General features: G+C 38.8%; 2 protein-coding genes and 1 long non-coding RNA gene across 14 annotated transcripts; 2 read left to right on the forward strand and 1 right to left on the reverse strand.

Annotated features, from left to right (window-relative positions):
* Positions 1-377: 377 nt before the first annotated feature.
* LOC126918004 (carcinoembryonic antigen-related cell adhesion molecule 5-like) lies at positions 378-95,015 on the forward strand. 12 transcript variants are annotated; one of them, XR_007711187.1, is made up of 18 exons: positions 378-595; positions 7,031-7,515; positions 47,031-47,069; positions 73,800-73,929; positions 74,363-74,571; positions 75,558-75,665; positions 75,863-75,946; positions 78,787-78,993; positions 80,502-80,656; positions 82,072-82,216; positions 82,334-82,464; positions 82,691-82,850; positions 83,072-83,371; positions 86,868-87,167; positions 87,766-87,990; positions 88,722-88,882; positions 89,012-90,391; positions 91,237-91,321. XR_007711187.1 is itself a non-coding variant. In XM_050725508.1 (18 exons), the coding sequence occupies exons 2-18, from the start codon at positions 7,458-7,460 to the stop codon at positions 91,606-91,608; spliced, it is 2,847 nt and encodes a 948-aa protein (XP_050581465.1). In that variant the 5' UTR covers positions 378-635; positions 7,031-7,457; the 3' UTR covers positions 91,609-95,015. The 12 variants fall into 12 exon arrangements, 11 of the variants coding, with proteins under 11 accessions (XP_050581465.1, XP_050581464.1, XP_050581468.1 ...); XM_050725508.1 differs by having other exon boundaries at positions 378-635; positions 90,329-90,391; positions 91,237-95,015; XM_050725507.1 differs by having other exon boundaries at positions 90,329-90,391; positions 91,237-95,015.
* LOC126918006 (uncharacterized) lies at positions 83,385-84,685 on the reverse strand. Its single transcript, XR_007711188.1, has 4 exons — positions 84,524-84,685; positions 84,329-84,446; positions 83,853-84,067; positions 83,385-83,706 (listed from the first exon to the last, which is right to left on the reverse strand). It is a non-coding gene; the product is annotated as an uncharacterized LOC126918006 (long non-coding RNA).
* Positions 95,016-96,100: 1,085 nt separating the features above from the next.
* Positions 96,101-97,431, forward strand: LOC126918128 (odorant receptor 13a-like). The gene is made up of 4 exons (XM_050725780.1): positions 96,101-96,387; positions 96,462-96,598; positions 96,677-96,809; positions 96,886-97,431. The coding sequence occupies exons 1-4, from the start codon at positions 96,277-96,279 to the stop codon at positions 96,934-96,936; spliced, it is 432 nt and encodes a 143-aa protein (XP_050581737.1). The 5' UTR covers positions 96,101-96,276; the 3' UTR covers positions 96,937-97,431.
* The last annotated feature ends 43,685 nt before the right edge of the window (positions 97,432-141,116 follow it).

Consider the following 141,116-nt stretch of genomic DNA (forward strand, 5'->3'; position numbering starts at 1 on the left):
AAGGGCGAGAAGGGGGAGAAGGGGGAGAAGGGGGAGAAGGGCGAGAAGGGCCGAGGCGAGGCTAGGCTTGGCTTGGCTAGTCTGGGCGAGGTGAGGCGAAGCGGTGGGAGGTGGGATGGGGTGGGTTGAAGTGAGGCGAGGCGAGGCGAGGCGAGGTGAAACGAGACGAGGCGCGGCGAGGCGAGGCGCGGCGAGGCGTCGCGAAACGAGGAGAGGCGAAACGAGGAGAGGCGAAACGAGGAGAGGCGAACCGAGGGATACCGTGAAACGTGCCGGACGATTTGAGAGGGCCGGCCGGCCGACGCGAACCAAGGGCTGAAGCACGGAGTGGGGCGCGAGAAGCGTCGCGACGCTTCTCGGTAGCGCCGGGAACTAAAAGTCCGGGCGGCACGACGCGCCAGTATTCAGCCCGCGACGGTCGCGAGCGTTCGCGTACTTTCAGCTTTGCTAGTACATATGTATTTATTTGGGCTTGTTCTGTGCACGTATATAGTATATTAGTATATACGCAAACATATATCCGAGTTCGTAAGGATAAATCTCCTAACCGGGGCAAGTGAATTCTTCTCAAGATTTTTTTCGACCACGCATATCGGTGAGGAGACGGAATCGAAGAAACTTTTAACTTGTGATGGGTGAACAAATTTATGTAAAATGTTCCAAAGTTCGAACTTACCGAAGGCAGTTGCTTTGCCGAGTTTCATTTCCTCCTCTGTTCTTCGTATCCTTTCTTCGTTGCCCATAGGCAACAGCCACATTTCTCTATTTAATTCCCACAAAATGAACTTGGCTGAAAGGAATCGCGTTTTACGTTATTATTATCCTTTTCTCCTTCTTTTCCTTTTCTTTCTTCGCTGTTTTTCTTATTAACCGCGGAAAAATAACTGAAATTTCGGTCCCGATTTCGTCTTGCCATTGGAGCACACTTTTTACCCTTTCTACCGACCATGTATCAACATTAATCGAATACCGTGCGATCATTTACCAATATCATAATCTAACAGAGAATTCTATCGTTCGATCCCTATCGTTTCCCACTTTGACGTCAACGATTTAACGAAAACTTTCTACAATATATATTCCACGTTTTCCGCTTTTTCGTTTTTGCAGCCTCAAATATGTTTGACATTTAATCAAATACATACATTGTGTTGTCCGAGCATTCTTGAATAGACTATAAGTGTTATCGAATTTGATTCGCGATTGGGATGCGTGCAATTGTAATCGCACGTTTTCGATACCTGTAATTTCTGTACATATATTTTACTCGACGATAAAGAGAAGGTAAAAAGAGAACTGACTCAATTTATTTCCTTGTCGATACCTTGTCGTTCTATTCTGTCCATATGTCGCACGACAGTATGTAAGATGACAGAAAATTATATGAAGAAAAGACCGCTGTCTTACAATTTACAGTCGTTCGCTTCGTAGCCTCCACTCTCGCATCAATTTTTATTTTCATTTCATTTATCGATATCGAACAACCTAGAGCATACGTGACTTCGGATACGTTACCACCCTTGCCGTGATTTCATCCTCGTACGAATCTTATTCGACGTTGAATCGTTGCGTTGGGATTGGTAACAGGACCGCCGCTGCGGCTTAACGAGTTCAACGAGTTTTTCTCGGTCGACCGTTCGGTAATTGAGGATCTGGTGGCACACAAAATTCTCACCGATACGATACTTTTATCGACGAATTAATTCGTATTGATTTGCTGTGGTGGAACGAAAAAAAGAAAATAGAAAAAAGAAAAATAAAGAAGAGAACGTTTTTCAGCCATTCGATACTGACTTGGGCGGCAATACCGATAAGTGTTTCCAAATGCATCGAGAGCACCTAGATTTTGACGAAGCATAAACCTATGCGATTCCTATCTATCTATCCCTTCGTTCGAACGAACAATTCGTTGCCGTTCGCGAGAATTTATAGCGATTTCGTCCTTATACCAACGTCGTGAATTTCATCGATCACATACTTTAAAGATAGATACGTATCGTTTAATCAAATAACCTTAACAACTTTCCTGTCATTCTGTCAATTTCTGTCAAAATCTTTTTCAATTCTAATACAAAGACTCTGTTAAAACATTTATATATACGTATTTATTCGTAGATAGAAAAAGATGAAACTGACCAAATGTTTCCCGCTTCCATGCTTCACTCGACATATATACTCTCAAACTTTTCCGAATAAAACAGATACATAATTAGAAAATGGTCTATAATAATAGTCATTTTCGGTACGTTGAAACGTTATTTCCTTTTAAACAGCACGGTACGAGTTATAGTATTTTCTGTTGCGTTTCTTTCGTTCGATTCGTTGCGGATTAACGAATTATTAGCAGGAACGCGTTAAAATATACTCATTGAAAACGACTATCGCATTACGCAAAGTAGCCATTAGAAGTTAAAATTCTTTAATCTTCTTTAATCTTCTTTAATGTGCGGTATATGTAGATTGCGTTAATCGAAGGATATACTCAAACTTAGGGATTGCATTAGAACGCGATTACTATTAGAATATCCGCTACTTGTTAGAAAAATTTTAAAATACTTGCTCGTATGATAATAAATAGCTGCTAATATGCTATGTGTACACACACACACACACACACACACACACACACACACACACACACACACACACACATATATATATATATATAGTACATTTGTATTATAAAAATTGTTAATTATTTCGTCGTATATATATTTATCAAAATAGAGATTTAAATAATAACGAATAATCTCGCGAATTCAGGGGAATGAATAATATCGATTTAATGCAGCAAGTGAAAATTGTTGAACCGACGCGACGAGCGGAGAATCGCATTCGAATCTAAATCCTTCTTGACGCGAACATCGCTTATAAACGTTTTCAGTAAATAAGTTGTTAGAAGTGATGTTTCTCTCCCTGCTAAATAACCTGGACAACGTTTCCTACCGCGCGACGAGTAAAGTCCCTCTGGGCTGCTGGGCGTATTAGCAAATTCGATTCGGTGCGGTAACTTCCACCGCTCCATCGTTCCACCGGTGTAACACGGATGGAAGGGATAATGCGAACGAAGCACGATGACGTCGACGTTTAATAAAGTTTTTCGCACTCGGGGTTCCGAGTTCCACCGAATTTTATAGATAAACATCACAGGAACCGATAAAAAGCGTTTTTGTTGTTTGTGCCTTTCTATTTTACACGCTTATACGTATCGTTCGCTTAACGTGTTTAATGCTTCAAAGTCCACCTGAACATGCGGTACAAACCTACCAAAACTTTTTCTATAAATTCAAACAAATTTGATAAAACGTCCGTTTCTTACGAGATAAGTTTGTGATGCTGTTAGTCAAAATCACTGTGGTTTCGATTTTGCATTCGTTGCGTCGTACAACTGACAATGAAACACAAACAGAAAAGTGTGAATCTTTGGCACTTGGTGACAAATCTTTTCGACGGAAAACCGACTGAGAGGAACTTGTGTTTCTCGAATGAAACTAGTTGCTTTTTAGTTTCAGAGATGCGAAACTTTCTTGAAATCCAGTAAATTCATTGATTCCTCCTTTCCAGCGAATCAAAACCTCTTCTATTCTTGTGCCAAGTTTTAAACTAGTAAAACTCGACCGGATCTAGACGTGAGAAGGCGAACAAGTAAATTCGATTTGATAGCGTAATCCAAACTATAAATCATACAGCTTTTTCCTTGAAATTATTTGTAAAAGAAACGCAAATTGCGAATGAATATAACTCGAGTAAAAGTAAAAATTACAGATTAGAATCCAATTATAATTAGTATCCAAGTATAATTGTTTATCGTTATCATAAGTACGAAGCGTTTTTAGAATTTAGTTTTACATTAAATTGTACATCGAATCTGTAATTCTATATGTATGTATACGATTGATACACGAGTATCGATGTGCGTAGATACGAAAGGATGCCAGTATAATTCGTTGCGCGAAAATCTCCACTTTTAATAAAGAGGAGATTAACTTGCCGGAAATACATTTACTTCGTATCAAAATTAACATCTCTCATCAAATTAAATGATTTTCACGCAAATATCGTTACACGTGTAAATCTTTTATTTGCAACAACTTAACGATTAACAGCACGTTTTCAAAAAGTTTAGATTTATGTATAATATCATAGATATTCAAGATAAAGAGAAAATGTTTCATAAATGTCAGTGTTAAAAGTTAAAATATTCTGTATTTTCAGTTTATTACGAGTCGAAAGTTATCGTTTCCTACCGTAACGCATGGAAACTGTCCTCCGTTTATTTCTGTAGTATATACATAGTTGGATACGTCTTCTTCGGGATTATTTCGTACGTTCTATTTCGGCAATTCTATCAGCTTTTACCTTATTCTTAACAACAGTTGCCTGTGCATCGTTTTATCGCAAATTAATCACTCGGAAACTTCGTTTACGATTGTGTCCTTATGTACTTTATAGTAAAACTTGCTCGTTCTGCGAAAATCATCCAAATATTATAGAATCTACATCATAGGAAGACCAATTATAAAAGGTACAGTAACCCAAGAACAATAATAGGGGAATAATTTTGCGATACAAACAGAATATATAGCACAGCTGTATATTTCAATTCAAACTTCTTTCGTTCTTTCTACATTAACTTAAAGACTAATGGAAAAATATGTACGTATACATGAAAACAACAAAATTCATCGAAATAATCAACATTTTTTTTAGAATTGAACATTTATCACATACCAATTTAATGGAATCTCATAGAACCAATCTATAGATTCGAAAAAATTATATTCTTCAATTATATGTTACGTTCGATCACATTGCTGAAATATAATTTTCTCGTGTTATTTATCGTACAATTATATTTGGATATGGTTTTATTTGTAATATATCATTTGGTGCCCGTACAATTGACACGTCTCGATAAATGCCATTCGTGAGATACGTGTTATATTATATTATAAACTTAATAACGTTAATATTACGTCGTAATTGATAAATGAATACGAGTGGATGCTAATACATATGTACATTGTGAATAGAGGATAAATAGGGTTGAAATTTTGTCGAACGAAGGTACGCGTGTGTATTGAAACGGCGGAAAAAGTGAAATGACGCGGTAAATGTCCTTTAAAGTCGAGTACGAAGTTAGTTGGCAAGGAAGAGCACCGCGAAGGTTCATACAATTAATCACTTAGCAGTTTTATTCAATTATGTCTTGCTGCGGCCCAGAGTGCCAGAACGCGAGTAGGAGGATTTAGGGTGGCTAGCGACAATGGCGTAGGTTGAAAGGAAAGTTGGTAGAAAAGGAAGAAGCAACGGAAGCCTTGCTAGTGGTATTTGATTTGTAAGCGAAAGCATAACACACTGTTAGAGTTACGCTATAAGGTTGCACAGAGAGATACGTGTTCTATGTTCATCAATCATCGACGATAAAATCCATCGAAAAGTCGAGTTGCCTTTTCAATATGCCGTTAGCATATTCGCGTCGTATCCCGTGGTATCGAGAAAGAGGGTCGATAACGAAACAGACAGAAAGCGAAAAGCCAGCAGCATGAAACACAGGAAGAGGAAAGTTTTTATCGCAACTAACATCCGTACAATTAGAAATTCTCCGTATGATTATTACTATTACGTTACAACTTATGTTACATATAATACATACGCATTGGCTCTTACTTTGTACGTAGATATCGTACGTAGAGTTCTGCCGAGTATACTTTTGTCTCTTGAAGTCACACATTTACGACGCACAAATACCTTTCGATACTTTTTCTTTACATTCCATTCCAATTGTTATTTAATAAAATATATATATTATTAAATAACAATTTTCTCAATTTCGAACAGGCTTTCGAACAGAGGAGATTCTGGCCAAAGATTCTTCGGCTCTACCCATATTACTCTGTATTACGACATACTCGAGTATTTTGATTCTACCGAGTTTGTTCACTTGGTTTGCCAACTTTCTTTCACGATAGTTCTTTCATTCCTATTTCTTATTTCCCATCGATACGGGTTTTCCTTCCTCTGATCGAACAAATTTTCGATATAGAATCATGACTGATAAACATCGATATCTGTACGTAACGGTTTACATAAACAACTTTTCATCAAAATGTTTTTCACATTATTAAATCTTTTTGAATTTTTGGATACTTGTAATTGGACAACTTGGACAAACACAAAGCGTTTGAATAAGAATCATGTCTTGATAGAAGATGATTGGAAATATCTTTGTTGTCTTATCGACGTAATCGTGGTGTGTATAGTTCTAGCGTAATATATCTGCGAGAATACCGTGATCTTTAAAATTCGAAAGCATTCAATACCTTTTCTCAACGCGGGGTAAACCGCTGCGATCGAATTCGTGGAAAAAAAGTCAGAGCGTTTTGAAATAACCGATATCCTTGTTGAATCAGTCACAACGGCGCAATAATTTCGTCATCTCTCCGCATTTAATCCCAATAGACTTTCGTCCATTGAATCACGTCATGTCTTTTGCGCATTAATCGTACAACGTTTACGAGTTAGCGGCCGTACGAATATACGTATTTATCAATTAAATATATTCGTTTTATAACTTGTACACCCTGCACAAACTGTCGTTAAAGTGTTGTAATAGAGATCGTTCGAAAGAGCTTTTCCTTTGAATCTTGGTTCATACGTTTTTACGTTATACATACGTTATACATGCCATGTATGTAGTCCTTTTACACAATATTATAGATAATTTTGTTAGTTATTACGTAATATACGAGTAAATTCGGAATGTTACATGGTGTGATTTTCACATCGAGTAATCTTTTTCGACCGCCAAATTTATACAAAGCATATTTCGTCCCGTAATGTATTATTTTGAATTAAGATACAGTGACCATGTATGCTTTACGAATAAATTGTTGCATAGTATTTGTATACTGCTTTAGTATTTAGCAAGATCGTTGTAATCTTAGTAAATGTTGAATATCGTTTTGATAAAAATCTAATTATAATTCTGTTTATTCAAGTCTGATATGTGACGTTACTTACATTCCAGAATGCAGAAAGAGAGTATGTCGAGGAGAGTTTCCCGAAGAATCGCGTGAAAGTGAGAATCGCGACGGATGACTGCTTAAAAATACCGATTGTTTATCAGTGGAGGATCCTAGAAATCGCAAAGTAAAAGAAGAAACGAAAACAGTGTAGCGGAAATCTTAGGAAACGTGAACGGCGGGTGATATGAGTGAATATAGGATCTTTCGTGACGTTAAATGATCGAGTTACGGCCTGGTCGAAACAAACCCCGTCGATTAACCGGCACGCGATACGTCGGAAACACGATTAAAACACAGTGCGTCCCTTCTCTTTTGCGCAAAGAAACCGACAGATTCGTGAGCTCGCGTGGAAAGTGAAGCAACGTTGGATACAGGGAAAAGAAGCAAACGGGGTGTGTTCGAGAAGAGAAGTGAAAAAAAGGAAAAATAATGTGGTGTCACGTCCTCGCCACCGTCGTCGCTTTTTTGTGTGTTGTCTACGCTCAAGGTTAGTCTGATTTTTATTCATATTTTTATACATATTTTCATTCTAATTTCGAATCTGTCATTGCCTTCATCGCCTTCATCGCCTTCATTGCCTTCATCGCCTTCATTGCCTTCATTGCCGTCAAGGTGTAACAATTGGACGTTCGTTGTCAAAAGATATAGAGCACACACGCGCACATTTATTTTTACGAATATATAACAGACAAATGGTCAAGGACTTGTGATTTCCCTATTTAACAGAATCTTGCAGCTGCGACCATATTACCTGCGTGATTAGTTCGTACGAATCAAGTACCCTTATTTTCATCCAAGATCGCATCACGTTTCTAGAAATCACCGATCAAAATGTCAAAGTATCTTCAGTCTTACACGTACACGTATATATCTTCGTATATATCCACGAAAGCCTGTATTCGATGAAACTACATATACGAGTACGTATCGCGTGCGTATTCACGACGAAAAGGTAAAAGCATCTATGGTTAGAAATCAGAAAAGAATTTCCAAGTCCGATCGATACGCTTCGAGATCCTTTGAGAAAGTTACCACTGAACTCTGAATCTACATATATTCGTACGTTGAACTCGAGCTTGTAAAAGTGTTAAAATGTCGCGTTATTACGTTATCTACGGTCAACGAATTTTCGCTTTTCCTACAAAATTCAACGTATAACCTATACGCATGATCTAGCAAATATAAACGAAACGAGTTTTTCCCTAAATTATTCCGCATATACAGGTTTCTTTCACCTCCTTTCGTCTAAAGATCCGAGCATTATCTCTATATCTTATCTTTACACATATATTATTAAGCCATTTATACGATGAATCAGTGGTTCGAAAATAATGCCAACTTCATGTTTGTTTTACTAGGCTGTGTATTAGCGCACCTAGGCATATTGTTTTATATACATATCATACATATTTTACTATCGTATTTTACCACGTTTGTAAACATAGATTAGGTTTATACAAATTGTTCAGAATTTTGAAACTCTCGTTTCTCAACCATATACGAGTTCTCGCATATCTTGCAACTTTTCAATTAAACTTCAAAATAAATGACAGACAAAAATTCTAATTTTTTTACATTATATGAATATAATATAGAACATCGAACAATTAATATAGAAATTTTGAATGTCTCTCTGAAATTTGCTTTGTAATAAAATAGGGCCAGACGAACACAGTAAGGCGCAATAACGAAGAATTAAACAAGTTGATGAAAACCTTATTTACTTTCAAGTTAGAGCAAGCCGTGATAAAGATCATTCGTTGTATCTGCCAACTATACGATGCAAAATGTATACAGATATGTTTCATAAAAATATTTCTTTTTAAAAAGCTTCTCGATCTGTCGTATCTTACCGATCTAAAACACACACACACACACAGATCGTCGTTCCGCTGTTTTATAATTTACTTTCACTTATGTTTTTAGATATATGCGTTGTCGTAGTAGATACATGTAGTTACAAACTGTTGCACGTAATAAAGAAAGAGTGTAATTCGTTGGAATTTATGAAAATCAAAACGATGCTATTTGTTCCGAAAAGTAATTTTCGCGTTTCTCGTGCATTTTAATGTTACTCTTCCGACCGGAAAAACAAAAGGACTGAATCTCCATAAATAAATATCAATAATGTTTATTAGCGAAAAGCGCAATTGGATTTACAAAAAAAAAAAAGAAAAGAAAAAAATTTCTTTATGCAATAAATAACGGTGATTCAATTGCTTATATTTTATACGCGAATGTAGATGCGTATTAGTGATACTCACTTAAATGAGGTAAAATAAAAGAGAAGATTGATATTATTCGAGATATGTCGAGCAATAATAAACTTCCATTAACTACAATACTATATTTTTCGATCGGCCGTCCTCCTTTTGTAATTTTTTTATTAGCAAGGTTTCTTATACACTACCCGAGTGGGTATACTAAATCGGTAATGCCTCGGAAAATGCAATTCAAAGGGTCACAAAATCTCCACCAATTCTTACGATCGAAATCGTTATCAAATCACACAGCAGTATAAGATATTATAAGGTGGGAGTGAGAATCGACGAGATGCCATTCGAATAGTACAGATATCGCCATTTTGATTAAAACAAATCAACATACGATGCATTCAGACCATCTTTTAAGCGGTAATAAATTGATAGATACAATAAGATATGGACAGAATACACAGCCCTGGTATAACAGCCCTAGCGGGTATAAGATATATTTTATATATGTACAGACATCTATGCAAATAGATATTATGTTTCTCAGCGAATTTCTCGAGTTTCGTCATTTTGTTTGTATTGACAAAAACTATTTCCCAAACACTATTCACATTTCGCGACAAGTACGTGCTTATTATACGCACGTATCGATACATACGATGTTCGTAGATCGTATCGTAAAGTCGAGGATTTTGTCACGCCTATTCTTCGACTTGTTTTAACGCAAGCGGAGACGCAACCCTAGGCTGTTGCTGTTGTGCGTCGCGAGACCCTTACGTGCAATCGAATCGAGGTCGTACGCGTGTTTGCGTCGACGAGTGCATGCGAATTTGTACGTACGCACGCACTCGCACTGTAGTCACAAGCATCGAGGCGTGGTCGGCGAATTATGCGCTACGTGTAGGGACACGTACGTAGGGAGTTGTGGCGTTACCGCGTCACCGACCTTTACTCGTGCACCCTCTGTTTCTTTCGTCCACCCCAATGGATCGTGCAGTTTACGGTTCCCATACGGCCGTGGATAGATTCACCCGTAGCTTCGTACACTACGTACATACGTGAAAACAGCTTTTGCTGAAACTGTCGAGAGCTTTGCGATGCTTCTTCGAGCTGATGACGAGGCTTTGAACAATACTGCAACATTCGAGCTTGCATTCTGTTTTTTTATCTCCTCTCTTTCCTTTCCTTTTACTCGTATAATATGCCCAAAAAGAGTAAAATTTCACCTTGCGTTTGATAATTTTCGAAATTTTGTATCACACGCGTATCGTGCATGCAATGCAACGGCGAATATGCAAATATGCTGATGAAAATAGACAAATTTCCAAGTTTGACGAAATTTGATATTTAAAACTCTGCGCAATTAGTATTAATAGCGTTTAGAAAAATAAAACGATATACAACATGACAGTAGTGATTCGTCACATTTTGATATCGTCAGTGTTGTAATTGCTGATTTTATTAAGAAGTCATTAGGTCGTTGCAATTATAAATGGAACATCGAGATAACAAACGTAGTATAGGTTAAAATGTTCAAAGTTTAGTTTTGGAAATGGTTTTGGCGTGTTTTATTCTAGCTGTATTTTTATAATATTGACTAGGTATGACGGGCTATGGTCATGTTTTTGGAAAAGTAGACACGCACACGTTCGCTAGTGTGCACGAAGTGTACGAGTCAGTGGGACGTATGAGATTGCCAGCAGCGTTAGAACATTTTTGTTTCGATGCTTTTAACGTTTGTGTCATTTTACTTTGAGAACAAGTTGTGCGCATCGCATTCACGCTTCGAAGTGGAATGCATTGCGCTCAATGCATTGTTTACTAAAATTGACATTTAGCATGATACCGTTATAATAGTACCGTTATATCTTTGTGTCTTTTTCCGTTTAAACGTAAATTTGTACGAGACGAAACTAAAATCCTGTTGATTTCGAAGCATTTGATATTTGCATATTCGCCGATGGGATATATTTGCTATGGTAATTCATAAATTTTCAGCCATTACGCCATCTACTACACTATAATATAATATAATTCTATTTGATGACTATCACTCATCGTGATATACATCTGCCGATCGATATAACGAATTTAATTAGTTCGGTTGACGCGTAGCGATCTTAATCGATCGCCATATGTTCTTACTGTCAGCGGACGTTGAATTCATGCGTTTCCGTCGCTAGATAATGTCAGTTATCGATTCATTTTAACGAATACGTTGATAATGCCCTCTTTCTACTTAAATCGTTAATTTAATATCTTATGTACAATCAATTATTTATTTTAATTGTATAAAATAAATAAATAAAACAAATTTAATTCCTTTATGTTTGGATTAGCATAAACAATGTAATAATAAAATCTGACCAAATATTTCATTCAAATTCTAATACCTTCGGTATAAAAATAGGTAATTTAATCGATAGCGTTACTTGTACATACATCTACATACATTTGCCGTAATATTTAATTACTACAAGTAAATAGTCTTGTGCCATTTTCATGGCTAGATAGCGATTAAAAGCAGAATCAAATCACAGTATTGTCGATGATTTGTGTTGAAACTAGCTACAGTGTAATATATTTCGAATGTAAGATGTACAATTTAAAGCAATACAATGGAAAGAATGTGCCCGGAATTTTCATACATACAGTTTATATACACGTGTATGGAAATACATATGTACTTACCGATAAAAGCATCAAGAAATGAATTCATACTGTCAACGGGTTGCCACTATATGCACACATTACCGTACATAGTGGTTTTAATAAACAAAGTAATAGTATACATTTGCTTATCGCTGAAAATGTTACTGTTCTAACTTTAGTTACCTTTCTCTATCTTTTTATCCTATTGTGTGTGTGTGTGTGTGTGTGTGTGTGTGTATTTATTATATATGGATTGCCATAAAGCAGCGAAAATATTAAATAAAGAGAGAATGTCGAATTGCAGAAGAAATTTTGCACTAGTGGTTTTTCAATCTCGCATCAGTGGTCGAAATAGTGGTTCTTTACGAACAATTGTTTTTGCGAAGGAATCGATTGGTTCGTCTTGGGAAAAGAAACGATACTCTGATAGGTTTAACGAGACGGGAAAGATTCTGACTAATTACCACCAGAGCTTCTTCTGTAAGTCACTTATCATTGTACAAAAACTAAAGTAGCGCAAAAACTAAAAGCTCTAGCTCGCAACAATCATCCTGGATTCAATCCATTTTCAACACGCGCATTATCGCACATCTTAACCGCAATGTGTAGCGGCTTTAAAAACTAGCATCGTAAGTTTGCATTTGAAAATTCCAACGAATTAGAAATTAGACGTTTCGCAAGCGTTTTCTTGAATTGGACCGTTTAGTTGGGCTGAATGTTCATTTTCTTCTAATGTACACAGAATTCTAAATGCCTTCTAAATCCGAAATCAATTTTTAAGCATTAATCAAACATGACTTTTCATTTAACGAATATACATATCATTACATCGTAACATTTTAACGTATATCATATTTAATGAAATTTCATCAAATTTATTTTATTCTTAAACAATAATAAAAATTAAAGCATAATTTTTGTAACGCGCTACAATGCTTTATCCGAGCTCTATAGGTTGAAATTATTTCCAATTAAAAATACGATTGCATACGCCTTTCACGGTGTAAAGACGAACGGAAAACGTTTCATTCGTAAAATCGTAAAAGTATTTTCTAAATCGACGATCTTTAATATTTCAAGTTTATATTTCAGAAATATTTCAAGTTTGGCACGTAATATTTAATTCGCTATCACTTGCCAAAGAGTTATCTTAGGAATTAGCAGGCCTCGTTGCCAGAAGGTAACTACGTGAAGCACCCGTCCGATTGCCTCTAATCTCAACTACCCTCTATTGCATTAATCCAGGTATCTGGAAACTGTTACCAACAAGAATACCGAGTTCTGACTCTACTTGTTCCGTAGATCGGTGTATCCGATACTGCGCAGTATTGTATTACGGGGCGGCAGTCATCATTCCCTTCAACGTGCCAGAAAATGTGATTGTTTGTCCACGTGGATTCGTCGCTTGTATCCATCTTACAAAATATTCTTAAACTTGATCTAATAATCTAATTGATAACTTAACCGTAATCACTATGCTAGATATTTATATAATGCCCGGCGGGAACTACACATTCGTTATCCTTAAGCATATTTGGACAACGACCGTTACCTTTGAATGTCGCGTGACACTACGTCATCTCTGTCGTTGCTTCAAACAATGATCTTATTACTACAGTAACTTGTAATTTATTAGTCTTTGCGCGTTTCTTGTAAATTTAGTCTTTGCTGAATTTCTTTCAATAGTATATTACTATGCAATAGAGATTAATATAAAATCGTATTTTACGGATATCTCTTTTTTAAAGGCTTTCGAAAGTACACAACGTATTACGTATGTATATAAACTGATGTATATAATGTACGTATAATATAATTTTAATACACCGTTGATAATTTTGCACTCTTTTATAACAAAATCGTACCATATCGTCTTATCGTGCCATATCGAAATTACAGTATGATTTCAAGATTTATAAAAGGGTTTGTGTATGTTATTTATTACATCAGCTATCAATAACGTTCGAGTCACGACTATGCTTTTGTCTTCGTATACAGTGTACAATACGTGTACTTTGTTGCTCCTCAGATTTACGTTATCGAATCACAAACGGTAGCGTGCAACGTTTATTAGCACAAACATATTAAGTCTTAGGTTATCGCTTAAAGCTACTATATAAACTATTATTATAGACGATTTTTTTTATCGGCATCACCGACCACGATGAACGTATAAAATTCGAAACGGGTTAATTTAATGGATGCGAAAACGCTTACCGTTGAAATCAAACGGTAATCTTTTTACACACATGCACAGAGTTAAATTACGGTAATTATTTGGTAGTCTCTTCTCGTCACTGATTTCGATGATTTTTCATTTATCGACGATTCCGACGATTTCGTCAATTCCTATGATTCCGATGATTTCGTTGGCGGGAGCATAATTCTGAACGACAACGACTTTTTCCCATACACGCGACCGTTGCTCGGCCCTAGTTACCGGAATATTCGCGAAATACTGCCTTTACGGCACATTGAATTCCGTCCATATGCGTGTATCCGTGACACAGTCACAGATATAACCGACACGTTTTGCCGCTTCGTTCGCCGCTTAGCGATCTGTTTACATTCATCAGTCATCGATCTTTTTATCTTTGTATCATACTTTAGGCGTCTAAACGAACAGCTTGTGAGAAAATCTCGTTCATAAATTGCGTATAAGGGACTGTAAGAAATTTCTTTGATAATGTTACTTTGCTATAGATCTTTCTTACTATTTGTATAAACCAACAAGCCAAAACATGAATTATATTTACTTTTAATTCAGTTGTAACAGACATTTCTTAGAGCCTGCGCGTTCCAGTTTCGGACTTTCTTCCGAACGATCCGCGAAATAACCAACCTCACCCATCTTACGTTTATATTTATATATACTATAAAGAAAAGGCAAGAGTTAGGTTTAGGTTAGGTCATTTTATCCGGCCAATACTAATTCGCTGTAGTGGTTTTTTTTGCATAGACAGAGTTTTGCAAATACCTTGGTATCTAAGACTCAAGCGGTGGTTACATGTATAGAAAAAAGTTGTTCAGGATCATATCCCCGACAACATCCTAAAAAATGTTCTTTATTCGCGATAGAATAGCGCATGATTAGAGGATTTCAGTGACCTATAGCCCTAGAACGCGATATCACGCGAGGCTAAAGGACGGAATAAAAGGACGATTCTTGAGTCATACAACTTGATCGAAGTAATGTAAGCAAGTTAAATTCTATTAAATTATAACGATTTCTTTCGCTTCTATTTTAATTATCGTACTTGGCAATGGTGTCTCTCCGACAAAGTTTTTCTCTCGTTCCGTGCTCTCTTCGAAAAAGTCTCTGCTATCGTACACCTCTTGGTGTTTCTTTGCCTACTATCGCGTTACAGGCTCGGAAACAGTAATAGGATAGACAAAACATCCATCGAAACAATAACCAGCCACGTCTGATAGGTACCTGACGATAACCCGTCCAGAGGGATCAAACCTTAGTGCAAAAAACCTTCCCGAATCAGCGCTCAACACCTTTTTGATATAACACTCTGAACCCTTACTCTGTTAATCTTTTACCTTACTTGCGAAACGTTCGAACTACGACACGAGGAGAGCACCGGTGATTTGTTAATTTCGTGATTTCCTGTGACTTCTACGCGATAACCGCGTTGCTCGTCACGGGCCTTATTGCCGAGGTAGAGACGCGACAAGACCATGAGTCTGACTGGACGGTTTTGAGGGTCGTCGTGTCTTGGACTTTTCCTCCATTTCCAAACCAACGATGTTCCAACAGCTCTACCTTCGACGATGAATGGTCATCGTAAAGCTGAACGGTGCATAAACATAAAATCATAACTGCAACGATACGGTCACTTAAAAGTTGTCGATACGGTTGACCTTTCCTAGTGCACGATGCCCATCAAACTTCGTCTCTACGTTGCGAATAAGAACTTGTAATAGAAAGTAATTTAGGTAATTGATATTACTAATTCGTGAAATCTCTGTCATAGAAAGATATTCTAGACGGTTAAAGTTACAAGTAATCAAGTATCGACACCGATCGATATCGAGTACCACCAAGGATTTTATTTTACGCAATATCCTGCCTCTCGATAGACCGAATCAAAGTTGAGATACTGTACACTTGGCGCGTCTCTGACTGAGGTTTGCTGCCCTTATTTTCTCAGGTTTCTGTCAATTCCCTCGTCAAGATGTTCAAACACGTAAACTTCGATGTCCGATTTCGCTATCTCGCTATATTTCTTTCACCAACCTAAAACCTTACGGGTTATACCTTGTAGCATGGTATAGCTCTGGCTGTCATCATTTTTTTCGTTACTTCTTTGGTCATTGATCTCATAAAATTCGCCTCATCTTTAAAAACTAACATTCGCCTTTTCTATTCATCGGATATACTACTTATCCGCATGAGCAACTATTACTTTATCTACTATATCTAAACACACCACAAAGTTACCAACTTTCGCACACATTTTCGACGCGTTAATGGTATTTGATATCGATATTGATTTGAAATCAAATCAGTCTCATCGAAATCCATTCCGAGTATGAAACGATAAATGTGCCCAATGATTTCTATACGGTAGGATTCGTCTAAGCGAACAAAAGTATGACGACTTTTCTGTGAAATACGGCTATAGTCGACGTGTCAGTTATTAAAACGTCTAATAATACGAATAAGAACGTATTTCGTGTCTTCGACAAACATGTTCTGTCGACAAATCGATTTGCTCTAATGTATGCTAGTTACGTTCCTTCTACGATACTTAGAATTAGGACAAACTACTACTCGAAACACGCACGTGGTCCTGTTACGGTTACTGCAGTTAATTCTGTCGATTCGATATATGTATGTCTGTATGTATGTATGTATACAGTCTGTATGTATGTATATAGTATGTATGATGTAGCTTCGATCTATGAATTTCCACTGCCATACGTTACTTAGTATTATCTCGATTACCAGGGATTCAAATCGATTACTAACAATTTGTAGCCACCGGTAGATACACATATACGCACTTAATCTCGCAAACCAGAATTCATATACATGTATATCTACGTTTAATTCGCATCTAGATTTGCGCTACAAACTTGAAATAAATCACTGTCACTTTGAAGAATCGGGCGTCTTGTTTTTCGAAAAAAAGCAAAAGCAAAACTGACCTATCTCTTAAAGATTTAGATTAAACTGGAATTTGATAACCGACAGTTTAACGTTTTCTTTCTTTCCTTTTTTTTTTTTTTTTTTTTTTTTTTGTAATGATCGATTATACATTTCGATGGATAAAATCGAATAAAATAAAATGTTTCAATTTTCTAAAAAGAGCAACTAAGGACGATCTCTCGAAAATATAAGAGAAAAATAGGCGTCTTGGTATTTATGAAAAAAACACGATCCAAATCGACATGACGCCGCCTCAAATAGATCAAAAGTATTTCGGATCATATAAAATATAAGGTACCGTTAAAGGTTAAACAAAGTAATCGGTATGAAATAATACTGATAAAAGTATGTTTGATGGCGAGTACGTCAAAAAGTATGCAAGTACTAATGAAATTATTCGGATATAACGATGGTTCTATCGATGTACATACTCGTCTTCGGTCATTTTCAGAGGCCGAAAACAGCGTTACAGGAAAGCTGGAGCGACGAGGGAACGATGGAAATGGTGGAACGTGCGAATGCCTGTAAGAATGGTCGATACGCACGTATAGAATGCGATTTTTTGAGTCGATTAGAAGACGAAGAAGGAACACGGGGGAAAAAAGAGCTATGCCGTGTGTCTCTTTTCTTTCGTTCTTATAATATCGTATTTTATTTCGTTAAATGTTACTTCGCCTTTACGTAAAACGACGACATTTCTGATCCATCATAGGAGATTCTATCCTACATGCATTGTGAAAGAATAGGAAAAAAGAAGATTGATATTCCGTGTCAGAATATGTTAGAAACGGGCAAAGTAAAATATTTTAAAAGTTTTAAAAAATGTAAACGTTGGAAAGGTCAGGCGCAGAAGGGAGAATCTATCGAAGCGCGGAAAGCATTGATTACGAGAACAGAGAACAATGTACTAGATTAAAGCGCGATAATGCGGAATAGATTGAAAAAAAGAAGCTTAAAGGTATGGAGTGCAAATCAAGTGGAAATGAGACGAGAATGAATTCATATATGATAATTCTAGAAAATGAGAAACGGTATAAAAGTTAAACTGAAGTGGATGAAAAATATGGGCAGGTCAGCTTTCTGCTGATAACAGCAAGAACTTAAGCCGGAGATTAACAGATAACGATTGTGACCTCTTAGTTTTGAAAAGAATTTATATCATATTGAATATTTCTTACGTGCAAGTAAGAGTACGGGTGATATAGAAAAAGTTGTGAACGTTTCTTATTAAACAGGTGATTTTTCAAATAAATGAAAAACTATATCCCTTTTAAATCTTTTTTTCTAATTCTAATTTCTCTAATTTTCCTCGTACATATTTACATGTATTCGTATACATATACGATATACACATGTATGTACTACAAGATGATTTGAAAAGTCCTGTAAACAAATGCGTTTAAATTTGTTCATCGGTATCGTTATCTTCGCTATTCTTTTTATTATTTGTACAATTATCGATAATTCTTAAACGATGATTACTTAAAAACGATTTCTATCGATTTCTACAAGATACAATGCATCGCCGCGACTGTGAACGTTTTGCGACAGAACCATTTCCTACTCTTCTAGGAGAAATTCAAATGTACCAGTAAATTATTTTTACAATATATCCGAGTGTATAAACGGCAGTATGCATTTACTTCTCCATGCTTTTCAAATGCTTTATTCGTACGATGTAAATAAGGATTTGATGACCGGTGTAAAATACGTTACGATTTGAACACAATGTTGCAACAAAAGTTTTAATGTAACATGTGACGAGTTAGATTAAAAGACAAGATATTCCACAACCGCGAAAGATATTATTAAATTCAACGCTGTATGCGCTAGGTACTCGATTCTGACTAAATTCTTCTCTAATCTTTTATTTTTACAATACAATTTTTTCATAGTACGTCGAATTACTTAAACGAATTAATTCAATTCGCACTATTTTACTCGTATATCCAATCGATCCAGTCAATCGTCATTATTTCATCAAGATTGTATCGTAGTAAGATTAAGATAATCCTCCTGTCCTAAACTAATCAATGATTGACCCGTACAAGTTGTTCAATACTTATTCGTATGAAATAACAATAAAATAATGTATTAAAAATAATATGACTCCATATATGTGATCTTTAGCTGACTTTAATACATCCAATCTTTAATCTCATAATGCTTTCTTTGCTCTTTACATACGTATGCATGTGCATACCTGTAAAAGCATTCTTTGTACACGGTTTATTTTTTGAAATATTTGCAACGATAGGTCGAGATAGGTGAACCTGTATAGTAGAAACAATTTTTAATGTTCAATCGATGTAAATAACGGTTATATGATATAGAAACACATCAACGAGGTCAAAATGTACTCTTCTCGCTTTGCTAGTTCTACCTATCGATAATTATTGTAAAGTATTTGAAAGTGTTAAAAATATATTCTTTGTATCGTAGCGATTCATGTATTTAGTAATTACACGATGTTGTAAAGAGTTAAGATTTTTTATTAGAACGGCGTTTAATAAAAAATATTTGATTGCTTTGGGTGCACACCGTTTAATTCCAATTATTTCAGACAATCGAAACGCCGTTGAAACTCGACTGCACGTCGACATTACACGTTTAATTTTCTATTAATGTTTCTTAAACATTGCGCGGTGGCATCAACGATGCTCTTGAAATTCAAGTTTATATCTGTAAACGTTACTCATCTGCCTCTACTTTCCTTGTAACTAGCTTCCCTTGTTTCGCTGCAAATTAATGCAAATATTATTCGACGAACTAATCAACGTTTCCTTTGTCTTTGCGTATTTTTCTGAAGTCACTTCCGAGATCTAGACATATTGTTGCAATAAAATTTCGCGTTACAAACTGCCGCAGTGCAGGACGTTAACCAACGAATTTCCGCGTTGTCGGCACTCATTGCACCCGGAAAAATTACACAGGAAAGTGGCAACCGTTTTATTACACAAGCGTAGCAATTCCAGCCGCTAAACTATTTTTCTACGCAACTACATCACTGTGTCCTTTACGCTTTACGAGTGACTTGGCTGTTACAGATCGTTTGCACATGCATACGTTTGCCCCGTGAAAACGTTACGTGACATATACCATGCATCGAAGAAACCAATTTACAGACAACCATGTTGTATATTCAAACGATAAGAACCATTTCTATTGTAATTGCGAGTAAAGTACGTATATCGATATTAAAATGATCTCTTTTCTTGTTCACACAGCCTATGTATTTTACTCGCTAAATACGTGTAAATATATGTAATAAATAAAAGAAGAAGACAAGTTTTCATGTATCTTTGCCAAATTTTCACAACACGATACGAGTAAGACAAAAATTGTTATGAAAAAGCACAAGAAGATAATCCGAATGAGAATACAAAAACGAATTGGATAGAACGTAGAAGAGATTGGCAATCAGACGAAGAATCCGCAAAGATATGGTATACTTTAGCGGCATGATGGTATATAATACAGTAGTATATTCCAATCGAGAGTCGGAATAATCCTTAATCGACGATAGAAATCTTATAATTTTCAAAACAATTTGATCCATTTTTAACTTTTTATGCTAACAAACCGAAACATTTTAATTTTTGTTATTAGCAGGATCGATCGTAATATTAATCGAGGAAATATCCTGATATTTTGATCGCATTAAGTGTTAAGATAGTGTTATGATATGATCGTTTATCGATACGATACAATTCTAACAATAATCGAATAGCGTTGCTTTCAATATTCAATATCAAATATTTCGATGAAATATTTAATCGATTTGAAAAACTTTTAGTTGTTGGCCATTATTTTTCTAGCTTACAATTAGAAACGGAAGGGAGTAGCGCCTGTTTAGAATTTGTAATATGCAAAGCAACTTGTGTTTCCGGTAATATAAATAAGTCTAATGGAAAAGGTTAAAGTATGGAAAAGAAGGTAAACCGATCGAGTAAAAGGAACAAAAAATATATTCTGCCTCTCTCGATTTTATGTAAAGCACAGTTCAATTACTCGATAGACCCTCGTTTCGTTAATCTTTTCCTTCTTTCGTTCCTCAGTTTCCAGTTGGTTCGTCTGCTTGATGGCAGTTCTCTTTCGTCTTTCTCGCAACGGCGAAGACAAACTCATTCTATTCGTTGGCCTCGTGAGAAACCCTCCTTGCAGTAAAGCTCGACAACTTTTCGCTTCAGCATTGCAAATTGTTTGGCACGAGTTCTGTCGGAGGCTACTTACCGAGTTCTCTCTCTCTCTCTCTCTCTCTCTCTCTCTCTCTCTCTCTTTCTCTCTCCCCCTATACCCTTACCCTATCCTAGACGCGGTTACTTCAGCATTGGACTATCGTGTTTCAATTTATTCCTTTCTTCTCGACACAATCGCACCCGCTTTCATCGACAAAAGTTTCACTCGTTCGTTTTTCCAAGATGTCGTGACGGTAACTCTTTTGTGGTTGTATTTGTTAAAGAAATTAAAGGTTTCGATCCCGAACGATACAATCGGTAACGATCGACCACGCGCGAACGTATATACCGCAGCTAAACCCGTCTTATTTTATCAACACTTATTTTATAGTAATTGATCCAATCTACCAATTTCCAGTATTTCGACGTTATGGAACATTCAAATCTACGATAATGTCGTCTCATTTACGAATCAGATAGATTGTCTGTGTCAATTCGTTGTCAGTGTTCTTTTCCATTCGTCGGATATCTTTGGCTTTGTCAGCTAAACGTTGTTCGCATATTATATAGATGGAAATTATTCGATTTACATACAAACATTCGATTAAACACGCAATTACATAGTTCACTACTAGTAAATATATTATAATACATTTGAATGAAAATATAAAACTATTTACAGATATCGTATTAAACGATCCTTAATTAAGAAGGGCAAGTAGTTGCGTGGATGCTTCTGGAGAGAGGAATGATCGACGCGCGAACAAAAACCGATAGTTATTGGGTCTTGTAGTACGCGTGGCCAGAGTTTCACTATTAATCAGCCATTTCTCTAGTAACTTTCCGACGACAACTACATGGTTTTCCAAAGTGCAAACAATTTTAATCGATGAACTTTGCTTTCACGTTCGATCCAATTAGTTTGCACAAAGGAATTTTATTGTAATCAGAACGCGATGAAAACGAATCTTGTTCAGCCAACTGCGAAATCATTTTGAATTAGAAAATACGATTGAACAATTTTATCCTTAATAGTCTTGTGGAATTGAATTTCGATTATTTAACGATTTAATTAGCACAGAATATGCTGGAATGTCTTGTGCGTTAAAAAGAAATTAATATCATTTAGTACCGCAACAGAAGTCGTGGAAATAAAACGCTTAAAAGTATAACAATTAAATTTCATATACACACGTATATACCTTTTGTATAAATGAACAACTAATAAATACACACACACACACACACACATTTATTGAATACACATATAAGTATATAGTGTATAAAGAACTTATTTTTTATTAAAAGTTTAACATCCTAATAAGACGGAACATAATAACGTATCGTATTTGAACTTTTGAATCGCAGTTACGTGTTTTGTGTTTAAGCAGTGCCCCTCTGATGCTAGTTCTACCGATAAAACATAATATACTTGTTCTACATGATATTGCGAGGTAAAGAATGGAGCGATTCGGTCAGACCACCCATGGAACCATCTCTGAATATCAGTGCAATTAGCTTGCCCATGGCATTCACGTAGCACACCCATAAGCTGCTATGCAGGTCAGCCTGTACATTTATCGTTATTACAGTGCTTCATACTATACGTTATTGCACTTTTCGTTAAATTATAATTGGAATGTGTTCAACGCAATCGGTTACATATATATTCTTATATTTACAACGTTCTCATAATATACAGCTGGATATAGTTTAAACGTTTCCGAGTTGTTATCGGAGCCTGTGCCAATAGACAACGTATTTATATTTACGATGTCACGAACGCTGGAAAGTTCCACATGAAACGAAAATTGTCACTTTTCAGTGATAGCTTTCAAACATGTGCCTACCTACTTGATACGCGTATTGGGTTGTAACCTGTAAAACGTTCGATTTGGAACAAATATTATTTCACCGAATGCCAAAGAAGAGGCGTAAAGAAAGAAAATTATGAAAGAATGAAAATTGCGCAGCAAGCAGAAAATTCTTAGGTTCAGGAACGATATATAAAATGATAATGTTGATAAAGACAAGTCTCAGAAAATTGCAATTGAAACGCACAACGAAATCGGACATGTCATACGTTATCACTTCATAGCAATCTTAATATGTGAATATACTATGCATGAGAAAACTGACTAACGATGTTAATGAAAAAACGATGAAATCCTCGGAAATCTGTGACGTGAGAAAACCAAGAGCGATCACGTACTTACATACGGATACAGATATATCCGTTGAATCAATACTGTTCTCCACTTGCTATTTAGCCTTCTTTCTCTTCCAATTGAAAGCGATTCTTCGTATAATTTTAACTTCAAAGTAAGTAGAGAGCTGGAACGGGAAGGGGAGCGGGCTATTTTAATATCTACCGATCGTTTCCTAGTCGATCGGAGCCGATAAAATTGATTTTAGAGATGCAACGCTCTCTACAATTTTAGGCAAGCTGGTATTTTTGCAAGTAGAAGAACAAGCAGCTTCTTTCGAGTTGAATTCTCCCTTTGCACGGTTCGTTTCGCTACTCGGCCGGTTCCACTTTGTTTTCTCACAGTCCGCAGCGTTCGCCAATGCGCGGAGAAAAGTTGAACAAAAATCGAAGGCTTTTCTTGCTAATTAAAGAACGATGTAAACGGTCAAGTGGCTTTTATGGAAGGAAAACGAGAGCATAGCGGAGGCCTGAAGTTTCGCGGCAGTTCGCGTCAGGCAGAATCTATCATGTACAGGTACAGCGACCTCAAGTATGCAACTAATTAAATTCCGTATGTACGTATGTCGTGTGTCGTACTTAGGTAAAACGTGTACTGGCGCAGTAGCTGCATGCACTGCACACTCAACGAGAACTTGTTCGGAACAGCGGTCGCGAGTCATTCGTTTGCACGGTAACTAGCTTCGTCGTTTCTCATACCAGTGAGCCACCCTCTCTTCCTCTCTTCCTCTCTTCCTCTCTTCCTCTCTTCCTCTCTTTCTCTTTTCCCTCTACCGTCTTTGCTGACACAATTTCCTCTATGTTTACATATGCAGAAAACGCGTTCAAGATCAACCAGAAACGTATGTTGTTTTGCTTCTTCAAGTTCTCGATCGATTCAAACGTCAATTATATCTGCATGCGCATGCATCGGTTGCTTCGTTTCCGAGATCCGTGTAATGCCATTTACTTCACGTACAATACGTCTTATCGCGAACAAATCTTTTCGTTTCAATTTTTTTTTTCCTTTTGTTTATTCGTCCGTGTACCTATACGATAATATACATACATATGTATTATTGTATGTGACGAATATCCGTCGAATTAGCTAAATCGTTTGAACAAGTAAACGGTTAAACCGTCGCACCAGCGTTTTTAGAAAAACACGCTTAATCATTAATCACGTACAGAGAAAGGTTCTATAATAAGCGTGCCAATTGGACGGACCGTAAAACTTTCTAGCGGGATTGAATTAGTAGCCACTTTTCAAAGCAACGGCGTGTATAATTATCCAAATATAATGATAAATATTGAAAAGTATAATGGGGATGGATATAAACCGCGGAAAATTTAGTAACATCGATGTACGCGGTACAGGGATGCGTTGCACCGAGAACGAAAATTTTGTTCGATAGTTGGGCCGACTTGTCGTTATCTCCATTACATATTTCTCGTAACTACATCCGCACTCCGTACTCCGTACAACTCTAGTAGGCGTCACTGTCCATTGTATCTATTTATCTGGTTATTAATTTCACGCCGATGTAGAATTCCTGTTATTGACCTCTCCTCGTATTCTGAGCACATGATCGGCGCCAGATCCAACTCACGGTCAGAATGCAAACCAGTACCGTAAATCTTTTACTTCGATCGACTTGAATTCTTTTAACATTTCTTACGACGCGTTCTTGGCAAGCTATATTTTAATCAGCACATTACCGTTTTACCGAAACTATCCGTATTAAATTAATCCTTTATGGTAGTACATTTAAAACTTGTATCGAATTTTCGTCGTTCTCGATAGTCGTAGATGGTTATCGTGCACTTTCTCCGAAGCATAATTCAGCGAAGAAACGCAAAAGGATATTTACGACAGCCTGGAGAAGCAGGTCGATTGCAAATTATCTACGAAACATTTCAAGTAGCATACTTAAATCTTGATTTAGCGTTCTTTCGAGTTTCGAATTTCCTAGAGTTTCAGGATCATCCAGATTAATCTAGGATCTATTAAAACAATCCTCCAACAATACATAGTTGGATGAAATTCACCTCTCGAACCATCGTTCAAAATTATCTGTTGATAAATTATTTGCTGTATAGAATAGCGAGTTGAAATTAAGAACCACTCAGTAACATCATATATATATCCATTCGTTCGTTATCTCTTGCCATTCAAACTTATCATATTAAGTATTAAATTAAAGAATCGCAAAAGTTCGCCTATCATGCTGCTTAACGACGAGCAGCACGAGCAGCGTGATTTATAATCTAAAGAAGAAAACGTGAATGCCTGTGAGAGGTCCGATCGGAATGCCGATCCAAGTGTACCTTGGTGCGATTTTCCAGGATCCCTAAAGACCGATAGACGATAGATACTTCATCACTCGAAGCAGTACGAAAACGCGTTTCATAAATATCGTTATTGGTGCGCAGTAATTCGAATGTCGTACGCAGAAGTCGTACGTTTCCTTTCTGTACAGCCATTTCCGTTGCAGCAGCAGCAGCAGCAGCAGCGGCAGCGGCAGCGGCAGCGGCAGCAGCTCTTTCTTTCTCCATTTTTCTCGTATTCGCTCGTTTGCTTCTCCAATCTTTTCCTGTCCCATTCGCTTAACCCCCGCCATCTCTTTTGCCTTATTTCATATCCTCGGCCCTTCCGTGCTTTTTCCTCGAGCTTCCGCTCTTTTCACCGTTCCCTTTTCGTCTCTTTCTCCAACTCCGAAAATTGCACAGTCCTTTCGTTCTATGGGTACTCATTTTTCGAGAACGATCGAGCGAAACAAGCTTCGAAATATGACTACTTTTGCGCAAGTTTCCTCTTCCGATGGAATTCTCAACCTACTAGCTAAGATAAAATGCCACATTAAATCGGGCATCTTAAATATTAAATATTAAAACGTGGACCAGGCGTTTTCTTTTTACAAATTCACTAACTAAACGTACGTAAGAGGAACGTATCCGGAAAAATTGTGTCAAGATCGTTGAAAGAGAAAATCGTAAACAACTTTATACGTTTGTACGCGACGCACATTTAGCCCGTGAACATTACCTATTTCCTTATTTTAGTACATTACTAAAACAATAAGCGTTCCGAGCTATCATAAACTTAATATTCCTTTCAACCTTTCAATGTAATATATTTATTACTACGTCTATCGTCAGATTCGACTTTCGACTTCCGATGCGTAACACGAATAATAAAATAATAGAATTATACGTAGATAGTAGTAACGTAGTAGTAAAGCTTTGCCGCTTTAACCCCTTAACCTACAACTACGGGCACGGCCCGTAGTATTAGATGATCGTTTTCGGCCCAAAATTCTCGAACGTACATCGTAGATTAAAGGGTTAATCAGTCCGAAGATATGGTAGGAAAGCAGGATTGTAGAATAAGCATTATAATCGTGTATGTAAACGATCGTGTTTCCTCGGTTAAAGTTTCATCGATGATAAATAGTAAACGTATATTTCACGAATTTCGTATCTTGGTATATTTGATTACTCGTTTCTTCAGTCATGTCTGATCTGATCTTTTGCATACTTGGAAAATGGTTGAACCGAATGGAGCGATGGTACTAGAAGTTTTCCGGTGGTTGAGGAACCAGGGTGTAAATGATCGTCTTCACGTACGGAACGCATATCGGCGTCAGCTGTAAATTCGATGGAAGAGGGTGGTAGCAAGAAATGGGCAGACAGATAGAACGATAGATAGAGAGACAGAGAAAGAGAGGTACCCAGGATGCTAAGAGAGGGCGAAAGAAAAGGAAATCTGTTCGTAATGGCGAATTGGTTATCGGTGGTGGGAGTTTGGTCACAGTACGATCGTATATATAAAATCTGAAAAGGAGGTCGAACGTTCCTTTTGGCTGTGATCATCGCGGCAGCTCGCATTACGTTTTTCTACCGAGATCGATTCGGTGTTTAAAAGTCGTCTCGGTTTATCGTCCTCGCTGTAGCTCTTCCTTTGTGATCTACGATGAATCGGAAACGCGAAGAAACGTATGAAATCGCCGGGCACGAACAAAATAGAAAACATAATTTTCTCGTTTCTCTTTCATGGAAATGATTATATTATATTAGATTTTATATTATAAATGCCAATGATATATAAATGTCAACGTACCCTCTGCCCTTTTTATCAATATGAATCGACAGCCTCGGTGTTACTGGCGGCCCACCCACCGATTTTCCGTTTGCTTCCCTGCATCAAGGATAACTTCCTGCTTGTGTATATGATCTTCCTTCGATAGGCGGGGAATTGTGAAACCGCAATGCACAGAGGAAGATGCATGCATACCAAGAATGCAGCTCAGTGTACAGAGATTCGTGCGGAAAGCCACGAAAACGGGTGAAAGCTTTCGGAGTGGAACGCGATGTTTGTCGTCAAAGACCAAGTCTTCTCTTTCTCCAGCGTTTCCCTCCTCCTTTCTAATGTACGAGACGATTCATAGAGATAGGGAGCGCAACAAAAGCATCGGGATTCTTCAGCTTTTCGAAAGAGCAGAAATATTTTAACATGGAGAATCGTAAATGTTGCGAATCCTTTCTTCGCAACTTATCTGCTTCGAGTTTCTAGTTGTGTTGCACGAGAAAACTTTGTTCGTTGTTATTAATCAGCTTTGTATAAATTTATCTTCCAATATCCTTTCTTATCGTTCTCGCTGAATACGAAACTATTTGCTACACGGCTATTTCCTTCAACATACTCTTTTACTCTATTTACAAACAGTGTATCGCATTAACTAAGAATTAAGAAAGAATTACCCATGTTAGATTCACGTGAAATATCCTTAATATATATAATGGTTAATCTCGTTAGTAACTATACTCGTTAGTTGCAATTAGTAACATCAAACGGGACAGTTTATTCTATCGATTAATGTCTATCAACCTTATACGTCTTAAAACAAGGTATTTGATTCGTAAAAATATAAGACGAAGAAATGTAAGAAATTACGTATCATATGCAGGCTGTTCACGCTATTAGTGCCCGGCTGTTTTCTCGTAAACGACAGGTATGATAGAGGAAAAAATGAAAAAGGAACGAGATGAATGGTTCAAAGTCTCAAAGAGAACTAGATGTTTAGGATAATACTTTTTTCTTTTTAAGTGAAAAAATGCATGTGCCTCCTGCAGTTGTACTATCTTTTTTAAAGGAAATCTTCCTTCTCTTTGCATACTGACTGATAATGTGTACCTGTTATGCGATGGATTGGCCGATGTTGTTAGACAGTACGTTCTTCAAAGCTCCGAGGCGTTTGATCTTTTACAATTTGGCTGTTACGTTTTCAGCAACAGTTCGGACTGTTGAGCCACAGTAACAGCGTTGCAACAGTAGAGACTAGAGAGTAGAGGGTAGGGAGTAGAGAGAAGGTGATGCGCATGTATCGATAAAATGCGATACATATTTTCTTGTTCGTTATAAAATATGATTTACGCATACAGACGAATTACACGCTAATTGTTTTCAAAGCTATCCAGGTTATTTGGAATAGTTTCGAAAGTACAGATACATTTTAAAGTTGGATCATTGTTTTACCGTATCGTTTTCATGTAATTACTTAATCTGCATTTGTCTGATATCAAATTCGTTATCGATAATTTGTTCTGAACCATATGTAACGTGGCAAAAGTAACGAAATACCGAAAGCTAATCGATAGTTGTATTTAATTGACAGCAATATCAAATTTTGATCAACGAAGAAAAGGAACGCTTCTTATTCACTGACGAAGTTTGCACGCTTTATTTAAAGCGAGTAAGCGAGTCAGAGAGCAGGAGACTTCATGTGTCAATAGGCACGTGCATTATTCACATAGTGAAACGAGGATGCTTCGACCTGGGAAGCGAGTTCGATGCTTAGCGTCTCTTATTCCGCACGCGGATCGCAACTATGTAGTTCGCCCTCGAACACTCGAGTCATCGTTTGAAGTCTGCGTTCGCTTTGTGGTCGCTATTTAACAATTACGAAAACTCTAGCAAATATTTAACAACCGTGATTGCTGTTTGATTCTAAATTCAGAATCTAGAAATGTTAATAGTCGATCTTAAATTTTAAGTTAATTACTCCATAGGTATTCTAACTAATTACCGGTCTTAATTACAATCAGCATAGTAGTATGTGATACCTATCGGCTCTATTTATGAAATTCCCTATTGCAAACGCTTTCTAATTATTAATTATATTATCCTATTACACTTACAGTTTATTGTTCCTTCGGCTGTCAACATTATATAATAATACACCATGCTTCGCTACCTCTATATCGCAACATATCCAATTATTGTATTTTCTATAGTAACGACTATTTATCGATTAACTATGTCGATATCTTTCCCACCTATTGTTAATTGTCTTTTCAAAACAATAATGTTAATACATAGTACAGGTATAATACAGAGAGACGTAATAGAAATCTCGAAATTTTGGTTAATATTTGGCAAGTATAAACCTAAAGTGCAACACGTAATAATAAATGGATTTAGATTATATTTTCACTAATTCTTAGTCGGCAGATTGTGTTTTCTGGTAAATTTTACACAAGTGGGATATACGATATAGCAGTATATGAAAGTAGTAAAAGGGAAGCAAGTACAGCAGACACACCCTTGATCCTCTACTTCTACAACTTTGCTTGACAGTCAGAACCACAAATTCTAACAGATACCTAATTTCCAGTGGAGAAACCTTCTAATCTTGGTTAAGTAGATGTTTTGCTTAGAAAATTAGTAAACTTTCCTTGAATGCAATACATACCTAGGTAGTACAAATGTTCGTCCCCTGCTTCGTTTTTAGTTTGCTCGACAGCTTCGACTTTCAGTTTTCGGTTTACATATTTAGATAATCGATGATCGTTGCGAAATTAATTTCTGTTTGTGTGACACACGCCTCTGAAACGTAATATAATTCAGATTTAAATTACATTACATTATTTTAGAAATGTTGAACGCTGAAAAGCTTGAAAATTAATACGGAGTAATGAATAACAAAATGAGAAACTAACAAGCGTTGGATTAATTTAAACATAGGAGAATGTAATATTTTTTCATTCTAGTTTAACGTTTAATTTGACATGGATTTTTCCTAAAAAGTTTAATAAATTAAAAGTTAATCGATTATATGGATATCTTTCTTTCTCTTAATTAAATATTGCACTATATAAATAACGGATTAATTTATACGTTCAAATTTGTAACGCGTAAATATTTGTACGAGAGAAACGAAACGTCATATGCTGTGTGTATATGTATTTACCGTATCAAAATAAAAGAAACGTATTCGTTTCCTTGTCCAAATGCCCGAAATGTTATACGAATGAATGTTTGTGTCGGAAATAATAAAGAAGAAATTAAAAGTTAAATAACGTCTTCGTTGAAAATAACGAGCGTTGCGTCGTCGCGCCATTTGTTATTAATTCGCTTCGCGTAATTACATTTGTCTTGCGAATAAATAAAAGATACTTGCTCGTTCTATACCGCTAGCTCTGGCATTCTTTTATTTTTCTTCTTTTAAGTCTGCTTAACTCTTTGTACACATATTCACCGCCTAAATTACATCTTTGCCATTGTTTTAACGCAAAAAGAAAAAAGAAAAAGAAAAAGAAAAAAAAAACGCACAAGTGCACAGAAGAAACCTATGAAACTTCATTTCATGACCTGTCAAGCGTTTCTCTTATCTCCGTTCCATATATTTGAATCGCGTAAGATTAAAAACGTTATCATCGTTACACTGTGAACCCACTGTTTCTAGAATTTTGTAACATCGGCTAATCTATGGAGTCTATGGAGAATTTAGCACACGTTATTCACACATCTTATTCAACATTCAAACTGTTTCTTTCACTATGTTTGTGCCCGTACGCGTATATACGGCGTTTGAACGGATAACACTGCACTTTGTTATCCGATCAATTAGCCTTAGGTAACTTGTTCACGTAGCAATATTTTAAATACTTTTCATCGCTTCTCAACGTACGAAATCATATTTTCCCATAATATATGCAATGTATGCGTTTATTTATTCGCATCGCTCGATCATAAATATTTATTAAATTTATACGGAATTGATATTTTTCATAACTTTATTATTTCCATCGACCTTATTGGCAACTATAGTTTTCTATGCTTTACTAGTAGAGTACTATCGTATTTTCTACGGATTATAATGAAAATTTCTACGGCTCGGCAAACATACGTATTAAACGGATAGTGTGCAGAGATTGGACGAAACTTGAAAAACAACAGATATTTCTCTTCCCTTTTTTAAAAAAGTTTTATCTCATTGTGGACGGAGCCACAGGTGCTACACACAGCGTATACATATGTATTACCCTCATATTTAAATGAAATTATTTCAATGAAATATATCAGCATGCGACGAGAAAAGTGAAATGTTTTCTTTGTTTGATCTTTACCATTGTTTGTTCATAGAAACTTTGAAGCTTTACACGTCTGAATAAACATTACATTTTTGTAAGTAGTGGATGCAAGCTAACAAGTGTATAAATATCGGGCTCTAATTAGCGCATCACTAATAAAATAATGATGCTCGTTTAAATGTGTACACATACATCTATATCCTGATAATGTTAACACATTCATAAACACATCGAGGTAAAAGATTTTATTCTATTTACTTTTTAGTGTCTTATTAATATTCAAATTGGTCGTTATATACAAAAGTTGCAGGCCAATTAGCCCTATATCATGTTTCGATGTGCTTTGATGCGCCACTCTATTTGCCAATTATACTATCATTATGCTTGCATTTATAATCACACGTGCCTTTAAGTATGTTTTATATATTACAATTTTTAACTGTCAAGTATCAAGATTCGTGTCTACTATTATTCGACATATGTAGTAATATGTAATGATATATGCGACATATGTAATAACAGAAATAATCCAATAGCTAAAGAATTCGCGTGTCTCAACGGCACGCATCAAAATCGTATGGTGCAAAGTTGAAACCGTAAACGTTCTTATAACTTCAGCTTTTAGCGGCATTGAATTTCAAATGAAATTTTAGCAATATCACGCCCACGCAGTTTAGATTAACGCTACATTGCACAAGCCGTATCTAAAACACGATTAGTATTGAAATTTGTAAGTTGCAGAACCACTCGAATGCGTTGAATAAGCGCATTGAATAAAACATTACCGTTTTTCTTACATCGCATAACATAAATAATAAATGTATAAACGCGAATAAAGTGGCCAGAAGCGTACAGAGGATTTACAGAGGATTTACAGAGGATTTACAGAGTATTTACAGAGGATACGTGCATATAATTATTCCTACCTAATAATGTAATTCGCATTCGTCCTACTGCCAATGCAGGTTTTCCTTTCGGTCCCAATCGTTTAATAATCCCCCATGCCCTGACTATATACGATCACGGTTTCTAACAATAAGATTAGTTTCAATCTCGACTTGACGAGCAATTTGACCGCCATGCGACGGACAGTCTATATAGGTACGTAGGCAGATACTTGGATGATACACGGAATACTTAAACGGAATACTTTCCACGGATAAAGACAGTGTCGTTTCTAACGTGTCTTTTGTTATTTAGCCGTTCTTGAATTAAAATCGATTATAATTCGTCGACTTTGCCGCCGCATATATCTCTTGATTTCAAAGATAGATAGATCGATGATTTATATTTGTATCTGTTCGTATAAACCTGCTGTTACGCAGCCATACGAGAATGAAGGAAATTTCGTAATATGTTTCGAGATTGAGGAAATCGTTGTTTCAGGACGTCGTGTCAGTCTCGTCACGACCGTTACGCGAGCAACATCTACTTTCGTTTCATAATACGTATGTAAATCGATAACTTTCTGCCGTTTACTAGCAGTTACTTGTGTGTTATTCATTCACTCGCCAATATCCCTTGCTATTGCTGTATAATATTTTTTCATTGACATCCAAGATCCAAGTAGTCCATATAAATATTACAATGAAAGAAACGCGCTTCAGTAAGAAACCGAAGAACGATTGCAATTCCGTGCGAAAAAACGGTGAAATATTGTGCGTTTCTTCGACAAAGGTCTCAGTTACGAAATACAGAATTTTACAGTAAAAAGTTACACGTTATTGTTCGATATAAAAGTGGGTAACCAGAAATACTTCGAATTTGTGGTCTGGCACGAATTCAAGTCGCAGTTTAACCGATACGTTCGATAAAAAAAAAAAAAAAAAAAAAAAAATGAAAAGTACTTCCATGAAATACGTAACAAGTTGAATATGGAATGTTGAAAGACCGCCTTCCAAATTATATCTTGAAATTATCAGAGATAACTCGAATCGATTGATTTCCGTTCGATTGTGACTTTGCAAAAAAGAAATATTGCAAAAAAAAAAAAAGGAAAAATAAAATGAGCCCTGAACGCGGAGAATTGTGGATACCTGACTAGAATTTATGAAAACGATACCATAAACCAAACCAACCAGGCGTCTTTCATCGATAAAACAGTTGCAGCACGGACATCGATCATTTTTTTAAGTAGAACAGCGTATTAACGTTTTGTTAAGTAGATAGTCGTTATCGATCCTAGTAATATGTACTCGAAAGCTTTCGTTTTACTCTGCATAGTTTAACGCTTACAACGAAGAATCTTCGAGCAACTTGCGAGGAACATCGGAACATATGCGAGCATATACGCGCTTAATGTACGCTTAAAATTCATTTTACCAAACGTTCAAAATACCGCCCATGCACTTGCACACATTTATTCAATTTATTTATTCTTCGCGTTTTGAACATTTACACTTGCAAAAAGGCACGCAAAATTTGCATTTCTAACAAAAATTTTATAAACAGGGCGTTATACGTATATACATATACATAGCCTCCGTGTGTAGGCGGTATGCGTTATTCTTCCTTGTTCGTACCCATACAATATACCAATAAAGTGTGGTCGGAAAAGGCTGGGACACCCTGTATAGAAGCACATTTATAGCAACTCTTTTAATCTGCATGAAGGCAACTTGTTCTTTGCTTTTTAAAATGGCAAACAGAAGTGTATATATTATACGCTGTATATATTGCAGCTTGTATGTGTGCGACGAAACTTTACAGTTACGACATATTACATGAATATTTCATCTGAACGGTTTAATCGATATGAAAATATAGTTACGTAAAGGAAAATTTAAGCCCTTATTCGGTATGGATAAAAGCGAATCCTTATCGGTAAAAACAAAAAGAAGCGATACTGCATGTATCTTTCAAATACGAAGAAAACTCATTCGATAACATATAGAACATTTAGTGCAATAGCGATGCAAACGATGTTTCTGTTCAGTCTATACTGGTATTACATAGGTTAACTGCAACTCACGACAATATCTCCGTGTTGCTATAAAAGTGAAAAAAAAAAGAAAAAGAAAAAGAAAGAAACAGTATGTATTTCAATAGCTTATTTCAGATATTTCCGGTTTTAGTGCAAATTACCAAGTTACAAGATCCAGGCCACCGACGAACTTACAAATAGCGTACTCGAACTCGAACTCGAACATCGGTTGAACGAGCATCGACTCAACGAGTACAAAATTCTTACAAGCTTTCTCTTCGTACTTTATAATCATAATTGAAAGTAAGCGACAAAAATAACAGACACAATTAGGTTAACACTAGAATGATTTTCAAAATTTCCAATCTTGACAAAACAGCTCGAGTATGAGAGGAACGAAGACTTTTGCCTGACTTTTTTCTTGATTGAAACATCAACACGCGTATGCAAAGAAGATTAAGCAATGATAGTAAATTGAGAAGCTAAAATATGGAAAATATATTCTACTACTTTAAAGAATTGGATGCGAAACGTTTGAACGTTCAGGCGAGAATCATTCTAACATTCAAATCGTTAGTGTAATAACACGATGACATAAACGTCGTTATAAATATAATATAAACTGTGCTACGTTTATACATTGTTATGTTTATATATTGTACATGTATGTCCTGCCAATTCACGCATACATGTATGTAAAATGTATATATTATTTATATTATGTATATTATGAGTTTAAATGATAATATTATAGAATCGAAAGACAAAGTTGAAAAACATTTAATAAATCGATACTGCATTGGCGTATATTATCTTCGTCTGTTACAAATGGTTTTTCACGATGAAAGATTTAATCGATAAAAAAATCAAGTTGAGCAAGTCGGTCAAAGTCTATCGAGTTCATATCCAATTCGAAAGTTACGAGATGTATTTTTTATCTTATCGATCGGTTATTACCTTGTTTGTACTGTATTCGTTAAATGAGAAACCGAGAGCTAAACAAACGATGATATTGATATAACGTATGTAAACAACGAAATGCAAATAAATGCAGCAACTACGACTCCTCGCATATTCATTCATAGGAATTGAAGCCGCAGGGTAGACCGCTTCGCATAATGTTGAGTTACAAACTGGTTTCCTATTTCCTACGGCGAGAAATTATAAATGTTTCGATACGGCTCGCGGCCGACTGTATCACCGTATAATTAAGCTATTTCTATGTAATACAGGGCCATAAGACGTATTATCGTTTTCTGATTCATCTTTCTACATATAATAGGTATCCTCTTTTCATTACCGTACGCCATCTATATGTATACGACGAACATTCGATGAAACAGCGTATCATTTTGAAACTGATCTTTGAAACCTATTTTTCTATTTTTATCGGCATCAAGTTGTTTTCTGCTTATCCATCCTTTTCTTCCCTCTCCCCCTCCCCCCGCCCCTCCCTTTCTCCTATCGTTTATTTCGTTCGTTGAGCTGGAGATAATGCCCTCGGTAATACCTCGTTTGTTGCCATCAGAACGTGTTACGTCTACAAGAAATTGATTTACTTTGATCAGTGGCTTTTGATCACGATATTAATGTGTCGTGTGAAATTTAAATACTACAATTAAATATGAGATTTCGTGATATCGAAGAGGCACGGAAAAGCAATGCATTCGATCAGTATGATCGGTATGGACGGCCCAGTCTGGGATATTATTAGTAATAAATTTCAGAGTCGATCGGTAATTACCGATATCTCATCCAGCTTACCTAGGTTTCGATCATCTTCGAACATGTTGTAGAGATCAGCGTTTTTAAACCTATACGTATAACCAGCGGTCAGCTTTGCTTTCCGAGATACTCGCAGAAAGCTGTCTCTAACGCTACAGTGAATTCTGTCTATAATTGTGCGACCAATCGCGTGCCGGTAACAACCAATACTGGCGCATACGCTGACACGAACGCACAATTATAGACAGAATTCACTGCAGCTATACCGGCATTTTCTTGCGAATATCTCGGAAACTAAGGCCAAGCGGCCTTATATACATAAAAGAATTCGCTAATCGTTATCGTTCCATCTTCGAGACATATTTCCATTACACATATAATATTATACATATATAATAATATATGTACAATATAGGGAACAAGCTAATTAAGAAAATTCTGGCTTTAATGGAACCTTAGGTGGCTGTGTAGGCAAGTAGGTTATAGTAGTCAAGCGTACGAGAAACAATCTTTTCCGATGGAGATTCATTTTGAATGGATGAAATCAACCCTCGAGCTTCTCATCTCTTTTCTCTTCTGGCTATGCGTAAGACTCAAAGTGGAAGAAATTTATTCAGTTTTAATATTTTATTCCATCAAAGTATTAAATAAAATGATAAAAGGAAAGTTGTTTTACAATTTCTGACCAGGAAGAATAGCCGAACGAGCGTATGATATTATAGAGTTTAGAATTTCACCCATTCTGTGAAATCGTAAAGCAGCAAACGCTTAATATCTTCTATACAATATGTAGCGTTCTTTTACGCTTGCACTAGTAGTCCGTATTTACGTTAATAGTGGCAGTTACGTTAATAGTTAAACAAATTTTTTATGTACACACATGGTATCGTAGAAATTGTCGCGTACTTCCTATGTTTATCTACAAAATACCGAAATTACGGTTAATTATTCATAAAATTGCGAGTAAAGGAGGTTTACGATAGAATTTGCGAAATCGTAGAAAATTGTAGGAAACGGAACTGTATTTAAATAAGATAGGGCCCCGTGGGTGTATAAACCGTCAGGTATAGAGACTTAGAAACGTGACTACCATCAGGGACGATGAATTTTCAAGATTTATCTCTGTACTAACAACAAGAGTAGGTAACTACTTAATCGAGTTAGTCAAGGTACAGGCAGCGAGATTTTCATCGTGCCGCGAGCACGTTCGAATCAGCCTTAATTACAATTCCTTCCGGTGGTATCTACCGGTAAAGACGACCATAGCTTTTGGATTGGAATGTTAGATTAGGTGTTAGTTTCCTGCCGTGCTTAAGGTCTACTATGCCTCGTGTTTCCGTTTCTTCCCCCTAAAATGTAAAGCCGTTGATAGAAACACGAAACGCGATCTCGTCTTTGCATCAGGATATTGTTTCACTACAGAGATCTGGTACTCGTACCTGCCCAGCCGTGGAGCGAGATTTTACCTCTCTCGATACTACCTACCCGCCCCCCCCCCTCTTTGAGACAATGCGAATGAACTTTACAACGTTGAAAATTACCGAGCTTGTCAGCCCTTGTTACATATCTTATTTCATAATGGATATTCATGCTACTTACTAATTTATGCATCACACACACACACAAACACGCGCGCGCGCACGCACACACAAAACTGTGACGATTGTAATTGTGACGTTTTACGATAAGATGAAATGGATGAAAATGGAATCTGATGAAAACGGAATAAAGAGGTATCTTAAGAAATTTCCTCCCATAACTAATTTCTTTGTAACGAAATTCACAGTTTGTCAAAAGATGTTGTATCTCTATTGTAAACATAATCTTTTAAATCCTCCCTATTCCGGGTTCTCTGCAAATTGTTACTTTTTTCCCACTGATCAATTATTAACTAGATATTTTTATTGTTACGCTAGCTAATTTTTACTATAAAATACCGTTTCTCCGTTATTTATTAGCGTAATAAACATTTTTATTATTTAATCGGCGAATACTTTTTTGAATTTTTACAATTGCACCGATTTCGACGATTTCACAACCTTTGTAATAATATCTGCTTATGAAAGTAGCAAACAGACTAAATTTAATTCTTAACTTTACTTCCGTGACAGAAAAAAAAATAGAAGGAACAAGGACAGAGATACATATTAACACGATCACTTGTAATTTTCAAATGGTACTTGTTTCAATATATATATATATATATATATATATGTTTCCGCCCACATATCATAGATATGTATATACTAGCACTGCCCTATACGGGGTAGAATGCTAGATATTAGTACCTATCATGTTTATTTCACTATTCATATTTGTTCCAAAATCAAAGCATTAAAATATAACTAACATATTAACACAAGGCACAATGCCATTCAGTTTATTTTTTAGTGATAATAATTCCATTACGCAAATAATGTAGTACGCGAGCGAGACCGACAAGTTTCCGCCTCTAAAATCATCGCATCATAATTATAAAATAATCATAATTATAATTGTGTAGTAAATTATCCACAAATTATCTGAATTATCTAATTTAAAATATTCTCTCCTTTTGCTATCCCTCAGATAGAATGGTGATAAACGCTGTAGTTCGTTAAAGAAGGATTGTTTTCTCGGGTTTTCATCAAAAGCGCTAAACCGGTTATCGAAGTCTATTTACAAGGGTTCGCACATTTATCCATAAACGCGGAGCTGCTCTTTTTTTTCGTGGGTCAATTTCATTCGAGACGATGAAGAAACGATCAAGGCAGGGACGACTTACAGGTATACGTGTATCCGGAGCAACGATTTTCGAACGATCAAGATTTCACGAGGATTCTTTCAACACCGTTAATTATTTAGATCGTAAATTGATAATCAGACCTTGTGCCTTTAATCGTGAAATTTATATCTCTTTGTAATCAGCCACATACTTCCACCTTTACTCCTTTGTCTCTTTTTATCGTTTATTTCATTTTTTTCACTTTGTTTCGGTAAGGCTGCCCGTTAGGTGGGGTCTGGCAGTTGCGGATCAATGGCGATTTAATTAAAGATTATGGCTCGACGAAAATTAAGATTAATCTCACCCCCAGCTACGGAAGAGAAGAATAAAAGGGGTAGAAAAGGAGGAGGGTGATGACGTCGAAGCGGTTTGCTCGTCGACCTCGCGGCCAATGGCCTTAATTATTCGATGGAGACAGATGGAAGGAGAGAGAGAGACAGAGAGAAACAAAGAGAGGGGAGGAGGAGAGAATGTGCGATAGCGGGGATTGGTACGATGCCGAGGGAAAAATACGTACATATACATATAGAAAAAGCAGAAGTATGAGTGGAAACGTAAAAAAATACAACTAGGTTACAAAATAAAGGAACGAAGGAACTAGAACAGAGGAGAATCCAAGAATCGTAAAAGAATTGCGAGAGGATACAATAACCTACGAAAACATACATATATGTACATACATATATACACAAAAGAGGAAAAGCTAGAATTTGAGAAAAGAAGGGGAATAAATGAAGGAGAAAAAAAAGTATGTGGACATACGGGTAAAGGAATGCGTAGAGTGAAAAAAGAAAGTATAAATGAACAGCGAGGAAAAGGAAAAGATTACCAAAGGGGGTGATACTGTGGGCAACGACGTCGACAACGTCGCACTCCGTCGAGACTCATGACATCCGGGAAACGAGGTCGAGGACAACGACCAAGATCTTAGTACCCTCCGGCTATCCGAGATGTGTGTGTGTGTGCGCGCGCGCGCGCGCTTGTATATATATTATAGTGTATATATATATATATATATATATATATATATGTATGTATGTATGTATATGTATATGTATGTATATAGGTAGAATAAGAGTATATCGCTACTACGAAAGAAACTGTCTGAGCTATGCCAGAAGTTTTAATGTGTATGCGAGCTAAAGATAAAGAGCCATGATGTGAGAAATATGTCAGATATACGATATATAGAAATATTTGCGAAATAAGGATAACGTTTTAGTATAATACAAAACATGTTCCCAAATTTATGAGAAAAATTTGAAATAAAAAGAAATATTCCTATTAATTGCATAGAGTACAGGCTCGTTCAATTGTACGGTTCTTACTATGGTATTCTTACTTTCAAAATATATTTTACTTATTCACATTGAATAATCAAGCTTGTATAATATGATATATGAAAATTCTTCGAAGAAATATGTATAATTTGCAACTATGGTAGCAGTCTCTGTACACATACGCATTGAGCCAGTGGTATTCTTTCATTTGTCTCCAAGCCAAGGAATCGGTCCAACTCGTGCAAGCAATCAGAACGAACGACAAAATTCTAAATTAAAATTAATTTTTTCTATAATCGATTTTATTATTTATGGTTATTGTTTGTCTCGTTTGTTATTATTAAATCTTAGCGATTACTTGAACATAGTAATGTCATTATTACACCATTGTAACCGCAATATACAAATGGTTGTATCAGGTGCCGAAAGAACACTTCTAACGAACGAATGATTCTGTGCAATGTCCTGAGAAGTAACAAACGATTATCTTGACATACGCGTAAACGAAACTCAGAGGAAAATAATCTATAATTTATACAAACGCACTTCGATTCCATCCAAACCGTCACGTTTTATCCAGCATGCAAAATTAGGCATCGCAGTCGCAACGCAAAACCATTGGGGCCCGTTAGTCCACGGTCCAACACGCAGCAAGGGAAGAGGGCTTAATTTACGGCATCCTCGAGCGTTTTCGTTATCTCTTTGCAAGAGCCGAGAGTGACGACAACCAGGTTGGTCACTGCAATCGTTTCAAGCCTGTGTACGTTCTTACGCGCACGCGCGCGCATACACACACACACACACACACACACACACACACACACACACAAATAGATTCTGATTGCATTTGATACGATTCCTTTATCAAATATCATAATTCTAATGCGGCAGATCCGAGTGCTAGCCTGTTTGACACCATGATTGATAAAGTTTGATCCAAGATAGAAAATCTGTCTCGGTATACTTCTGTTGTACACCGTTGCATGCGCTTTTACTGCGTTTTAGAGGAAAAAGAGGTGGGCAATACGGATTTGACTTCGAACGATACTAGGCACCGGTGCTGGAGCGAGTAAACCGTTACGCAAGAGTTAACCAACTCTTTGCAAATGCGTTTACAACCTTATTTGCGACTGTGGAGGACGACGAATACACACGTTCGAAAGACAAGTCGTCAGCAATACGCCCAATGTTCTGACTTGAAAAACGCCTTCGAACGAAACTAATTCGTTCCGCCACTAATTCTTTTTTAGAATAAATTTCTTTCAAACAGACAAGGTAAAGAAAGTGAACAGACTCTGAGCGACTTACGAAATCATAAAGCAATAGAGATAGTCGTCTCGTATTGTTTCGAGGGGATGTATAAGAACAATCGAAAAGTGGATGTTATATGATAATCGATGGTTTAAGTTTGTCTTATGATATTATGTAATTTGGAGTTACGATCACGAGAAAAGGATATTGCCACCTGTAATCGAGTCGATCAGAATGGAATTAACAAGGAAATAGCCTACGATGGTGAGCAAATGCAAACGAAACCTGTTGCGCGACAATGTAAGACATTGTGCGTCGAAAATATAAAATATAAAAAACAAACATAAAATGCATACAAACGCTTCAAATAGTAGATCAACCTTGTTATTTATGGAAATCAGATTAATGGTTTATACGAAAATGACGCTCGGATATGAAACATTACGATTAAACGAAACTTGTAAGATTGATAAGCTAGGTATTTATACTCGCGAATAGTACGTCTGAGAATACAAGACTGAAATTCTAGCTACTTAAGCGTCCCGTGTCTCTCACACCAGGCGCCTAAAATCTGCAACGGTATACATACATGTACACGGTATATACATACTGCAGTATGTTCGTGCTACTTTTACTTATATCTCTTTCTCCGTGTGCCTGAAACCTTGGTTGCGTGTACACGAAGCAACCCCTCTGTGTTTCTGCGCTCTCGCTAAATCGAAAAACTTTACCACTCGACGCTCGAGTCAAGAGTAGAACGAATCGAAATAAAATGATAGTCGATGGTACGAGTTGGGATTAGGGCCAACTGGTTGCGGTGCTTCGGAATGATAACGACGGAGAGAGTACGTTCGCACGAGAATGGAAGAAAAAGGCCTGCTCTTCATAAACGTTGGAATGAAATGCGACGACATACAGTGGTGTTCCTCGAGATTACTAACTTTTTCCCATCCCACTATTTCCTAGCTTGAGAATACACTCGACGTGCACCACCGAACTATTGTAGTACGAAAGGACTCGAAAGCTTGTTCGACAAATATTTCTATTCATACTTGATAGAATTTGTGTGTATTGCAACGTATTGCAATACACATGTATGTCACATAACGAGACGAATAATTATTTGTTTTATTATATTAGTATCCACTGCTATTATAAATTACATAGTTATAGTATATTTGTAATATCGATATAATAATAATTGTACGTAACATTTCTAAAAGTCAGGTCAAAGTAGTTTCGTAGAAATTAAAGAAAATGACGAAAAATGGCTCAAAGAAGAAGAAAAGAAAAGAAAAGAAGAAAAAGGGACAAAAAAGGAAAACGGGAGAATGTATAGAATAATTACTTGGAGCCTATCGTTTATATTGCTGATTTTAATTCTCTGTTATCGTATGTATCGAAGAAAACTCGATAAACGTCAATTAGAATGGAATTATGTCATAGCAGAAATATGTGACGTATGTATAAAGTGACGCGCTCATTGACGTATCATTAATCAAAGCTCAAAGCAAGTATAGGATACCGGTAAACGGTTTAAATTATCGAACTTTCTAGGAAAGTGGAGTACCCCGTTATGGTATTGACATTATTGATTGATCGTGCAATTCTGAAGAAATAAATACTTCGAACCAAGTCGTAACGGCATAGAGAGAAGAAAAGAGAAGAGAACAAATTTTGCATTATTTTTTACATACACGTATGTCTGGCAAATATGACGGTTTAGCTGTTAGCTATTTTAGCATTTCGTTAGAAATGCCGCGGAAGGTAAGCGCATAGGAAGGAAGCTTGGTTATTTAAGCAGTGACATGTACGATTACGTTCGAGATTTCTTCCTACGATATTACGTCGATACGACGATATTGCTTCGCTATTTTTAAGCGATATCATCTTCAGACCTCTTTGTAATCTTGTTTATCCACAAATTTTCAGACGTTGACACAACCGTGACAACTAACTCTAACGAATGATTTTCCATATTCAATTCTGGAATTTGTTTCGCGATTCAAATATTCCGTTGTTGTTCGTACTTTGAAGGTTTGGTGCTTGCAGTTTGTTTTTCTAGAAACTAATCTTACGAGTATAGTATTTATTATATTATTATTAAATATTACGCCATATGCCAACGCCTGTTGTTAATTACGTGTACCACTTATTTAATACACATACATTTTTATCAACCAACTTCTTTTTTAGAATAAATATCGTGTACGATACGACAGAAACTGATTAAACGTGTTATTGGTATAACATTACTACCAAGTTTACGTACCAGTAACAGAGTAGAAGCATCGATTTTACTATGTTTCGCAGGCTCGATACGTGTTGCCTACTTATCATCTTATCATTTTTACATTGCTAAAAATTATACTTTTCGTGATAAAAAATTGTCCAGAAAATAGGGGATACACACGATATTAAGAATAAAGAAATATATATTTGTCGTTGAAAGAGATTTTAATAGTTTGAAAAGTGATACGCGTCCACTCGAGTATTCCTCGCCAGTGGACACTGCGTCACTCTCAACGCAATGTTCACTCGCGAGAAATACTATCAGGAGCAACTCGCGATAGTTTTACTCTAAAGTGGAGACGCACTTTAAGATTTGACGAATAATTATACATACATATGCACGTGTAAGTATATGTATGTATACGTATCCTATATGTACGTATTTTAGCGCGAAAATTAATAACTCGACCGTGTAAAGCAATTCAGGTCGGTTTGCCACCTTCGTTCCTTCTTCTCGTATATGGCAATCGACCGTTGCCTGTATCAGTTGCGACAATAATAGGAGAGAACGCCACCTGTTTTCAAGTGTTATGGAACCTCCGACCAGCATCATCGTCTTTGTCTTAGATAACGACAACTTGCCACGTGGGTGCACATTGCACCCTACAGAGGGAGAGAGAGAGAGAAAGAGAGAGAGAGAGAGAAAGAGAGAGAGAGAGAGAGAGAGAGGAGTGTGCTTTCCACGCTGTAGTTTCGTTAACGTTTGACGTTGACGCTGACGTTATATTGCAACTCGCCACATATTGCAAACGACTCTTAATCAGACACTTTTCGCACTTGTGATTCTTCATACGACACACACAATTATAACTTCTTTCTTGTCCATTCTCCCGTTTACGCATCTTACAAATCGATCAAACACGAGGCAATAGCTCGAAATGATAATAAAATGAAGAATTCATCGATAAGTAATAATAAGAGCGGAATAATAAAGAAATAACGAAACGGATCGATGATTTGAATCGATTAATGCTTACAAATACGGAGAAAGTGAATGAATGTTATCGAGTAATTAATTGGGAATATACGCTTACGCGTAACCTCCGGGCATTGCGTAAAACAATTAATCGGCCTATCGCTCGTAAGATTCGCATGTTAAATTTTTTATTCACTTTATCACCACTGGCTTTGTTACTAATAATTTCAATGTTTCAATCTTCTTAAGAATTTCCACGATTTCCACGCTTACTTGCTCAATAACATTTTATCAGATATTTTATTACAAGTATACATAATACGCGTTGTATATTATGCAGGGTGTCGCGGTTTTAAATGATCAAACCACAGCAGCATGTTCTACGGGTAGAAACGAGGAGAAACGAGGTACAACGAATATAAACGTAGATCTGAAAACGTTTTGTAGAAGAAATATGAAAATTAAGGACGATAGAGCGGAATTCGTTGTTGATACGCATCGCAAAATAATGTAACAATGTCGTGCATATTTACATGGAATATGCCGTTACGACGACATTTTCGATGAGCGGGCGAATTAGTATGCATTCGGCGTTTACGTCTTTACGTTTCCATTTCAAAATTTCCTCCCTTTGAAATATACCAGCTTGACATTGTAGGCAGATTGAGTTTATCACTCTGCGAATTTCATGCTTATTTTGTTGATACGAGACAACAACGGAAAGCGTACGATGACACAGACTTGTGTTTATATAATAACACTTTTCCCTACCACACTTTCCATTCGTGTAACATAGCGCCACAGTTTGATCACTTAAAACTGGGATACCCGCATACTAATAACCTGTACGAGTATGTGTATATATGTGTATATACACGTATATACTGTATAAGATAAAGGATCTTTGTTTTTTTACATTGGTGATTCTCTTTCTTCCTATTTTCATCAAGATTATCTCATAACTCGCAATAAAATGGAAATACGTACAAATCGGTTAACCTTTAATTTACTTGGATCGAAAAATTTAAACTGTTCGTAAATTTGCTTCTGACGAAGGAAGCGAGACACAGGAGAGATAATACGAAGGGAAATATTGAAATAAACTTTAAATTGAAAACAAATTTTAAAACGCCTTTGTGTTTCCTTTCGAGTATAAGGGTATTTAAAAATTTGAAACGGAAGCACTCGGAACCACGTCGATAACCATGTTATTACACGCTAAACTAAATATCGATCTTGTTTCATTTTGGTTTGCAGGAAAATTGAACGACTTGGTTTTTTTTAAATTCAGCCGTTTTCCGTTTCCGGCGTCGGTTAATCACTGCGAACGTCGAGTTTGCGATGCAAACTTTATTTCACGCCCGGTACCCATTACCAGATTCAACCGTACCCACTTTCCAAGCATGATCATATAAGCTGACATATTGCGCGTGGTGCCTATGGTGATGTCAAACGACAATGTGACTATCTTTTCGTTCTCGTTGAATTTCATTCCGAGTTAACGGAACTCTCTTTTTGGTATTTTGTTTCTCCTTCCTCCCAACACTTTATTATTATTATTTATTATTATTATTATTATTTATTATTATTATTATTATTTATTATTATTATTATTATTATTATTATTATTAGTATTATTATTATTATTATTATTATTAATTTATTATTAATTTATTATTATTATTATTATTATTATTATTATTATTATTATTATTATTATTATTACAATATCATTGTTATTATTACTATGATCATTCATTCAATTAATATCAAATCATTTAAATTTTTCGCTTTCGTTATATTATATTTCCAAGTGATTGTAATTTAATAGACAAAGTACATAGTTCGTTGCTTGCTCATCATTCTACAAGTTTGTATTTACGTTCAACTAGTAAATCGATTTACCTTGATCTCCTTTCCCTTTTCTTTATAAATGTCTATCGTCGTCTTGTTAGTAATACGTCCTCTATTATTAATACGAATATTAGATCCTAATAGACTATAGTAAATATCAATTATCAGAGACAAATACGTTATTTCTTTCCGTGTTCAGATAATTTCTTATGATTTATATATATTTTTGTTACAGGAGGCCCGCGAACATTTTCTGCTAGGCCTTACCGTGGAGGTTGGTTGGTTTGTTTGGTTTGCAATTACAATTACATACATAGTCTGTAGATTTTTTCTTCCAATTCTGCCGTAATTTCAACCACATTTCTATGTTTCTACTCATATTATCCATAACTATAGCTATATTTATATCTTTATGTATCGGAATATCTAAACATATAGCAAATGTATATGCGTATAACGATCGTACATTTTCATTTTCTGCTTTGTGTGTATTTTTCTGTCTATGTATCTTCTATCTCCTTCCCGTTTATCTCTTGTCATCTCTCCCTTTAGCGTTTTGATCATCATTTAACCATGCCAACTTCTTTTCCGTATCTATGTATGCGATTAGATTAATGCCATGTTGTTAACATACGAATTGTGCTCACGAAATGGTCCGTGTAAAATCGATGCGAGTAATCGACGGATGTGTAATAGAAAATTCTCGTATGAAATTTTCTTCCTTTACACACATGTTACAACAATTCTATTACTTTATACTCAACGTAGACGTATTAATACAAAGTACGAACTGCAATTCGAAGCTCGACGATATCTGAAAATTATGTATAACATTCCCTTTTCTTCTATACATTGAATGTCTCACCGCATGAAAATATTACAAATTATCACATCTTCTTTTAGTAGGATGTTTTTGTACGTTATACACGTACATTTCGTGAAAATGTTTCAGCCAAATTAACCATTACAAACGATCCTTATATCGTTTAATTATAGCGTATGATATATTTGCAGAAATCGATTACTTTAATCACACAAAACGCTACTTATCCTATCAATTTACATTACCAGTTTTATTTATACATTACATCGATGATAAGCACGATAGCGAGAAATTTTTCCGAAGGTAGGTGAGAAACGATACGATTTATCATGGATTGTAGAATTTGTCCCGGCTCGAATAGATTATGTGACAACTGGGTTGTACTGCTGAATTATACACCAACTTTTAAGCAATTTTGTTCGTAATCGGGTGGATCCGAGCCTGAAATCCAAGGAACTATAACTATAAGTACGATCTTTTTATTGCAACACGAAGCAAGCTATAGCTTGAAACCAACATCGTATCTGACATGTATTTATATGCATCTTTTTTCTACTTTACTGTTATTAAAAATCAGAAACTAGGTTTCACAATTATATTTCAACGTCGTATCTACTGTCATTAATATTTCGCTAATTATTTAGAAGTTTACCCTCAAGTCCGATTTCGATGATTTTTGAATATGTCATAAAACTTCAACATTTGAAACAACATCTTCCTCTCAAGAAAATATCCTGCTCTCTTAATAAATTTTGCCTATACTCATGCGTCAGTATTGGCCGTATAGCGGCCGACAACCAATACTAACCGCATACGCTGTTACGGACGCACGATTACGTCGACGATATAGGCAGAGTTCGCCGTAGCAGTACCGATGTTTACGCGAGAGAAGAAACGTTGTTCCAAACAAACGATGTCGAGTTTTATAACGTACTCAAAAATCATTGAAATCGGCGTGGAGGATAACAATTAAATAAATAACATTTAAATAAGGAACATTTAAATAATTACCGACATTTCTTGACAACGACACGGAAGGATAAAAGAGACGGACGACGAACGATTATTGTATACGTGTTGCATAGGAGGCTATGTAAATCGTAAACCAAGTTTATTTATTATTTTCTAGGCGACGAGGCGACGAGGTAACGAGGAAAATTAAATAAATAAATATACGTATATACGCATATTCTTGAAAGGGATATTCGTAAAAAATTGCCTCACGAAGCGATTCTCGGGAAGAACGGCAGCAACGATGACGACGACAAGATTGTCGCTCGACTGACGCCTCGAGTATCAAATCTCGTTGCTCGTTGCGGGGCGGCAAACATTCGCGATATTCTCGACAACCATTGTCGGTATCGTCAACGTTGCGTCAACGCGACGCGACGCAACGTCCGACGATGTGCACTCGACGACGCTTCTCACGTTCCTGACTGCCGCGCCGTTCTTCTAAGATGACCGCTCGGGCGTAAAATTTCTCCGCGACTAGAAAGCAAACGAGATATCGTTTCAAGAAAACGTTCGAGCAGAGTAACCCTCGAAGGAACAGTATGTATCACTGTGAATATATGTATTAGATCTCGCTGTCCTCCTCTCGCCCTCCTCACTCTCACTTACTCTCTCTCCCCCTCACGACCCGTGTAGCGGAGGCATCGGACCACGGTACATAATTATCTATATTACTTATATCCAAGTTCATTGAATTTCGTACTCTGCAAGAGATGCAGTCGGTAATCGCGGTTTCACGACTATTCGCCTTTATTAGTTCCTGCACGGCTAATTTCAGCCATAACTCAAGTCTTTAGTTACTCTTCGAATTGACTGAATTTTGAATACCAACTAAAGTATATTCTAATTTTTATAGAGCGAAATTATCGATCAAGAACTTCCCTCTGAAAGAAGGAAAGAATTTTCCTACAAGTGATTATGAAAATATGAACCACGAGTCGTAAAGCAAAGTACGTTTCTGTCGTAAAAGAGAGTCAACGATTGAAGACAATTGAATGACAAGACGATCGAAGACAAATGAAGATTGAAGACGGACGAGGGAAAGAAACCGAGTCTTGACCGAACCTGTGGACGAATGTAATTTCTACGATTTATATATGTAAAAAGGGGGTTACTTTTGCAAACGTTAAGAATGTTTGAATAGGTATAGCGAGAGAGGAGGCAGATCGAGCTAGATTTATTCGTTCCTAAGAGAGAGATGAAATTTCAACGAGACAACACCTGTGTCCCGAGTTTGGGTCTGGGTTCGCACGAAACACTAGGAAACCCTATCTGCGATGTGCCTGTGCTGATATACGGAGCTAACAAAATTTCTTGCTGTTGTATCGTATCGTGTCGTATCGTATCGTATCGTATCGTATCGTATCGTATCGTATCGTTCGAACTTTTTCGATAGAAACTACTGAATCAGCGAATTACGGAAACGTGCCTTATCCAAGCCTACGTACTACCCGATTTATAAATGTAACAAATAGGAAATTACCCGAGGACAAATTAAGAAATCGAGTAAAGACGTATTGACTTGCTACGTAACGCGTTTAATATACTTGTATCGTATGATTGTACTCGTATTCCTAGAAATTTGTCACTCAACTAACGTTAGAATAGCCCAATTTGTACAACTTCTTCTTCTTTAAATATGCGCGTGAAAAAATTACGTGTATAATCGTAATAGAGAAAAGTACATGTTCGTTATATTATAATACATATCGTATATCGACGAGCAGTATCAAAACACGGTACAGTTTTCCTACGGCTCTTTAGACTGTTTAGAGTTTTAGAGTAATGAAAATAAAATCCGAGAATAACGATTGACAGGTGCTATAAAAAGGTAAGTTGCTGGATGCTTTCAAGCGGTAGCAACCAATATCCATCGCAACGGTATCGTTTCATATCACGGTGCACGTACGCAATGGATATTGTTTCCTCGTGGCCGAAAGTTGAAAGGATACGAAAGAAGTTTCCCTCGCGTCGTATCTAGATACGGCAGCCAGCCTTCCTTCTGGCTCTCCTCGTGAGGTAATGGGCTTTGGAGAGCGGTGACAGTTGCGGAAGGAGGTGGGGACAAAAGCGAGAAAGACACTATGCCGAGCTTCCTAAAGCGTGTACTGGTAACAAATCATTCAAGAGGAAGCGACCTGCTATACAGTGCTTTCTACCCCTTCGTGAACCATTTGATTTATACGTTGGTCCTGATTACAATTGATTTTAGTCTGACGATATCTGTCTGTCCGACGACGGAGTACGTTGTAACATTCTCCACCGTATTTGTACCGTACAAATCTATCTGCCATGCGAAACACAGCCGAGGAATATTGAAATTTTAAACTGCGATGACAGTATAAAATTCTGTATAAAAATTGAAAACAATTATTTTGTCAGAATGTAAGATCGAATCAACGATATACGACTTATTTTTTTCGATTTATTCGTCCGATGGAAGCCAGTCTCTACAATCTTACGTATATGCATGTGATCGTTAGATGTAATACATATGTATATATAGCTGAGCGCGCATCGACGTACACTTATATATTTCAGTTGGTGTGATTTTTAACGCGTCCATTTTTAACGTGTAATCGTGCGTGATAACCGCGTGTAATACGACCATCAGTTCTTATGATACGTCGAGAGAGAAACGGGAGGATTAATTGATGAAATTTGATTAACAGAAAATTTAATTTCACCGGAGTTTGTTATTATTACTTGTAACTTGGAAATTCATCGCCATATTTTTATTATGAAAATTACTTGGATAAACAGACCGAAATACTTGGCTATCCGTATATTCAAAATTACAGGAATTCGAATGAATTTGATTGCATTATAGCTGAATTGTACACGTATATAAAATTAAATATTACAAACTGTTACAACATCAGATACTATTCCAACGTATTACGTAACTAAACAACACGATCACTCTATATCAGTTACAACAGAATTATTGCAACTAGCGCCGACTCGAGTTGTAGCTGCCAAACGTATCCAAGCTTTCGTCTGTACCGCTAAATCCAGTTAGTAAATTCGGTTATACCGCTAACTCTTCGCTGCGCCACCCCTAAAGGACGATGGGGCGGCGATGTAGGATAAATTTCGGTGTCAACTTTTTAGATTATCTTTTACTAACAATCGGTAGCTTAATCCACTTATTCACCCACCGTTTCGTATGCCAGGGACCCTTAAGCACTCTGTAGATAGCAGGCAACAACACCCAAAGCAGGAAAAACGGGTAAATTCGATTAGAATAGGATCAAATTGCCTGTTAAGTTATTTACCAATAAGCAACCGGCATAACGATAGTTGAATTTAACAGCAACAGAGTGTGAACGTGGCAAGAATCGCGACAATAGTTGCATTTGAAAATATCTCTATAAAATAGAGTATCATTAGAAATCACGGCGAAGCCTGTAGTAGCTTCTGGCGACTCGAAACAGTGTTTCCTACATCGAAACAACATCGTTTTTCACTATTCGTTTTTACGACAACTCATGGTAGAATTGATAAACGGCAAACGCGATTCGTCTTGCCTTTCGGCACATAGTTTGTCGTTAGACGTATTTTGTATAGTCTTTCATTTTGTTCGCGTATGTACGCGTCATCGCACGTTTAGTTAATAAATTGAATTGAAAATGCATATGCAGCGAGTATGTACCGTACAAGTTTGCGATCATACCTCTGTCTATGGTTCGACTACGCGTACGCACACGTTATTGAATTTACATGCATACATTCATAGAAATACCCTTTGGTGTAGGGGTTAGATCGTATCTCGCCGCTTATTCGTAGGCAGACGGAATCGTTTACGTAGAATACGTTTCCGTGTTAAACGGCCGGAGTACGTGATTTCATTTGCGATACGAAGTCACGATCGTTCTACATCCGTTGGAAATATGGCGCCTCACGTTCGTCCCTTCGTCCAGTGATGCACGGTCCTGCACTCCATAAAGCACGCAAAACCGGATCAACTAGGCATTTAGTACGGAGGAACCGCATGAAACCCACTTCCGGGATTCATGTGCCACCTCGAGATTCATGTTTCACCCTAAATCAAATAATTTGGGCAGACGGGAATTTAGCCTAGAAAGCAGGCAACAGTTCGACGAGTGTTCCATTTGGAATGGACGATTGCCGTGTGAGAATATCTCGACTAGTATCTTATTAATTATTAGTAAAATCTACGAACATACGGAATAAAATAAGCAAAAATCGTATGAGAAACAAAAGTGTACGCACAATCTCTTTTCTTTCTCTCACACCGAGGAAAGAGAAGGTAGATCAACGTGTTTGTGATTGTAAACTTGGATTCTAAACTTGCAGGTCTTCCGCTGTAAACATGCTTTCTACTCCTTCCACTTTGTCAAGTTATACGTCGTAGCGATGGTTGGATGGGTGAGTCATCCGGTACAGAGAGGTCAGGGGGAGGTTAAACCGAGGGTGGCAGCGGCGGCGGCGACGACGGCACGGTCCAAGAATCGCCAAATAGCCGGTCATTGTGCTTCGCTAAAGAGTAAAAGAGACCAACCAATCGACCGACCAACCCACGAACGTCCAACCGGTCGAGTCCTCCACCTTTTAACCTCTCCCTCTTTCCCTCTTCAACCTTTGCCGGGTGTCTGTTGTACGGCACTTCGTAGTCAACCTTTGATTTTCGAGTTTCGAGCGACCAAATTTCTTCGCATGCCACGCCGAATCGATCTCCTTCGTATGCCTTTTCATTCCATCTTCGACATTCTTCCCCTCTGCCTTCTTTCCTCCCTTTCTTCTCCTTAATCCTTCTTTATTTTTCTCTTCCACATTTTGCTGGCACGTTCCTCTATTTGCAGCGTTTCGTTCTGTTTTCCTATGTCTCTACCAAATCTCTTTTCCACGATCCTCGAGTCACCCCTTTCTCAAACGGCGTTGGCCAACCTGCACGTCTCATTCCTTTGTCCCGTCCACGAGGTGTGGTAGTTACAGCAAGGTTTTATAGCTGATCGTATATCGAGCAGTTGAACGTGTACGCTTTCGTTTCCAGAATTGATTCCTTTGATTTACTACCAACCCGTCGCAATTTCGTCGCTGGAAATCTATACTCGATCGCTTTACGCTGATCATTCTACTTTTCATATCTCAACGCGAAATCAACAACATTGAAGATTAGCAAGAGGAATAATAACATTTCGAATGGAATTAAGCGAACACGGCAGCGAAGCAAAGAAACTGTCGAAGAAAATGAATTTCGCTGCAACTTGTAATATAAGGGAGTAATATAAATATAAGTAATATAGGGATAGGGAGCCATTATGAAAAGTAAATAGAACCGCTTCAAGGGCCTATCATTATCGTTAATGAATGACAGATGAAACGTGCCATGTATATATATACATACATACACACGTACATATCGTATAGATATATAATCAGGAAACTTTACGAACGATGATTTGATAACAATTGTAAATTCGACCAATCGCGGGGAGACGCGATCGCGAGGAAGCGCGTCAACGGGAGTCGTAAATTCCCGTTACGATTGTAATAATCGACACCACGAATAGATCGATCCCCTTATTTCGGTTAGGATAATAGAAAGAAAGGATTTTTAGACATTCGCAGCAACCATAGAAACGAGTAGGACGTGCGACGCTGACCGTAGCGCAGGAAGATGTTAACGGCTGTGTAGGATGATACGATAGACAGCGATAGACTTTTGTTTGGTCTAGAAGCGATTTTCAAATGTTGTGTCCGTGTCTAACGGACAAGAGGAAAGCTGCGAGTCGGCTGTAGTCATTGACGCGCGCCTCTTTCTTGCAACGATACAACGATACTCGCTGCGATAGTAAGCGACGAAGGAATAACAGTGCAAAACAAAAATTGTTTTAGCGTGTTGTAGCACGGTAGAACGTGCTGAGTAGTCGCTGCTGATTCATGGTTAACTTACTAGATCTTACTGTCGCGAATATATCCTACTACGTGTAGACGTGTATCTTAGGTCTTAGGGAAATCTTGTACAAATAACGTACCATACCTTTCGGCTCCAAGGACTCATCTCTTTAGACTTGGGTTTCAGATTTAGTTAACAACAGCGTAGACTTATCGTTAACCGAGAAGGTTATGCTGTTTTATGCTTATGGCTTCAAATAGCAGCAAAGTAATCGAGATATATGTGGGTATTAAGGGGAAACCTCGGTACGATTGTCCAGTAAGGCGGCGATCCTTGTTTTAAATCGCCAGTTACATAGCTTCTGACAATACTCTTGTTCGCGTTAACCAGACTCTAATACGTTGCTCAGCGACCATTCATCGTTACTTGCCTGTCAGCAAATAAATTTCGAATTTCACAAAAAACGCTCTACTTCGTACGAAAACGATTTAATCGTTGCGTTTAATAATATACATTATACATACATACATACATATTAGATTGTCCGGAAAGTGTCTTTCTTTCGCAAACGTGTTTTTTACAACAGTGCTCGTTCATAGAAACGTGAAATCAAGTCTGTGAAATGTCGCGGTGTTTATATCAACAGAATAAAATGGATCGTACGTAATTCGAGAAATAGAATAATATAATATAAAACAAAAAACGTCGTGCGTCTATTATTTCCTCATAAAGCGAAAGCAATTTTTCGGACAACCTAATACATACATACATATGTTTCATGTTACATGCATTGATAGCACATAAACGTATATAAGTGAAACACATTTTCCAACTATACTTTATACACACATACTGTGCACATTATGATCTTGTCGCGTTTAAGTACACTATTAAAGTACTACCTATGTGGTTAATTATAAAAAAAGGGAATTGAGAAACAGGGTTATATCGATCGTATCGCGTATATATTTAGTTATACATACACAGTATACGTGTATAATAAGCTTGTATAATGTGGAATTAAACGGCCTTTTTAAAATACGCCAACAAATACATATACAATAATTAAGATTTCGACAGATATCTTCTTTATTCAAGAGACTTTTAATTATTTTTATCTTCTTCAGCAGAATTATATCACTAGTTGCATTCGATATTGCGATAAGCATATATAAAGGATCAGAAAACAAAACTACCAAACTATAACAAATCGTACCAATAGCGAAATGTCATACTGCTTGTGATATGGTTGTGATATTGATTATTAAGTATCCGAAATATTATTGTTTGACAAAAACGTTGATTATTCGAAAGATAGATTATCACAGATTATGTACATATGTACGTCACAATCAGTTCCACATATTTATACTACAATATGAAATATGGGACACCCATGGTTCAAACGCACCGAGTATAGTTTTTTCGTAACTGTTCGCAGTTTTTCTGCGAATTTGTATTTCAAAGTCGAATTGTTACTTTCGATTCCAGTCTACCCTAGTGCGATACGGCGCAGCGCCGCGGCACGACGCGCGACATGTCATGCGGCACAATGGGCTTGACAGGATGTGACAAGCCGACCTGTCACACGGCAGCTAAAATGTTAAAAATGTATTATTTTTGCGGATAAAGATTTAATAATGTTTATTCGCTTCATTTTCAACGCCTAAAAGTTAACATTTACATCGCTCTCGATTATTAAATGTTCTTTTCTAACGATTGAAAATTCGTAGAATGTTAGTGTTTCATCGGAACGAAGGTATTCGTACGCCACCATTAATAATAACGATATCGTAATTATTGTTTTATGGGATCAATTCTTTTCACCACGCCTCGTAGCTTGTAATCCATCTCGAATAGAATTCGTTATTGTTCTACCCGGAAGCAACAAAATATTGAATAATTTAATCGACACACTTTGTCACGCATATGTATATTCGCGGGAATTGAAATAATTCAATTATTAACGGGAGTATCAAACTTTTATAACAAGGTACGCGAATGTTTGAAAAATATCAGCGTTCGTTGCGTAAAATTCTGTCAATGCGATTGCCAAAACAGAGTAGTGAAATAGAGAAAGAAAGCAGTAGATCAAGCTTGAAAAAAGAAGAGAGCAGAGAATGCGAGGGTTGGGCAAGTTGCGGCTGGTGGTGCGCTATTGGTTGCACGGTCATCGCCGCGATTGTAAATCAATTAGTTCGCATTGTAAATAAATCACCATTTTACAACTCTACCATGCCGCACCATACGACATTCGTATGAAATTTATTGTCCATTTTCACCAGAGTCACTTCGATTTTAGCGCCCCGGCACAGTATTGCAATTATACAAAATTGTTGTAACATGCAATTATACCAATAATTCTTTCTACACGATGCTGAGGTATTATTTCCGCTTACGTTCCCTGGAATAGGTGAAATAAAGATAAATTTTGCAATTTAGAGCTACTCTTGTTCGTTTATTAGGTTAATTCTGAAGTTTGTTAGCGTTACAAAATTTAACAATTTTCATGATATTTTTTTTTTTACCGAGTTACTTTTCCATCGTGCACGATAATTTTTTATACAGTTTAAATTAAATGTTCCTTGATTTCATCTTGCCCACAATGCGTGTTTTCGTGTGAGATAAAACCAAGATTTTTTAAGATATCTAAAACTTTAAAAGATTGTTATGTACTTATATATTTAGTTATATGTATATAGCTAAAGAAACTACGGAAAGAATAATAACGTTAGACGTACGGAGGCCACAACTCGAGTAAGCGCACGGTGGTTCCAGCGAATGTTGTATATGATTCTGCCGAACGTCGAAGCAATTCCATCGCGAGTTCTACTTGAACTTGTGTGGTTTCTCAAACGCTTTTCGAAAGTGGTATCCGAAAATATATGATTTTCTGAGAGTGCAAGGGAATTCGAATCGATATGTTTCTATGGTATCGGAGGGGAAAGGGTAAGCGATATCTGGACAAAAGTATTTGGACCTACTTCCGAAACAGCAACAAACAGTATATATGCACTGCCGGTTGTCGATGGTCACCTGCCCTATCTATTGATTCGTTATTCGATACTTGCCGTCAGCAAAGACCGATAATTAAATAATCTTTCGAAAATCTTTCGATAGGCTTTATAAAGTTCAGCGAATTCACGAAGCAACAGCTCATCATACACCGGCATAACTGTCTTTAAAGCCACGAATGTAGCTGTTGTACACTTTTGTAATACGTTTATTACTAAGAATTTGCTATACTTTTCTTTTAATTCCTTTGTTTAATTGAACATTTCCAATAATTACTGTGCGTTTGTGAGAAGATGGCCAAGAGAAAGAAATGCGAAGATCCGACTGATGTAACAAACAGGCCCGCCTTTTCTCACATAATCGCAAATCATAAAAAAATTACATTTTCTTAGTCGGAGTCAAAACAGCGTCGATTATTGTCAAATCACTTTATTTGTCTCCTTAAACGCTTGAATTTTTGAACAATTTGGTTTCAATAAATAAATCCTTCTACAGTTTTACGACCAGCGAAGATTTCAAAGAAGTCACTTGTAACGTTACCTACCCGCAACTCAGTATCATTTAACGACGAGTTAAGAAATCAATCGAGTTACGTTTCCATAAGAGAAAGAAGATCTATTTGCTATAGATACGTTGCTGTACAATGTACATACGACGACTAATTATTGGAAATGTGAGAAGTTTAACTTTTCCGACACGTATACACGGGAACAATATAATTATACTGTCTGAAAATCAAAGGAAATTCCAGGTTGTTTCGCAGTCGACTGATGTGCGCCAGGTAATCGTGTGTACTGTTAATTGCCACCGGCTGATGGAACAATGCTATTATAAACTGCCCGCCCTTGGAATACATTGCAGAAATTTCGAGAAAGCCACGTTGCAGTCATCGGCCACCGACACACGTGAAATTTGAAAAATCCTATTAGACACCTCTCGTCTCTCATTTTCTATACAATCGTATTACTTGATTTAGACTTAGTTGACAAACCTAATATCTTTGCACATGAGAATCGCTACGAACCTCCATTTGGGCTTCCCCTCATTTGATCCTCGCGAGGCATAGTTCATCTTTCGGCTTTGAACGCCGATATACTACGCTCGGCGCTCCAAGTGCGTCTCTACCTCGCAATGAAAACGCCGATACACCGGTGTCTCCCACGGTGGGCGCCAAGACCGGCTTCTTAACTTAATCGTCTATTTATTTAAAAAAAAAAAAACTCGTTAACCACTTTAATCCCTATTTCATGGTTTATAACATTTTAATAGACAATTTTTATAAGCCTTACATAGTAGCTTCGTTACGTTTATCAACATACACGTATGTCGGCAAGGTTTCAGCGGAAATGTAACTGCGAAAACATGAAGTACGCTAATAACTAATAAATAATAATTTTGAAAAAATTATGCAACGATGAATATATATGTATGTATCTGTATTTATACTGTACATATATAACAGTAATATATAACCGAAACAGCAATAATACCGCATTGATATTTTGAAATCTTAGGCGAATAATATCAAACGTAAGAGACATTTTTACGAGAAATAGTAAAATAATTTATACATGGAATCTACAAGTATCGATCTACGACTAATGGTCAATGGAATTTCTCTGTTTGCCTGATAATGAAAAAAACTCGATGTTGTCGATAAATTCTAAATTGGTTTCAAATAGGTTTGGTATTGTAAAACTGTCTGTCGTATCAATTGATTTGACTGTACGAATCCGAACACGATATTAGACGTGCTCGATGTAAAGTAAATCATTGCAGGTCCGGCTAAACGACGAACCAACCGTTTTGCATGGACGCATGTAGGTGGCAACGGGTGGACAGAGGGCATAGACGCCACGCTCCTACCCGTACAGTGCTGGTGTTAATGCTAATGCTAATGCCGATGCTAATGTCGATGTTAATGGTGTTGACGGCGTCCTTTGCCGATCTGTACTGGCGAATAGACCTACCAACAGACACATGCTACCTCCAGTCACCCAATTGATTATCATCGATTTATATCATTCTGGCAGATAGTTCGATCCAGCGCAAACTATCGATCGTTTTTATCGATCATTTCTCAATTAACATTTTGTACTTACCATTATATGCCTTTCTTAACACGTAAAAATAAATTTTGCATCGTGTTAATCACATTCTAGACGAACGTATCGATAGAAATTACAACTGAATCGCAATACGAAATCAATTTGTTAAAAGAAAAAATGTGCCGATGAACATTTTTAGCGAATAATTCAAATTACATCGAATAATACTAATAGTAATAATAATAATAATAGCGAATGACACTAATACTATACCTATTACAAACTAATTACAAGGGAATAACAATTAGTTACGATGAAGATTAACATAGTATTTTGAATCAAGAACTGCTATGTTAACTGCTAGTAACTCAGTTCAAACAGTCATTTATATAAAACACAGTTACCAAAGAGCCCAAAATCGAGTTAACAAAGCGTTATCAAAGAGATAGCCGTGAATATATGTATTTGAAAATGAATAAATAAGCTTGAGTAACTGCTTTTAAGCAAATTGTAAATTTGAGTTGTAAAAATCAATTGAATTGTAAAAATGATTTGAGTCGACACTGAATGGGCAATGAGTTCCTAAGATTGAAGTGAAATAATCATGTAATGTAGTTCTTGTATCGCACGCAAGATCATCAATGTTCACTTGTTCAGTTGTGTAAGTTTTAACGACTATCTAGCATAAAACATTTAATGACTGGAGAAATGCTCAATTTCGATTTCTGGGATCGAGTGTAGTGAATATTGAGAATGATAAGTAGAGAATTACGATTGGTTAATTTCTATTAATTGGAATGCCTGTTTAGATTCTCGATTTCATATATATATATCAAGTTATATATTAATCTTTTCACAGTTTTCCGCATGAAAATAGGATTTTTAATTTGCTTTCGCAATTTAGTTAAAAAATTTCATTTCTCTCCTTACACACTACAGACATTTTTTTGGAAGGATGAAGCCTCTAAGATCGATTCAATTCTTAAGTCGAAATTACGTCATCGTCGTTGACGACCTAGACGTCAATTACTGCTACTACCTTTACTACCGTATTGCATTTGCATAAACAGCCACGACTCAATCTCTATGCTAATCGACTTGTTCGAGTCCGAAAAGTACTTGCGTTAGATGCGCGTGTCTGAATTCCTGCATGCATATATGTATGTATGTATATACGTAATTTACAGATATCTTCAGTTTGCTTTTCACAATATCAGAAATGTATTCTGAAATTACAAGTACTCCACTTCACGTTCCATTTTATTAATACAACTTATTTTTTTATTTATTTATTTATTTATTTTTTGCCGCCACCGATCGAAACCATGAACAATTTACCGTCACTGACGTTATTCGTATATCATACAATACAACAAATCATGTACACAACTCATTTGCTTATGTACATTTCGCCGAAACGATTTATCGCGAACTGCTAAGAAAGTTATTCAGTTCCAAAATAAATACTTTATATTTTCGAGCTTTTCACAAATCTATTTCTTCTAATCGTGTTTTCTCTTTTTGAATTTTCCAAAACGTTTCCTTCCAATCTATTATGTTTCATTATTTCATTTAGACATTAGATCTCATAAAGTTTATTTAAATACATATAAATACATATTTATTTTCTTTGTTTTGTCATTTTAAACGAAATCTACGTAATATCAATCGCTTGCTTCTCGAGTTTTATTATTATCCATTATTTTCAATTGTCTGTTAATTAATATATTTTTAAATTAATATATTATAATATGTATATATATATATATATATTGTTTATTAAACAAATGCCCAAACAAATTAACATTTACTAATGGCAAAGGTGATTTACAACATGTTTCTCGATTAATGCTTTCAACGGATATTTCAGTGGTATGCGTACAATTGTAAATAAAGCGATGTTGTATCATGACAATTCTGATATACATACTGAAACGAAGCTTCACAATTAATATACGAAAGGGAAAATACTGTTTAGTATTTTTCTGTTTTTAAATTGGATGCTGGGCGAGCAAGTGAACTCATTTCTGGAGTGAAAAATCCGATTTACGGAAATTAAATTAAACCTCCGCAATGGTAACCTTTGAAATTAAATTTTTTAATGCCATCTCTGTGGTAAACTGTTGACTCATATACACGTGCCTATCTAAAATGTGTAAAATAGTTGATATCGTGTAAAAATACTCTATAAAAGCAATGTAAAATTCGTGAAAATCGCAGTAATTTAGATTACACAAACATGTGTATCACTTTTAAGCGGTACTTTTCAATATCCTGGAACGTTATGTTATCTTAGTTATTCAATAATTAAGGATAAACAGGATATGGAAATAAGTACTTGAAACTTAAATCCACTTAAGATGAATGAATTTTTAGACTAACGATGTTAATTTCACAGAATGAAACGATTAAACGACGATTAAGGTTACTCGATTATTTCTTTTGTAATATCTTTTAGTGGACTTGAATCTAATTAACAATTATAAATTTCTCTCATACAGGGAAGAGAAGCCTACGTGATAAAAGAATTTGCTTTATGAATATTTGAAACGTCTGGATGGATCAAATTTTGAACACGAACGCATCAATTCTATTCTTAAAAATATAAGGGGAAGCTCTTCGCTGATCTACTACAAAGCTGTTTTAGAATTACAAATGGTCCAATTAAGGAGTGTGTAATACGAGATTGTGAAGGAAATATTTCCTTATCTGGTAAACATCTGTTCAATCTTGTTTTATCTTTTACCATCAGAACTTTAGAACGAAAGTCTTGTGTGTGGTTACCGACGAACAACGAGCCAAGTTGCCACGAAATTTATTACAACATTATTTCATTCTCATAATAAGTATTAAGAACAGGAATAGTTGAATCCAACTTTTTGCCATTATCGTTTAGTAAGTTGAATAGCGACGACTAAGTAAATAAGCAGTGTTGTCTCTTATCAAGACCCAAGTCGATTCTTCCTTTTTAAATAAAGCGAGCATTCAGATTAATACTTCGGAACATGATACATAACAATTCCAACGTATTGTAAATTTTAGAGTCCAGAAAAATTAGACCTAATAATTTGATAATAATATCTATGTCCTTTGCGTGTGCGTGCGTATTTGTGTTAACGTAAAACATTATTAGAAATGTAAATGTCCAATAAGACGATGGACATGATTTTACACGTAGTTACATGTACATATATATATATATATATATATATATATATATATATATATATATATATATATATATGATGGAATAGCCAATACAGATTGGTTTACAGAATTGATTACAGAGAAGTCACAATCGTAATTACATAAAGCACATAGTCTTATAATTTGAAGAATTGTTTCAAAACTAATTTTTCCAGGATGCTTCTCGCTTTCGTTAAAAGTAAAGTGACTAAGGCAATCGTCGCATCGCGAAAATCGATAAAAGAAAGAATTTTCCTCTTCTATTGATTTCCTTTTGAAATATGTATGTATCGGATCGCGGATTCGATGGTTTCTCGATCTATTGCAAGATGTACGCAGACTGTAAACTAGGATTGACTTCGATATCGAAGAATGGGACGGCCGCTAAGCTAGGATTCGCGATTTATATTTGATCGAACTCAATGCCAGATCCCAACGCGGTCAATCCTTGCGAGAGTATATCTACGAAGCTAGGTCTCTGGCAATAATTCGAGAAAGATCTTCCTGACGACGTTGACGGCTCCTTCGGGAACGGATCCCCGAGATAAATGGGAACTCAGAGCATTGGGACCATTTTCCGTCCCCCTCTTAAATTCGATGAAATGTCACATAGCTACACTGCATTGTGTTCGTTTCATCATATTCATAAAAAGTGTTTCAAAATTTGCTACTTTCGTATAAAATAACGTGAACACGTGGATACTCGTGGATACTCGTGGATACTCGTGGAATGTAAATCTAGAAGAATTATAAACGAAAACAATAGTCTGAAATCTGGTTAAAATATTCTAAAAGCTTGCGCAGATAATATACATGTATGTACCTATATAACAGTGTTTCTAATCCATCTTATTTTGCATCCTTGCATGCGATACGAAGGACTCTAAATTCTTAATATTGCTGATAATTTTGGGCTTATGATAAAATATTTATTACAGGCACAAAATTGTCTTTGTAGACGATCAGTTTGTGGAATGGATTGAAATAAATCAATACTCGATAACATGCTTTTAGCTATGTCTACAAGATTTACTATTTTACAACGTGCGCTGCACTTTTTAAAATCACAAAACACCAAGTATCATATTACGAATATTGTCACGAAAGATCGTGGATTTGATATTTGACATTTATCTTCTTTGATATATGTACATACTGTACACTCTTCTTTCATCTGTTATATTCGCTTCAGTCACTTCCTTCTAGTCCGTCCTTTCACAATTTTATTATTAAGATATTTCGATTGTGAACTTAAAAAAGGATAATTTCCCTTTCTAGCGACAAAACTATACGTATGTCTTACTTGAAATATATAATATATGTAATACAATATCCCAATATAACATAATACATGTAATATAATATCCCAAGGAAAATATCACTTGAAATTACAGTACAACATTTTCGCCACTTTTTCGTGAAAGTTCATGTATAATACAACAGCTTACGTCAACTAACAATGAGTTTCTAGGAAAATAGACAATTTTTATCATAACACCGTCTCGGAGGATAAACTCTGGATGAACGACGAATTACGACAGCGGAGAGAGAACAAAACCGTTTCCGTCGTCAGAGGGTTGGTTAATCCGGTTAGTCCAGAAGTTACTAGTCGAATCAGCCGAAGAGAAAGACATGAACAGTTAAGGATAATCGACGATAGAAGCAAGAGAATTAGTCACCACTACCGTCCTATTATTGGAGTCAAACTTTTACCTTTGCCAGTAGAAATCCAATCGACTTTTATTTATCGCGTGTCAGCCTGATCACTTTGTTATCAAGAATAAGATTCACCTCGGAAAAATGTTTCTACACCTGTTTCAAAATTTTCACTTTACCTTTTTAGATAAATTTCTAAACTAGAACCTGATTTGATCGATAAAGGTTCGTAATAACGAAGCTTATCAATATCTTACCTAGGATAGAATGTTCATCCTCAAGTATTTCGAATATTTAACAATCCTGTATACATACTTTATTTCAGCATATTGTATAATATTATGTACAACATATGTTGTTGATCATTTCAATGATTAAAATATAAATTAGTCGAATATTTAAAAATTACATAATATGATAGAATAAAAGAAAAAATGGAAGAAAATGATGAAATTCAGAAATGTCTGATAAAAATTTAAGAGTACTTTTGCAAAATTGGTATTCGAATAAAATGAAACTGGGGCATTTGCGTAGCGAAAACAAAGTTTGAAAATTCGTTGGTTGAAATGAAAATGGAGGGGGTGCGGTGGGTGGGTGGGAGGCGAGAAGGAAGGAGGTGGCGGAGGAGGAGGAGGAAAGAGCGGGAAGAATATCAGTTACCGCTTGGTTGGAAAGTTGGCTGAGGGTTGCTACGAAGAATACCCATTTTTAATCTGGTAGCTTTCATCTAATATTAACTGGAATTTAAAGGGACTGAGGTAAGAGATTGCGGGTCGAGAATAAAAGAAAAAAGGAAAGACACGGTTAAAATGGAATCACTGGGAAGAGAAAGAATGCATAAATGATTTTACGCCGTAGAAACGACTCATATTTTCATCGTTTAAAGCTCTCTCGACAATTTTGTATTTTCCCGTACAACTTTTTAATGCGCAATCTTCCCCACAAAAACGGTCTTAGAGAATCATCGGTATAGCGTTCAGGAATAGTAGGGAATTCAATTAACGATTTAATTGTTGTAAATAATATGTTTGAAATGTTACATAATATGTAAGAATGATGTAAGAATAATTTAGTGGTTTGATCATATTAATCGCTAATTTTTCTGGAACATTATTCCACAAGAGTTGTTAATAATTTGCAAAAATTCAGCTACGTGAAATTTCAGTTTCTTGTTCATGATAAATTTCGAGGATAAAATTTGGAAGAGAAAATTGAACAAAACAGATCATCGCGCTGTTTCAATCGCAAAATATTTCTATTACTATCGTTATTACCATCTTTGTCCAAAAACTATGTACATGTTTGAGCTCGTTTTAAAGCCCCAAAAGAAAACCATTTTCAAGTTTATTTGTAAGATTTTATTTACTTTTTTGCTTACGTAAATACATCGATAACAGGCACACGAAGAACATAAATTGTTAGTTTCACGCTAGTCATACGAATGTCTTACTTACTTACTTGGAATGAAAAGTACAATCGTATCATATCGTATCGTACAATCGTATTTTACGAGAAACATTATTCGTTACAAAGGAATAATTCATTTAAAAAAGTCTTTTTCATTTTTACATCTGTCTTCTTTTTTTTTTTTTTTTTTTTTGCATAGAATTATTGCATAGAATTTTGCATAGAATTTCTCGTCTAATTACAATAAAAGTGACATTTCGTCTCGTTTGAATGGATTGGCTTCGTAAGGAAATTGTATTTAGGAGCTAGGCGTTCTGATTGATATATTAAATCGATATATCAAAATAACACGGAATGTACGACATATTTTCATAATTTGATTTCGTTCGCGGATATAATTATTTTTCAATGTTTTATTTGTATAAAGGAAAGACTATAAATCGCATCACCGAGAGTGTCTCGAGATGTAAAATATGTTATAAACAGACATTTTTTGTACTAGAGAAAGCCGCGTATCTCGGGTTCGTGTTTTCTTGAAACTCTAATATGGATTTTTCTAGAAGAACGGCCTCGATCGTTGAATCGTTTGCGTTTTTATCAAACGAAGTATTCACGGAGGTAGTAAAAGTTCAAATGCATCCAGGTGTGAAACGAGGAATCGTGCAAGGGTGTAGGCAAATAAAACTGTCGACATTGCAAGACTTTATTGCCAGTACGCCATTGCTTGGGAGCTGGTTTAGTCAGTTGAGCATTAATGTGCCCGATGTAAATCGAGCTTCGTGTTCTTTCTTTCCTTTACACCTTACACTCTCCTTCGGATCGTTATGCTTTCAGTACATTGGTCTAGCAAGAATGTTCTTGTGCTGTCTTCATTGTACTTCTGTGAGCAGTTCTTTCCCTGGCAGTCACCCGTGAATAATGGCGATTTTATTGTGACAAAGAATCGTTCTTTCGCCTTCTATTCAAACTGTATGACTTGCTTTTTCGTCGAACTAACGTCGAGTTAACAACGATTTTTAGTTATGTATATAATCTCGTATTGCCACGTTATTACTCGCATGAAAGCAATAGAAGGTTAATTTTTCAAAATCGTTTCGATACATGAAATCCGTACGCTTTAATTTAGTAACAGTTAATATTGTGTCGTTACCGATATGTTTATCTTTATAACTGCTCCTTCGATTAGATACATCATCCGGTGCATCATTGTCCTTCTAAATGTATGTCTAGGTTTTTAATAATTGATTTCGCATTTTGAAGTTGATATCTGGAAATTGACTTGACAATTTGAATGAAAATTAAACATTGCGAGTGTTGTTTCACGCACAATTTTTCTTTCTGACATGTGAACATGTAAATATAAAGCGACCAAAGAAGCGATTAACTCCATCGACATAAACCAAATACTTCAATATTTTAAGCTAAATCAATTTTTTAAATCTTGTGCCGATTCTTCAAACGAGATTGATAGACATCACATTTCTAAATTTTTGTACAAAAAACATTGGTAAAATTTATATATGTGTACGTATATCGAAGACCGCAAAATCTGTAATACGCTAACATTTAATTTTAAGTTGAATTTTCGAATATTAGAAACGAAAGTCGATATTCTCTTATTGGAACCGATTTAAATTCCCTAATATCGTATGACAATTTATGTTCTCTTATGATAAGAGATCGTAGAGGAGATTGCGAAATGTGTTGTCCAGCTGGGCTTATTAGTTGCACCTGCATGAGCATGTGAAAGGCCATACATGTGGCTTTGTAACATGGCGCATGTACTTAAAGTTGTACATATCTACATATAGACCGTACTTATGCACTACCACGACTGACAACGTGGGCTTAGAATATCCGAATCAGCTAATACAATAAATCATTTAAGTTTTTACACACTTGTATCTTACAACTTTTACAATTGAATACTTACCAACTTCATTTATATACCTATACTAGTAGAATGGACGAAAATGACGAAGACAATAACCGTGTTATTTACTGTTATTAACTGTATTTCGTACAATTTTTCGAAATTTATATATACGTTTATCTAAAGAGATTTTCATGAAAACGGATCAACACTTTGAAACGAAAATGAATAAAAATAGGTTAATCTTTTATGATTTCCTTTATGTAGCCAAATTCCTTGTTTACAAACAAACTATTTCTACATTTCAATCATCTTTCTAGACCTGATAGTTTCGAAGAAAAGAAATTTCATGAAATATGTCACTAACCTCCAACTTTGGCTACTGTTTCCTCTCATTCCATCGATACGAATGTGGACACGTGAAAGAAAATATATACGCGTCAGATATTTCTTCGACAACTACATCGTGCACAAGTTTCCTTAAAATTGGCGACTTACTTTTTAACACGGACAATTTTGGGAATATTCTCTTGTTGGAATATTATTAGGTTATAAGATGGGTTATTAGAAAATAAGATAAGATTATTTTTGCCGTGTAAAAGCAAATATATTAGCATCAGATAATGATGGAGAACTTTTGTTGAGTCTTCGATCGTTTGTAAATTCGGTTAAACGCAAAACATGATTTACTATATCAGTACCATATCGGCCATCGGAATTAGATCGATTTTAAGATCGTGAAAGAGGAATCGGGAAGGATGCCTGGTCTGGACAGACATACCGGAGAAGCGGACGAGTACTCTGACTTTTCGTTGCTTATGGAGAGGATCTAGAAGTCGTTGCCAGAACGTCAGGTAGTAATAATAAATGAGGCGTTGGGAATATAAGAAAAGTGAAAAGAACGCAAGAATCGTTCAAAATTAATTAAGAATATGGATAACAGGCGTTGAAAAGAGCTTTAGGGGGTATGCGTATAATTTAGTAAGATTAGATTAATAAGAGATAGATATCCTCGAATACTTCAAACTCTTATTGTTTCGTTTACAAGTTACAATAAAAAGCGATATAATAATAATAAATAAAGCGTGTAAAAGCAAAATAAACAAAGTACTAAAACTCGAGAATAATAAACCAATTTTGAAATACGAAACATATTCTGTAATAATATAGAGATACATTTCATGTTCAAGATTTGATGCTACTAGACTACTATTCGTAGAGATAATATGAATATTAATACGAATGACTGTGTATACACTATTATACATTCCACATTTAATTACGTACGTTCTTGTCACGTTTCTCTGCGTACAAATATGTTCATTCAAAAATTTTACACAAGATTTCGTAATAGATAATTCATGCATTACACCATTTCTATTTTTATCAATTATTCATATATTTTGTCTGACGACGAGTTACTGCGGAACCACGGTTCTACTCGAGATATTCTTCCGGACGATGTTTTAAGTAAGTACATTTATTAAATTACAAATAGGTGTAGCAATAATTATAATAATATAATTATAGATATTATTCATTTATACCCCTGGTTTAGCCGCTACGTTGCGGCTAAAGAAGAATGATTTCCGGTAGTTCCATTCGCCTGTTACAACCAATACTTATCGGTAGACTCGACTTATTGATTTAAATTAAACGATGAACTGAATTATTAGAAATAATTAGAGGTATTGACAGTGTAACGATATGATCTAGATGTTATGTATCAGATAAGCATATACGTATAATACGATAAGTACGTTAAACGATGGTGTCGGATGAACGTATTCGGTTGGATGTACAATAATGTACATATTAGAAGGGAGCAGCAGTTTGCATTGATACCGGTATTTCTCGTGGCTCGAGCCTAACCGACAGAATTCAGATTCCATTTGGCATTCTCGAGAGACAACGGCAGCTGTCGGAATGCACCCGAATCGTCTCTACTGTATAAATACATGCAAACGTAAACACACACTTGCGGAATAGCATAATCTCTTCCTCTCTCTCTCTCTCTCTCTCTCTTTCTCTCTCTCTCTCTTTCTCTCTCTCTCTCTCTCTCTCTCTCTCTCTCTGTTTTCTCTCGTAGCTTCTCTTGTCTAGATTTAAATTCATAGATACTTAACTTGCAAGTTTTTAATAACAGTAGTTTATCCGTGCATTAATGCTCTTATTTATCGAAGAAATTTCAATTTTTATGTTTCACTCACATTTTAATGTATATGCCAATGGGTACATATATATATATATATATCAACTTTTTCTTTAGCCTTTTGACATATCTCAGTTTCACATTCATTCGTAGTTATAGCCAAATCTCAGCACGTTGATTAATGTAACAATGGACATCTTTATGATCACTATTATCGGTCATATTAACATATAAGCTCACAAATTATTATATTAACAAATATAGTATTTTCTGAACATGATTAGAAAGTAAGACCGTAAAATTTATTTGTTAATAAGTTTGAGGTTTGATACTCGAAATAACCAAGAAAAACATAGTTTACAGTGTCCTTTGTCGACTATTGTAGGAAAACCAAATTTAATTTTACTATGTTATCGGGTATACAACGTATATAAATATAATTCTCATTCCTCTCATGAGGAATTCAATGACGATGGTAATGAGTATAAATAATAAAAGATACAGATATATAAAACACGAAAAGATTCTTTTGCTCGATGCTTGATTAATAGTAGTTTCTCACGTATAAAGTATAAAGATATGTAGAAGCTGTGCGAGGAAGCCTCGAGTTGCCCTCGCGTCGTCTCGTGTTGTCTTTTAAACTCATAAAGGCAAGGTCCAAATGCGCATCGAACGAAGCGAATAAGCAACTGCGAAGCGTCTTCAATCTCGTCGGAAAACCGCCAATCATTAGCTCGTCCAAAATCCTGCTGTATTCAATTCAAACCGAAGCATACCTCACGGTGAGGCAGGTAAGTATATTTTCTCGCCAGGCAGCTCGCAGCTTTGCCTCGCACTGTCTGTACATAGCTCAATTATTGTCAAAACTTCGGGTATCTGTGATTTAGAGAATATTGTTGCAATTCCCGATTAACACATATGGCTAACTGTTAAATGCATGATAATTAAATAATTGGATAATGTCTTTAATATAATCGATTTTTACGTTATTTCTAATTTATAATCAAACATTATTGACGGTTACGATAAAGCAGAGGTTTGCAAAATAAAGTAACGATAGGTAACGAATGTTACATGCATATAGTAATAATAAAGGATATTAAATCTTAATGGTAAAGTCAATTCAATTCTAAAATTATCTCATCTATTATTATGATCTGCGATACATTCAGTTTCTACTTGAAGTTGCACGAAAGTTGTAAGCCGAGTGAACATTTTTTAAAACAATACCAGCTGTTTCGTCAATTGGAGGAATAATTTCGAATATTTCATGTTTGACCGGAACAAAGTGTATAAAGAAAAGAATCTGGAACAACGATATCATCAACTATTGGTAATTTAGTCACGATCTCGTAATATCGTCGTTCAATATCTAACGAATTTTGCCTGATTCGCAAACGACCATCTACGCAGGCAATAGCAGAGGCAATCATTCAAGCCGATTTATCACGTGGCCCGAGCGAACACCGGCGGTCATACATTCCGACTCCAATTTACATCCGAAATCCATTTGGCCGATATGGCATTCGTCACGACATTTGGGTCGATCTACGACTTCTTGAGCACATTCCTTCAGTCGGTCACGTGTCTCAGTTATGAAATCAGCAGTACGTACATGGGTTTTCCGAGCATGATTCTGCAACTAAGATAGTAATAATTCGACTATGTGGAATATCAAGCCAAATAAATAACGAGGGAAATTGGATATATAGGGAGGCAGTGACAAACAGCCAAACATCTCGCGTAAGACATATTAACTAGACTCCCGAGAGTGCTATAATCTCTCTTGTATGTCACTCGTTGCACCGCGCCCGTTACCTACCTACCTACATACATATATGTATAGTGATAGTAACCAGACAAGACTACGGTTCCTTTAGGCAGAATCCCTAGTCGTCGGTTGATTCACGAATTTTGCTATACATATTCGAATTAGTTTTCAAGCCTTGTTCCACAGTTGGGCACGACTACTGTCGAAAAGAATTTTACTGTAGGTTACTTTCCAAAATAAGGTAAATAAGGTAAAAATATGTATATATAATAAGAAATTCTTCAAATTTGATATACGATTAGAACTACCTTCTACGATTAGAACTATATACTCATATATAGAATTTAAGAAAAGAACAGCGAATACTTTCCATCGTTTATCTTTTTATTTTTCCGTGTTTGAATTTTAACATTCGTCGTCTTTTTCCGTGTTATGCGTGAAAGCATAAATGTTGTTTACAACGTGTTTGCGATAATATTCTCACGATCTATTTATGTAAAATTGAGTATATCATGCTTGGTTCAAATTGGGATTAAATAATACCGCATGTTTTTTTTATTGAAAATGATTCAATGAAATTGAAATTGTTAATCCAGCCATTTTTTGGATATTATTCATGCGTACTAATACCTATATGACTTGTATTAAATTCAAAAATTAGTAGTATACATACATATAAGGAAAAAATTATCAATAAGAGGTTGCGTATAATCGACCAGTTTCACCTTTAGATAGGCACTTAAGTATATCAAATACATTTCGTCAGCATGTAACTAATACATAAACATTAATTTCCTATTGAATGAAATTAACTCGTGAAATTCCTGTAACGCTTTAACAGATATGCATGTTTTCGAAATTACGCGTACATAATTTTCTGTCGATATAAATATAAAATTATTAGTCGAAAACGTAAGAAATGGGAAATAAATAAAAGATAGAAATTAGAATCTAATTGACAAGTATTGCCTTAACAGCAAAATCAAGGAATTTTATCGAGCATCCCATTCACGTGGCTATCTTTTTTTTTCTTTTTTTCTTTTTTTTTTCTTTCATATTGATTGCCACTATAGCAATTTATCTTTCCTTCTACCCCACGCGAGGTCACCTTAGATATGAAAGCTTCGAGTAGCCAGCGCATGCAAGCACGCAAAAATATCATTACATCATAAAACACGAGGTGATCCTTTGAAACTAGCGATGCATATCGGTTAGCTTATATTTTCGTTCAAATATTTCTTCGATTATGAGACTTTAATTTGGCTTGCGATTTTATTAAGGAACTTCTATCGATAATTTGATCATCGATGTACACGTATATTACCTATAATAAATTTTAATTCGATATTGAGACATATCAAGCATGGGTCACCTTTTTAGTTTTCAGGTAAAAAAGTTATTCTTGACACGGTTGGCATTCATATACTGATTTGTATTATAGAATTGTTGCCCATGTTGGCAAAATACCTCGAATCGTTAATTAATTCATTAAAAAGTTAATTATTGATACTTAATGGTCATGTCGATCGCACAACTTATGTATGTAGCTACCGTTACTTACAACGGGTCTTCGCGCCCGTTTCCCATCGTCCACGCCGCTTATCAGCCGTTATCATCCGTTTTCGGGAACCGTAACTTTATCGAGCCCGATATTACCGTTTCTGGCGGTCAATACAAAAAGTTTATCCTTGAAACGAATGCCTCAAATACAAGTATTCAAGCGATTCGAGTATTAAAGCGATGGTCGCCCTTACAAACATTTTGACATCGACGGTGTTGTCATTATATAATATCGCATCGTCGCTGACTATATTATGGTGGCGGGCCGCGAGACAAAAGTCACAGAAACACTAGTTCTGCGGTTTGTCGATTTGCCACCCATCCGCCACAGATCTCTCCGAATCTCAAACACTTACATAGAACGTTTACATTTTAAATAAAATAAAGCAAAATAAGACAACATGTTTGCTGAGACGGAACGTTCAGGTTTCCAAATTTTATGAATGCTGGCGCTATCTGCCCTATTCTCGTTTCTAAAGATGTTAATATCGTAATCGTTATAATTTTTATTACAATTTGCAGTTGTTGTGCGAACATTACAACAAATTTTGCTACCAAAAAGATTTCTAGTACATTAATAACAAATATTTTGTTAGAAAAATGAAAATTGCGAATGACAATAAATATTTTATATTACAGGATCAACAGTAACAACAAGAGCAGTTCTTCAAGGTACGGCAGAGTTGTCATGTGATATCCGTCCACCGCAACAAAATGATTCCGTAATTTTAGTTGTTTGGTACAAAAGCGATACCACGCCTATTTACAGGTAAATAAGCAAACTTTCATGTAGAAAATTTCCGCGTCTTGGATATTAATCCAAGTGTTCGAACCTTATATTATGTTCAATTCGTTTTTTTCTTATTGTACTTAGTATATCTTAAACAGTAAATTTCGGTTTTTTTTTTTTTTATACAGTATGCTTCGTTTTACAGTTCGTTTATCGCAGAAAATTCATAATGTATAATAGTTTTCAAATATAATTGTCAAGTTTGTACGAGGAAATTGAGGAATAATGTGTCGATTCGAAAAAATAAAGACCAGCAAAAACAAAACTGCTGCAAACTTTTATCGGGATCATTTACAAACGAACAAGTCTCGCGCAAATTTGGAAAAGATTACAACGAATCTCAGAGTTTTAAGAATCAGAATGTTAAATATAATTGTTTCCAAGTATTAAATTAAGATATATACTGTTTCAGTTACGATATGAGAGGCAAACATTCTGAAAAAGCTTCTCATTGGAATAATAAGGATCATCTAAACGATCGTGCATTCTTTAGAACTGTCACTGAACCAGCAACATTAAACATCAATCACATCGAAGAAAGAGACGAAGGTGAATACAGATGTCGAGTAGATTTCGCGAAGAGTCCTTCCAGAAATTCAAGAATTCACCTGATGGTCATAGGTTTGTATTATACGGACTTTTACTATATTTAGTAAATATAGTATTCGTTATAGAATTCGTTACATATCAATTTATTATGTACCTCATAAGTTTTGTGTATTTGTAATTTTTTATATTAGAAAACATAAATTTGCTGGTCAAAACTCATATCTCTCATAATTCACAAATACCTGATGAACTGACTTGGTATAAAATGGTATCTATTGTTAAAGATGGGGAACATGATATGCAACATTAATATCGTTTCTATACACATACCGCGATATTATTGATTTGCGAAAGAATCGTTTCAAGAATCGTTTCAAGAACTAGAAAGGAGGGTGTTACAAAATGTCAGTTTCGGGGATCGCCTTGAGTTGAAAAATATATGCAAACTCTCTAAAAGTGTCTGTCAGGGAACAAAAGTGTCCTTATCGTTCTTCTGAAAAATAATGGGAAAGTTGTTAAAAATGAATCCAAACACGCGAATATGATAATGATCAAACTCACCTAACTCGTTATAATTCATCTTATTTCTTGCCAAATTAATTAATGAAAAAATCAGTCTACCGACTTATCGTCGACTGAATTGTCCTGCGCGTATCATAAACTCTGCAGTCCAAGTCGCTTATTTTTATTCTTAATTTATTAACGCCAAAACTAACAACTAGTATTTTAGGATTATTCGAATAAAATTATAGTGATACATAATCGAAACTTTTATTCAACGTTACAGTCAATCGTTCGCTGAATAACCAATAACAATTAGAATAATTTTATATGATATTATTTTATACGAAATTATCTAAATAAATTTTTTAACCCAGTAGTGCTCAATTCCGAATTCTAAACAAATTGTCACAAACGATGAACTAATATGTCGCCACATAGATAATTAATTAATAATCCCTCTTCATGGAGAACGGTTGGTTTATAAATCGGTTAATTGATCGTGTCATTAGGATATTGTACCACCAATAAGAATATTTTATTTTCGTATATTACAGTACCACCGCATAAACCAAATATTATTGATGAACGTGGAACTGTGCCAGCGGTAGCAGGTCCGTATGAAGAAGGTGGTGATATGAAATTACAATGTCTTGTTTCTGGAGGTGAGTTTTCCCTATTGCTTTCTATTTATATTTCTACCAAGAGTGAAAAATTATTACGTTCGTATTCAAGTTTTCTGCATAAGCATATCAAATTATTTTCAAGTAATAACATTGACAATTGAACAATTAACGTGGAACCGAGAATATCGTCCGACATGTAATATAAATTATCTTACAATTATTTTTCTCAACAAAAGACGAACGTCCCCGTACGATACACGACAGCTTGGAAGGAACTGACAAATATTCGCTATTTCACGAGCTCTTACTGTCAATGCCATGTAGGTATAAACAATATTTTTCGGTCGTTCTTGAAAGGTTTTTATATTCGAAAAAGGAAAATATGGCGGCAATCGTTTATTTTCTCGTCCAAACGATATAGACAGTTCAATGCGAAGTAGCTGAATAACAATTAGAAGCAAGCAAGTATAGGTATGATCCGATTATGTTTGATGAAAGATCTCATTATAGAGAAATTTTATAATACTATTATATCGTTATTTTTTACAATTTTGTTGTTATAAATCAACTTAGATTTAATTACACGTATAGTTAGACATGGTATTAAACATTACTTCCAAAATAATGTATTTCCGATATTAAGAAAGTTATAAATCAATTACAGATTTACAATATTTTAGATACTTTATGGATACATTGGAGATTATTGGTATTCAGCATTTGAATCTGCCGCTTTCGTTTAACATTTTTAACGGCTTTTACCGTCTCTTACAAGCGTGTATGTAGCGTTGCACCCTGCCGTACACGATATGATTTGTCTCAAGGCATGCCACCAGATCAGGTTTCGTACGAGGCAAGCTGCATCTCTTGGGACTTACTTGCAAGAGTAGTTTGGACATGGGCATCTTCCATGAAATTGAATATCATTTCTGTGCGAAAAAAAGTTGCAATTGGTTAGTTGTAGTAGTAGTAGACGTGTGTATTGATACGATAATTAATGTGCGTGTAATGAAGAGCAAGAAATACCACGAACAAAGGGAGAAAACGGTCTCGAAGAATTGGCTGAGAGCCAATTTTATTATTACTATCGTATTTGGTCTCATCTTAATCAGGAAAATTTCACCAATGCGTTAATGAAATTTTTAGAAATAAAAGAAAATTCCGTGGTTGCATTAGTGTCTTATCTCACTGGTACGAGAGCGAAATGGTACGGCTCCGGTGTGCGACCCCCTCAAGTGCACGAGATAACGTCACGGGGATAGAGATGACACAACGACGGCGAAGATCGATGATATAAACAATGCAGTCTGACCGTATTCTGCACATACACGAGATCAAAAGTAATCACGAGGCCAAGTAATATCTGACCGACAAATGAACAAAAGGCACCTGATCTGCCGGAACACAACCTACCGCTACATGCTAGAATATAGAAACTCTCGATCCGTTTTTGGTGGCTTCGTACCTACGTCACGCAGTACAAGAAATTTAATCATGACCTATTATCGAGTTCCATTGGTATTAACAAAATATCTTCATCTACCGGACCTCATCCCGCCACGACCATCCGGTAGACCATAAACAAACACTAACCTTCCACGGCCAGCTACCCACGTCATCGTGTACAAGATCGTAATAGAGTTTAAAATTAAAGTTTACGACTTTTACTTTACAAATTAAGGGGTCTGCCTAATTTCTGCCTAATTTCTGCCTACCGCAAATAGGCGACGGACCAGTTCTTCAACACGCGCGAGACGTTGGCTGTTTTCGGTGAACTTGTAGAACCGTTTCGTCCATTTTCACTTCGACGATTCTCGAATATATTGCAAAGCTCAACAGTTCGAACAACTTTTCCCTATACGTGTAACCGAGATATTAAAAATGCTAACCCAAACCCCCAATACAATTATAAACAGAAGACGGATGGGACGATCGACAACCAATACTGGATGCATACGCTGTCATAGATACACACAACTGTATGCAGAAATATACTGTATTTATACCTACAGGTTCTTGCGAATATCCGGGAAATTAAGCGAATCCGACAGTTATACGTGTATAGGAAAAAGTTGCTCAGAACGTTGAGTTCTATAACATATTCGAAATTCATCGAAATCGAAGATGACAAAACGGTTCTACACGTTCAATGTATATATTTTTTAAAATTAATGTCGATGCGTATAGATATTTATTCTGAATAAATTTCAGAATTTTTATACGAAGTTCGCCGTGACTGAAAGAGGTTTTCAATTAAATCCTCGCAGTTTGTCAAAAAAGCCTGCAATACCCAGTACAAAAATATTACATCTTTTTCATACCGGTAATCCAATACCATTCGAATCACGTTGAGACATGACCCTTCGAATTTCTGGTTTATAATGTGTTATTAAGTGACTGAGTACGAACCACGAAAATTGCCATCTACAATACGAAATCAAGGAAAGAAACGTTATACTCGGAAATTATAGCCGGAAATAATACGGCACAACAAAATTTTACGTCTCCGTAACTTTTTTGCCAGCTAGATATCCAAGTATAGCTATCAAGCGTTCGTCGGCAAATACGGCCTCCCGCGTTACAGTATTTTTCCCCCAAATGTACAGTTGAATTAAATTTAAAATAATATTAAATTTTTCTTTATCCATTCGTACATAGTATAAAAAATCTTTTGCCTCGTTTTGCCGCAATTCTTCTAATAATACTACACGCGAAAATGCATCTCCTGCAATCAGCCAATGTCTTCATCATTTACTCTTTTTCTCTCTTTTACATGGTACCTCTCCCCCTTCGATTCACATAGCTACCGCTACACCAATCGCAATCTCTTTTTTTCAGAGACACATTTTCTAACGTCATTTCGCTTCGAAGTCAAAACGGATACTGACTGTGAGTAGGTTTCATGAGGGCCACACTAGACTTCATGAGACCCAGCTCGCTTCGCATGAGCTTTCGTCTCGAGGCATACCTCGAGGAAAATCTCTTCATGTAGGGCCCGCTTTAAGAAGAACTGTGTAATAGAGTTATTTCTTTCTTTTTATTTCTAATAAGTAAATATATATTTATTTTATCAGTTCGACAAATAATCTATTCAATAATTGGATTATAAATAATAGTCAACAGATATTTGACCTACTTATATTTATATGTTGTTTACTAGGTCGACCAGAGCCAAAAGTGAGATGGTGGCGGGGAGAAATGCTCCTTGATTCGAAAGATGAGCCAGGAGAGTTTCCATCTCTTCGTAGAAATGCCTTGATAGTAAGGGAACTTTCGAGAGCTGATCTTCATGCGGTATTTACTTGTCAGGCATCCAACAACAATATCAGTCAACCTGTCTCTGCATCGGTTGCAATTGAAATGCATTGTAAGTTTCGTTATAGTATATGATACTATATTTAAATACCATTTAAGTACGATCCGAATTCGTTTGTTCAATCGCGAGAAGCGGGACGGGATAGTTCATAGGGCATTGTCCTGTAATAGAGCTTGTTTTTGGTTTTGTGTCAAAATTATAGTACCGAACCGTTTTAGTGCCACGTATTTTTTATTTTTATCTAGCTATACATTTATATATATATATATATATATATATTGTAGTACATATTCATCATAATTAATATCGTAATTGTAGTGTTTATTTTTGTACCACTTTATTCACTGTGGATTTAGATCTTCGGTAACATAATCTCAAACTAACTTATAGCAGTGTTACATTTTTCTCGAATGGAAAATGATTGGTAAAAAAAGAAATTAACATAACGATTCAATTATTGATAATTGATATTGTCGACACGATATCATTCATTCTATGAAAGAGTCCATATGCGCGCGCACGCACGCACGCACGCGCGCGCACACACACATTTAAATCCCATTCAATTAAACTCTTATATTTATATCCTTTGTTTCGTGAAAGAATTTCAGTTTACTATAACAATTACTAAATTTGTTTTGTATCTTTTAGTCGTACCGGTTTTATAGTATATATAATTGACTTTATTTACCATTTCTTTAACAATTATAATGTACATTACAAGTTTATGTATCTCGAATTCCTTTTTGAAATTACTTATTTATTTATTTCGTACGTATAAACAGAATACCAAGTTTCTTGAAACACACGCGACAGAAAATTTATTTGCTTCAATTGCCAATTTCATCGAAAAGGACGTAAAGCGAAGAAAAAAAATAGAAAATTCTGACTCCTCTGTGCTTTAAATTTAGGCGCGCGGGTGTGTGTATGTGTGTGATCTACTCAAATATATTTAAGTGAAAGTCAAGAAAAGTTGACAAAAATACTATAATTCGTAATATAACGTTGCGAGTATTTAATAGCTACGGCGTGTGAAGCTAGTATTGCGGCAGAAAATTAAGAAAATATTTGTCATCGATATCCGGTACATGGATTACATAGTTACTTATAGCCGTGTATTGTGAACTGTACTTACTTGAAGAAAATTACTGTAAAGAATAGTTGTAAATAAGTAACTATGCAAGAGAAACACCGATCGCTTAATAACATTATTTATACAAATGGACTTTTTAAAAGTCTATTTAGTCATCATAGTCATATTCGTCATTCAAAAGCACAAAATTCTTTCATTCGTTCATAATTTCTCTATCTCTAATCATTTCCGAGATATTGCAGAAAATATATTTCTGATACTAAGTGTGGACGATTGCCGATTAAAGAAAGAAAGAAAAAATTAAAAAGAATACGTATGGGCTAGACTGTGAATCTACAAAGTTTCATGAAAATTGGCGTTTCAGACCTAGGTGATGTTCCTTGTATATCAAATAGATTATTATCGACCTATATATAATGCACTAAATCTATATATACTATTTCATTAAATCTTTTATTCTTTTCAGTGAAACCATTGTCTGTAGCAATATTAAGTAATGAGCACGCACCCCTTAGCGCCGGACGAAAATATGACATAAACTGTATGACTGTTGGATCCAGGCCTCCAGCAAAGTTATCGTGGTACATGGATGGAAAGAAACTGAGTAACTACACGGAAAAGGTATTTTGCTTTGTATCGTTAACTTTATAAAGATTTTCATTAATATATGATTTTATATTTTGTTAAATAGTGATAGATAATAGCAAACAGGTTATAATAATATAATAATTTGCATTACAGAGTCTAGCTTCGTAATCTGTTCTAACGTTATAATCTTTAAATATGTTTTCATCGACACATGTCTATAACACAAATTGTCTTAAACACCTCTATAAAAAGACCTTTTTTGTACACAATACATGCTTCTAAGGTATGTAATTACATTATATTCACGTTGCAAGTTTGGAGGATAAAAGCGGCTCGCTTTTCTGCATTTCCATTATAAAATCTTGGTTGATCCTCGAAATATATTCGGAAGAATTAAACTCATGTAATTATACACATTTAGGGTCAGGAGGAAGAATCACGGCACAAACATAAGTCATGGATTGCGTTTGAAATCGGAACTATAACGAAATTAAAATTGGAAGTACATTTATTAACACAATCAATTGCAGATCTTACGATCAGTATTCGCGACTCGCTTATTCTTCTCTCGCCGGGCGGCCGTTAAATTTTCCGCACACAAATCTTGACGTACAGCTTTCTCCGAAAGCAATCCGACTCTCTTGAACCTCAATTCTCTATTCCGTTGGTCTGCCCGTTCACCGCCGCCGTTTGTACTTTATACGTAGACAGTGTCGCCTCGAAATAAGCAGCACGACCGGGACCGGACAATTGCTTATTACAAGTCAGGTATGTTATTCGGCTTGACTTTTTTCTCGAACGAAACACGACAGAACACACGGAGAACGAGCAAGAGGCTCGAGACAGCAGCCGATCATAAAGCGATCGACATTTAACACGCGATCATCGCTAATACTGTTATGAGAAAGCGTCATAAGTGTTCTATTTGTCTTTTGACAATCGGCGTTCACTGTTCATTTGACCATACAAACTTACAAAGAAATTACAATTTCTTTCTTTCACGGATTTCGTACTCGTCCCCGGATCTCTTACTCTGTCGGCGACTTCAAATAACGAAGAGGGAATTGTGAGTTGCTTATTTCGAGTCAAAATTCTATGTATTGCACTGATCGACACGACGAGGCGTGCGCTTATACGTTCACACTCTCTTGCCGAAATTAAACCGTTGCGTCGTTGTCGATGAACCGGCTCTGACTTTTCCCCTTTTTCCTTCGTTTTCCTGCAACGATAACGGTTCATCTACGGTTCGGCTACGGTTCGGCTACGGTTCGGCAACAGTTTTCGCTCTTGCCTCGCTGCCCTGCCTTTCCAATGGCCGCAAACATACATCTGTACACAAACGTGCGCTCTCCCTACATATATATATATATATATATATATGAATATTACTGTATAATAGCGTTCATGGGATAATTCCACGAATTTTTATTTATTTTCTCATGTTGAAGGTATCTCAAGATGGTAACATGACAAGTTCGACGTTGATATTGAAACCAACGTTGCTTGATCACGATAAAGTAATCACTTGCCGTGCAGAAAATTTCGAAATTCAACGAGGTATAGTCGAAGACACATGGAAATTAAATGTATTCTGTAAGTATAACATTTTTTTATATAAAATATTTTTCAGGAATACAAACTATTGCAATTTCAATACTTCTATGGATATTCACTTTTATAATATTTACTCCTTCTGTTTTTATTTTTCAGTTGTACCAATTTTACATCTGGAGTTAGGATCGAATATGAATCCAGACGATATCGAGGAAGGCGATGACGTATACTTTGAATGCAAAGTTCATGCTAATCCTGGCGCTTACAAAGTTATATGGAGGCATAATGTAAATTTTAGTTGAATATACATGTAAACATATTATATTATATAAAATGTTTACATATATATATATATATATATATATATATATATATATGTAACAATGTTTACAGTAGAATAATATGGTCTATTCTAAACTATTTTGGCTATAGGCTAATAATAATAAAGCTAATAATAAGGCTATAAATAGGGCTAATGTTTGGTTTAATCCATCAATGTCCATACCGTTACAGGGAAATATTATTCAGAACAATGCAAAAAATGGTGTAATAGTACAACAATATGGCTTGGCTTTGAGGGAAGTTAATCGTTCTCAAGCAGGCAATTATACGTGTATTGCTAGCAACGTCGAGGGAGATGGTTACAGTAATACTGTCGAACTTAAAATTATGTGTAAGTTTCTGATGCTTCTAAACCTCTTTCGCTTTATAATATAGAATACGTTATTTACACAAGATATATAATATATAATTATATTATATATATATATATATATTCCTATATCAAATATACGTATTTGTTACATATAAAACAATTAATGTCATTTGTATGATCAATATTGTAGAATATATTCTTAATACTAGAAAATGCAACATTTTATTTATATTTTTCAGACAAACCTATTTGTTTACCTGATCAGAAACGAATTTATGGCGTAGCTCGTTACGAAGATGCCCGAGTAACATGCAGCGTAGAGGCATACCCATCTCCAGATAGTTTCCGTTGGACATTTAACAACACGGAAGAAATGGTAGATGTACCTCAGGCACGGTACAAGAATTCTACACGTCATAGTCAAAGTATTCTTATTTATCGACCAATTACAGAAATGGATTACGGTACAGTGTTCTGTTGGGCAAGTAATACGGCTGGCCAACAAAAGAACGCTTGTATATTTCATATCATCCCAGCAGGTATGTAATATGTATATATATATATATAAAAATTATTGTAAGATAATTATTGAGAACAGTTGTTTCATTTCTCAAGCAAATGAAAATCATAGAATACCCTATTGTAACTTTTCGGAACAATATATTACTAGTTTGAATATTCTATTCGAACGAGATCTTAAAATGTATATAAAACATATACATGCATATATTAGAAGTGGAGGTACCTACATTTTTCTTTTTCATGGATTCTGTACTCAATAAAGCTTCATTGACGTTTGACAAATCAATTGCACGCAAAATAGAATCGTGTTCTTACTCCTATTTTTACCCAATCGTTATCGTATGCTCTATATCTGGAAAAAAAATGGATGCTAATATTTATAGAATTGGTTTTAGACATCAAAGAAGTGAAAAAAGTTTAGATATAAAATTATCGGTTAAGGTTTATATTTGAATCTTATACGCAATTTAACGTTGTATTAAAATGTAATTACATTACCCGCATACAAATTAAGCTGAGCCGTCATTAAAGACCTGTATTCATTTATCCTATATGTACTTTCATCATTGCGTATCATTCAATGATGTGTTGATTGTCCAAATTTAACGAATGGCATATAAATATTTCTTATAATTGTATAATATATTAGCGCAAAAATTCGTTTCGTTTATCAGAATTTTGCGTGAAATGGGAACGGTGAAATGATAGTACATCTGCAAAATGCAGATACATGTACATAATAAACATATCGCTATGTCTTGAATTTATCGCAAGAGAGAGTTAGTTTCTCTGCGTGGTTAGAGCAATTTCGAAAGTTCTTACTCTTGTAAAATGTTAAACCATACTTTCACTTTTGTGAATGAAACATACGATTTTGAAGTGAGAATGAAGGTTAGGGAAAGATACGAGATAAAGTCCACATTGATATACACCTATCAATCAAATATTTGAAGTTAATTTTCTTAAAAACATACCTCTGCGTGGAAAAACCTTGTTACATGATTTCAATTTATCTTCTCATATAATGTCATCTTCTCTTCGGTTGTATCGTCAGCTACGAGATACATTGTATAAGATGTAAGCGTAATGAACCTGGAATACTCTCATAAGAAGTATCCTCAGACGAAATAGAATATTTTCATGCGTTAATATGTTTGCAGCATTCTTACATATGAAGTATTATAATTCTGTAAAATGATAGATCATAAAGTTGAGGTGCAACCAACTCTGGAACTGTTAGTTGCCTCCGTGCGCGCGCGCGCGCGTTTGTGTATGTGTGTGTGAGGTGTCGTAAATCGGTAGCTAAACCATACGCGACGTCATTCGATGGCATTACACGATGAAGACAAGTAGGGTTCAGTTATTGATTTACATTGATTTTCGGATCTAGTTTGACACACTCTGCTATATGAAACGATATCATGTGGCATTGTATTGTGGCGTTGTATTGGCTTCAACCAGCACTGCAAGATAAAAAAATTATCGGTACAAAAATACAGGATACAATTAAAAAGAATTAAATTGACTTTAATATTTCCTCCACTACTACACTTAGAAAATAATTATGTATTTACACTGCCTGATGTTCCCATAATACCGATATCAGTATCAATATATATATATATATATGATATGTGGTATATGATTTTGTTGTGCAAGCCGTTTATGAAGACAAATATGTAATAAATCAAGAAAGCTTTAGGAAGAGAGAGAGAGAGAGAGACAGACAGACAGACAGACAAAGAGGCAGAGGCAAAGAATCTACCGCAAAATTATATCCAAAACTACCATAATTCCTTGCCGAGATTCAATAATTGAAATAATTGGAAATAGGGTGAAACATGCGTATTATGGAAGAGTATAATTTTGTTTCTATTTTGGATCAGTTTTTAGTGTGTGATCTATTTTCGGAATATTTCTGTTTTATCATTGTGTTGTTATTTCATCGTTCCCATTTCACTAATTAACTTGATAATTTAGAAGTGATACACTGTCAAAGTCGATTTTGCGACACTATATTGTACTATTGTAGGAGCCGAGGAAAAATGAGGGCTCCGGCAACGGGAATCAAATCCGCAACACTTGTATCCTGTGATTGGCCAGCCGCACCTTAATAAACTTTGCCAAAGCGCCCTCGCTAATTCCTCGTTGTTATTGCTCCTTTTGACGGGTATGGAGGCCTCGGCCCCACACTATTACAAGGTAATATTTATACGCCATCCGTTAAATCTAGAGAATTATAAATATATCGCTATAAATTTAATGATAGCTTATCTGTGCTGCTTTTTCTCTGGCAGTACAGCCATATATTTTGGCCCAGGAGCAATAATATCAGATCAGATAGTATATTTATAAGCATCGGATATTTAAACAAGAATTAATATGATGAACAACGTTCTGATATGAACCTTTCGACGATGATTGTATTTCAAATCACGTCGATTGCTACACTATTTTTCCATTTTTCGCCATCTTGTTCCCATACTGATCCCATCTCTTCCACTCGTCAACATCAAAATTGCACTATTATACCAGTGTATGCACAATGCACATCTTATGCAGGAACTCAACATCGCTGACTATTTTCCCGTTCCTCTAATTTCCCTTTTCGTTTCCATCACTGTCATCACAACAATCTCGATCACTTCTGTTGTTGATCTTGGTTAGGCGCTTATGGTCTCTTCCGTAGTCTTATAGTCTTCTCCTTTTTTACAGGTTATTTCTTCCTCTCTTTCTCCTCCTCCTTCTTCTCCTTTTCCTTCTCCTTCTTTTTCTTCTTCTCTTTCGTCTCTTTGCACAATTTCTTACGGGATACTTGTAAATTATTCGGTTAACAACTAAAAGTTGAATGAACTGATATGCGAAGATTCTTGCGTTGATTCTTGAAAGTTTTCAAAAGTTCGCTAAAGCTTTAATAAATGCTAAGTATAGTCTTTAATCTTTCATGAAACTGGAGAAAGATTAGTTTCTGCATATTCCACAGATAAGGTATACGAAGTGCGGGAACGCGCAAGCAAATAATCATCCCATAATAAACGTCTAAAACTAGGGTTATGCGGCATCGCCTCGAGTGTCGGAATCCTGAGTTTGTTGACGAATACGACGATAGCCTCGACTTAATAGTTTCAAGAGTGGTCGATACATTTTCCGTTCCCCCTAAATTGCCCCAACGTTTCGATCACGAAAATATCTGCAGAGAACCTCTTTTCTTACCATTCTAAGTAATCAATAATAATGTCCTATTGATAATTTTCGAGAACATCAACAAAGAACAACAACAGTAAATAAGCTATAAAGAAGTTTGTTCCTATATTTAATAAATTTAAAGATGGAGCTATCAACAATATGGTAACTCTGTAATGAACAGGTCCTATACCCCTCCCCCCTCCGTCCTCCCCCTCCCCAGGTTTATATGTGTTCAAGCCCTTGCGGATATATTATATCGATGCATTCCTCCTCATCTTTAAATCATTACACAATCTATCGTTTTTGCTTATGTTTATGTTTCTACAGGAAAACCTGAATCTCTGTACAACTGCACGCTGTCTAATCAAACAACCGATTCACTCTCGGTGGAGTGTTGCGTTGGTTTCGACGGTGGTCAACCGCAGCACTTTCTTCTTGAAGTCTTTGATCAGCATACAGGAGTACTGCAAGCAAATATTACATCCGAAGAAAACGCTGTTTTTACTGTTCACGGATTACAATCTGGCAAAATCCTTAACATGGTTTTATATGCCGTAAATGCGAAAGGAAGAAGCGAACCCACTTTGTTGGAAGGATTTACATTAAAGATTGCTGAGAAACAAACTGGTAAGTAATGTTGCATGCTGTCTATACTGGTATTATCCTGATCCTTTACTATTCGATTTCCCCGATAGATACATAATTGACTTTTAGATCACGTTACATTTATTTCGAAAATATATTGCATCGAACTGGTCTTCTGCTGCTTCCATTTGAAGTGTAATTTCGATATTTGCTCGCTTCAGATAAGTAAATGATCTTCGATTAGCATTGTGTATAACAAGTTACTGTTATTTGTGTGCGGGAAAATAGTTTAAACCTTCCGTGGTTTTCGATATTAAATTGCAAATTGTTAATGTTTAAACATGTTCGACATGAAAAATAACATTTTCATTTGCGCGTTCCCTTTCATTAATTCTCATCTTTATATCTATTTCAATCTACTATACCGAATGTATATATAAAAGCTAGCAATATTTTCTTTTACCTTTTCCTGCATATCGTAACTTGTTAGTATGCAAATCATCATACTTGAATTACAGTTTTCGTATTATTTTAAATTTCCTGTTATTACGCATTGCAAGTATGGTACATTCCAATTTTCAAATGACGTACAAATTGTCGTTTTGACACAATTACATTGATGTATATATTTTGTTCGCAGGAATACCGGTACCATTCGAAATTTCCCCATTATTAGGAGGACTGATTGGAGTAGTAACTGCATTGCTTTTTGTTACTATTACTATTCTAATAGCTATGAAAATTAGAAATGAACGAAGAACTCAAAGACCAAGTGATCTACCGTTAAAGAAAAGCACCGCACCCAGTTCCGAAGATTTGTATGATACAGAAGATAGAAATCCAGATGTTGTACCAATAAATAAAGGTATATATACTAGAATCTATATTATATTATGTGAAACTTATCAGCTTATGGGGGATAGAATGTGGTATGCGCATCTCTGTTATTGCAAGTATTTCTTTTTTTTCTTTTTTTCTTTTTATTTATCAAGGGTATGCGCATCTCTGTTATTGCAAGTATTTCTTTTTTTTCTTTTTTTTTTTTTTATTTATCAAGGGTCAATACGCACTGTCGACCAGTGCCAATCACCAGCGACCCCACTGGATTCATTGGAGTATATGAGCATATGCAATATATGACCACACGCATTTGGTCGCGACAACCAGTGAGTCCCCAGCGAGCGCGGAAACACGAGCGACGCAAACGCGGCTCGCTGGTTTGCAACCAGTAGAGACTAGTGTCTTTTAACAAATGTTGCGGACGTTCGCAACTTTCGTATGGTATCTTTGCAAGAATGGATGCATCCAATGTATTTCCTTTTTCTTTCTCTTTTCTTCCTTTCTTCTTTTTTTCTTTTTTTCCCCTTCGTTGGAAGTAACTTTATAATTAGAACAGTTTCTTCGACATCCGTTCCGTCGACGTACTCTACGATATTCAGAACTTTCGAATCTCCGAACTCGGTCTGTGCGTTTTGTCGCTTGGTTTTTGGTTGCCGGCGACTGATCAATAGTGCCAATAGGGACCCTCAAGTTTTAAAAGTTCTCATAAACAAACAAGTAATAATAATAACAACAATAATAATAACAAATTTGAAGGTTCTGATTACCAATTGACGGGATCCATATCTGGCACTCCGTTAGCTACGCAAAATACACCGGATGGACTTACGGCGACTTCGCTTTCTATACAACAAGTGACCCACCTACAAGGATTGTCACCGTATCCACACGAGTATAATAATTATCCGGCATTATCGGTGAGTTACGTTGGTTCTAGTACTTCAATTTGGTTTGCTTTCTTTAATAGAAAGTAAACTGTCTTTTCTTTCGGTTTTTCTTTTATTTTCTTCTTTTTTTTTTTTTTTTTTTTTGTTTTGTTTTGACAGATAATTGTATTTACAGTAACTGAAGAAAACGTTGTTCTCAATGAAAAGACAAATGAAAACGTGTATACAAACATTATTGCATAAAGAGCAGTTTTAAATGAAAACTTTTGTTTCTACTACCAATATTTGCACACAGATACTTACTTATTGTATTTATATCAGAAGAATAATATGAAAAGGAAATACATGTGTACATAGTACTAATTTTGTATAACTGAAAGTAAAAATAAAATAAATTTGCGAATAACAATGGTGTCAATATAAAGCTGTTCAAACCATAGAACAAATAGCTCTTATTATATAATATTTGAAATAACCAACTTTTAATTATTTTTGTTAGAATTTTAGAAATTTGCTCTGTGGCAAAAAATTAAATTAGATAATGATAACTATTATTTAATATATTCTAATAATTATCTAATAATAATAACTATACGTACATATCATCATGATATTGATAACATTTATTTCAAGAAATACAATTTTTGCTTTAAATATGGCCTGACCAGTACTGGGTTAATCCTAATCCTAATTATGCGGTAAAGTGGAGAGAGGAAGGGACACGTATACCGCCAAACTAAAAAAAACGTGAAAGTTTTAAATTATAACTGTTTCTTTGCTGTAAAAAGTTATTTAACAATTATTTATTGTTGTTTCTTTCAGTTTCAATATTATTTATTGAAAGGAATTACTATCGCTGTATGTCAAGACACTGTCTGACTTATATTTACATACATAAATAAAAAACAACAAAATTGACGTTTGCACAGAACGAGCGAATGTTAGATATTGGTCGGTTAAAGTTTCTAATTTGATTAATGCTTATGATTAGAAGAAATTAATTTTTCAAAATTGCGATTGATTTAATCGGTTGAAGAAGTTGGATATCAGTCGCTTATAAAGTAATTGTCCAGACTAAATCATCATTTTTTATTGCATTGAAAAGCTATTTGTGATGAAACGTACCTACAAAAGGTAAACGGAAATTTCTGGAACGTGAACACACAAAATATAATGATACACAAAAGCTATAGCTTTTTCGCTTCAATAGTAGTCAAATGAAAGAAAGATCATCAAATCTTTTTTCAAGAAACCATATCGTAAAACGATAAGACATTGTAAAATAATACCATTATTTTATAACAGATACCTTTCTCTTGAAGTAAGCGTAAATTTTGTCTTTTAAAATAGGTTCTGTACGAGTCAAATGCTCTGCTACTCTAAGTATTTATAAGCATTTTCATCGAGCATATTATTAATGTTCAAAGTTTTGAATAACCGAGGACATATTGTCTTGATACTTGAAATTTGTTTCAGAGAATCATACAAACTATCCCATCTTGTAGCGCCAGGTCAACCAACAAGGAATCATCTCCAAATGTAAATCACCGATTTTAATGAAACTTATGAACGATGTTGTTCTCGAAAAAATATTTGACATGTATTTGTTTTACGGGCCGAAATTTATGTCGAAGAGGTGAAGACAAAGCCCCAAAGCTCGGGGCTGAGAAACATATTTCACAGAATATTTTGGAAACCATTACTTTTAGAAAAACAGTTTAAAATAACAACCAGTTTGTTCTTAAACAGCAGAATTCAGCTATGTGAACAACTTCGGGAAAAAATTAATTCGATAAAAAAATTTAATAAAAATTCACATATTTCTGCTGATTTTTACTGTAAAAAACTGGAAATGATGTTGAAAAGTTTGAGAAAATAGTACATATTTTCAGAGCATTGCGCCTAATCCAAGTTGGAAAGAAAAGAAACGGAACGAATGCGAACGCGACTGATTGCAATGGAATCAGACCCAATCCAATCTCATACGTATTTTCGGCTACAGCTTTCATGTACACTTATTAATCGCTTGATGAGCTGAGCGAGCATAGTATCTCTTCTCGTACTGATACTTTGTTTCGCTGGTTTTCTTTCCAACTCTGCATAGTACGTAGATAAGCGTTACGATAAATATGTAGAAGTAATTCTTATAAATAAGAATAAATATAAAGAGATCAGGACTGACTCAATGACAATAAAAATACATAAACTCGTCGTGTTACGCCCATCATACAAGTAATGTCCATTCTCGCGTTTATGTATGTACATATGCAAATTTCTATATTCATTTATTACGCAAATTTGTAAATTTATTTACTGTATAGTTTTAATGCATAATGTGACTTGTTCTACAAGTAATAATGTAATGTTTTTTCAATCCTTTTCAGTTATCAGACGAGGTAACGTACGCCGAATTATGTTTGACACGTCCATCAGCATTATCAACGTTAGTAAGCGATACAACGTTGACTGGTGCAAGTGGAATTGGCAGTTTAAGTACACTCGACGGTTACGGTAGTGGGGTGATCGTAGGTGGTAAACCGTGTACAAGAGAAGCTACAATTTATGCTTGCATAGATCACAATGCAAGACCATTAAAAATCGATCCATCGTCTACTTCGCCGTTCACATTGGCATCTCTGTCGACAAGAAATACATTTCGGGACTGTAATGTTTCAACAATGAATAACAAACACCCCACAAGAGAAATTGTTACTGTACGTACACCGTTGATATCAACCCAAGAAAGTTGTGTATAGGGATGCGATTCTGACGCGCTGAATATCAACGAATACTACGTTTGATCTGTTGTGCGCGTCTAGTTCTTAAATGTGGTTCTACAACCATTTGTCCTATAACGAAACGTACATATATACATATATGATATTTGATATGCGACAAGTGTGTAAAGTAGTTAACAGAATTAACGTCAGGTGGACTAATCAATCATTAATTGTCAAATATTAGCACGGTAGCGAAAGAATACAAAGGAACAACGTGTCCTCTTGGTATATTAAAAATAAAAGCGTGATATTAATGTTAATCTACGAATTGTTCAAAGACACTGATAAGTTAAGTTTAAATTTGGTCACTAAGACTGATTTAAATATTATGTAATCTTTCATGTACAGGGTGCCCCGTTTATTGTAAGCAACTAAATTGTTTCGCCCGTTACTTGAAATGCAAAAATATTCGCGGTTGTATGATTTAAAGATCTGTTTTTAATACTAAATGGACATTTCAAGTTCACGAAGCTATAAGCTTTTCGTTACTCGTGTTATAACTCGTACCAATTGATCGAAATGCGAAAGATCAGTGGTTATATCGGTTCTCAATTTTTCGCTAAAATCAATATATATTACATCATTACGCATTTCACGCATTAAGATATTAATTACCATTTCTTCACCCAACCTCCATATTTTTCGAATTACTTACGATATGTAAGTACTTAGCATTGTGTTTAGCGTATTAAACTATAATATTTCGTATAACTGATAATGATATCCATTCGGGTGATATGAAAATTTCTATGACTAATTTTTATCTATAAAATGCTGATTTACCTTTCACCATTGTATGATGATAAAAACTCATGGTGTTACACAAAATGATACGAATAACAGTGTGAGAATTGTCAATTCTGACAATGTAAAAAATATATTTTTTGTCATCAATAAATATAGAGGAAACATTCGATAATTGCATAAGAATATCCTCTTCGTAATTCCACAGTCGTCATCCTGGTTACGGGATGGGAGGTTGGGTATATCGTATTTGGTTCCGTTTTAATCATAAAAATGTAGGAAACATGTTGTTTGTAAATATGTTTCATTTATCACAAATCAAAAATAAGAAAGCTTGATTTTTAAGTTAAACGTATCAGCTTGTCTCCAGCCTTTAACGTTTGCCGAACGTCCCTCTTCCTCTTTCACTCACGTTGTCCTTTTTCTACGTCCGGCACATCTGAAATCTCAGTGAATTTCGAGAATCGAGAATCGTTTCTGCCTTTGTAGAATTGCGACACTCGATTTTTTTGCAATTACCGAATGTTTCGTGTATTTTGTTTCGTTTTCTTTTCTTAATCGTGTTGACCGGATGAAATACGACGGTGCGGAGGAAATATAAATCTCCATTGATTCATAAAGTCTCGCGGTTTGCTCCTTATAGTTAATACACATATAACAGATGTTAAGTTACACAAGGTTGTGCCAGAATTACTCTTCTAGGATTAGCGAATTTCTTGTAACAAGTGATATTCGCATCAGGAAAGATATTGCTGTCAGTCGGAAAGGAATAAAGAACAACAAACACATACAAACAATCTCGCTTGATATTTGTCATTCTTTCTCTCTGGTGAAACGTTGAGATATTCGCGCTTCCGCGTTCAGTCGGCATAGTTGTCTCAGAATGCTAGACGGTGTCTTCCAACTAATATATCTATCGGAACAAGAGAGAGAGAGAGAGAGAGAGAGAGAGAGAGAGAGAGAGAGAGAGAGAGTTCCCATGTACATGTGTATGTATATACTGTCACGGCATGGGAAATTGCCTTGATCGACGAGATACCTTTCACGTAGTAGTACTGCTAATCAACGAACTATTCAAGAACGGCCTCGTTCTCAACTTACTGCTGAGAAAGAAGTTTGGTGTACTGAATCCAAGTTGTCGTCGTGTGAGTTCTATTAGGCTGAAGGAGGACATTCAAAGTGGACTACATAGGTTTTAATCCGGAGTGGATCAAGAGTGAACGAGTAGAGAATATCGGAGAGAGCAACATCGAAAGAGAGTATTCGTACAAGTTAGTCGTAGTTGGTCCTCTCGTGACTCACAGTACTTTTGTCTTCGCGCATATCGCTCGTTACAGAAAGCTCGCTTCTTGTGTATGTTAACCATAAGCAAGATGCTTAGTTAAACTATGCTGTATGCTGCCAAGTTAAACTATGATGTAGTGTGTGAATCAAAGGAGATCATCGTTTCTTTGTCGACTAATGTGAACAACACATTTTAAGGAAAGTCAACGTAAGAGCCTCGAATCAAATGCAACCTATATCATCATCTTTTTCCCATCATTAATAACTATGAAAAAAAGTTGTGTTCATGAGTTGCAGATTACTATGTATATATCTTCGCATATCTTGTTTAACTTATTATACCGATATAATAATTACTACGCTATAAATTTCAGAAAAGTATTTATGAGTTGATACATACTTGGATTATTTCAGAGTTCAATAGGCTTTAATGAATTTTTATCAGAATTGAAAAATCAAATAAAGCTGATCAATTGAAACTGGGATCACACAATGATTTAATATTTAAACATGTCAATTCGATCAGGCATTATTTTTAATGTCCACGCGTATGTGCACGGTTGATAATTATTTGGAATAGGAGCAATTTCACCGATGATCTTGAAATGTGTTATCAAGGTCAATATTCCGAACAACTTTTTCTTATGTATGTAAACCGCTGCTCGGCTCCGGTCCAAAAGTTATAAAGCAATTTATATTTAATACCAAATAGCGTTATACGATAATTCATTTCATAAATATTTATTCTGTAAACAATGTTACAACGACGGTAGGTATATTTGTATATTGTATATCTTTCACCAGTTGAAGATCAAAACAACATTCCATACATATCAATCGATGTATCGAAAATTATTTAACGCTTATCTTGCCGCTTGATGCTATTCTACGCTGATCTATTCTAATCCATCAGTTTTTCTTTTTTATTTGTCCAATGTTAAAAACAATTATCTCATCAATGGACTAAGCTTAGGTTGGGTTGTATAAAAATGCGACTATCTAGAATAAAGCATAATCTTAAAGTAAACGTAATCGAAGATTTTTGCAAATATCTTGGCAACTAAAGCATAGCGGCGGTTATACACACATATATGTATGTGTGTATAGGAATGTTCACTTTGACAATGTATTTCAAGGTCATGGAAATTGGCGAGGTCGCCTGTATTCCGAACCGAGTTACCGTACCGTTTAATATACATAGTATTAGTAAATTTTAGTTCCAATCAATATATGAATTTGATGTAGCACTGCTAGTATGATGAGAGATAATATGTATTATAAAAAAAAAAAAACGTAAAAGTGTATTGTAAAAGTGTAATATGACCAGAATATATGAATTGTTTTGTAATGATTTATTCATGTTTATACATGACCACCTCTTTAGCAAAGTTCAAATTAGTTGTTCAATTAATTTTTTCTTCATACTTTGCACTGCCTTGCGCTTGTTATTTTTCACAACAATTTGTGTATAATTTGTATAGTAGCTTCTTGTCCAGGCTATTGTTTTCCACGTAGAGTTTGTGTCTCATAGCTTGAAATAGCAATAACGAAAAAATCAAAGTGTTTTTTACACCTCCCGCGAATTGCCACGGCGAACATCAGAATTATTATATTCAATTTGATCATTGACAGCGATAACCTGCGCTCGAATATCACATAATCCACATCGTACAATTTTCCTTCTATTATGATTTGATCTAACGTACATTTTGGTGTTTGTAAAAAGATATTTCAATAAAGAATTATTTTCAAATATATATATATATATGTCGGAGATAAAAGAACACCGGAACCTTTCCTTTGGAACTTTAGGAAGATCCCTTAATACTGTAATCCAGATTCCACCATAGCCGTATTAAGAAATTGTTGTCATTCGATCTGACTGTATTTATTTGAGATTTATGATAGCGAGCTCGGGCTCGAGGCAACAACCGATCACCGAACGTAGCCGCGGTCAGGGGATGAACGTTTTGTCTAACAAAGGCACGAAGTAACTCTATAGCTCTCCTTAAAAGAAATAGTTGGGACGGTGCACGACAGTAAACATTTCAACGATTTCTGTCCCGTGGCTCGCCACACGCAGACTTTGTCCTTCGGGTAAGATTGTATTAGTTACCGACCGCCAGCCGCTTATCTCCTGTTTATACACGAAGATCGGGCGAGCTTAACGACTTCGTGCAGAACGTGCACATGCAAGACTGTAAGAAACGGCTATTATAATTCATTTAAAAATGAATATCATCAATGTATTCGGTTTCAGGCTAATTGTTTCCTTAATTTGGCCGCCGCGAGACTGCCGGCAACGCTTGCGTAAAAAGATAAAAAAAGAAAGATAAATTCAACGATATATCTGAGACACGTGAGATATATCGTACTTACCATGTACCGCAACGCGTAGAAACGAGTCACAAAAACAAACGAATTTTCAAAATCAACGTGACACGATTTGCCGTTCGATTCTAAATTTTTCGTAGATTACGTATTCATCCAGTGATACTATTCTAAGGGGAGACTTGAAAAAAAAAAAACTCAAAATTAATTTTTGACAAATAAGCTGAGTAAGGTCCATCCTAGTGTACATTCATACCGTTTATTTCTTTCACGTCACACCGACAGATGGATTTTATTTTTCTTAGATACTGCAATCTTGTCGAATCATTGTTCGCCAAATCCATATTCGTTCAATTGTTCTTTAACGTTGTCTGCCTTAGCATTGCAAGAGTCGAAGCGAGTATTTGTACAACATTATATAATTAATACTATTCTTTGATTCAAATCTATAAACGCTTCACTATTTTTAGACTGTAATGAAACTAGGCAATGCAGCTGATACGATACGATTTGGATCATTTACATTCGCGCAAGCTGCACACATATTCGTTCTCTGCCTTCCCGGGCAAAGATTATTGAATCACAGCGAAGAGGTGTACAACGCGGCGTAAGAATATCTCCTTTACTTTTCTGAAACGTTTGCACTCTTATATTTTAAGAGTTAATGGACGATTAATTCATCTAGATGCGAGGCTATGTGGTATATATTTCCTAAAAAGTGTCATAATTTATATAAATTTTTACTCGCAAGGACTTTAGTATTTAGCAAAATCACAGCTTTCAAAGTAGCGACCATGTCAATGGAAACTTTTCTCGCGGTAAATACTTTCTATCGCGACTCATTTTATACGATGTTAAGATTATACATAATTTTATTGTAACACATACTTTCAGATTATTCAAACAGCAATGAGTTATTTTACCGTGTTGCTTTCAACTACATGAATTTTTAATGGAATTAAAAAGCAATACATTTTAGTCGCATATTTAATAAAGATCGTAGGGGTTTGATAGATAAAGAGATTGCTTTCATTTTATTTCTGCGATAAATATAAGGATACGTTTTAAAAAACTCAGGGTAACAACTGACATGTTTAGCAACACCAGTATTAGAAATAGAAAGTAAAACGCAAAACAATTAAGTATTGAAGTAAAGACAATACACGATGCACGCACATTGAAACTCGCACTTTATCTTGACTTTGATCTCCTTCTTGGTTTTTCCTTTTTCCTCGTTGCGTTACGGTGATTGAATTTTTGAATGCAAAGATTCGGTAAGTACAGGTAAGAAGTGTATATGCGCGTTGTTCCTCTCGAGGTACATACATATATGTAGCGACGGTCAATGGATTTTACAGCATACTGCACGCTACGCGTACATCATCCAATCATAAACAATCTCGAATTATTAAATAGGCTTGACGATTTTTTCTCGTTTTTGAACCAATATACCAATAACCCTAGGCATTGCGTATGGGACAGCTTTGCATAGAAAATGGTTGTTTCGACGAAAAATCCATGGAATCCATTTTAAGAATCCATTTTAAGATCGTTTTAAAAAGAAGACTCGGGCGAAACTGTAGAAAGACTGACTAGACTTCGATTTCGATGATAAAAATCAATATCTCAATCAACTTTTTCCTATACACATAAGGGGCGAACTCGCATAAATTTTGTCGAGAAATATTCGCTTGAAGTTACCAGTATCATTGCAGTGAATTCTACCCACAGTTGGGTAATATCTGTGGCAGCGTATGCATTAGTTTAGTTTAACTAAACTGAGTAAGACGACACTAAAATTATATGCAAGACAGAGAAGTAAGACGACATCGACGCAATAGCGACGCAACAAAGGCAATACGTCGATTGGATCTTTTATACGATATTAAATTTATTCGAAAGTATTAGAATAGTTTATTGGAAAAAGTGATCGATCCGAACTCTACGTAGTTCATGACGGTGACTCGGCCGTCTGACGAGCGCATGTTCCACCGATGCAGAATTTTTCGTTGGTCGGAACTATGTAAGATATCTTGTGTATATGGAAATTTAAAGGTACGTTGATCGCAAATTGTAGTAAATACAACGCGAAGGGCAATTCTAATTATCTCATGTCTAGTTATAGGTTATCGTTATCGTTATCGGTTTGTTTTCCTTTGTATATATTGCCCTGCGAGCATGGATGCACGATGCATCCGGAGAAATAGACTGTGAGGAATAACAACGAGCAGCAAGAGGATTAACAAGAGGAAGAACGAAAAAAGCATTTAATCGCTGATAATGAAAAAATGTATCATCATCTCGTTGATTGCGTGCGAGCGCGGGAGGAAAAGTGTGAAACGAGGAAAGGGCAGAAAGAAGTAGCTCGTAAATATGTGAATACGATGTGTAAATAAAAGCGTTTAGAAATGTGAAACATTTTGCGTAAAGGAGGTAATGATAAGAGCGTAAAAGTATAGGGTGAAAAGACGAGGTGTGAAATAAAGATGCGTAAATAAAATAAACGCGTTCCTAACTTGGGTGTGTGAAAGGTAGAGCGATGTTGATTCAGCATGGGAATTTCTCAAAAAACGCGTTAGTTTTGTTAGGAAATTGTAAAATATGTAAAAAGATCGTAGACGTTAGATGCGTGAAAGAAAAAAAAAAAAGATAGGAATGACGGGGCGCTGGGAATCAAACCCGGGTCCCGAACGTTCGAAACCTAAAGCGCTAACCACTTCACTACCGTATTTTTTTTGTTTGTTATTATTTCAGTGGTTCAGGCTAAAGTACCGATACGCGACTGTACGACATAGCCATGCATTATTATATTTTTTTTTTTTTAAGATTATTATTGTAACTTAAATTTAAGCCGCTGTCGTTCTGCGCTCATGTACGATATTTTAATTTATGTCCTGAAAGTCTGGTCGCAAAAACAGGACAGTTCGTTAGCCTATTTGGGAAGGGATGGGAGAGGGTGGACTGGGAGGGGAGGGGAGGGGTATTCTGTGGAATTATTATAATATTTATTTATATGTTTACAATATTTACATATTTACAATTTTATACGGTGAGCGTTGCCGTTCTGTGGCTCTTTATGTCGTTGTTATTATGATGGGTTCCGTATCCACCAATATTTTTTTATGTTTTTTCTGTGCTTGTCTTCTGTGTCCTTTTGGGGGAGGGCCATGTTGTATCTCCACCTAGTGTCTGCAGTACGACCATCTAAGTTTTCCTCGTATTGTATTGATTTCATCCCTATTTTTCTTTGTATATGATAAATTATAGGGATGTTAATTTGGTCTTGCTTCGCTACCGTGTCCGTTGCTTAGTTAGTGTCGAGTAGCCGTATTTGATGTCGAGTGCCGCTACAGCAACAATTTTCTGAATGGCAAAAGACCTGAATTTTAAGCGAGCATCAAGTAAGAATTTTAAACATCGCAGTCAGTGATGTAGGTGTCATTTAAGAAAAAAGACCATTTTATTTTGTAATTAGTAGGAGTAAATGAACGAATATCGATAATATAATATAACGCTTAATATGAATTTTATTCGTCTGATTATTTAATACCTTAACTAATTTCGCAGTAACGTCATCCACTGCCGTTAGGCTTTTTTTCCCTTTTTATCCAAACTAACTGATAGTCGAAAACTAGTATCAAGGTGGTGTGAATTTAGTCTTAGTTTGTAGAAACTATAAAAATGATAAAAATAGATATCGTATTAAATCGTTAAAGACGCCAATTTACGATAAAAATTAAGAAATCGTTTAATTTGATTTTGTTATAATGGAAAAACCACCTCCAGCTATGTCAAAAAATCGTTACCGTTTGATTAACGTCCCGACACCTTGTTAAGTTATATAAGGAACAAGCAAGTCGCGCGCGAGCTTTTTGTGCTTGAACTCCCGGAGAGTGAACATCGGAAAGGAACTTAAACATAAGGTAAATAAAAAAAATATCAAATAATAACATTGAAACTAGTAATTTATAACGTCTAACCCATTAATTTACAACACTTGTGTAATTAATTTATAACATTTAAGCTATTAATTTATAACATTTAAGCCATTAATTTATAACTCTTAAGCTATTAATTTATAACATTTAAGCCATTAATTTATAACACTTAAGCTATTAATTTATAACATTTAAGCTATTAATTTATAACGTCCAAGCCATTAATTTACAACATCTAAGCCACTAATTTATACTTCTAGACCATTAATTTTTAACATTTAAACTCTCAATTTATAACATTTAAGCTATTAATTTATAACGTCTAAGCCATTAATTTACAATATTTAAACTATTACTTTATACATTTAAACCATTAATTTCTAACATTTGAGCTATTAATTTATAACGTCTAAGACATTAATTTATAACATTTAAGCAAATAATTAACAACGATTAAGCTATTAATTTATAACAATTGAAACATTAATGGACAACATGTAAAACATTAATTTATAAGAATCAAACCATTCTTTAAGGCATCAATAAGTCTCTCGCTAGTAGCCTAATAGATCGATAGATTTAACGAAGAAATACCTAACCGCGATTACAGCCAATTAATTGATGTTATTCGCTACAAAATTAATAACTGTATCACGTACAGCGACGCGGGCGGTACTGAAGAAAAAAAGCCATTTTACGTTACAAATATGACGAGTAAATTTACTCGTTTCACTTGAGAGGAATTAAAGAGGAACCTGAATTTTAAGTAAGCATCAAGTAAGAATTTTAAATATCGCAGACAGTGATGTAGGTGTTATTCAAGAAAAAAGAACATTTTATTTTTTAATTAGCACGAGTAAATGAACGAATATCGATAATATAATATAAATTTTATCGGTCCGATTATTTAATACTTTAACTAATTTCACAGTAACGTCATCGACCGCCGTTAGGCTTTTCCCCCTCTTTGTTCAAACTAATTGATAGTCGAAAACTAGTATCAAAGAAGTGTGAATTTAGTCTTAGTTTGTAGAAACTATAAAAATGGGAAAAATGGATATCGTATTAAATCGTTAAAGACGCCAATTTACGATAAAAATTCAGAAATTGTTCAATTTGATTTTGTTATAATGAAAAAACCACCTCCACCTGTGTCAAAACATTGTTACCGTTTGATTAACGTTCCGACACCTTGTTAAGTTATATAAGGAACACGCAAGTCGCGCACAAGCTTTTTCGTACTTGAACTCCCGGAGAGTGAACATCGGAAAGGAACTTAAACATAAGGTAAATAAAAAAAATATCAAATAATAACATTGAAACTAATATAACGTCTAACCCATTAATTTACAACAATTGAGTAATTAATTTATAACATTTAAGCTATTAATTTATAACATTTAAGCCATTAATTTATAACATTTAAGCCATTAATTTATAACACTTAAGCTATTAATTTATAACATTTAAGGAATTAATTTCTAACATTTATGCCATGAATTTACAACATCTAAGCTAATAATTTATAACATTTAAGGTATTACTTTATACATTTAAGCTATTAATTTATAACATTTAAGCCATTAATTTATAACATTTAAGCTAATAATTTATAACATTTAAGCTATTAATTTATAACATTTGAGCTATTAATTTATAACGTCTAAGCAATAAATTTACAACATTTAAACTATTACGTTATACATTTAAATCATTAATTTCTAACAGTCAAACTATTAATTTATAATATTTAAGCCATTAATTTATAACACTTAAGCTATTAATTTATAACATTTAAGTTTTTAATTTATAACATTTAAGCCATTAATTTATAACATTTAAGCTATTAATTTATAACGTCCAAGCCATTAATTTACAACATATAAGCCACTAATTTATACTTCTAGACCATTAATTTTTAACATTTAAACTCTGAATTTATAACATTTAAGCTATTAATTTATAACGTCTAAGCAATAAATTTACAACATTTAAACTATTACGTTATACATTTAAATCATTAATTTCTAACAGTCAAACTATTAATTTATAATATTTAAGCCATTAATTTATAACACTTAAGCTATTAATTTATAACATTTAAGTTTTTAATTTATAACATTTAAGCCATTAATTTATAACATTTAAGCTATTAATTTATAACGTCCAAGCCATTAATTTACAACATATAAGCCACTAATTTATACTTCTAGACCATTAATTTCTAACATTTAAGCTATTTATTTATAACATTTAAGCTATTATTTTGCAACATCTAAGCCACTAATTTATAACCTTTAAGCTATTAATTTATACATTTAAACCATTAATTTCTAACAGTCAAACCATTAATTTATAACATATAAGCTATTAATTTGTAACATATAAGATTTTAATTTACAACAATTGGACCTTTAAGTAACAACATTTAAAACATTTATTTTAACATTTAAATTATTAATTTATAACATTTGCCCCATTAATTAATAACAATTAAACAATTAATTTATTACAATCAAACTATTAATTAACGACATTTTAACCATTACATAAAAACAATTGTAGCATTAATTTGTGGCATTTAAGTCATTACTTAATAACAATTAGTTCATTAATTTGTAACAAACAAACCATTAATGAACAACTTTTAAGCTATTACTTAATAGCAATCAAAGCATTAATTTATAATATTTAAACCACTAATTTATAACATTCGAACAACGATATCATGGTAAAAACTGTTTCAACACAATCGAGTTTAGATCATCCAAAACTGTCTCGATGATTTAGACCGGACTAATACCTCCCGATGGGTGGGACGTCGTGGGCAACCGCGGGGTACGGGCGCTTTGGCCTTAATTATTCACAAGGTAAATACAGATGTAAAGTGCATCGTGATTCTATTCGGTACAATGATCCATCTTGGAACGAAAAATAAAAATCTCTTTTCTCTTCATCCTCTTGCTTACTAAACAGAAAAAATTGTCCTCGTTATTTTTCGCTTCGCGGTCGCTTAATTCTTCCACACTGTCGCGTGGTATACTCCCATATCTCTTTACGCAGGCCCATGGTCAAGTAGAGTCGTACCTCGACATTCTGCCAATGGGTTGAATGTCGAGATGGATGTATAAGGATAAATAACCCATGGGCGGGTCTCTTGCGTAGTCACCTCCGCGTGGTGAGACCTGGTAATTGGCATTGTTTTCCAAAAAATTAATCAGTTGATTAATCTTTGGAAAACGATACCAAGCTAAGAACTACGCAGCAGTCCGGTTTGTATCTCCAAATGCCGCGAACAGAATTTTGGATGATCCAGACTGGGCTGCACCGTAGGTCACCGTTGGACACCGTTGGACACCGTTGGACACCGTTGGACATCGTTGGACATCGTTGGACATCGTTGGACATCGTTGGACAACGTGGGACAACGTGGGACAACGTGGGACACCGTTGGACACCGTGGGATATGTCTTGTCTCTCAAATCCATTCTGAGCCCATTCTGTATAATGGTACTTATCTGACTTGGAATCTAGTATAAAAATCGATTCTTTTTTTGCATTGAATCTTGTGGTTATTTTGTGCACGGGAGTGCGTTGCGTAAGTCCATTGATTCTTTGGGAAGATCGCGAACGAACGAGTTCGCGCCGCGATTTTTCTTTCATTGTCTGTTTGTTCGGGCTTCTTCTTAGTTTCCCATTTTTAAGAGAAAATTATTGCGGTCATGTTAGAGTTTATAACTTTTCGATATATTCAAAAGTTTTGAGCCGCGAAAATAGAACGTTAAAAGTTTAGAACAATGACTCGAATGTCCCTTTTTCAGAACACGAAATTGTGTATGCATTGTCAATAGGTTCGGTTAAATAAATTATTGTTTTATTTCCGATATATGAGATCATTCTCTTATTTCAAACGAATTTTTAATAAGTTATTTTATTGTTTCAAATTGAGTTATATCTCAATAATTCACTTATGGAATTCAATTTTTTTTTGTTGTATTATGTGTATTTGCTTCAGTTAACGTCATAAACTTGCATCATAGTAACAGTTAGATTCAAATACCTCGAAACAAGTATTCTTTAAACATATTTAGTGGCGAACTTTTGAATTCTTGCAAATATTTTCCAATATTTATAACACGTGACTATAGTGTATTAGTGCAATGTATATTTCGTATTCTAATAACGAAAATTCACAGTATATATTCTAATTGCGAACAGTATAATTCTTGAAATCGATTGCATTGCATTCACGGTATTCGTAAGCATTTGTTTGCTATCGAGATATATCTCACAATTTTCAACTTATAGTTTCATACTTGTTCCAGTTTCTTAATAATAATTTTTAAGTGTAAAGAAATAGCAGTATTTTCTAAATAAACGTTCAATAGGAAAAAGGAGAAAATTGTCGAAACAACGTTTCGCTTCTTTTCCACCACCCCCCCCCCCCCACCCCCACCCCTAAACTGCTTTATTTTCAGGAAATATTTGTGACCGCGCGCAATGCGGTTGTAGAGTCAGTGTTTGCCACGCAATAGTTTCTTTTCAATATTTTAAAATCACGATAGTTTTGATCAAATTCGATCGAATAATCACACGCGAAAATAATAAAATTTTATCAATCAAATTTGTACGCGATATTAGAGTTATTGTTCGCCGATCATAATTTAAGCGGTCGCGGTAACGTAGTCTTTTATTTTTCTTTTTTTATATATTTATTTTTTTGAATATTCGTTTCCGGTATTAGAGTCAGTGCCTCGCTCAAGAGGATAAAGCCTCTCCAGGAGCTCAAGAATGTAAGTAGTTTTATATACTGTATTTCAATTTGTTCTATTTAGTATATTTTGTTTGAAATGTCGTTAATTACAAAATAAAAATGATGGATGATTTAGAAAGCTGTAAATGTCCTTTTTAATTGAAATAAAGTCTTGAAGTCTTAACATTAAAGTACAATAAAACTGTCTGATACTCATAAAAAATCACTGAATATTTGTTCTCAAATTTTTATATTAGATTTCCAATTTACATATTTATTAGAATTTAGTCTTTATTATTGCTAAAGTTTCAAGTTTGTTATTATATATTAACGATATTAATGATATCTTATGTTTTGTTATAGATATATCACTGCTTCAACTCCTTCGTCTTCTTTGGGAATGTTTTAACAGTGGCTAAAAAGCCAAAAATGTAATTATCTTTACACATTGTACTTCAATTATGTATATTCTGTATATTTTTCTTTGATCACTATCAATTAAGAAATACAATTTTATTGAAAATTTAGGAGATTAGCATTTTCTGAGGTTATTCTTTCATTAAAATAAAATAATTATTAAAATCTTAATACCGAATTATGAAACAAATGACTAACATATTTCAGAAATCTTTAGATTCTTAATTCTTAGATTTTAAACTTTCATATTAGAGTTTCAGTTTTTACACTTATCAAAGTTTATTAGAATTTCAATCTTTATTATTACCAAAGTTACTAAAGTTAATAAACTTTCATTTTTCATTATCTCCAACTTTTTAAATAATCAGCAATCACTCATCGTGTTTTGTTCTGTAACAGATTTTTCGCAATCTCCATTTCCACCACTGGACTCTACACAGTTCCTGATAATATTCGCTGGGGTGGCGCAGCATCCACGATACGTCCTTTGTTTCTCCGCTTCGAACGGTGAGTCGCATGCATTTCTGTTCCTCCGGTCACTCAATCATGTCGTAGGATGAAAGGTCCGAATCGGCACGGGTGATCGGTTGTATTACGTAGAATTTTTTTGCGAGCATAGTGACCGCGGGTATTTCTTATACCCGTGAGTAGTAACACTCATTTTTTTAAATTTATCAGTTTAGGATAGGTCTTCTCGCACATCGCGATTATAATAATTAGTTTTTTAATAATTAGGTTAAACATATACACTTGAGAATATATTCGTGTTAGTTATAAATATGCATGTTAATATTCCGTATGAATATTTGCAAATGGCAAATATCTACACGAATATATCTGTATGACACGAATATACTTGATCTTAAGCAATAAATTGATCGTGACAATCTTAAGTCACGTTCGTTTATTTCACTTTGGCTAGAACTTAAAATATGAGTTAAAATTCATTTTTTCCGTACGAAAATGTGTGAAATTTTACGTGCAAGAAGACACTTCGCGACAGGCAGAATTTTTAATCAAAGCAATAATTTTGAACATTGCTTTTACATTTTCGAGTATTTGCTTTGATAAAGAGTTCGCCTGAGATTATTTCTTTCTTACTAATACATTTAGAGTCAATTATTCCATTTGATCGAGTCTCAGTCTTTTTCAATTAACGCTACCTTTTCTGCAATATTAAAATTTTCTTCCGATTTATTAAATTAATAAAGTAGAATTATTTAGTTAGTATTAAATTAATAAAATAGAGTTAATCAGAAAGAAGCAGCAAAGAACGTTAGTCCGTTAAATAAAAATTACACAAACTAATCATCTTTTCAGATCAGGATTTTCAGGTTTAATCCTTTCCGTGCCCATTGTCAGGATCTCATTCACGTGCCCAGGTGCTACTTGAATGGGAGAAAGACACTGGGCACGATGACCTAGAATTAAGTAATGTAATAATTTCTCAGCGACTGACCATGTGTTAGTGTATCGTGCACGACGTATTTTCCACATTACGTGTGCGTGTTGTTAGGTCGTGGAATTGCGTCGCTTTTTCTCATTCCTTAAAACTTGAAATATTAAAAATGTCGAGACATATATCGATTCAATTTACGTCTCGATACAATTAGAATTTCTGATAATATCATCCACGCGACTAAGTGTACTCATACTCTTAATATCGCTATCAATCGCAATTATAATTCCAAGTTTACTTATATCTATTTTAAAAATATAATTTTCTCAGACGTGTTTTATCACGTATTACGCAATGGTCACTAGCCTTCGTCAGTCGATTTCAGGAAAAAGGTACGTACCTTAGAGCATGCATGATATGTTAAGCTCGGGTGTCGGAGGCGTCCCGGGACGTCCTCTCTAGTGTAGGACCTTTGCGCCCGGGCGTTTGTGTGAGAACCGTGGAGCGAGTGTGTTGGTGTGCCTGTTTTGCCATTTTTAAATATAGCGCTAGGTAGGACAGGTAGCATACTTTCTGGTATGTCTGTTAATTATAAGTAGGTAGGACCGGGCAGGTTGGCACAGTCTCTGGTCGGGTAGGCGCGTTTTCGCGTGACCAACCTGTTTCTGGAAATTTATTTGAAAAATCGACGGTGAAACTGGCACGAGTAGAGCATGCTCTCGTCTCTGGTTTTGCCTTTCGATTTTTCGAATTTCGCGGTCGCGGTCGCGAATGGGCTCGAAACGAACGTTTATTGCTCGAGCACGCACGTGCGAGTGGGCAACGATCACTGCTGTGATCGTTGGTCAGTCCATGTGCACTTCAATCAGCTTCCGCGGTTTATATTTTTATTTTACCTTTATAAGTTTTTTTTTTGTTTGCGATTTAGAAGTCTCGAGCTTAGATTTAAGTTACAGCGGGCATTGCGCCCGAAGAAGGAAGAGGCTATAAGCCGAAGAGGCCCGACAAACTGTCACTCAAGAGGGCAACTACTAATGGCTCCCCATCCTCTGGGTCATCCGGAGCATGGGAAGTCATTATCGTTACTACTTTGTCACTATGCTCGCTTTTAGTATTTGTAGTAGTAGTAGTAGTAGTAGTAGTAGTAGTAGTAGTAGTAGTAGTCTTTGTTTTTTTGGCCGATGTATATATCGGTCCATCGTCCCATTGGGCAAATCGCGATTTTTCTTATTAGTGTTGCGACAAATTAATTACGGGTTGTATTAGAGTTGCGAAATAATATCACGGCTTTTCATTAGTGTGGCGAGAAAATGATTACGGTTTGAATTAGAGTTGCGATAAAATGATAATCGCGTTTGCTTTAGAGTTGCGAATTACGATATCGCGATTGTCTTTTGCAATTTTTAGAATTTTTTCTGTTTTTCTATTTAAGTAGCAATACTAGGATATTTAAAGTAGCTTTTTCAAATAGTAAATAGTAATTTTCATTAAATTCACTTTAAGAATTAGCGTTGCGACATTGTTCCATCGCGAGTTCTACTTATTTTTCCTGTTAGCGTTGCGATAATGAATGATCGCGTTTTGTTAAGTAGAGTTGCGTTCACAAACTGCCCAAACCCTCCGACTGCATTTGTCGGACACTGCTCCTGGATCACACGTACAGCCTAAAGAGCTGTACAAGTGTGATCGTTCATCGGCAACCTCCTAAATGGTTGCACTGCAATCTCTCGCTATTAGTGTTGCGTATTGCTTAAATACGAGTGCGTAGATTTATACTTATTAGCGTTGCGCATTAGATATCGGGAATTTTCAGATTTTTCTTTTTTTTTTTTTAATGGTAGATTAATTGATATTGCAAATATAACGAAGCACTCGTCGCGTTTGATTTTGAGAATTTTCTGCTTCATAAATATTAATAGTAAATTAGCGTTGCGGAACAAGAATATTCAGTTCCACTCTCGGCGTGTTGATCGGGTTTATATAGAGTGGAAGACGATCGAATTTTAGTAGCCCTTCTGGCTACTGCTTTGTTTCTTTTTCAGCGCCCCTTATTAATGCGCCCCTTATTACTACGTTTATTACTGAAAATACTGCTATAAGACATATTCCTTTGTCAGCGTTAACGTTACCATGACTGCTAAAATACAGAACTTTATTACGAATGTATAATATATATATATATTTACATGTATGAAATTGTGAGCGATTTCATGCGCAACAAAGTATTATAACGAAATATCTTAATGTTGCTAGGAAGGCTGGAAATATTTTTTAAAATTTAATTCATTGCAATTGGAATTAGTGCTGGTGATTGTTCGTTCTTAGAACCATAACTTTTAGAATTTTTTCGACCGCGATATTTTCACTTCAATCTTTTAACAGTAATGTAAAATTTTATAAATATTCGAATTTCATTTGCATGAAACAAAAGTTTCGTCACGAAACAAAGACATCGTCACGTTTGTAGCAAAAATTCTGCAAAAAATGACTTATGCACATACCTTTCGGTTTATTATGTTGCAAATCACTACGTTGTTGTAGAAAATAACAGATACTGTTAAAAGTTAAAAAATAAAGCAAGTGATTGTATAATAACCGGGGTTTCTCTCATCTTAGTTATTCCAAACGAACTTTTCAATTTTTAATTTAGTTTAAATTCAATTACTTAAAATTCTTGTTTCCAACATAACCCTAGTTTCGATTAAAAGATACACACGATTCTCTATATTTGCTAAAATTTAATCAATAGTAATTTGATCTATAATTGACCATTATTAATAGTTTATTTTTCATAAAATGTTTCATAAAATGTTCTCGTTTTAAAGATGTCTGTTTCTTCCATATACCATAATCCAGTAAATGAGTTTGTTTCAGATTTATCAATTTACAGAAAATACGTTTCAGTTACATATATGAACATTTCACGGCATATTAAATACGTATGCTAGATGCCCAAATGATTTTTCTTCCATCGTCTGATTGTTCAGGCTTCTGCCCGTTTTCCCATTTTTAAAAGAAGAATATTGCGGTCACGTTGGAGTTTATAACTTTTCGATATCTTCATAAGCTTAGTACAACGAGTCGTATGTCTCTTTTGTAAAACTCTAAATTGTATATACAGTGTCAGTACTTTCATTTCCTTTCTGTGGTTCCAAGTTAGACATATGTATCATTGATACCGAATGTTGCCAGTACGGTTGCGAATTATTGTACAATGTTTGTACTGATCGATGTAATTGTTTTCGCAGATTAATCAGTTGATTAATTTTCAGAAAACAACTACATTGATAAGTACAAACATTGCACAATAATTCGATACCAAGCTCAGAATCACGCTAATACAGTCCATTTTGGATTACGAAAAGCCACGAAGAGAATTTTGGATAATCTAAACTGGACTGCAACGTGGGACGACATTGGAAACCGTGGGACGACATTGGACACCGTGGGACGCCGCTGCACACCGTGGGACTCCGCTGGAAACCGTAGAACACCGTTGGTCCAGTGTAGATCACCAAAAAACGCGAAAAGAATTTTGGATGATCTAGACTGGACTGCAACGTGGGACATCGTGGGATACCATTGGTTCAGTGTGGATCTCCAAATGCCGCGAAAAGAATTTTGGATGATCTACACTGGACTGCAACGTGGGACACCTTTGGTTCAGTGTGGATCTCCAAAAGCCGCGAAAAGAATTTTGGATGATCTACACTGGACTGCAACGTGGGACCACATTGGTTCGGTGTGGATCTCCAAATGCCGCGAACAGAATTTTGGATGATCTAGACTGGACTGCAACGTGGGACACCGTGGGATACCATTGGTTCAGTGTGGATCTCCAAATGCCACGAAAAGAATTTTGGATGATCTACACTGGACTGCAACGTGGGACACCACTGGTTCAGTGTGGATCTCCAAATGCCGCGAAAAGAATTTTGGATGATCCACACTGGACTGCAACGTGGGACACCGTTGGTCTAGTTTGGATCTCCAAAAGCCGCGAACAGAATTTTGGCGGATCTGGACTGGGCTGCACCGTAGGACATCGTTGGACATCGTTGGACACCGTTGGACACCGTTGGACACCGTTGGACACCGTTGGACATCGTTGGACACCGTTGGACGACGTTGGAAATCGTTGGACACCGTTGGACACCGTTGGACATCGTTGGACACCGTTGGACACCGTTGGACATCGTTGGACACCGTTGGACATCGTTGGACACCGTTGGACGACGTTGGACATCGTTGGACATCGTTGGACACCGCTGGACGACGTTGGACATCGTTGGACATCGTTGGACGACGTTGGACACCGTTGGACACCGTTGGACATCGTTGGACACCGTGGGACGACGTTGGACATCGTTGGACATCGTTGGACACCGTTGGACGACGTTGGACATCGTTGGACACCGCTGGACGACGTTGGACATCGTTGGACATCGTTGGACGACGTTGGACACCGTTGGACACCGTTGGACATCGTTGGACATCGTTGGACACCGTGGGACGACGTTGGACACCGTTGGACATCGTTGGACACCGTTGGACATCGTTGGACATCGTTGGACATCGTTGGACATAGTCGGATATCGTTGGACACCGGGGAACACCGTAGAATGCGTGCGTTTTAGGCTTAATTAATCGTAAAGTTGATACCTATGTACAGTGCATTGTGAGCTCATTCTGTACAACGATACTTATCCATCTTGGAACGAAAAATTGTACCCGCGATTTGTCGGTTCGCGATCGCTCAGTTGTTTCAAACTGTTGCGTGACGTACTCGCTCGTGCGTATTCCGGGTACGTGCGGGTCAACGTGCACTGGACAACACTTTGGATTCGTAAGGCGGCCCAAGCACACCTCAGTCTTGGTGACTGCTCGACGACTGCTCGACGTTCGCATCGAATCGCGGGAGTTGTCGTCGCGCCGCTGATGCTTGCGAATCTGTTGGGGATTCAGTCGTGGATCTGCACTCCTGTCCGATTGGTACTTCGGTACTCGGGCAGGGACCTGTAATTTCACGTCCTCCGTAATCCTGTTCGGGCCCGTGGGGGTGGGCCCCACTGTTCAGTCGAAGATCATGCCTTCGTAATCCTGTTCAGCGGCCCCTCCACAGGGGTGGGCCCCACTGTTCAGTTGAGGCCTCTGCCTTCGTAATCCTGTTCAGCGGCCCCTCCCCGGGTTCCACATGTTCAGTTGGAGTGTGTTAAGTTGCCGGCCTATGTGCTGGATCCACGGCTGGATCACCAGCGGATCACTGGCATCATCGGTCGGCGCCATCGACCGCGACTCGTATAAGTTTCGAACGGCGAAACAGGAATCGAGTTATGGTCAATACTTGGGCTTTCCGCTAATCCTTCGGGTTATCCGGTGCACGGGAGTACGTCGTGTAGGTTTGATAGTACGTTCGTTAGCTTCGTTTTCTTTCACTCGTTCCAAGTTAGATAAATGTGTCTTTGATACCGAATGCTGCCGGTAGGGCTACGAATTATGTACTGATATATGTACGATATATGTACTGATCGATGTAATCTTTGTGTGGGAAATAGATGTTGTTTTATGTATGATGTTCTACGTTTGTGAAGATTCATGTAAATGCTGCGTTGGAGATATGTGTTTCGCAGTTAGGGTACGAAACAACTATTTCTTTACGCAGGCCCATGGTCAAGTAGAGACGGTACTCGACATTCTGCCAATGGGTTGAATGTCGAGATGAATGTATAAAGATAAATAACCCATGGGCGGGTCTCTTGCGTAGTCACCTCCTCGTGGTGAGACCTGGTAATTGGCATCGTTTTCCAAAAAATTAATCCGTTGATTAATCTTTGGAAAACGATGCCAAGCTAAGAACTACGCAGCAGTCCGGTTTGGATCTCCAAATGCCGCGAACAGAATTTTGGATGATCCAGACTGGGCTGCACCGTGGGACACCGTTGGACAACGTTGGACACCGTTGGACGACGTTGGACATCGTTGGACATCGTTGGACATCGTTGGACATCGTTGGACATAGTCGGATATCGTTGGACTCCGGGGGACACCGTAGAATGCGTGCGTTTTAGGCTTAATTAATCGTAAAGTAGATACCTATGTACAGTGCATTGTGAGCTCATTCTGTACAACGATACTTATCCATCTTGGAACGAAAAATTGTACCCGCGATTTGTCGGTTCGCGATCGCTCAGTTGTTTCAAACTGTCGCGTGACGTACTCGCTCGTGCGTATTCCGGGTACGTGCGGGTCAACGTGCACTGGACAACACTTTGGATTCGTAAGGCGGCCCAAGCACACCTCAGTCTTGGTGACTGCTCGACGACTGCTCGACGTTCGCATCGAATCGCGGGAGTTGTCGTCGCGCCGCTGATGCTTGCGAATCTGTTGGGGATTCAGTCGTGGATCTGCACCCCTGTCCGATTGGTACTTCGGCACTCGGGCAGGGACCTGTAATTTCACGTCCTCCGTAATCCTGTTCGGGCCCGTGGGGGTGGGCCCCACTGTTCAGTCGAAAATCATGCCTTCGTAATCCTGTTCAGCGGCCCCTCCACAGGGGTGGGCCCCACTGTTCAGTTGAGGCCTCTGCCTTCGTAATCCTGTTCAGCGGCCCCTCCCCGGGTTCCACATGTTCAGTTGGAGTGTGTTAAGTTGCCGGCCTATGTGCTGGATCCACGGCTGGATCACCAGCGGATCACTGGCATAATCGGTCGGCGCCATCGACCGCGTCTCGTATAAGTTTCGAACGGCGAAACAGGAATCGAGTTATGGTCAATACTTGGGCTTTCCGCTAATCCTTCGGGTTATCCGGTGCACGGGAGTACGTCGTGTACGTTTGATAGTACGTTCGTTAGCTTGATTTTCTTTCACTCGTTCCAAGTTAGATAAATGTGTCTTTGATTCCGAATGCTGCCGGTAGGGCTACGAATTATGTACTGATATATGTACGATATATGTACTGATCGATGTAATCTTTGTGTGGGAGATAGATGTTGTTTTATGTATGTTGTTCTACGTTTGTGAAGATTCATGTAAATGCTGCGTTGGAGATATGTGTTTCGCAGTTAGGGTACGAAACAACTATTTCTTTACGCAGGCCCATGGTCAAGTAGAGACGGTACTCGACATTCTGCCAATGGGTTGAATGTCGAGATGAATGTATAAAGATTAATAACCCATGGGCGGGTCTCTTGCGTAGTCACCTCCTCGTGGTGAGACCTGGTAATTGGCATCGTTTTCCAAAAAATTAATCCGTTGATTAATCTTTGGAAAACGATGCCAAGCTAAGAACTACGCACCAGTCCGGTTTGGACCTCCAAATGCCGCGAACAGAATTTTGGATGATCCAGACTGGGCTGCACCGTGGGACACCGTTGGACAACGTTGGACACCGTTGGACGACGTTGGACATCGTTGGACATCGTTTGACACCGTTGGACATCGTAGGACATCGTTGGACATCGTTGGACATCGTTGGACATCGTTGGACATAGTCGGATATCGTTGGACACCGGGGGACACCGTAGAATGCGTGCGTTTTAGGCTTAATTAATCGTAAAGTAGATACCTATGTACAGTGCATTGTGAGCTCATTCTGTACAACGATACTTATCCATCTTGGAACGAAAAATTGTACCCGCGATTTGTCGGTTCGCGATCGCTCAGTTGTTTCAAACTGTCGCGTGACGTACTCGCTCGTGCGTATTCCGGGTACGTGCGGGTCAACGTGCACTGGACAACTCTTTGGATTCGTAAGGCGGCCCAAGCACACCTCAGTCTTGGTGACTGCTCGACGACTGCTCGACGTTCGCATCGAATCGCGGGAGTTGTCGTCGCGCCGCTTATGCTTGCGAATCTGTTGGGGATTCAGTCGTGGATCTGCACTCCTGTCCGATTGGTACTTCGGTACTCGGGCAGGGACCTGTAATTTCACGTCCTCCGTAATCCTGTTCGGGCCCGTGGGGGTGGGCCCCACTGTTCAGTCGAAGATCATGCCTTCGTAATCCTGTTCAGCGGCCCCTCCACAGGGGTGGGCCCCACTGTTCAGTTGAGGCCTCTGCCTTCGTAATCCTGTTCAGCGGCCCCTCCCCGGGTTCCACATGTTCAGTTGGAGTGTGTTAAGTTGCCGGCCTATGTGCTGGATCCACGGCTGGATCACCAGCGGATCACTGGCATCATCGGTCGGCGCCATCGACCGCGACTCGTATAAGTTTCGAACGGCGAAACAGGAATCGAGTTATGGTCAATACTTGGGCTTTCCGCTAATCCTTCGGGTTATCCGGTGCACGGGAGTACGTCGTGTACGTTTGATAGTACGTTCGTTAGCTTGATTTTCTTTCACTCGTTCCAAGTTAGATAAATGTGTCTTTGATTCCGAATGCTGCCGGTAGGGCTACGAATTATGTACTGATATATGTACGATATATGTACTGATCGATGTAATCTTTGTGTGGGAGATAGATGTTGTTTTATGTATGTTGTTCTACGTTTGTGAAGATTCATGTAAATGCTGCGTTGGAGATATGTGTTTCGCAGTTAGGGTACGAAACAACTATTTCTTTACGCAGGCCCATGGTCAAGTAGAGACGGTACTCGACATTCTGCCAATGGGTTGAATGTCGAGATGAATGTATAAAGATTAATAACCCATGGGCGGGTCTCTTGCGTAGTCACCTCCTCGTGGTGAGACCTGGTAATTGGCATCGTTTTCCAAAAAATTAATCCGTTGATTAATCTTTGGAAAACGATGCCAAGCTAAGAACTACGCACCAGTCCGGTTTGGACCTCCAAATGCCGCGAACAGAATTTTGGATGATCCAGACTGGGCTGCACCGTGGGACACCGTTGGACAACGTTGGACACCGTTGGACGACGTTGGACATCGTTGGACATCGTTTGACACCGTTGGACATCGTAGGACATCGTTGGACATCGTTGGACATCGTTGGACATCGTTGGACATAGTCGGATATCGTTGGACACCGGGGGACACCGTAGAATGCGTGCGTTTTAGGCTTAATTAATCGTAAAGTAGATACCTATGTACAGTGCATTGTGAGCTCATTCTGTACAACGATACTTATCCATCTTGGAACGAAAAATTGTACCCGCGATTTGTCGGTTCGCGATCGCTCAGTTGTTTCAAACTGTCGCGTGACGTACTCGCTCGTGCGTATTCCGGGTACGTGCGGGTCAACGTGCACTGGACAACTCTTTGGATTCGTAAGGCGGCCCAAGCACACCTCAGTCTTGGTGACTGCTCGACGACTGCTCGACGTTCGCATCGAATCGCGGGAGTTGTCGTCGCGCCGCTTATGCTTGCGAATCTGTTGGGGATTCAGTCGTGGATCTGCACTCCTGTCCGATTGGTACTTCGGTACTCGGGCAGGGACCTGTAATTTCACGTCCTCCGTAATCCTGTTCGGGCCCGTGGGGGTGGGCCCCACTGTTCAGTCGAAGATCATGCCTTCGTAATCCTGTTCAGCGGCCCCTCCACAGGGGTGGGCCCCACTGTTCAGTTGAGGCCTCTGCCTTCGTAATCCTGTTCAGCGGCCCCTCCCCGGGTTCCACATGTTCAGTTGGAGTGTGTTAAGTTGCCGGCCTATGTGCTGGATCCACGGCTGGATCACCAGCGGATCACTGGCATCATCGGTCGGCGCCATCGACCGCGACTCGTATAAGTTTCGAACGGCGAAACAGGAATCGAGTTATGGTCAATACTTGGGCTTTCCGCTAATCCTTCGGGTTATCCGGTGCACGGGAGTACGTCGTGTAGGTTTGATAGGACGTTCGTTAGCTTCGTTTTGTTTCACTCGTGCCAAGTTAGATAAATGTGTCTTTGATACCGAATGCTGCCGGTAGGGCTACGAATTATGTACTGATATATGTACGATATATGTACTGATCGATGTAATCTTTGTGTGGGAGATAGATGTTGTTTTATGTATGTTGTTCTACGTTCGTGAAGATTCATGTAAATGCTGCGTTGGAGATATGTGTTTCGCAGTTAGGGTACGAAACAACTATTTCTTTACGCAGGCCCATGGTGAAGTAGAGACGGTACTCGACATTCTGCCAATGGGTTGAATGTCGAGATGAATGTATAAAGATAAATAACCCATGGGCGGGTCTCTTGCGTAGTCACCTCCTCGTGGTGAGACCTGGTAATTGGCATCGTTTTCCAAAAAATTAATCCGTTGATTAATCTTTGGAAAACGATGCCAAGCTAAGAACTACGCAGCAGTCCGGTTTGGATCTCCAAATGCCGCGAACAGAATTTTGGATGATCCAGACTGGGCTGCACCGTGGGACACCGTTGGACAACGTTGGACACCGTTGGACGACGTTGGACATCGTTGGACATCGTTGGACACCGTTGGACATCGTTGGACATCGTTGGACATCGTTGGACATAGTTGGACATCGTTGGACATAGTCGGATATCGTTGGACACCGGGGGACACCGTAGAATGCGTGCGTTTTAGGCTTAATTAATCGTAAAGTAGATACCTATGTACAGTGCATTGTGAGCTCATTCTGTACAACGATACTTATCCATCTTGGAACGAAAAATTGTACCCGCGATTTGTCGGTTCGCGATCGCTCAGTTGTTTCAAACTGTCGCGTGACGTACTCGCTCGTGCGTATTCCGGGTACGTGCGGGTCAACGTGCACTGGACAACTCTTTGGATTCGTAAAGCGGCCCAAGCACACCTCAGTCTTGGTGACTGCTCGACGACTGCTCGACGTTCGCATCGAATCGCGGGAGTTGTCGTCGCGCCGCTGATGCTTGCGAATCTGTTGGGGATTCAGTCGTGGATCTGCACTCCTGTCCGATTGGTACTTCGGTACTCGGGCAGGGACCTGTAATTTCACGTCCTCCGTAATCCTGTTCGGGCCCGTGGGGGTGGGCCCCACTGTTCAGTCGAAGATCATGCCTTCGTAATCCTGTTCAGCGGCCCCTCCACAGGGGTGGGCCCCACTGTTCAGTTGAGGCCTCTGCCTTCGTAATCCTGTTCAGCGGCCCCTCCCCGGGTTCCACATGTTCAGTTGGACTGTGTTAAGTTGCCGGCCTATGTGCTGGATCCACGGCTGGATCACCAGCGGATCACTGGCATAATCGGTCGGCGCCATCGACCGCGACTCGTATAAGTTTCGAACGGCGAAACAGGAATCGAGTTATGGTCAATACTTGGGCTTTCCGCTAATCCGTCGTGTTATCCGGTGCACGGGGGTACGTCGCGTAAGTTTGTGAGTTCGTTCGTTAGCTTCATTTTCTTTCATTTGTTCCAAGGTAGATAAATGTGTCTTTGATACCGAATGCTGCCAGTAGGGATACCAATTATTGTACAATATTTGTACTGATCTATGTAATCGGTGTGTGGGAGATAGCTGTGGCGTTATGTATGCTTTGCTCCACGTTTGTAAAGATTCATGTAAGCGCTGCGTTGGAGATATGTGTTTCGCAGTTATGCTACGAAGCAACTATTTCTTTACGCAGGCCCATGGTCAAGTAGAGACGGTACTCGACATTCTGCCACTGGGTTGAATGTCGAGATGGACGTATAAAGATAAATAACCCATGGGCGGGTCTCTTGCGTAGTCACCTCCTCGCGGTGAGACCTGGTAATTGGCATCGTTTTCCAAAAAATTAATCCGTTGATTAATCTTTGGAAAACGATACCAAGCTAAGAACTACGCAGCAGTCCGGTTTGTATCTCCAAATGCCGCGAACAGAATTTTGGATGATCCAGACTGGGCTGCACCGTAGGTCACCGTTGGACACCGTTGGACGACGTTGGACGACGTTGGACGACGTTGGACGACGTTGGACGACGTTGGATACCTTGGAATGCTTGCGTTTTAGCCTTAATTAATCGTAAGATAGATATCTACGTTAAGTGCATTGTGAGCTCATTCTGTACAACGATACTTATCCATCTTGGAACGAAAAATTGTATCCGCGATTTGTCGGTTCGCGATCGCTCAGTTGTTTCAAACTGTGGCGTGACGTACTCGCTCGTGCGTATTCCGGGTACGTGCGGGTCAACGTGCACTGGACAACTCTACGGATTCGTAAGGCGGCCCAAGCACACCTCAGTCTTGGTGACTGCTCGTCGACTGCTCGACGTTCGCATCGAATCGCGGGATTTGTCGTCGCGCCGCTGATGCTTGCGAATCTGTTGGGGACTCAGTCGTGGATCTGCACTCCTGTCCGATTGGTACTTCGGTACTCGGGCAGGGACCTGTAATTTCACGTCCTCCGTAATCCTGTTCGGGCCCGCGGGGGTGGGCCCCACTGTTCAGTGGAAGATCATGCCTTCGTAATCCTGTTCAGCGGCCCCTCCACAGGGGTGGGCCCCACTGTTCAGTTGAGGCCTCTGCCTTCGTAATCCTGTTCAGCGGCCCCTCCCCGGGTTCCACATGTTCAGTTGGAGTGTGTTAAGTTGCCGGCCTGTGTGCTGGATCCACGGCTGGATCACCAGCGGATCACTGGCATCATCGGTCGGCGCCATCGACCGCGACTCGTATAAGTTTCGAACGGCGAAACAGGAATCGAGTTATGCTCAATACTTGGGCTTTCCGCTAATCCGTCGTGTTATCCGGTGCACGGGGGTACGTCGCGTAAGTTTGTGAGTTCGTTCGTTAGCTTCATTTTCTTTCATTCGTTCCAAGTTAGATAAATGTGTCTTTGATACCGAATGCTGCCAATAGGGATGCCAATTATTGTACAATATTTGTACGGATCTATGTAATCGTTGTGTGGGAGATAGATGTCGCGTTATGTATGTTTCGTTCTACGTTTGTAAAGATTCATGTAAGCGCTGCGTTGGAGATATGTGTTTCGCAGTTATGCTACGAAACAACTATTTCTTTACGCAGGCCCATGGTCAAGTAGAGACGGTACTCGACATTCTGCCACTGGGTTGAATGTCGAAATGGACGTATAAAGATAAATAACCCATGGGCGGGTCTCTTGCGTAGTCACCTCCTCGCGGTGAGACCTGGTAATTGGCATCGTTTTCCAAAAAATTAATCCGTTGATTAATCATTGGAAAACGATACCAAGCTAACAACTACGCAGCAGTCCGGTTTGTATCTCCAAATGCCGCGAACAGAATTTTGGATGATCCAGACTGGGCTGCACCGTAGGTCACCGTTGGACACCGTTGGACGACGTCGGACGACGTTGGACGACGTTGGACGACGTTGGACGACGTTGGACGACGTTGGATACCTTGGAATGCTTGCGTTTTAGCCTTAATTAATCGTAAGATAGATATCTATGTTAAGTGCATTGTGAGCTCATTCTGTACAACGATACTTATCCATCTTGGAACGAAAAATTGTATCCGCGATTTGTCGGTTCGCGATCGCTCAGTTGTTTCAAACTGTGGCGTGACGTACTCGCTCGTGCGTATTCCGGGTACGTGCGGGTCAACGTGCACTGGACAACTCTACGGATTCGTAAGGCGGCCCAAGCACACCTCAGTCTTGGTGACTGCTCGTCGACTGCTCGACGTTCGCATCGAATCGCGGGAGTTGTCGTCGCGCCGCTGATGCTTGCGAATCTGTTGGGGATTCAGTCGTGGATCTGCACTCCTGTCCGATTGGTACTTCGGTACTCGGGCAGGGACCTGTAATTTCACGTCCTCCGTAATCCTGTTCGGGCCCGCGGGGGTGGGCCCCACTGTTCAGTGGAAGATCATGCCTTCGTAATCCTGTTCAGCGGCCCCTCAACAGGGGTGGGCCCCACTGTTCAGTTGAGGCCTCTGCCTTCGTAATCCTGTTCAGCGGCCCCTCCCCGGGTTCCACATGTTCAGTTGGAGTGTGTTAAGTTGCCGGCCTGTGTGCTGGATCCACGGCTGGATCACCAGCGAATCACTGGCATCATCGGTCGGCGCCATCGACCGCGACTCGTATAAGTTTCGAACGGCGAAACAGGAATCGAGTTATGGTCAATACTTGGGCTTTCCGCTAATCCGTCGTGTTATCCGGTGCACGGGGGTACGTCGCGTAAGTTTGTGAGTTCGTTCGTTAGCTTCATTTTCTTTCATTCGTTCCAAGTTAGATAAATATATCTTTGATACCGAATGCTGCCAATAGGGATGCCAATTATTGTACAATATTTGTACGGATCTATGTAATCGTTGTGTGGGAGATAGATGTCGCGTTATGTATGTTTCGTTCTACGTTTGTAAAGATTCATGTAAGCGCTGCGTTGGAGATATGTGTTTCGCAGTTATGCTACGAAACAACTATTTCTTTACGCAGGCCCATGGTCAAGTAGAGACGGTACTCGACATTCTGCCACTGGGTTGAATGTCGAGATGGACGTATAAAGATAAATAACCCATGGGCGGGTCTCTTGCGTAGTCACCTCCTCGCGGTGAGACCTGGTAATTGGCATCGTTTTCCAAAAAATTAATCCGTTGATTAATCTTTGGAAAACGATACCAAGCTAAGAACTACGCAGCAGTCCGGTTTGTATCTCCAAATGCCGCGAACAGAATTTTGGATGATCCAGACTGGGCTGCACCGTAGGTCACCGTTGGACACCGTTGGACGACGTTGGACGACGTTGGACGACGTTGGACGACGTTGGACGACGTTGGACGACGTTGGATAGCTTGGAATGCTTGCGTTTTAGCCTTAATTAATCGTAAGATAGATATCTATGTTAAGTGCATTGTGAGCTCATTCTGTACAACGATACTTATCCATCTTGGAACGAAAAATTGTATCCGCGATTTGTCGGTTCGCGATCGCTCAGTTGTTTCAAACTGTGGCGTGACGTACTCGCTCGTGCGTATTCCGGGTACGTGCGGGTCAACGTGCACTGGACAACTCTACGGATTCGTAAGGCGGCCCAAGCACACCTCAGTCTTGGTGACTGCTCGTCGACTGCTCGACGTTCGCATCGAATCGCGGGAGTTGTCGTCGCGCCGCTGATGCTTGCGAATCTGTTGGGGTTCAGTCGTGGATCTGCACTCCTGTCCGATTGGTACTTCGGTACTCGGGCAGGGAGCTGTAATTTCACGTCCTCCGTAATCCTGTTGGGGCCCGCGGGGGTGGGCCCCACTGTTCAGTGGAAGATCATGCCTTCGTAATCCTGTTCAGCGGCCCCTCCACTGGGGTGGGCCCCACTGTTCAGTTGAGGCCTCTGCCTTCGTAATCCTGTCCAGCGGCCCCTCCCCGGGTTCCACATGTTCAGTTGGAGTGTGTTAAGTTGCCGGCCTGTGTGCTGGATCCACGGCTGGATCACCAGCGGATCACTGGCATCATCGGTCGGCGCCATCGACCGCGACTCGTATAAGTTTCGAACGGCGAAACAGGAATCGAGTTATGGTCAATACTTGGGCTTTCCGCTAATCCGTCGTGTTATCCGGTGCACGGGGGTACGTCGCGTAAGTTTGTGAGTTCGTTCGTTAGCTTCATTTTCTTTCATTTGTTCCAAGGTAGATAAATGTGTCTTTGATACCGAATGCTGCCAGTAGGGATACCAATTATTGTACAATATTTGTACTGATCTATGTAATCGGTGTGTGGGAGATAGCTGTGGCGTTATGTATGCTTTGCTCCACGTTTATAAAGATTCATGTAAGCGCTGCGTTGGAGATATGTGTTTCGCAGTTATGCTACGAAACAACTATTTCTTTACGCAGGCCCATGGTCAAGTAGAGACGGTACTCGACATTCTGCCACTGGGTTGAATGTCGAGATGGACGTATAAAGATAAATAACCCATGGGCGGGTCTCTTGCGTAGTCACCTCCTCGCGGTGAGACCTGGTAATTGGCATCGTTTTCCAAAAAATTAATCCGTTGATTAATCTTTGGAAAACGATACCAAGCTAAGAACTACGCAGCAGTCCGGTTTGTATCTCCAAATGCCGCGAACAGAATTTTGGATGATCCAGACTGGGCTGCACCGTAGGTCACCGTTGGACACCGTTGGACGACGTTGGACGACGTTGGACGACGTTGGACGACGTTGGACGACGTTGGACGACGTTGGATACCTTGGAATGCTTGCGTTTTAGCCTTAATTAATCGTAAGATAGGTATCTATGTTAAGTGCATTGTGAGCTCATTCTGTACAACGTTACTTATCCATCTTGGAACGAAAAATTGTATCCGCGATTTGTCGGTTCGCGATCGCTCAGTTGTTTCAAACTGTGGCGTGACGTACTCGCTCGTGCGTATTCCGGGTACGTGCGGGTCAACGTGCACTGGACAACTCTACGGATTCGTAAGGCGGCCCAAGCACACCTCAGTCTTGGTGACTGCTCGTCGACTGCTCGACGTTCGCATCGAATCGCGGGAGTTGTCGTCGCGCCGCTGATGCTTGCGAATCTGTTGGGGATTCAGTCGTGGATCTGCACTCCTGTCCGATTGGTACTTCGGTACTCGGGCAGGGACCTGTAATTTCACGTCCTCCGTAATCCTGTTCGGGCCCGCGGGGGTGGGCCCCACTGTTCAGTGGAAGATCATGCCTTCGTAATCCTGTTCAGCGGCCCCTCCACAGGGGTGGGCCCCACTGTTCAGTTGAGGCCTCTGCCTTCGTAATCCTGTTCAGCGGCCCCTCCCCGGGTTCCACATGTTCAGTTGGAGTGTGTTAAGTTGCCGGCCTGTGTGCTGGATCCACGGCTGGATCACCAGCGGATCACTGGCATCATCGGTCGGCGCCATCGACCGCGACTCGTATAAGTTTCGAACGGCGAAACAGGAATCGAGTTATGGTCAATACTTGGGCTTTCCGCTAATCCGTCGTGTTATCCGGTGCACGGGGGTACGTCGCGTAAGTTTGTGAGTTCGTTCGTTAGCTTCATTTTCTTTCATTTGTTCCAAGGTAGATAAATGTGTCTTTGATACCGAATGCTGCCAGTAGGGATACCAATTATTGTACAATATTTGTACTGATCTATGTAATCGGTGTGTGGGAGATAGCTGTGGCGTTATGTATGCTTTGCTCCACGTTTGTAAAGATTCATGTAAGCGCTGCGTTGGAGATATGTGTTTTGCAGTTATGCTACGAAACAACTATTTCTTTACGCAGGCCCATGGTCAAGTAGAGACGGTACTCGACATTCTGCCACTGGGTTGAATGTCGAGATGGACGTATAAAGATAAATAACCCATGGGCGGGTCTCTTGCGTAGTCACCTCCTCGCGGTGAGACCTGGTAATTGGCATCGTTTTCCAAAAAATTAATCCGTTGATTAATCTTTGGAAAACGATACCAAGCTAAGAACTACGCAGCAGTCCGGTTTGTATCTCCAAATGCCGCGAACAGAATTTTGGATGATCCAGACTGGGCTGCACCGTAGGTCACCGTTGGACACCGTTGGACGACGTTGGACGACGTTGGACGACGTTGGACGACGTTGGACGACGTTGGACGACGTTGGATACCTTGGAATGCTTGCGTTTTAGCCTTAATTAATCGTAAGATAGATATCTATGTTAAGTGCATTGTGAGCTCATTCTGTACAACGATACTTATCCATCTTGAAACGAAAAATTGTATCCGCGATTTGTCGGTTCGCGATCGCTCAGTTGTTTCAAACTGTGGCGTGACGTACTCGCTCGTGCGTATTCCGGGTACGTGCGGGTCAACGTGCACTGGACAACTCTACGGATTCGTAAGGCGGCCCAAGCACACCTCAGTCTTGGTGACTGCTCGTCGACTGCTCGACGTTCGCATCGAATCGCGGGAGTTGTCGTCGCGCCGCTGATGCTTGCGAATCTGTTGGGGATTCAGTCGTGGATCTGCACTCCTGTCCGATTGGTACTTCGGTACTCGGGCAGGGACCTGTAATTTCACGTCCTCCGTAATCCTGTTCGGGCCCGCGGGGGTGGGCCCCACTGTTCAGTGGAAGATCATGCCTTCGTAATCCTGTTCAGCGGCCCCTCCACTGGGGTGGGCCCCACTGTTCAGTTGAGGCCTCTGCCTTCGTAATCCTGTTCAGCGGCCCCTCCCCGGGTTCCACATGTTCAGTTGGAGTGTGTTAAGTTGCCGGCCTGTGTGCTGGATCCACGGCTGGATCACCAGCGGATCACTGGCATCATCGGTCGGCGCCATCGACCGCGACTCGTATAAGTTTCGAACGGCGAAACAGGAATCGAGTTATGGTCAATACTTGGGCTTTCCGCTAATCCGTCGTGTTATCCGGTGCACGGGGGTACGTCGCGTAAGTTTGTGAGTTCGTTCGTTAGCTTCATTTTCTTTCATTTGTTCCAAGGTAGATAAATGTGTCTTTGATACCGAATGCTGCCAGTAGGGATACCAATTATTGTACAATATTTGTACTGATCTATGTAATCGGTGTGTGGGAGATAGCTGTGGCGTTATGTATGCTTTGCTCCACGTTTGTAAAGATTCATGTAAGCGCTGCGTTGGAGATATGTGTTTCGCAGTTATGCTACGAAGCAACTATTTCTTTACGCAGGCCCATGGTCAAGTAGAGACGGTACTCGACATTCTGCCACTGGGTTGAATGTCGAGATGGACGTATAAAGATAAATAACCCATGGGCGGGTCTCTTGCGTAGTCACCTCCTCGCGGTGAGACCTGGTAATTGGCATCGTTTTCCAAAAAATTAATCCGTTGATTAATCTTTGGAAAACGATACCAAGCTAAGAACTACGCAGCAGTCCGGTTTGTATCTCCAAATGCCGCGAACAGAATTTTGGATGATCCAGACTGGGCTGCACCGTAGGTCACCGTTGGACACCGTTGGACGACGTTGGACGACGTTGGACGACGTTGGACGACGTTGGACGACGTTGGACGACGTTGGATACCTTGGAATGCTTGCGTTTTAGCCTTAATTAATCGTAAGATAGATATCTATGTTAAGTGCATTGTGAGCTCATTCTGTACAACGATACTTATCCATCTTGAAACGAAAAATTGTATCCGCGATTTGTCGGTTCGCGATCGCTCAGTTGTTTCAAACTGTGGCGTGACGTACTCGCTCGTGCGTATTCCGGGTACGTGCGGGTCAACGTGCACTGGACAACTCTACGGATTCGTAAGGCGGCCCAAGCACACCTCAGTCTTGGTGACTGCTCGTCGACTGCTCGACGTTCGCATCGAATCGCGGGAGTTGTCGTCGCGCCGCTGATGCTTGCGAATCTGTTGGGGATTCAGTCGTGGATCTGCACTCCTGTCCGATTGGTACTTCGGTACTCGGGCAGGGACCTGTAATTTCACGTCCTCCGTAATCCTGTTCGGGCCCGCGGGGGTGGGCCCCACTGTTCAGTGGAAGATCATGCCTTCGTAATCCTGTTCAGCGGCCCCTCCACTGGGGTGGGCCCCACTGTTCAGTTGAGGCCTCTGCCTTCGTAATCCTGTTCAGCGGCCCCTCCCCGGGTTCCACATGTTCAGTTGGAGTGTGTTAAGTTGCCGGCCTGTGTGCTGGATCCACGGCTGGATCACCAGCGGATCACTGGCATCATCGGTCGGCGCCATCGACCGCGACTCGTATAAGTTTCGAACGGCGAAACAGGAATCGAGTTATGGTCAATACTTGGGCTTTCCGCTAATCCGTCGTGTTATCCGGTGCACGGGGGTACGTCGCGTAAGTTTGTGAGTTCGTTCGTTAGCTTCATTTTCTTTCATTTGTTCCAAGGTAGATAAATGTGTCTTTGATACCGAATGCTGCCAGTAGGGATACCAATTATTGTACAATATTTGTACTGATCTATGTAATCGGTGTGTGGGAGATAGCTGTGGCGTTATGTATGCTTTGCTCCACGTTTGTAAAGATTCATGTAAGCGCTGCGTTGGAGATATGTGTTTCGCAGTTATGCTACGAAGCAACTATTTCTTTACGCAGGCCCATGGTCAAGTAGAGACGGTACTCGACATTCTGCCACTGGGTTGAATGTCGAGATGGACGTATAAAGATAAATAACCCATGGGCGGGTCTCTTGCGTAGTCACCTCCTCGCGGTGAGACCTGGTAATTGGCATCGTTTTCCAAAAAATTAATCCGTTGATTAATCTTTGGAAAACGATACCAAGCTAAGAACTACGCAGCAGTCCGGTTTGTATCTCCAAATGCCGCGAACAGAATTTTGGATGATCCAGACTGGGCTGCACCGTAGGTCACCGTTGGACACCGTTGGACGACGTTGGACGACGTTGGACGACGTTGGACGACGTTGGACGACGTTGGACGACGTTGGATACCTTGGAATGCTTGCGTTTTAGCCTTAATTAATCGTAAGATAGATATCTATGTTAAGTGCATTGTGAGCTCATTCTGTACAACGATACTTATCCATCTTGAAACGAAAAATTGTATCCGCGATTTGTCGGTTCGCGATCGCTCAGTTGTTTCAAACTGTGGCGTGACGTACTCGCTCGTGCGTATTCCGGGTACGTGCGGGTCAACGTGCACTGGACAACTCTACGGATTCGTAAGGCGGCCCAAGCACACCTCAGTCTTGGTGACTGCTCGTCGACTGCTCGACGTTCGCATCGAATCGCGGGAGTTGTCGTCGCGCCGCTGATGCTTGCGAATCTGTTGGGGATTCAGTCGTGGATCTGCACTCCTGTCCGATTGGTACTTCGGTACTCGGGCAGGGACCTGTAATTTCACGTCCTCCGTAATCCTGTTCGGGCCCGCGGGGGTGGGCCCCACTGTTCAGTGGAAGATCATGCCTTCGTAATCCTGTTCAGCGGCCCCTCCACTGGGGTGGGCCCCACTGTTCAGTTGAGGCCTCTGCCTTCGTAATCCTGTTCAGCGGCCCCTCCCCGGGTTCCACATGTTCAGTTGGAGTGTGTTAAGTTGCCGGCCTGTGTGCTGGATCCACGGCTGGATCACCAGCGGATCACTGGCATCATCGGTCGGCGCCATCGACCGCGACTCGTATAAGTTTCGAACGGCGAAACAGGAATCGAGTTATGGTCAATACTTGGGCTTTCCGCTAATCCGTCGTGTTATCCGGTGCACGGGGGTACGTCGCGTAAGTTTGTGAGTTCGTTCGTTAGCTTCATTTTCTTTCATTTGTTCCAAGGTAGATAAATGTGTCTTTGATACCGAATGCTGCCAGTAGGGATACCAATTATTGTACAATATTTGTACTGATCTATGTAATCGGTGTGTGGGAGATAGCTGTGGCGTTATGTATGCTTTGCTCCACGTTTGTAAAGATTCATGTAAGCGCTGCGTTGGAGATATGTGTTTCGCAGTTATGCTACGAAACAACTATTTCTTTACGCAGGCCCATGGTCAAGTAGAGACGGTACTCGACATTCTGCCACTGGGTTGAATGTCGAGATGGACGTATAAAGATAAATAACCCATGGGCGGGTCTCTTGCGTAGTCACCTCCTCGCGGTGAGACCTGGTAATTGGCATCGTTTTCCAAAAAATTAATCCGTTGATTAATCTTTGGAAAACGATACCAAGCTAAGAACTACGCAGCAGTCCGGTTTGTATCTCCAAATGCCGCGAACAGAATTTTGGATGATCCAGACTGGGCTGCACCGTAGGTCACCGTTGGACACCGTTGGACGACGTTGGACGACGTTGGACGACGTTGGACGACGTTGGACGACGTTGGACGACGTTGGATAGCTTGGAATGCTTGCGTTTTAGCCTTAATTAATCGTAAGATAGATATCTATGTTAAGTGCATTGTGAGCTCATTCTGTACAACGATACTTATCCATCTTGGAACGAAAAATTGTATCCGCGATTTGTCGGTTCGCGATCGCTCAGTTGTTTCAAACTGTGGCGTGACGTACTCGCTCGTGCGTATTCCGGGTACGTGCGGGTCAACGTGCACTGGACAACTCTACGGATTCGTAAGGCGGCCCAAGCACACCTCAGTCTTGGTGACTGCTCGTCGACTGCTCGACGTTCGCATCGAATCGCGGGAGTTGTCGTCGCGCCGCTGATGCTTGCGAATCTGTTGGGGATTCAGTCGTGGATCTGCACTCCTGTCCGATTGGTACTTCGGTACTCGGGCAGGGACCTGTAATTTCACGTCCTCCGTAATCCTGTTCGGGCCCGCGGGGGTGGGCCCCACTGTTCAGTGGAAGATCATGCCTTCGTAATCCTGTTCAGCGGCCCCTCCACAGGGGTGGGCCCCACTGTTCAGTTGAGGCCTCTGCCTTCGTAATCCTGTTCAGCGGCCCCTTCCCGGGTTCCACATGTTCAGTTGGAGTGTGTTAAGTTGCCGGCCTGTGTGCTGGATCCACGGCTGGATCACCAGCGGATCACTGGCATCATCGGTCGGCGCCATCGACCGCGACTCGTATAAGTTTCGAACGGCGAAACAGGAATCGAGTTATGGTCAATACTTGGGCTTTCCGCTAATCCGTCGTGTTATCCGGTGCACGGGGGTACGTCGCGTAAGTTTGTGAGTTCGTTCGTTAGCTTCATTTTCTTTCATTTGTTCCAAGGTAGATAAATGTGTCTTTGATACCGAATGCTGCCAGTAGGGATACCAATTATTGTACAATATTTGTACTGATCTATGTAATCGGTGTGTGGGAGATAGCTGTGGCGTTATGTATGCTTTGCTCCACGTTTGTAAAGATTCATGTAAGCGCTGCGTTGGAGATATGTGTTTCGCAGTTATGCTACGAAACAACTATTTCTTTACGCAGGCCCATGGTCAAGTAGAGACGGTACTCGACATTCTGCCACTGGGTTGAATGTCGAGATGGACGTATAAAGATAAATAACCCATGGGCGGGTCTCTTGCGTAGTCACCTCCTCGCGGTGAGACCTGGTAATTGGCATCGTTTTCCAAAAAATTAATCCGTTGATTAATCTTTGGAAAACGATACCAAGCTAAGAACTACGCAGCAGTCCGGTTTGTATCTCCAAATGCCGCGAACAGAATTTTGGATGATCCAGACTGGGCTGCACCGTAGGTCACCGTTGGACACCGTTGGACGACGTTGGACGACGTTGGACGACGTTGGACGACGTTGGACGACGTTGGACGACGTTGGATACCTTGGAATGCTTGCGTTTTAGCCTTAATTAATCGTAAGATAGATATCTATGTTAAGTGCATTGTGAGCTCATTCTGTACAACGATACTTATCCATCTTGAAACGAAAAATTGTATCCGCGATTTGTCGGTTCGCGATCGCTCAGTTGTTTCAAACTGTGGCGTGACGTACTCGCTCGTGCGTATTCCGGGTACGTGCGGGTCAACGTGCACTGGACAACTCTACGGATTCGTAAGGCGGCCCAAGCACACCTCAGTCTTGGTGACTGCTCGTCGACTGCTCGACGTTCGCATCGAATCGCGGGAGTTGTCGTCGCGCCGCTGATGCTTGCGAATCTGTTGGGGATTCAGTCGTGGATCTGCACTCCTGTCCGATTGGTACTTCGGTACTCGGGCAGGGACCTGTAATTTCACGTCCTCCGTAATCCTGTTCGGGCCCGCGGGGGTGGGCCCCACTGTTCAGTGGAAGATCATGCCTTCGTAATCCTGTTCAGCGGCCCCTCCACTGGGGTGGGCCCCACTGTTCAGTTGAGGCCTCTGCCTTCGTAATCCTGTTCAGCGGCCCCTCCCCGGGTTCCACATGTTCAGTTGGAGTGTGTTAAGTTGCCGGCCTGTGTGCTGGATCCACGGCTGGATCACCAGCGGATCACTGGCATCATCGGTCGGCGCCATCGACCGCGACTCGTATAAGTTTCGAACGGCGAAACAGGAATCGAGTTATGGTCAATACTTGGGCTTTCCGCTAATCCGTCGTGTTATCCGGTGCACGGGGGTACGTCGCGTAAGTTTGTGAGTTCGTTCGTTAGCTTCATTTTCTTTCATTTGTTCCAAGGTAGATAAATGTGTCTTTGATACCGAATGCTGCCAGTAGGGATATCAATTATTGTACAATATTTGTACTGATCTATGTAATCGGTGTGTGGGAGATAGCTGTGGCGTTATGTATGCTTTGCTCCACGTTTGTAAAGATTCATGTAAGCGCTGCGTTGGAGATATGTGTTTCGCAGTTATGCTACGAAACAACTATTTCTTTACGCAGGCCCATGGTCAAGTAGAGACGGTACTCGACATTCTGCCACTGGGTTGAATGTCGAGATGGACGTATAAAGATAAATAACCCATGGGCGGGTCTCTTGCGTAGTCACCTCCTCGCGGTGAGACCTGGTAATTGGCATCGTTTTCCAAAAAATTAATCCGTTGATTAATCTTTGGAAAACGATACCAAGCTAAGAACTACGCAGCAGTCCGGTTTGTATCTCCAAATGCCGCGAACAGAATTTTGGATGATCCAGACTGGGCTGCACCGTAGGTCACCGTTGGACACCGTTGGACGACGTTGGACGACGTTGGACGACGTTGGACGACGTTGGACGACGTTGGACGACGTTGGATAGCTTGGAATGCTTGCGTTTTAGCCTTAATTAATCGTAAGATAGATATCTATGTTAAGTGCATTGTGAGCTCATTCTGTACAACGATACTTATCCATCTTGGAACGAAAAATTGTATCCGCGATTTGTCGGTTCGCGATCGCTCAGTTGTTTCAAACTGTGGCGTGACGTACTCGCTCGTGCGTATTCCGGGTACGTGCGGGTCAACGTGCACTGGACAACTCTACGGATTCGTAAGGCGGCCCAAGCACACCTCAGTCTTGGTGACTGCTCGTCGACTGCTCGACGTTCGCATCGAATCGCGGGAGTTGTCGTCGCGCCGCTGATGCTTGCGAATCTGTTGGGGATTCAGTCGTGGATCTGCACTCCTGTCCGATTGGTACTTCGGTACTCGGGCAGGGACCTGTAATTTCACGTCCTCCGTAATCCTGTTCGGGCCCGCGGGGGTGGGCCCCACTGTTCAGTGGAAGATCATGCCTTCGTAATCCTGTTCAGCGGCCCCTCCACAGGGGTGGGCCCCACTGTTCAGTTGAGGCCTCTGCCTTCGTAATCCTGTTCAGCGGCCCCTTCCCGGGTTCCACATGTTCAGTTGGAGTGTGTTAAGTTGCCGGCCTGTGTGCTGGATCCACGGCTGGATCACCAGCGGATCACTGGCATCATCGGTCGGCGCCATCGACCGCGACTCGTATAAGTTTCGAACGGCGAAACAGGAATCGAGTTATGGTCAATACTTGGGCTTTCCGCTAATCCGTCGTGTTATCCGGTGCACGGGGGTACGTCGCGTAAGTTTGTGAGTTCGTTCGTTAGCTTCATTTTCTTTCATTCGTTCCAAGGTAGATAAATGTGTCTTTGATACCGAATGCTGCCAGTAGGGATACCAATTATTGTACAATATTTGTACTGATCTATGTAATCGGTGTGTGGGAGATAGCTGTGGCGTTATGTATGCTTTGCTCCACGTTTGTAAAGATTCATGTAAGCGCTGCGTTGGAGATATGTGTTTCGCAGTTATGCTACGAAACAACTATTTCTTTACGCAGGCCCATGGTCAAGTAGAGACGGTACTCGACATTCTGCCACTGGGTTGAATGTCGAGATGGACGTATAAAGATAAATAACCCATGGGCGGGTCTCTTGCGTAGTCACCTCCTCGCGGTGAGACCTGGTAATTGGCATCGTTTTCCAAAAAATTAATCCGTTGATTAATCTTTGGAAAACGATACCAAGCTAAGAACTACGCAGCAGTCCGGTTTGTATCTCCAAATGCCGCGAACAGAATTTTGGATGATCCAGACTGGGCTGCACCGTAGGTCACCGTTGGACACCGTTGGACGACGTTGGACGACGTTGGACGACGTTGGACGACGTTGGACGACGTTGGATACCTTGGAATGCTTGCGTTTTAGCCTTAATTAATCGTAAGATAGATATCTATGTTAAGTGCATTGTGAGCTCATTCTGTACAACGATACTTATCCATCTTGGAACGAAAAATTGTATCCGCGATTTGTCGGTTCGCGATCGCTCAGTTGTTTCAAACTGTCGCGTGACGTACTCGCTCGTGCGTATTCCGGGTACGTGCGGGTCAACGTGCACTGGACAACTCTACGGATTCGTAAGGCGGCCCAAGCACACCTCAGTCTTGGTGACTGCTCGTCGACTGCTCGACGTTCGCATCGAATCGCGGGAGTTGTCGTCGCGCCGCTGATGCTTGCGAATCTGTTGGGGATTCAGTCGTGGATCTGCACTCCTGTCCGATTGGTACTTCGGTACTCGGGCAGGGACCTGTAATTTCACGTCCTCCGTAATCCTGTTCGGGCCCGCGGGGGTGGGCCCCACTGTTCAGTGGAAGATCATGCCTTCGTAATCCTGTTCAGCGGCCCCTCCACTGGGGTGGGCCCCACTGTTCAGTTGAGGCCTCTGCCTTCGTAATCCTGTCCAGCGGCCCCTCCCCGGGTTCCACATGTTCAGTTGGAGTGTGTTAAGTTGCCGGCCTGTGTGCTGGATCCACGGCTGGATCACCAGCGGATCACTGGCATCATCGGTCGGCGCCATCGACCGCGACTCGTATAAGTTTCGAACGGCGAAACAGGAATCGAGTTATGGTCAATACTTGGGCTTTCCGCTAATCCGTCGTGTTATCCGGTGCACGGGGGTACGTCGCGTAAGTTTGTGAGTTCGTTCGTTAGCTTCATTTTCTTTCATTCGTTCCAAGGTAGATAAATGTGTCTTTGATACCGAATGCTGCCAGTAGGGATACCAATTATTGTACAATATTTGTACTGATCTATGTAATCGGTGTGTGGGAGATAGCTGTGGCGTTATGTATGCTTTGCTCCACGTTTGTAAAGATTCATGTAAGCGCTGCGTTGGAGATATGTGTTTCGCAGTTATGCTACGAAACAACTATTTCTTTACGCAGGCCCATGGTCAAGTAGAGACGGTACTCGACATTCTGCCACTGGGTTGAATGTCGAGATGGACGTATAAAGATAAATAACCCATGGGCGGGTCTCTTGCGTAGTCACCTCCTCGCGGTGAGACCTGGTAATTGGCATCGTTTTCCAAAAAATTAATCCGTTGATTAATCTTTGGAAAACGATACCAAGCTAAGAACTACGCAGCAGTCCGGTTTGTATCTCCAAATGCCGCGAACAGAATTTTGGATGATCCAGACTGGGCTGCACCGTAGGTCACCGTTGGACACCGTTGGACGACGTTGGACGACGTTGGACGACGTTGGACGACGTTGGACGACGTTGGACGACGTTGGATACCTTGGAATGCTTGCGTTTTAGCCTTAATTAATCGTAAGATAGATATCTATGTTAAGTGCATTGTGAGCTCATTCTGTACAACGATACTTATCCATCTTGGAACGAAAAATTGTATCCGCGATTTGTCGGTTCGCGATCGCTCAGTTGTTTCAAACTGTGGCGTGACGTACTCGCTCGTGCGTATTCCGGGTACGTGCGGGTCAACGTGCACTGGACAACTCTACGGATTCGTAAGGCGGCCCAAGCACACCTCAGTCTTGGTGACTGCTCGTCGACTGCTCGACGTTCGCATCGAATCGCGGGAGTTGTCGTCGCGCCGCTGATGCTTGCGAATCTGTTGGGGATTCAGTCGTGGATCTGCACTCCTGTCCGATTGGTACTTCGGTACTCGGGCAGGGACCTGTAATTTCACGTCCTCCGTAATCCTGTTCGGGCCCGCGGGGGTGGGCCCCACTGTTCAGTGGAAGATCATGCCTTCGTAATCCTGTTCAGCGGCCCCTCCACAGGGGTGGGCCCCACTGTTCAGTTGAGGCCTCTGCCTTCGTAATCCTGTTCAGCGGCCCCTTCCCGGGTTCCACATGTTCAGTTGGAGTGTGTTAAGTTGCCGGCCTGTGTGCTGGATCCACGGCTGGATCACCAGCGGATCACTGGCATCATCGGTCGGCGCCATCGACCGCGACTCGTATAAGTTTCGAACGGCGAAACAGGAATCGAGTTATGGTCAATACTTGGGCTTTCCGCTAATCCGTCGTGTTATCCGGTGCACGGTGGTACGTCGCGTAAGTTTGTGAGTTCGTTCGTTAGCTTCATTTTCTTTCATTTGTTCCAAGGTAGATAAATGTGTCTTTGATACCGAATGCTGCCAGTAGGGATACCAATTATTGTACAATATTTGTACTGATCTATCTAATCGGTGTGTGGGAGATAGCTGTGGCGTTATGTATGCTTTGCTCCACGTTTGTAAAGATTCATGTAAGCGCTGCGTTGGAGATATGTGTTTCGCAGTTATGCTACGAAACAACTATTTCTTTACGCAGGCCCATGGTCAAGTAGAGACGGTACTCGACATTCTGCCACTGGGTTGAATGTCGAGATGGACGTATAAAGATAAATAACCCATGGGCGGGTCTCTTGCGTAGTCACCTCCTCGCGGTGAGACCTGGTAATTGGCATCGTTTTCCAAAAAATTAATCCGTTGATTAATCTTTGGAAAACGATACCAAGCTAAGAACTACGCAGCAGTCCGGTTTGTATCTCCAAATGCCGCGAACAGAATTTTGGATGATCCAGACTGGGCTGCACCGTAGGTCACCGTTGGACACCGTTGGACGACGTTGGACGACGTTGGACGACGTTGGACGACGTTGGACGACGTTGGATACCTTGGAATGCTTGCGTTTTAGCCTTAATTAATCGTAAGATAGATATCTATGTTAAGTGCATTGTGAGCTCATTCTGTACAACGATACTTATCCATCTTGGAACGAAAAATTGTATCCGCGATTTGTCGGTTCGCGATCGCTCAGTTGTTTCAAACTGTCGCGTGACGTACTCGCTCGTGCGTATTCCGGGTACGTGCGGGTCAACGTGCACTGGACAACTCTACGGATTCGTAAGGCGGCCCAAGCACACCTCAGTCTTGGTGACTGCTCGTCGACTGCTCGACGTTCGCATCGAATCGCGGGAGTTGTCGTCGCGCCGCTGATGCTTGCGAATCTGTTGGGGATTCAGTCGTGGATCTGCACTCCTGTCCGATTGGTACTTCGGTACTCGGGCAGGGACCTGTAATTTCACGTCCTCCGTAATCCTGTTCGGGCCCGCGGGGGTGGGCCCCACTGTTCAGTGGAAGATCATGCCTTCGTAATCCTGTTCAGCGGCCCCTCCACTGGGGTGGGCCCCACTGTTCAGTTGAGGCCTCTGCCTTCGTAATCCTGTCCAGCGGCCCCTCCCCGGGTTCCACATGTTCAGTTGGAGTGTGTTAAGTTGCCGGCCTGTGTGCTGGATCCACGGCTGGATCACCAGCGGATCACTGGCATCATCGGTCGGCGCCATCGACCGCGACTCGTATAAGTTTCGAACGGCGAAACAGGAATCGAGTTATGGTCAATACTTGGGCTTTCCGCTAATCCGTCGTGTTATCCGGTGCACGGGGGTACGTCGCGTAAGTTTGTGAGTTCGTTCGTTAGCTTCATTTTCTTTCATTCGTTCCAAGGTAGATAAATGTGTCTTTGATACCGAATGCTGCCAGTAGGGATACCAATTATTGTACAATATTTGTACTGATCTATGTAATCGGTGTGTGGGAGATAGCTGTGGCGTTATGTATGCTTTGCTCCACGTTTGTAAAGATTCATGTAAGCGCTGCGTTGGAGATATGTGTTTCGCAGTTATGCTACGAAACAACTATTTCTTTACGCAGGCCCATGGTCAAGTAGAGACGGTACTCGACATTCTGCCACTGGGTTGAATGTCGAGATGGACGTATAAAGATAAATAACCCATGGGCGGGTCTCTTGCGTAGTCACCTCCTCGCGGTGAGACCTGGTAATTGGCATCGTTTTCCAAAAAATTAATCCGTTGATTAATCTTTGGAAAACGATACCAAGCTAAGAACTACGCAGCAGTCCGGTTTGTATCTCCAAATGCCGCGAACAGAATTTTGGATGATCCAGACTGGGCTGCACCGTAGGTCACCGTTGGACACCGTTGGACGACGTTGGACGACGTTGGACGACGTTGGACGACGTTGGACGACGTTGGACGACGTTGGACGACGTTGGATACCTTGGAATGCTTGCGTTTTAGCCTTAATTAATCGTAAGATAGATATCTATGTTAAGTGCATTGTGAGCTCATTCTGTACAACGATACTTATCCATCTTGGAACGAAAAATTGTATCCGCGATTTGTCGGTTCGCGATCGCTCAGTTGTTTCAAACTGTCACGTGACGTACTCGCTCGTGCGTATTCCGGGTACGTGCGGGTCAACGTGCACTGGACAACTCTACGGATTCGTAAGGCGGCCCAAGCACACCTCAGTCTTGGTGACTGCTCGTCGACTGCTCGACGTTCGCATCGAATCGCGGGAGTTGTCGTCGCGCCGCTGATGCTTGCGAATCTGTTGGGGATTCAGTCGTGGATCTGCACTCCTGTCCGATTGGTACTTCGGTACTCGGGCAGGGACCTGTAATTTCACGTCCTCCGTAATCCTGTTCGGGCCCGCGGGGGTGGGCCCCACTGTTCAGTGGAAGATCATGCCTTCGTAATCCTGTTCAGCGGCCCCTCCACAGGGGTGGGCCCCACTGTTCAGTTGAGGCCTCTGCCTTCGTAATCCTGTTCAGCGGCCCCTCCCCGGGTTCCACATGTTCAGTTGGAGTGTGTTAAGTTGCCGGCCTGTGTGCTGGATCCACGGCTGGATCACCAGCGGATCACTGGCATCATCGGTCGGCGCCATCGACCGCGACTCGTATAAGTTTCGAACGGCGAAACAGGAATCGAGTTATGGTCAATACTTGGGCTTTCCGCTAATCCGTCGTGTTATCCGGTGCACGGGGGTACGTCGCGTAAGTTTGTGAGTTCGTTCGTTAGCTTCATTTTCTTTCATTCGTTCCAAGGTAGATAAATGTGTCTTTGATACCGAATGCTGCCAGTAGGGATACCAATTATTGTACAATATTTGTACTGATCTATGTAATCGGTGTGTGGGAGATAGCTGTGGCGTTATGTATGCTTTGCTCCACGTTTGTAAAGATTCATGTAAGCGCTGCGTTGGAGATATGTGTTTCGCAGTTATGCTACGAAACAACTATTTCTTTACGCAGGCCCATGGTCAAGTAGAGACGGTACTCGACATTCTGCCACTGGGTTGAATGTCGAGATGGACGTATAAAGATAAATAACCCATGGGCGGGTCTCTTGCGTAGTCACCTCCTCGCGGTGAGACCTGGTAATTGGCATCGTTTTCCAAAAAATTAATCCGTTGATTAATCTTTGGAAAACGATACCAAGCTAAGAACTACGCAGCAGTCCGGTTTGTATCTCCAAATGCCGCGAACAGAATTTTGGATAATTCAGACTGAATTGTAACGTGAGACACCTTGAGAGGACAACTACTACTATTACGGACAATATGACGCACCTCTACAAAAACATCCTTACTGGTTCTTGCTCCAGACACCATTTAGGATACGACATTCATAACATACGTAGCGGCACTCCGCAGCGAACTTCCCAACGGTTTCTATCCCGCGGCTGGCTACACAAAGACTCTACCCTTCGGAGAAGACAACGCCCAGATGTCGATACACGTTCACCGAATATATTTTCAGTTAGGACCCGGACCCGCTATAAATCTTAGGATTTGCGTAGCCAAAGTTCTTTAAAGGGACAAATAATCTTTGCCTCAACAGTCCCTACATATAGCATCCGCTACGGGGAAACACAGGAAATCTGCTTTTCCTGACGTACGACGCTCCGCGTTAGCAACTTTCCCTCAATGTTGCCTTACATCCATTTCCAGCGACCAACACAGAATTTAGTCAATTAACAGCGACGTCCATTTTCCTCACTTTCCGAACCAACACTTTCCTGATCGAATCCAACGATTCCGTATCCTCAGACGTATCGCACCGAGCTCGAACTTGTAACCGCTAACCGATAATCGTATAACGCGTCCTGCGCAGAAAGGTATATCGTGAACCTATATAAATAAAGAAATTAATAAATAATTACCGTTGAAGAAGGTCGAGTTATTCTTATTCTTCTTTTACACCTATCAGACACATCGCATCAACTCACAGAGATAGATACACACGTATGTTAAGTGCATTGTGATTCCATTCTATTTCGTACATCTAGCATGTCCTTTGCTAAGGTAATCATTTCGTTTCCGCTATACTGGACCCGGACAGCCTAGGCATCCCCTAGGGCTAGGGCTATTGGACGGTCGGGGAGATAGCCGATCTGGTCTGGCGGGGTTGGAAATTTGAGGGACGGGGTTGGCGCGGGTTGGGAAGTAGTTCGACGGGGTTTGCGAGGGTTGGGCAGTAGGGTGACAGGGTTGGCGAGGGTTGGAAATTTGAGTGACGGGGTTGGCGCGGGTTGGGAAGTAGTGTGACCGGGTTGGCGAGGGATGGAAATTTGAGTGACGGGGTTGGCGCGGGTTGGGAAGTTGGGTGACAAGTTGGCGAGGTTCGGGAAGTTTTGTGAGGGGACAGGTTCGGTTCGGTTCGGGTTCCGGTCGTTGGTAATTCGAGTAACGGGGCAGGCTCGGGTAGGTAATTGGAACAACGGGACAGACACGGGTTGCTATTGTTGTTAATTGTTAACTGTTGTTGTTGTTAATTAATTAATTCCAATGACGAGAGAGGTTCAGGTTGGGGGTTAGGTTGGGGTTAGGTTGGGGTTAGGTTGGGGTTAGGTTGGGTTAGGTTGGGGTTAGGTTGGGGTTAGGTTGGGGTTAGGTTGGGGTTAGGTTGGGGTTAGGTTGGGGTTAGGTTGGGGTTAGGTTGGGTTAGGTTGGGGTTAGGTTGGGGTTAGGTTGGGGTTAGGTTGGGGTTAGGTTGGGGGTTAGGTTGGGGTTAGGTTGGGGTTAGGTTGGGGTTAGGTTGGGGTTAGGTTGGGGGTTAGGTTGGGGTTAGGTTGGGGTTAGGTTGGGGTTAGGTTGGGGTTAGGTTGGGGTTAGGTTGGGGTTAGGTTGGGGTTAGGTTGGGGTTAGGTTGGGGTTAGGTTGGGGTTAGGTTGGGGTTAGGTTGGGGTTAGGTTGGGGTTAGGTTGGGGTTAGGTTGGGGTTAGGTTGGGGTTAGGTTGGGGTTAGGTTGGGGTTAGGTTGGGGTTAGGTTGGGGTTAGGTTGGGGTTAGGTTGGGGTTAGGTTGGGGTTAGGTTGGGGTTAGGTTGGGGTTAGGTTGGGGTTAGGTTGGGGTTAGGTTGGGGTTAGGTTGGGGTTAGGTTGGGGTTAGGTTGGGGTTAGGTTGGGGTTAGGTTGGGGTTAGGTTGGGGTTAGGTTGGGGTTCGGTTGGGGATTAGGTTGGGGTTAGGTTGGGGGTTAGGGTGGGGTTAGGTTAGGGGTGATACGGGGGGGGGGTGGGGTGGGGGTGAGGTTGGGGGTGAGGTTGGGTGGGGTTAGGTTGGGGTTAGGTTGGGGTTAGGTTGGGGTTAGGTTGGGGTTAGGTTGGGGTTAGGTTGGGGTTAGGTTGGGGTTAGGTTGGGGTTAGGTTGGGGTTAGGTTGGGGTTAGGTTGGGGTTAGGTTGGGGGTTAGGTTGGGGGTTAGGTTGGGGTTAGGTTGGGGTTAGGTTGGGGTTAGGTTGGGGTTAGGTTGGGGTTAGGTTGGGGTTAGGTTGGGGTTAGGTTGGGGTTAGGTTGGGGTTAGGTTGGGGTTAGGTTGGGGTTAGGTTGGGGTTAGGTTGGGGTTAGGTTGGGGTTAGGTTGGGGTTAGGTTGGGGTTAGGTTGGGGGGGTAGGTTGGGGTTAGGTTGGGGTTAGGTTGGGGTTTGGTTGGGGGTTAGGTTGGGGGTAGGTTGGGGTTAGGTTGGGGTGTGGGTTAGGTTGGGGGTTAGGTTGGGGTTAGGTTGGGGTTAGGTTGGGGTTAGGTTGGGGTTAGGTTGGGGTTAGGTTGGGGTTAGGTTGGGGTTAGGTTGGGGGTTAGGTTGGGGTTAGGTTGGGGGTTAGGTTGGGGTTTGGTTGGGGTTAGGTTGGGGGGTTAGGTTGGGGTTAGGTTGGGGTTAGGTTGGGGTTAGGTTGGGGTTAGGTTGGGGTTAGGTTGGGGTTAGGTTGGGGTTAGGTTGGGGTTAGGTTGGGGTTAGGTTGGGGTTAGTTGGGGTAGGTTGGGGTAGGTTGGGGTTAGGTTGGGGTTAGGTTGGGGTTAGGTTGGGGTTAGGGTTGGGGTTAGGTTGGGGTTAGGTTGGGGTTAGGTTGGGGTTAGGGGTTAGGTTGGGGTTAGGTTGGGGTTAGGTTGGGGTTAGGTTGGGGTAGGTTGGGGTTAGGTTGGGGTTAGGTGGGGTTAGGTGGGGTTAGGTTGGGGTTAGGTTGGGGTTAGGTGGGGGTTAGGTTGGGGGTTAGGTTGGGGTTAGGTTGGGGTTAGGTTGGGGTTAGGTTGGGGTTAGGTTGGGGTAGGTTGGGGTTAGGTTGGGGTTAGGGGTGGGGTTGGGGTGGGGGTTAGGTGGGGTTAGGTTGGGGTTAGGTTGGGGTTAGGGTTGGGGTTAGGTTGGGGTTAGGTTGGGGTTGGTGGGGTTAGGTTGGGGTTAGGTTGGGGTTAGGTTGGGGTTAGGTTGGGTTAGCGTTGGGGTTAGGTTGGGGTTAGGTTGGGGTAAGGTTGGGGTTAGGTTGGGGTTAGGTTGGGGTTAGGTTGGGGTTAGGTTGGGGTTAGGTTGGGGTTAGGTTGGGGTAGGTTGGGGTTAGGTTTGGGGTTAGGTTGGGGTTAGGTTGGGTTTGGTTGGGGTTAGGTAGGGGTTAGGTTGGGGTTAGGTGGGGTTAGGTT

The sequence above is a fragment of the Bombus affinis genome, chromosome 6 (assembly GCF_024516045.1).
Source record: "Bombus affinis isolate iyBomAffi1 chromosome 6, iyBomAffi1.2, whole genome shotgun sequence".
In the NCBI taxonomy this organism is placed as follows: Eukaryota; Metazoa; Arthropoda; class Insecta; order Hymenoptera; family Apidae; genus Bombus; species Bombus affinis.

Coding starts and splice junctions, on each gene's coding strand:
- LOC126918004 (XM_050725508.1), top strand. CDS start 7,458: ATGTGGTGTCACGTCCTCGCCACCGTCGTCGCTTTTTTGTGTGTTGTC. Junction 47,070..73,799: donor TGCTAGGCCTTACCGTGGAG/GTTGGTTGGTTT, acceptor TTTATATTACAG/GATCAACAGTAACAACAAGA. Junction 82,465..82,690: donor AAGTTATATGGAGGCATAAT/GTAAATTTTAGT, acceptor ATACCGTTACAG/GGAAATATTATTCAGAACAA.
- LOC126918128 (XM_050725780.1), top strand. CDS start 96,277: ATGGATTTTATTTTTCTTAGATACTGCAATCTTGTCGAATCATTGTTC. Junction 96,599..96,676: donor GAAGAGGTGTACAACGCGGC/GTAAGAATATCT, acceptor TAATTCATCTAG/ATGCGAGGCTATGTGGTATA. Junction 96,810..96,885: donor CAATGGAAACTTTTCTCGCG/GTAAATACTTTC, acceptor ACATACTTTCAG/ATTATTCAAACAGCAATGAG.